The following is a 144,179-nucleotide window of genomic DNA, read 5'->3' on the forward strand; positions in this document are numbered from 1 at the left end:
TGTCTCTACGTGACTGTCTTCGCCTGGATTTTGAGCTCCTTAAAGTCGGAAATGATGCCTCTATCCTTCTGGTACCTTTGTATTTAGCATATCCCCTAGCACGGGGTACCTGCTCGACTACTTGTTCAACTGAACTGAGCAGATGAGGTGGGAAGGTAAAGATGCTCAAGAGAGAAGGAGACCCGTGCAGGGAGGTTCCTGAGAGGAGGTGGTAGAGGATCGAATAAGGATGATGCCTCATGGGCCAACTTTGGATAGAAGCGATACCTTTAACTGTGTGCCTCAGAGGTTGGAGGTAAAGACAGAAGCAGATGGAGGCTGTAAGCAGTGAAAAGAGTTCCAGGTTGAGGGTGATTTTCTCTGTTCAACAAGTGGTGGAACAGAGGGGGTGTTAGCCAAAATTTGCTGAAGGTAGTAATAGTAAGTGACTAAATGCAGAGGATATATTTGCTCAGAAAGTAAATGCACGTCTTAAATGCAAAGACCCTGGAAACATTTTGTTCTGGAATGTACCGTCTCTTGAGGACTCACTCATATACTTGAAAATCTTTTTCGAGGCAAAGCTTTTGATACCCATGGAGGATTCTCCTTGCACGTGTGTGCAAATGCTTGTGCCTGGAGATTGTTGCTTTTCTGCCTGGCTGCAGACTCACCGCCCGAGCTGCGGTGGGTTGCTGTGACATTGCTGTTTGCCGAGTCCAGTGAAACATGACTGACGGTGAGGCTACTGGCGCTGTGGGAAGAATAACTGTAAATTATCTTGAGAAAGGCCGATTTTGTGTTAGTCTCTTGCTTACAGAGAATAACATAGCACTTGGGGAAGAATGTGCAGCATAGGATCCCATAGTTAGATATTAAAATCACAATAATCTCCACAGCTGGCAAGTATTTGCCAAATGTGGTAGCATAGACCGGGATGAACGTGATCCAAGCTATGAAGTAGATGAGCATTCCAAATGTTATGAATTTGGCTTCATTGTAATTCTCAGGCAATTTCCTGCCTTTGAAGGCAAATATGAAGCAAATGAAAGCCAGGATGGCAGTATAGCCCAGCATGGTGCCAAATGCAAGGACTGATCCCTCCTCACATTCCAGGATAATGACTCTGGGCAAGGAGACATTCTCTTCCACAACAGGTGCTGCAAAGATTAGCCAGAGTGTGCAAATGGCAACCTGGATGCCCGTGCAAATGAAGATGATGGGGATGGGCTTGTAGAGGCACCTCAGGAAGTTCTGCAACTTGGGATCAAAGCTGAAGGCTAGCAGAATTTTCAGGGACTTTGTCAAAATGCAGGAGATACAGAGAGTAAAGCTCACGCCAAACAGCGTCTGCCTGGTTTTACATGTGAAGTTCTGTGGTTCTCCAATGAAAAAACCTGTGCTGGTAAAGTTCAGGAAATGACAGAAAAGGATTATGTAGCAGACTATCAATCCCCCAGACGATTTCACAACTGGTGTGTTCAGGTTTCTTGTAAATATTATGCCAATGGCCAGAACGAACAAAATTCCCAATAGAGAGAGGGCCAGGAGCAGGATAGCCAAGGAGTCATTCCAGTTGAGATACTCCACTTCCTTTTCAAAGCACCCTGTGCTCCTTATTGGGGCCCAGTGAGTTTCGTTGTTACATAAAAGGCAGTAATCCGCATCTAAAAGACAGAGGAGATTCAGTTACATTGCAAACACTTAAACCAGGTGATTGTGCACAGTGCTACAAATGAGACTCCTTGCTAATAGGTCCGACTGGAAAATGGATATAGATCATTGGCACATCAGTACTTATTAAAATAACGCTTGCGCAGAACTCGAAGAAGAAGGTAATGGTGAGAGAAGAGGAAGAAGGGAAGAGAAAAAAAGAGAAAGAGAAAAAGCCATCTGGGCTGTGAGTCTTTAGGAAATTAACATACTCAAGATAGATACTAGCGTCTTAGGAACTTGCTATTTCAGGGACTCTATCAGTTAGGGCTTTGGGACCAGACATATCTCAAGCCCTTCCTTGATCACTTAATGATTCCTCTAATTTTGAACAAGCTAATTGAAATTTCCAAGCCTATTTCCAACTTTCTTTCTTAAAAAAGACTCTGCCTCACTGGGGTTCTGCATTCGGTGAGATAATAAATCTAAAATGTGTTGCATGGAGCATTGCACACAGTAGGCACTCAGTATGGGGGGAGCTGCTGTTGTAAATAAGGCTGCTGTTCTTTTAAAAGTGGAGACAATATGAATGGATTACCCAAAAAGCTCTCTAAAAGCGAGGTAACAAGATTGTAATCAATGACAGTTGCTCAAGAATTGAAGTTTATTTTTTTTCCCCCAGGAGGTTAGTAAAATTGAGCCTCTCAGGCAGTGATAAGCTTGAAGATGATTTATGCTGATTCTTACTGCAGGGTGGTGTGAACAGTTGATGTCAGAGTAGAGTCTCTGAGAATGTGGTTGTGTTTGTTCCCCATTCCCTCCCCCTAAAGATGGGGTCCCAGCTACTTCCAAAAAGCCTCTCTCTGGGCATCCGTCTGATGGCACGCCACAGTGCCTGTGTTTTCTTCATGAAGCTCAAATTCAGACTGTTTTCCTGTCTATAATCTTTATCACATTTCCCACCTCCGCCTCTTTCCAAACCCTGTTTCCTTACAAACATCCATTCTTCTTTGTCCTCCCTTTAGCCACTGGTAGTGCCTGCCATTTCATTCACTCAGGGAACATTTATGGGCCCTGTCTACATACAAGAGCTGTGTGCCGGAGACATGGAGAAGAATAAGGGATGATGTCCTTTCAGGTCACCCTACATCCTTGCTTTTCCTCCAGAGTTGTGCTTAGTCTTCTACACTGGTTTTTGGAAGCAACTTGTCCTGGTTATCAAAAATGCAACCCATGTTTCATCTTGAAAGACTCTTGTACCTCTTTATGATAAATAAATGCCACATACTCTCTTGATGTTTTTATTTATCCCACTTGGCAGACAGTTGCTAGATACCATGCTGCCTGGAAGATCTCCCCCTGCCCCCTGATTACTTAATTACACAACATGACCCATTTCAGGTGGAGATACGTGGCATTTTTGTGAAACAATGATAGAACATGAATGTTGGGATCTTTACACTGGGACACTTCTCTCCATGGAGCCAAGAAGGAAAAATAATCAGCATTTGGGGACTGTTCTGGCTCTGGGTTCTCAGCTTGTACAGATGAGTAGGAATGTTTCAATAAACCAGGGAATATGATGCTTTTAAAGTAGGCTTAACTCCAGGAAGAGCTGAGAGCTTCTCTTAGGGCTCTGAAGACTGCTGACCTCACGCCTGCTCTTTCTTTGTGTATTCTGCTCTGATCTCATAAAATTGTTAAAAACAAGTTTGGCAAACAATCAGTTAGTGGTGTCTCATCTCTGTCAATAGTTCATCTCCTTGTCTCACAAAAGCTTCTTCTTCTTCTTTTTTTTTTTTTAGGGCATCATTGGCCTCTTGGTAGGAATAGCAAGATCTCCAGGGTGTGCACACCTCTGGGCACCTCTGGATTTTCATCATACTCAGGTTAGTTAATTCAGCATTTATCTATTTATAGTTATCATGCCCCAGTTAAAAAGTCAAGCATGTCTGTGGAGGGGATACATGGACAAAAACTGACAGAGAACTTGCACTGTTTTAAGAGGAGCTGGAGAGGAAGCCCAGGTGAAGGGATGCCATCTTCCCTTGGAAGTGAAGTTACTTTTGCACTTTTTAGTTAGCATTGGTTGTGCATCTGCTGATATAATAGAGAAAATTCCAAGGTAAAATGAAATTTCACTGGAATTTAATTTAGCAGAAGCATAAGACAGTTTTTATTTTTCGAATGAAAAAATAAACCAAAATAAGATTCATGTAAAAAACAAAATCAGCCTAAGAGAAATGGTTCAGGTATATTACTGTTCGTGTTTGTAGTGAATGTAATTACCTGTCTGATTACTATAGTGGTTTTCAGGACAGTTCACACATTCATAGCAGCAGATATGTTGACTTTTTGTGGTTTTCTTCATTTGCCCGGGACTGCATTCCGTAGAGCATTTAGATCTAATTTGCTGAAAAGTGAAAAGAAATACCAAGTAGATTTTTAAAAAAGATGTATCCTAACTAACTTTGACTTAACTTCAAGATTTATTTACTAAATAGTATTTTGGTCTTTTTTTTCCCTTAGTGTAAGAGGAATGTCAACAAGTTTAAAAAACAGAAAATATTTCAGATTGTGAAACTGTTTAGGAATAACACAAGTCTTGTCACATTAATAACTTTTGTAAGTTATAAAGGAAATGAGGTCTTTTGAAAAGTCCCCAGCAGAGGCAGAAATACATAATACGGAACTAAAGAAGGAAATGTTGCTTTGGCAATTTCTATTCCTGTGCTGTATAAATAGTTCAGCTATATAAGAAAATAGTAAAACATTCAACTTTTATATTTTAGAAGGTTATTAATCATACTGTCCAAGGAGCATGTCCAGTCTAATCTTAAAAAGCGAAACAATGGAAAAAATTGAATTTAAAGCCACTAAAGTATTTGTTTAAAACAACCTTAGATATGTAAGTAAGATGTAAGTCATCCTGAGAATTTAGGTTGCAATTCCATGTATCACAGTGTGAATCACACATAGCGTTCTACTTTTATGGAGCCCTCTGTTTACAGTATAGCTAATCATTCTTTGCATTTCAGCTGTGTTATTTTTTCCATTCATAATCCTTTTCTCATGGCATGTCTTGTGAGACAAAAGCTATTGTCTCCTGTTACCCTTGGGAAGCCAAAGCAGAATGGATAAATGAGGCTTTCTCTAGGATCTCTTAACAGCTATTCCTGAGCCTGGAACATAGTCAAAATAATACACTAACTAATCTTTTTCTCTGGGAGAAGAAAATGATCTGACTGAGATGCGGAGCCCTGTAATTCACAAGCACTGGCTTTCTTCTCACCACAGCTATTGCTGATCTGAGTTTTCAGCAGGCAAGAATAGCTGCCTTGTGGATTCCCCAGGGAAAACTTTAAAGCTGAAGTACCCACACTGCTGAAGGATACTCAGAAGACACAAAATGAATTAACTATGAGTTAAAGCTGGACATCTTTAAGGGGATAGAGGTGAAAACTTTCTTTCTAGCAGCACAGTTTCTTCTCTTTCCCCACATAAGAGACAGCAAAGAAATCAAGTCTACTGTTGGTAATTAGGGGATATTGAGATTTAAGATTATTTGATATTTTGGACTGTGAGTTTTAATGACATACAGAAATGCTGGACCCCAAGTAGCCTGCATATTAAGTGAATCTTAAAATCTGACCTAATTGATCTCAGATATTGCTGCTTTCTACTACTACTTCCTTGAAATACTAATGGTTCAGAAAGGAAGCCTTGTTCCTTTCCGTGGTGGTCAGCACCTTCCGTTTAGTCCCTAAAAGCCCCACTCAGTTCTCTGTCATCCTATCATCTCCCCGTCGTGAGTGTCTCCCCTGTGAAGTCTGAAGATGTCTTAGTAATGATTAGAAATAGTTTTTCTTGCAGAAATTATAATAGAGAATCCTCTCTGTATTGAATAAGAAAATGAGTCAAGGCATGTTTTAAAAGATCCAGCGTGAATTAACAGTGTTTAGCAGAGTGTTGGGTTCATAAGGTAGCTGTGAGGATGGTGGTGATGATAACGAAGATGATGATAAAAGTTTTAAGAACACAGAAGGCTACATTTCTGTGTTTTAAGGAAAAAATATCTTGTTTTACTAAAATTTATGACTGGGAAAATTAGAACAAGATAGTGGCTTAAAGCATTACTATATTTATTCTTTCATGCAACACATATGTTTTGAGTGCCTATTCTGAGCTGGGCACTGTCGCAATTAGTGGAGCCATAGTAAGAAATGAAATACAAGATTCCATGCTCTCATAGGCCTCCAGTTCTAGTTGACAAGACTAACAATAGACAAAGTAAAAATCAGCTAAATGTACAGAATGCTACATAGTGATACATGCTAAGGAGAAAAATAACAACAGGAGAATATATAAGAAGTAGTATGTTGACATTGCAATTTTAAATAAAGTGACCAGGGAAGGCCTCCCTGAGATGGTGACATTTTAGGAAAGACAGAAAGGAAGTGAGAAAGTGCACCATGTGGACATCAGAAAAGATTATTACAGGCAAAGGAAATAGCAGGTAAAAGGCCTTGAGCTCAGAGAAGGGAAGACATGTATGAAACATGGAGAAAGGCTTTGGGCTTATAGGAAAGGCTGAGAGTTAGGGGAAAGTAGCAGGAGATGAGGTTGGGAAGGTGCTGGTGGCAGATAATGTAAGGTTTTAAAGACGTGGGTTTTTACCCTGAGAGAAATAGGATGTGTAGGGAGGATTATAAGCAGAGTATAATATTTTACTCTAGCTTTGGTTTTAAGAACAGACAAAGGGGTAAGAATGGAAACAGAGAACAGTTAGAAACCTACTATCTTAATCTGGTTGAGCACTGAGTGTAGTTTGGTGCGGTAGCAACAAAGTGGAAGACGAAAAGTGTCAGCTCCTGGACCCATTTTGAAAGTAAAACTTAGATTGGGTATGAAGGGAAGTGACAAGGATCCCAGCAGGTTTTTCCATGAGCAGCTGGGAGAAGGGAGTTGCCATCCATTGAGATGAGGGTAGGCTCTGGAGCAGAGTCTTGAAGATAATCAGTTAAAATGACTATTTGACACCCAGGTAGAGGTGTCAGTTAGGCAGTTATATATTTTCTTGAATTGAAATTCAGAGGATAAAAATCTGAAAGTCATCTGCCTTCTGCCATTAAATAATGACATTATTTAAATGCCTAGATGAGATCACTAAGGAAAAGTACAGACAAAAAAAGAGAACAGTTCTCAATATCACTAATTATTAGAGAAATGCAAATCAAAGCTACAGTGAGGTATTACCTCACATCAGCCAGAATGGCTATTGTTTAAAAGTCTACGAATAATAAATGCTAGAGAGGGTGTGGCAAAAAAGGAACCCCCCTGCACTGTTGGTGAGAATGTAAATTAGTGCAGCCACTATGGAGGACAGTATGGAGGTTTCTTAAAAAAACAAAAATACAGTTACCATATGATCCAGCAATCCCACTCCTGTGCATCTATCCAGAGACAGCTATAATTTGAAAAAACACACACACCCTAATTCATAGCAGCACGATTTACAAGAGCCAAGACATGGAAATAACCTAAATGTCCACGGACAGATGAATGAATAAAGAAGACGTGAGATATATATAATGGAATATTACCCAAACATAAAAAGAATGAAATCATACCATTTGCAGCAACATGGATGAACCTGGAGGTGATCATATTAAGTGAAGTAAGACAGAGAAAGGCAAATATCATATAGTACCATTCAATTTGGAATCTAAAAATGATACAAATTTTATTTAAAACAAGAATAGACTCGTGGACTTAGAAAACAAACTATGGTTACCAAAGGGGAAGGGGGAGGGATAAATTAGGAGTTGGGGATTAACAGATACATACTACTATGTATAAAACAGATAAACAACAAGGACCTACTATATACAGCACAGGGAACTATATTCAATTTCTTATAATAAGCTATAGTGGAAAAGAATATGAAAATATTTATGTATTTGTAAAAATAAAAAAGAATTTGTAACTCTGAAAAAAAAGAGAAGCAGTTGTCAGCTCTGGGCCCACCAATATTTTTAAGTAGTGGGAGTGATAAAGAAACAGCAAAGGAGACTGAGAACTCGTGGCTAGAGACAGAAAGAAAACCAAAGCAGCGTGCTGTTGTGGAAGCAAATAAAGAAAGCATTTCACAGAGGGTAGAATAATTAGCCAATAAGTGAAGTAAAATTACGTTTGTATTTATTAACATTGGTGAACTAGAGAGAAAGAATTTTGATGGATTGAAAAGAGTTCCAAAAATATTATGGGAAGAAAGAAATTGAGGCCAGTGATTATAGTCAACTTTTTCAAAGAGTTTTACAATAAAGAGAAACAGAGGAAGGGGCAGTATATGGAGGAGGAAGTGGGGGAATCAATGGGGTTCTTTTTTTTTTTAAGATGAGAGTAATAATAACATATTTGTATCTCCATTTAGATAATGCGGAACACTTCAGGGTGCAGAAGAGAGTGGAGAGTTGCCAGAGCAATACTCTTGAGTAAGTAGAAGGGATTGGGACTCAGAGGTCAATTGGAGGAGCAGACCTTGGTGAGGAACATAGACAGTTTATCCACAGTGTCAGATGGAAAGCAGGGGTGTGGGTACAGGTGTGGTGGAACACTGGAGTTCCCTTTGGATTGTTTCAGTTTTGTTAGTGAAAGAGGAAGCAGGGTCAACTGAAAGTGAAGTTGGGGAAGATGTGTTGGCGTCAAAGGAGAGAAAAGAAGATTAAAAAAAAAATCTAGGAAAGTGGACAAATTAATGGACTAGGGTAAGAGTCTGATTGCCCAGCAACATTAAGGGCTGGCTGGAAGTTAGAGGTCATGAATTTATAGTGAGAACAGTCAATAAGGTAGGTGAGGGGCTTTTTTCGTTTTCTTTTTTTGTTTGTTTGTTTTTACCAAGTTTGGCTACATGGGGGCTACATTGATTAGGCAGAGAGTATCAAGTTAAGCAGGATTATACTTTGGTCCAATGAATATGATGGAGCGAGAGAGATGGACAAGGGACTTGAGAGTGTGTACCAGGGAGTGATATATAAGTTGACCGTGGAACTTAAGGAGGGATGTTGGGGACAGAGAACAAGCAGTAGGATCACTGGAGGTCCTGGTGGGGTCAAGGACTTTTGCAGTTGTAGTACCAATTGATTTGAATGCTACAAAGCAGCTACCAACAAAGTTACCTTAAGATTCCTGAGCTCATTTTTTGATTGGTGGTCTGTGATAATGAAGAGCTCATTCTTCAGGTCATATTGTGCAATCTTGGTAATTGTCATGTGACCGTTGATCTCCTTCCAGAGCACAACATCATATCCAGTATTCAAATCTCCATAGGCATCAAAATGAAATGAATCCCCTCCATCAGTGAATGTCACATTTTTCAGTACATCAAGTAACTATTAAAAAAAAAACAGAAACAAGCACTAATAGAAATATTGTAAGTGTATCCATTATCCCAATTATAACACTGCCTTACAAGGAATATCAGTTAAAAATTAAGAACAATCTGAATCAATGAGTGTGGTAAACTAGTTGTGTTGGTTCTTAACTACCAGGCAACAATTTGAGAATTCTAGCCTCATTTCTGCCAAAGTCTTGCTCTGTGAATTTGAGAAAGCAGGTTAATGTTTATGGAGGCAGCTTCTCAGCATATATAATTGAAATCCAGGCATCTTTTTTTTTTTTTCAAGTTGTGAATTTCAGAATGGGTTTTCTGGGGCAGATACCTGGGCTCTCATTCTAGGTCCATATTTCATTAGTGGTATGATCTTATTCATTTTTTTGGAGGTAATAGTCAGTTTACAATGATGTGTCAACTTCTGGTGTACAGCATAATGTTTCAGTCATAAATATACTATATATATTTGTTTTCATGTTCTTTTTCATTATAGGTTAGTACAAGATATTGAATATAGTTTCCTGTTGCTATACAGAAAAAACTTGTTGTTTACCTATTTTATGTATAGTAGTTAATATTGGCAAATCTCAAACTCCCAATTTATCCCTTCCCACCACAGGTTACCATAAATTTGTTTCCTTGGTCTCGTGGTATGATCTTGACAGTTACAATTTCTTTCTAGGTCTCAGCTGAGGTAAGTCCCTACCTTATAGGATTATTGTAAGGTTTAAATGTAATTATACATGTAAACAGTTTAGCCCAGTATCTGGCACAGGTTCAGGGTAAATAAAATTCAGATTAGTATCTTTTAATACCTGTTATTAGCTAACAGGGATGTTGTGCAAATAAACGAAAATATTTTGAGTCTATCAACTAATAATGTCACCTGACACTCATATATTACTTGCTAATACTCAAATCTGTGATATCCTTTTACTCCATAGCATCTTTTCCTAGATGAGGACAACACAGCTAGGACAGGAAATGTTTTACTGATAAATGAGGCAGCCACGTTGAGCTTGTGCTGCAGAGAAAAAATACTGGACTAGGAGGGAGGAAAACATTGCAATTCTGGGCCCACCATTAACTTGATATGTAATCATGGCTAAGTTAATACCCTCTTCTGAACACTTTGGGCCCATGCATCTAAGTGTAAGATACTTATGTGTCTTTTGTTGGGTGCAAAATTTTGTGGAGCAAGGCAGGAATTGTTCTATCTGAATAGAATTATTCTTGTTCTATTCCTTCTCAGTCTTTTTATGAATGTTTCTTTCCTCCCGTGTTTTTTTTTTTTTTTTGGCAAATGGAGTAGAAGAAAATCAAATTGTATTTTAAGTAAATATATTAGCTACAATAGTCACGTCAATGATCAAATATCACTTTAGCAAAATCTCTAAGCATGTGTATTGATTTTATTATATATCCCCACAGATTTCCTAGTTCTTTTAATTAATGTAAATTAATTAGTATTACTTTAAAGAAGAAGGATATCAGATCTAGCATGGTGAAATTAACCAACAAAACCTTATTCCAGCAATTGCCTAGAAGAAAAAACATGAAGAACAAAAATAGACTATCTGAGGCCCTGCCTTCAATGTTCCCACCTCTACCTGTGTGTTGATTTTTCTTCTGTTCCTTCCTTAAGCAGTATACGCACGTAAGCCCTGGTAACTCAGCTCTCTAGGGAGCATATCCTCTTTTGTTTGAATTATAATTTCCACCAGTTTTTTCCTGAATTTAATTAGATTTAACAGGGTAAATTTCTGACACCTATCCAGTCTGTAAGTAATGATAACATTGTATGATGTAAAAAAAAAAAACAAAAAACTAGCACAGCTCTATGTTTGTTCTTAAAAGGAAGGGGGTGGAGGCAAACAAAACATTGCACTCATTCCTTGTTGAATATTCTATCAAACATTTGCTCTGGATTAAGGTAAATTTTAAACATTAATGCTGTAGTTCTTAAGCCATTAAAGGCCTTTTTTCCATCAATTTATTTATTTATTTTTCATGGAGACTCTGAAAATCACTATATATTGACCCTACCAAATTTAGAGAGTAGGATTCGTGTTGCCATGATGATATAATTCACCTCTGTATGGTCATGGTCTTTTCTTGAGAACTCCAGGCCAGGAGGCCGCTCTAGTTAAGCTGTTGTGGTTGATGCTGTTTTCTGTTTCCCCAGCTGCCCGGTTGCTCCCCGTAAGTGAGCTGGGCTTGTGAAAAGAGAAATCTAAGTGAGTCAGTTAGAGAACAGCAGAGAAAGCAGGCTCGCACCTCTGTCTGGTACCCAACCCATGTCTTTTTCTTTTGTGAAGCTTTCCACGATGTGGCAGAAAGCATACTGGACTAAGGCTGGGGCAGTGTCACTGCTAACTATACAGGTGACAACAGGCCAGACCCTTCTGCTGAGGTCCCCTCCGTCTCTAAACTGCTGCGAGTCTCAGTCACCAGTAACACTTCCTCTTGCCACTTCTGTAGGATGAAATGTAATGAACACGACCTGTGGACCTACCATAATATTTGAAGATTAGAGATGTTAGTACCTAGTACGGTAGCCCTTAAAACTGTTAGTTATTATTTTCCTCATCACTCCAAGGTACTCCCTTCTTGGCCCTTGTCTCTTCTGATTTCCGGACTAATATCTGATCACTACACTGAATGTCTCGTAAGTCACTCAAATTCAGCATCTCCATAATGTAATGCCTAATATTTCTTACCCATCAGACCTTCACTCTTCTGTTTTCACCTCAACAAATGGTATAAGTTGCCCAGATTTAGAATCATTTGCCACATCTTTGCTTCTTTCTGTCATCCTTTACATTCAGTCTACCTCCAAATGCTCTTCATCTTTCCTCTTCCATGTCTGCGTATATGCCTCTCCATCCTCATTGCCACACTCTTACTACCTGTACTTACACCTGTAGTATAAGGCATCCTTATTGTATGCCTGAATTACCAAATTAGTGTTTCTCTGCTTAGTCTTGTGTTCCTCTAAGCAAAGCACATTGCAGTGGGGATGTTGTTTCTACAATGGAAAGCAGGTCATGTCACTCTTCTGTCTAAAAATAGCTTTAATTGGCTCCCCTTTGCTCTCTCAAGTCCAAACCTTTAAACATCGCTTGTGGACTTTCTATTGAAAGGATGGTCTCTGTACCAGCACTGCCTGCATCACCTGAGAGATTGTTAGAAATGCAGACTTTCGGGTTCCCCACACTGGAACTACTGAGTTAGCATCAGCATGATAAGATTCCCAGGTAATTTAACTGTCTGTCAACGTTTGAGATGCTCTGACTGACAAGGCCTTAGTGATGGATGCTTCATTAACCCTCCACTCTTATTTGCCTACAATTTCCACAAAAGACTACAGTTCTATGGCACTGTGCTCTGATCCCTGAAGGTGCCATACTTTCTTTCTTTTCTGTGACTTTGCTGGAGTATTTCTGTCCTGCCTAACTCCTACCCATCTATCATATTTACCAGAAATGTCATGATCTTTGGAGAATGTTCTCTGAATTTCTAATATTGGATTATTTGCCTCAATTACATGCTTCTCTACTGTCTTGTATTTATAGAAAACATTGTAATGCATTGTTCTGCACTGTAATCAGCTCCTTAATTATTTAATTGTATACCCCACCAGACACATGACTCCTTTAGGGAGAGAATTATCTTGTTCTCCATAATATTTTCAGCACTCAACACAATGGCTAGAACATTGAGACATCCAACAAATATTTGCTAAATAATTGTGTGAAGAGTAGTTTGACTACTATACATTCTCTCATCCCACATTTATCACTCACTAACTTGTATATCATCCGAAGTAAAGGAAAACTTAAAAGAAAACCAAAATCACTATTCACAGCAAGGAGGTGTATCCTCACACACATCTGAGGAACAGAAAACAATTTGTTAAAGTAAAACAAGTATGACTGTGCTGTCCCTGAACACTGCTCACAAGTACCACCAAATGTGGAGCCAAAGCAAGGATTATCCTCAAATATTGGGGAAAATGAACTCCTTTAAAGGTATTTGAATCTAAAATCATTCAGAAAGTATTATTTAAATAACAGTGAATTTTGCCAGGGGACAACATAAGTTTTAGGAATATGTCTTTGACTAGTAACCCTAAATGTTGCTGATCTTTTCAATTTAATGTCTATGGAGAGTTCTTCATAAAAAGACAATTGTTTGCATTACTTGTCCTGTTGGATCTGGCACAGACATGGCTCACTCACTTGTGATCAAAGGAGCAAGGCTCTCCTTGATGCCTCCTTTCCAGTCTGTTTCTGTTTGTTTCTAGATAGCCATGCTCCCAGGGGAATAAAGAATGACCCCAGGCTTCTAGTGTTTAAATAAAACACTTTAGGAGACTCTGCTTCGATTATACTTTCTCAGGATTTTTCCTCAGAATGTTTGAGACTTATTCCTGATTTAAAATAGTTTCCCAGGTCACTAGTGGATAAATAGCTATTGCTATTTGTATTTCTCTTTCCTTGTGAGTCTCTTTATAGCTCCTCCCCTGTACTCCATCTGCCTCTGATTGTCTGTTTTGTCTTCATTACTCTTTCTTAATCTCTCATTCTTAAAATTTCATGTAGTGTTTTTATTGTGTTGGTCCACTTAACTTATGGTTTTTTTGTTTGTTTGCTTGTTTTTGTCTTTGTTTTGTTTTGTTTGCCCAATCTTTCATGGAAGTTTTACGTTACAAAGGATATGCTTTCAAACACACAGGCACCTTAAAAATCACTAGATATATAAATATGTGTGTGTGTATATATATATATATATGTGTAATTTAAAGAGAGTTTTAATTAAAAATAAAAATGCTAATCTCTAATCTTACCTCTTCATTAAGTTTTTTGCCTTGCATTTACAAGGTGAAAACTAGTTTTAATGTAAGCAACTTAAAATACCCTGTGACTATCATATGAACCACCCAAATGTAAGCTGATCACCTCAGACCTTGGAGCTAATGTTCATGGGTATTTAAAGTAAAAATGACAAAAGCAGAAACAGCCTGTCCTAGACACTCACTGATGTGATTAGAGGAATTGGTTCTTATTCCCTTTTACCTTTTTTCCCCTAACAAATTTAAAATAAATATATTTTTGGAACATGATTCTGCAAACTTAAGACAGACAAATTTGGCTTTGAATACACATTATTGAGAATTTTGTTTCTAATGAGTGAAACTTATCATATAAAGCAGCAGTTTGCTTTTGAATGCATTGTTTATGGACATTTAAAAAATACAAAGGAAAATTTTTACTAAATAGGGTTATATTAAGCTCAAATTTGAGCTTCTACAAATGACCAAAGAGAAGAAAGAAAAAAACTGTTTTACCCAATTAGTGGTTCATTTAAACCTGAGCCATCATAGGAATTGTTATGACCTAGCAACATTCATTTGAAGAACACTGGAGTCCTAGAGCAATGGCCATAAGTAAGAGTCATAACTAGAGGTTTTGGTACTATAACCACCAGAGATGCCAGGAAAGGCAAAGGGTATGGAGTCAGAAGACCCAGACTAGTCATATTTCTGGTACTTTTAGCTTTAGTTTCCTTATCCATAATAGTTAGCAATAATAAAAGGGATCATTAATCATGCCTGGTCTTGTGTTTGTTAAGAACATTAAAAGAGGTAATTCATATGAAACTTTGAAAAACTGCAAGATCAGATTCAAATCCATAAACTAAAGGAAAATAGCACCATCAACAGAATTTTCTTGGAAAATCGAAGAACACAGCTTTGGTGGGTCAGAGTAGGAGGTGAAGGTAAAGTTGAAAACTATTAACCTTAAGAACAAAGACCTAATGATAGAAAAATGCAGGCTGTTCAAACACTGAAAGTATCTACTTATAAAAGGAACACAATCAAGAGCAGTTTATATAAATATCTGCAAATTAAAGCAAGGAAGGAACTGATGGTGGGGGAATTTTCTTGGATGTGTGAGCTAGTACCTCCCATGGTAGAAAGGCGCCGGGGTTCTGACAGTCTCGAGCTTGGCACAGATCCCGAATGGCATAACCAAGGGCAAACACTGCAAGCTGAATACTGTGAATAACTCCCGGCTCGGTGTAATCCCACAGGAAGTCACTTCTCAGGGAGAAGTTCCTTTCTATATCCTTGTTAGCCTTGTGGGCCCAAGTCCCCCAAGAATAGTTGGAAATGCATTGACTCAAATCACTGTCCTTTGCATGTGCACAGGCAGACAAGAGCGTGGCGTATTCATTCAGGGGTTTGTTATTGTCACTGGGAGACATATGCAGATTTTGAAGAAAGGAATGGAAAGAGGACATGTTGCCTCTTCTAAAGGTAAACCCCACAACTTTGCCAATCCTTTTAACATTAGGAATGGTAGTAATTTTGGTGGCTGTGGACCAGTTATCGCTAGCAATCCAGATCTTATTTATATTCCTTTCAATGGCTTTACTGAAGAGATTGAAAACATGGAACTGACTGAGAAATACCACAATAACATTAACCTGAGTTTCTGCTGTGATTTTCTCAAGTGTCTGATTGATCCTGACTTCAATGGTATTATCTGAGAGGAAGGCTGGGAGAACTTCCTTGAAGGCTATGCACACGTTACTTGTCACAGTCTGAACTGCAAAAGTGTTGAGAGCCAATCGTCCATAGTCATCATCTGTGGTTATGATGCCAATCCAGTTCCATCCAGATTTCTGAATCAGGTGGGCCATTGCTTTAGTTTGATAGAAGTCACTGGGCACAGTCCGTAAAAATGAAGGAAAGCGAATTTTGTCACTTAGGGTTTCTGCCGTTGATTCATAACTCACCTGGAAATTGACAGAATCTTTTAGTTACGGTGTTGATGAATCTTTTAGTTACGGTGTTGATGAGCTCAGGTGACTAGCCATAGGTGTTCCTCTCTTTGATTTCGTAAACTTTTCTAAATTCTCTGGTCCTTTCCATCCTTCCTCTTTGATGAATTACTTTGTAAATAGCTTAAATCATGGTATTTAGTATCTGTTGACTGTTTAGAGTCATTGCTTTTCAATCATTTTGTAATGTATATATTATAAGCCCTTTGAGGGTTCAAGCTCTGTCTTATATTTCCTTCTACATTTCTGTATCCATTTATATCTATTTTATATTTCGGTGGATATTATTTAAATAGTTAGAGATAAATATGAGAAAAATGCAGCCAGTCAAATAAACAAAATGAATTTGGGGACACCTAGTTTGTTCAAAATTTGTCTAAATAATAACTTTGGTGAGTTTTATTCTAGGTGAAATAAATCATCCAAGTAATCATCTGTTCAGGCATCAGCAAATGTTTTTCTGTAAAGCACCAGATACAAAACATTTTAAGTTTTGTCGATCACATATGGTCTCTTCATGTATTATTTTTTGTATTTTTTTTGTTACAACCTCTTAAAAAATGTAGAAGTCATTGTTGGCCTGACAGATCAAGAGCTTGAGAGCCATGTTTGATCCACAGGCTGGAGTTTTCAGACTCCTAATCTACTCAAATGAGCAGCAGCATTTTGGGAGACTAATGTGTGCAAAGTTTTGCCTAATTTACAGCTTTGGTGGTTTTATTCCAGGGAGAATTACTACCTTTCATAGGTACAGTTGCACTGTGTCACTAGCTTAGTGAATTCTTTTTTTTTTTTCACTGTTTACTGTAGCTACGTGGTACGTGGGAAAGACAGTAGGCTTTGGAGTCAAACAAACTGTTAGAATCCTGACTCCAGTAAACTTGGCAAAGTTAGTTAACATTTCTTTACCTATGAAATGACAAGATTCTTGTGAAGACTGAAAGAGAAAATTCTAATGGATGCTAGCACATGGTGGGCATTCACCAGTTCCCTTCCCAGTACGTGACATGACATTGCCATGCTCACGTCCATTGTGAGACCTGGGCTTCTGTAAAATTGGCTTTACCCGTGGAGAGTCCTGTCTCCTTTTGTGTTACCGGTCATGGAAATTATGTGTTTACATTAAACAACCACTGTTACTAGCAGTCCACTTTTCTTATTACCTAACTAGCCTTATACATGGTCCAGAAATTTGGAGCCAAAGTCTTATCTCTGAGGTATTGGGGAGAATAATTATTTCTGTTTTGTTTTGGGCTTGAACTTTCATTATCAACTTCACTAGGCTGTAGTATAACAGAACGCTCAGCCTTTCATGGGTAGATGCACTTATTTAGTCTTGTTCCAGAAAGATACATACTTCGAATTCTTAGGCACATTTATTATATTATATATATTTCTATCTGTTCACCTCTATCAGGTGATCATTTCTTGCTAATCTGACTATAAACCTTTTTCCCTTCTAACTTTTGGCTTCTAATCTTCCTTGAGCTTAGAAAATAGTCATCTAGTGAGTTACAGGGTGATATGATATGAAGGTAAATTGGCTCAAAATCAAAGCCAAGGGAACTTGCTTGACTCTGGGTAATGTGCAGGAACTTAGTGCAGGGTGCTCTAATACCTGCTTTGGTCTTTTAGAGACCATTTTGCTTACTTTCTGGTTGTTGGTTTGCATTATAGAAAGCCAAGTAGTTCCAGGGTCTCCAGGTAGTTCCCATCGTACTCAGAACAAAATGCAAACCATACCACAGCTTACAAGATACTACATGACCTGGTCCTTGCCCATCTCTGCAAATGCATCTCTTACTATGCTCCTTTCTGCTCAAACTGATCTAGCCATGCTGACCTTCTGATATTCTTTGGACATTTCAACTTTGCACTTGCTATTTTCTCAGCCTAGATGCCCTCCTCTCCTTGCTCATCTTCCCTTGGCTGTCTCTTCTCATTCAAGTTTCAGGCTAAACACCAGCTCCTTGAGAAGTCTTCCTTGACCTCCATATCCCCTTATCCCTCACTTCCTCTTCAGTTGTCTTCACAGAGCCTGGCCGCTATTTCGGAAGCAAGGCAGTTGGGGTGCTCAGAGGTTTCTGTCTTACCTAAATCACTGAAAACTGAAAACTGTCAGAAACTAGACCTGACAGATTGAGGGGTGACTACTCCCTTAGTGCTTTGACCACTATACTGTCCAGAATAGGGAGCATCCTTTCTTTGACTGAAGAGAAAGAGAGGTTAAAGTAAAAGCATCTCCCTAACTAGTTTCCCAGGTTACCCTGATCCTTTGATAATAAAGAATATAATCAAAACCAATGTATGGAGGTAGAGCGAAACCTACCTGTGGCATGAGCTGTAAATTCAACATCCTGGAGACAGCCATGGTTATTTCTGAGTATCCAGCACCTATGACAGCCTTAACCCTTGGCATGTAGCTGGAATAGTCGCACTGAAACTCCACAACTTCTCGGGAGCAGTTGAATTTAGAGAGGAACCTCAAAGCGGCTGCCATGGCCACTGTGACGTCTGTACAAGTGTCGTAGATTTCATACCCTAGTTTGACTCCAGTTAATAGTGTTGAATTATTGATCATCTCAATGCTGTGAATCATGGCGAGAGTTTGGAGAAAATTTGATATTTCAAAGCTGTTAAGAAACAAGGTTTTTTGAAATCAAAACATAACTCTTCTACAGATATGATGATATCCCATTTTATTCTCATTCCTGCCTTATAATAGACAATTCCTGAATCAGTGAAGCTTACGTCTTGAAGGGTCTAAACTTTATTTATTTAAAAATAGTTTTTGATGGAAACCTTTCTAAAGAGTATATAGGAACCCACAGTTTCTCAAATGGCATCTATGGGACAGGATTTAAGCTTTTCCTGATTAATTTGGGGATCATTTTGAATACTCAGTTTAGTATTCTACAGTATGATGATGAATCTGATTTTTGTTCCTTTTTGTAGCTAGATATCAGCAGTTTATTGCTGTACAAGTATCTGCTTTTTTAGACTCATTAGCTCATTTTTCACTTTTCTGATGCTAATCAGTCATAGTTGGAAACCAGATTAATAAGACTGTTAAGAATTACATAAATAAACAAGCTCTGGATAAAAATCCAATAGCTTTCTCCTAGATAACCTGCACTATTTCAGTTCTGAGGCTAGATATTTCCATCTTTAGCAGGTTTCTCCAGTTGACCTCTGGACTTGTGATTATTCCAGAGCACTGAGTTGTTTGATTACTGATTTACTCTCAAGCTTATTTTGCTCACCCCTGGATACAAAAGGTTATAAACAGTGCCTAGCACATAGTAAGAATTCAATAAATATTTTTTAAATAAATAAAGAGTGATATTGTTGGTCAGGGTTTTGATATTTTCAAATATCTTTTAAATTCACTGAGTTATGGTAAATTATCTACTGTTTGAATAATGCTGTTGGTCATTGCAGACTATCTAAATGTGAAATTTGACAAATCAACATTAAGATTTTAATTTAAAGAAAGAGACAAAGGACAGAGAAAGGTTAAAGTGGTGAATTGTCTGACAACTAGAATGTATGATGTTTTCAGAGTCACCTACATGTCAGCTCCAGGAGAGTTTGAACCTCTTTAGTGTTTGCCTTAGTGTCCCCTGAGCCTACAATATGGCCTAGGTAATGTAGGCATTTAATAAAGGGTTGTTCAACGTTGAATAAATGCTATTGTCATCAAGGGGTGATGATAAGGTGAAAGGATGTTCAGTGATTTTTTCTTCCAGAATAAATGTGCTTATTAGATCAATTTTTATTTTTAGCATTTTCCATCGTTATTTGTTGGCCTATGATTGTGGGCCTTAAATCTTCAGTCATTCTTTGGATGCTGATTTAGTGCTTTATTTTGGGGTGTTTCCTGGTATTCCTGATAATCAGTGAGTAAGATGACACCTACTCAAAGTGCCCACCTTCGGGGGAGGATGCCAGGAAGAAACCTTAGAGTGACATGAGAGCACATATTATCTGAAACCATTCATGGAGGGCATGCTAAATACTTTTTGATTTAAAAAGAGAAAAAGGGAGGAGAAAAGAGGATATTACATTTATATACAAAAACGTCAAGATAGAAATCAGGATTTGAGAGTTAGAAGGAAGCATGGGGAAATGATATTTTCAGAGTCACCCACATTGCCATAGAAACAGAAGCTCATGCTGCCTGTCCTGTATCAACATTTTGTTTTAATTGAGGTATGGTCAGTTTACAGTGTTGTATCAATTTCTGGTGTATAGCACAATTCTTCGGTCATACGTGAATATACATATGTTCATTTTCATATTCTCTTTGCCTGTCCTGTAGGGTTAGCCAGGCCCTTATTTTACGGAAAAGAAAATCAGAAACTGTAACTCAAGAAGTTCAAATGATTTGCCTAAATCTACAAAATTACTTTGGCCCCAGACTGAAATTAAAATTCAAATAGCCTGCTCTCCTTAAAGTAAGCCATCTGTAACATCCTCCATCCAGCTTTACTTTTCTGCAATAGACCATGCCAAGTGTCTTTCCCATAGTGAAGCTTTCACAAGGTAAAGTGTTCATGAAGGAAGAAGAAATACTCTGAGTTGAAGTAGGGTCTTAATTTATTATGAAAGAATTACATTATTTCAAGAGTGAGATAAATACAGCATTGACAAAAATGTTAGTGTCGAGAAGAATGTTAAATGAAGTCTTTTTAAAAAATTTCCATAAAGATTCATGTTTAAAACAGCCCACATTTGTGGGAAATATAAATATAAATATAAATTTGTGGTAGATAAAAATATGTATGCTTGCAGTGGACAGGCTACCATGTCTTCTCTTTGGTTTTCTCACATGACTTCAGGAATTATTCTCTTTAGGCAAAATCCATATAAATGTATTAATGGGAAGCATTTATTGCTTCTGTACTTGGAGGTTAATTATACACATAGTGCCAATATGCCTCTTTTTTAAAGAAGGATCTCATAAGACTATAGGCAACCTAAAAATAAATGAATTTAAATTTTATTAAGATAATTTAGATATTAACGTAATTAAACATTTACATACTCTACTCTCATGGTATAGTCTTGAAATCTGAATGTGCTCTTTGAGGCTTTACTCACCCGACACACTTCTGGATTTCTGGTCTTCTGGGGTGGTCTCCTGAGGACAGCATTTTTTCATGAATGGCAAACAAACCTCCAATCATGATATGTCCTGGAGAAGTGGCAGCCACGAAGTCGTCCGGGGTCTGGCAAGGCTGGCAAGTAGCAAAAATAATCACAAAACAGGTAATCAGTATGATCAACAATGCCATGTTTCTATCTGATTTGCTCACTTCTTTGGAGCTCTTAGGAATCCTTGAGCTCACCAAGTGCCAGCAACATGATTCCTATTTCACTTGTAAACACCACGTAAGGTATAGGACAGTGTCAAGGGCCAGAAACACTCAGTATTCAAATACTTGATGACAGTCAAAACAGTTCTTCACCAATAAGAACATTTTAGACTCTAACACTCTGTTGTTGATGTGTGATAGCAGTGATGCCGGGCAAAAGCTGATAGAAACACAGGTCCTCAAAATGATAGCACTGTTTTACTCCACTGGCATGTCAAGGGTTTTGAGTCATGTTGGCATTTCTTTTGAAACAAGATACAGAATCTTCAAGAGGGAGCAGTTTGACAGTTTTCGACTATAGAAATGGCCAATTCTACATTTTCAAAGGTATCACATTCAAGGCACAAAAGTTTTGGGGGAGGGTGTAGCTCAAATGGTAGAGCGCATGCTTAGCATGCATAAGGTCCTGGGTTCAATCCCCAGTACCTCCTCTAAAAATAAATAAATAAACCTAATTACCCCCCACCCCCCAAAAAAACTTAAAAAAAAAAGCAGAACTTAAAAAAAAAGGAAAAATATCAAAGCACAAAAGCTTTGAAGTGATTTATAAACTGTTTAGAAAAATAGCCTGCCACTTTTATTTTCCCAGAAAAGCTCTACTTTAAAAAATGACATTCAGTTAGATTTAGGTCTCTATCGCTTCCACTTTACATGTGTTAGAAATAAGTCGTTTCTGTGGTGATGAGCAAAACCAAAAACAAGGTGAAACTTGTCTGATGGAGTATTCTGCTCTGAAAAGAGAAGTCTGGCATAGTCATAGACATTCGCACGGTTTGTGGATTCTATTCCTATAAATTTGGACCTCTTCAGGCTGTATGTTCTTAAATGCTTAAAAGCCTGAACCAACATGTTTTTATGGGTATATTTTAGAATTTAATAGAGGATAGATAAACCTAAGTAACATCAAGAAAAAGTTAAAGTTTTCTAACTTTACTTTTCAAAATCAGTCTTTTTCAAGCATTGGATTAAGGAGGAATATATCATGGGCAACTATTCCAAATCCAATACATCTGGTTTATTTGATGGGTTGCAGACACCTTTGAAGGAATTTCAGAAAATAAAAGAGTACAATGACAATTATGGTATTTTTCATCATTCAAATTAACCTTAGGTTTTATTGACATATGAGTTTATGCCAACTGAAGAATGGAGAAGTCATGGCTTCTTACACAGTGTTGGATGTTTCTTTAAGTCTTACCATTTTTAACCAGTGGCAGGATTGCTTCTTAGGACCCAAACCGGTTAACTTCAGTTGTTAGGAAAGTTTAATATATGTGAGTTTAAAGGCTCTTCAAATGTTTAGCAATTGCATTTTACCCATCTTAATCTTTATTATTCATTTGTGTATGTATGTATGTGCGATTCAATGAACTTATGTTTTCATGAATTTAGTTATTTTGCTCAGATAGCCTCGAAAGTCTGCTGTGATTACAAGTTCAAAGATAATTTTGGAGATATACTAAAAAATAAGAAATTCAGATAATTTTCCAGCAGAAGTATATAATAGGTATTAAGCAGCTCAGAGTGTTTCTGAAGATATGACCATCATGTGACCATATTGCTCAGACCTGGCATATATTTGAAAAATCAATGACAAAAGGTATACCAGTGATACTTCTGATACCAGGATGCAATACTAACAACATTTAGTATCCGACAAAACTTAGAGATAAACCACACCTTCTTATTTTAACAAATACAATCTAAGACGCTGAAAAATCTACTTCTATAGAGGATCCTTCTGAAGATAAGAAAACAAAAGGTTTTGTCTCCCTCAATTGTAAATCCGTTACTGAGTTAAGTGTGAAGGAAGATACAGAGTATATTAATTTCTTCAGAATTCCACTGGGCACGTCTTTACTGTTATAGTTTCTATTATTATCAAGATTTAATTTTGGACTAGGAGCAAAATGTTTAGCTATCATTTTGAATATTACAGTTACTTCATATTTTCTGTAGCTTAAAAGCACTTAAAAATAACAACAGTAACTGTTACTATTCGTAAAGAATTTTTTTAACCTTAAACAGCTGTTTCTGAAAGATAACTCGATGAAATTTTGAGAGATGAACTACTGATGGCACTAGCCTGTTTCTCTTTTTGACCTCAAGTTCTGTATTTCTCTGTGACTATCTTTATAGAAAGAAATATCTTGCTAATATTATGTAAGGAGAACAGTACAGAAGTTATAGCACTACCCAAGTAATTCTCGTCAACATACCATTGCCTTGTTTGGACAAGTACAGTAAGGATGTAAAATCAATAAGTAAGGGTGCTTTGCTGTGTCATTATTAGTTTCTAGCACAGCTGACGGGATGACTCACTGCAGCCCCAGTAAGCGCATCGGAGCTAGAGTGTTCACTAGATATGGCCAGCATCTTGCATAGCCTGTTACTGTTAGCATTCACTTGCAAAAATCAAATTATTGACTCATATGATGCTTAAGCAGCATGGAGCGCTAAAGGGATATCATTGTTCAGCACAAAAAAATCACAAAGTTCAGCAAACTTCAGCTAGAGGTAAAATTAAATGGCAAAACCCTATATCTTCAGTGGACCCAACTGGCTGCATAGCTAAGTGATTTGTTTCATTTATTTGGATTTCAAGTATATCAATCAGATTAGAGTTGGTCCTTAAGAAGATGATAAAATAACAGTCCAGTTTTTGTCCTCTCGCAATCTTTCCCCTATCGGGTCCCCTGTTTCCCTGTATTTACTCACCTTGTCTCAGTATTCCATCACTGTGCTGCTTCACATTAAATTGTTATTTCTCACCGCAACACTTCTGCTCCATTGTATGCCATCTGCTGTATGCCTGTCTGTAATTGAATTTTAATCATTTAGGTTACCATTTAGGTTCACCTTCCATAGTCTCACATGGAATGGTAATATAACATTTCATCATCTTCTCCCTTAGCTCTGAAATTACTGTCCCAGTTTTATAAGTACTTTTTTTTTTAACCCAGCTCATCACTAATTATAAAATAGGTAAGGAAATCAAAATCCCAAAGGATATACCTCAGTATCCAATTATTGTCTTGGCCATCTTTTTATGTATTTATTGACTCTTTCAAATTTCCAATTAATTCTATTTTCAGTGGAGTTATAAAAAAGCTACAAAGTTTTAGTTTTTTTTTGTATGAGTTTCACATGCTTGAAAGTCATTTTCAATATCAAGCTAAATTGTAAATTCAGTGGAAAAGCAAGTCTACTGAATCACTACCTCTGTACTATTGATACAATTAGTTGATTGGGTTAACTTCTCACTTTTCAATCAGTTTTTTGATGTGTATAGACATGGTCCCAGACAACTGCTTAGTTTTCTTTTCTCTAAGGTAAATAAGTAATACATAATTTATGAAATAAATTTTCTTAAGGAACTTTCTTACTGTGCTCCTGTATTCCCACATCTCTAGTAAACCTTCTGCATACAGCAGATGCTTATGTTGGTGATAGACCTAGACTTTCTTACCCGGGTTTCTGTTTTGGGCTCAAAGTTGAAAAACTATAAAGATCATTCTTTTTACCCTACAGATGTTGATAGAGTATTTTCAACCTGCTGTACTTGACTTTGGCTTGAATGTCACTTCCTTAGAGAACTTACTAACTTTCTTCACAGCATTTATTAATATCTCTTGCTGTTAGTCATGTGTTTACTATGTGTTTACCATCTCCTCCATTATATTTTAAAGCTTTATGAGGTTTAGACAAGCAATTCTCCAAGGAAGAAATACAAATGATCAATAGGCACATGAAAAAATGCTCAATATCACTAATTATCAGAGAAATGCAAATCAAAACTACAATGAGGTATCACCTCACACCAGTCAGAATGGCCATCATTCAAAAGTCCACAAATGACAAATACTGGAGAGGCTGTGGAGAAAAGGGAACCCTCCTACACTGCTGGTGGAGATGCAGTTTGGTGCAGCCACTATGGAAAATGGTATGGAGATTCCTGAAAAGACTAGGAAAAGACTTACCATATGACCCAGGAATCCCGCTCCTGAGCATATATCCAGAAGGGACCCTACTTCAAAACGACACCTGCACCCCAATATTCATAGCAGCACTATTTACAATAGCCAAGACATGGAAACAGCCTAAATGTCCATCAACAGATGACTGGATAAAGAAGATGTGGTATATTTATACAATGGAATACTATTTGGTCATAAAAACTGACAACATAATGTCATTTGCAGCAACATGGATGTTCCTGGAGAATGTCATTCTAAGTGAAGTAAGCCAGAAAGAGAAAGAAAAATACCATATGAGATCACTCATATGTGGAATCTAAAACAAAAACAAAAACAAAAACAAAAACAAAACCATAAATACAAAACAGAAACAGACTCATAGACATAGAATACAAACTTGTGGTTGCCAAGGGGCCAGGGGGTGGGAAGAGACAGACTGGGATTTCAAAATGTAGAATAGATAAACAAGATTATACTGTATAGCACAGGGAAATATATACAAGATCTTGTGGTAGCTCACAGTGGGAAAAAAAATGTGACAATGAATATATGTATGTTCATGTATAACTGAAAAGTTGTGCTCTACACTGGAATTTGACACAACATTGTAAAATGACTATTACTCAAAAAAATGTAAAAAAAAAAGCTCTATGAGGTTTAGAGATTATGTACGTAGGGTTATTTGAATATATACAGTATCTTATACAGTGTCTAGCACATAGTAGACACTCAATAATTAGTTGATGAACAAATGAACGGGTATATCGGAACAGCACAGAAATGGGTGGTTCCAGCTTAGACTGTCCTTCTTGGTTGGATGGATGTAGGATAAGAACCTGCAGCCCCTGGAGGAACTCAGAAATCTGAATACTGGTGAAGCCCACTCACAAGCTAAAAGCAGAAACTCCAAGTTTCTGCTTTGGTTTTCTCTGGTTTGTGGTCTCAGAATAAAGATTTGTTTGGGGAATCAGTGACACCTGCTTTATTCATTCTCCGCCCTCCACTCCTGATGGGATGGTTGGGTAAGCACAGGACTGACTGTAGGCCCAACAGACCGTTCACTACCGACTTGTTATTTGTTTTCAACATACTCTGTCAGGTTCACAGTTCATGTTGTGAGTGTCACATGTTTGTGTTTTAAGGATAAATAACTTTTCGTACGTGCTACACATGCAGCTGTAAGTTTTAGCTCTGTAGCAGGAACAGGCCAAAGTAAAGGACAAGTAATTAGAGAAAAAACTCAGAAACTCCATCCTTTGAACAGGTTATCAGTGAAAAAACTGCAGGACTGCTCAGGAATAGTAGTATTCCTCTATGTAGTTTTCACATCAGTATAGGCAGAAATAAAGAGGTTGGTGATTTTGAGTGGGAAGAAAACATTGTCTCAGAGACAACAGCAGATCTTCTCCCTTAAGATTCCAGATGATCAACAGATTTTAATCCCTTAAACCAAAGCAGACAAATTTGGTTAAATCAAGCTGGTGAACTGTTGCAAATCTGGTGGCTTCAGTTGGCAGTCACTGAAAGTTTTTTTCAAAATTTACTTTCAGAAAGAGATAATAGGGCTATTGAAAACAAACAGGTAGAAACCACTCTATTAGTATTAAAAAAGACAGTGTAACAGATAACTAATATAGAAAGATAACAATTGTATGTATGACTATTGTACAGAATCCTCATTAATTAGATTCAATTAACCAGTATTATTTAGCTTTTGGAATCCATCAACTTGTCCTCAAATGCTATAGAAATAAATGTTTATAATTCTTTAAATCAATAAAGTAGACATGGGAGTTGGGAAACAAGAAATAAGGTTGAATCATAAATATAGGTGTGCTGATAGACTGTTATCAAATTTCCTGAAGTACTATCAAAGGTTAACTGATTATGTAGCAATTTAGTGCTTTTGGGGCAGTGGAGAAAGAGCTTGGATCATTTTTACTTGCAATTCTATTCTGAGGCATGCTTTATCTAAATTAGCTGCAGGCAATTACTTGGCAATTGATCAAAGTTATTTTTCATTTACCTGTAGATTCTTTCCTTTCTTGGTAAAGAAGTATATTAAACTATGTCTATAGTACATTCATATTCAGTACATAGTGTCTGCTATGTCTCTGCCACTGTTCTAGGTGCTGAAAAAATAGAAGTGAACAAAGCAGAAAAAGCTTATGTTCCAATGGAGGAGGCAAATAATTATACAAAACGTATGTTTTAGAATATATTAGAAGGGATTAGGAAGGTTATGAAGAATAAAAAAGCAGTAAAGGGACATAGGAAGTTCCAGAGTCGAGTTTTGGTCAGGCAAATTGGTCAGCCATGGGCTTGCTGAGAAAATGACATTTGAGCAAAGATTTATAGAGGGTGAAAGAGAGAAGCCTGTGGGTATGGAGGAAAGAATGATCCAGAAGAGGTGAGGACAGAGGCTTGAAGAGGGAGCACCCAGAGCAGCAAGGAGGCCGGTGCCTTTGGAGTAAAGGGAGCAGGAGGAGGGTAGTAAGAGGTGAATTACAGAAATGACAAGGGAGTGTCAGTGAGGACCTTGCAAATCACTGTAAGGACTTTGGTTTTAAATGAGAAGTTATTGCAAGGTTTTGAGTAGTAGAACAATATATACTGATTTACATTTTTTCTTAATTTTATTTTTTACTGAAATGTAGTCGATTTATAATGTCGCAGGTGTACAGCAAAACAATTCAGTTATACACATATATATACACATATTTTTTCAGATTCTTTCCCATTATATATTATTACAAGAAATTGAATATAATTCCCCTTGCTATACCGTAGGTCCTTGTTGTTTATCTATTTTATACATAGTAATGTGTATCTGTTAATCTCAAATTAAAGATAACGAGAGAATATTAAAAGCATCAAGGGAAAAACAACAAATAACATACAAGGGAACTCCCATGAGACTGATTTACATTTTTAAAGAATCAGTTTGTCTCTGAGTTGAGAATAGATTGGAAGCCAGTTGGTAGCTGTTGCAATAATTTAGGCAAGATGATGCTGCCTCCGATGAGTCTGGTAGAAGCAGAGGCAGTGAGAAGGAGTCAGATTCAGATATATTTAAAAGGTAGAGCCAACAGAATTTGCTGACATCATTACTTAGAAAAATTGTCAGCTTTAAAATTTATATTTTTTCTTTTCTCAGTTTTCATTGCAGCTGCAGCTGCACTAAGGATGCTGACATAGCTGGCTATAGCAACCATAATCTGAAGTAGAAAAATGTTCATGAAAACTACATAATATTTCTCAGTGTTTTTGTACTACTGTTATATTTATCCTAAGATGTTGAAATAAAATGAGATAAAAGATAAAATACAAGCTGTTTGTCTTTTCTCTTACTAAATATGTAGTAAATATTATTTTTAATGAGGTGTGGCTGAAACATTTGTTTTGAACTTCATGGTTCTGTCTTTGTGTTTACCTAACAGTAACAGAATATGTCCATCTTAGAAAATGCAAAAAATCAAAGAGTTTCTTCCATTTGACTTCAAAGACAGTAAAGGGAAAACAGGAAAAGAATAATAGTTGACCTTTTCCAACTTTTGAACTGTTATTATCTCTTAGTGTATTTTCACACTTTACTTTCATGGTTAGTTTAAAACCACTATAACTTGCTTTAGTAAATAAGAGATGATAAAAGCATTTTCTTGTACTTATGAGGTAAACAGAAAACTTAACTCCACTTAAGAAAAAATCTCCTAGGAAATGCAGGAAAAGCAAAAACACGAATGAGTTACAATTTCAGTGAATGATAGAATGCTAGCAGAAGAGAGATGTCTGATGACTTCCTAGTTTGGGTGTTAGGAAAATCTGAGAGAGAATTGTATGTGAGCTACTAGAGGAAGAGAAAAAGAATAAAATTTCTAGGTCAGTGTTTCCCAGACTTCCTTAAGACATTAATAGATATCCTTTGATACAAGGATTTTTTATTTAAATAAAATGGGAAACATTGAGTAAATTAAGTAGGCAGATTTCCCCTTGCCCCCAACCCAGCCCAGATTTCTGAATTCTCAGCCTTTATTCACCCTGGAGAGATGCAGCCGTATGGAGATACCATTTACAAAATGCATGTGCTAAGTGCTTTGACCATTTCAGAATGGGGTTTGTCCCTTTTTCTCACTGATTTGAAGGTATTCTTTATAAATTCTGCTAGACAGATGAATTAGAATTATTTTCTAATGCTCTCTGTGTGTCTTGTCTTCTCAACACTCTCTACTGTTACTCCCTAAAGTATAAGAGGAAAATAATGTCCCCTTTAGGTTAGAATGTCAAGTCCAAGGAAGAACTTTCGTAGTAAGTCAGCAAAATGTTCTTTTGTTGCTAAACTGGCAGCTTCTATAGATGCCAACAGAACCCCACGATGAGACTGAAGCTGCATTTTCAGTTGAATGCTGTCGTTTTGCACTGAGGGAGATAATATTTGCTAGTTTCATGTCATCTTTAGACTCTTCGGCAAGAATTGACTCCTAGGATAAAACATAGGCAGGCCGTCAATTAAATTCCTTAAGTTGAGGTGTGACCAGACCAACAGTGCACATGTTTAAGTTAGTTTCTCTTTTAAAGTCTTATTAGGCAAATAGGAGCAAAACAGAGTCAACCAAGGCAGAGTTGAAATTCTGTCTCCACCACCTAATAGTTGAATGAGCCTAGCTAAGTAACGTAATTTCTCAGTTCCCTTATCTGTAAAACGGGTAATGATACTGACCTCCTAGGGCAGCTGTGAGGATTAAATAATACCAAGTATGAAAAGTACCTAATTTAGCACCTGGCACCGGAAGTTGCTAAACAGCTATCACTAGTGAAAGGAGAAGTTGAGTCAGGCTCTGCCCTAGTATTTTCAGCAAGTGGGTAAGATGCAGACCCATATTCATCATTTGTATTTCGTTATCCACTCTCAAAGCACTGAGTCCAAAATCGAGATGAGACATTGATTTAGGGTCAACTAAGCAGCCCAGAGGCAAGAGACTGGCCCTATGCAGTGAGAGGGTCTTTCTCCAGGAGTTCCAGAGTTCACATTCTAGGCTGAATCCAATCTTTTTTATGGTTATTTTGAACACTTTAAAAAGTTCTTTATAAGTTTTAAATACTTCTTCTATTAAAAAAGATTTTGTAACAAAATAAGGAAGATATTTATTCACAGGCCTGCTTCTACATTTTTTTTTTAAAGTCAGAAACAGCTTGTGACAACCTATAAAAATATTGTTCAACATCCCCACCTACTGGTAACTTTAATACTGTTACTCAACTTGTGAAAGAACTGAAAATTCTTAGTTTTAAAGATTTTAAGTACTACTGATAACGATGATGATTAACATGTACTGAGCACTTCCAAGGTCTTAGTGACCTTCTAAAGAGTTTTGATATGGTGAATCACAGAATATTTATTATGAACTGTCTTCTGGATTGAGTCACCAGAACCTAGGGAAGAAATAACAATTTTCAGCATTATCACTGGGCAAGACAACAAATCATTGATTCAGTCCAAAGCAGGATCTTGGGTCCACATCTTATGTCTTACAAGATTACAACCGCTTCCTAAACGGCATCTCTGCCTCCAGTTTCCCCAAGCCTATCCATTCTGCACTGACATTAATTTTCTTTGGTTTTTTTTCTTTTTTTTAAATTGAAGTACTGTCAGTTACAATGTGTCCATTTCTGGCATACAGCACAATGTCCCAGTCAAATTTTCTCATGACGATTAAAAGCAAAGAAAGGAAATAAATTTCTGAATAGGCTATTAAAGAAAGATTTCAAAAATTTTTTATCAGAGACAACTGTCTTAAAGCCAAGACTCTCATTTGATATGGCTGAACCTGTGGGATAAAAAGATGCAAAGAGGAATCCTGGAAGTGAACAAAACAAAGTGACTTTTAAAGCAGATTTGAACAAATACCCGACGATACCAAAGCAGATTTTCCCACCCTGGTTAGAGTAAGATCTCATGGGCTGGGGGAAGTGGGAGATTCAGAGACGATGTGATCTAGATAGTGAGATCCTGGAACTTAGCCTGAGCCTGGTGCCACAAGGGAATGACAGATTTAGGGACTTAGAGGGAGAGGGGGAGTGTATTTTATAAGTGCGAGGACTATAAGTAATCGGTGGTCAGAGAATGGAGGGTTTGCCATATGTTCTTTGACACTCCTGTCCTTGAGAGATGAGAGAGATCTATGGCCCTTCTTGAATTTTGGCCGGTTCTATAACTTCTTTGATCCGTACAATGTCATAGAAGTGACACTATGCCAATTTCCAAGTCCAAGTCTTAAGAAATGGGCCATTTTCACTTCCTGACTCTTGGAACAGTCTGGAAGCCCTGACGCTCCATATGAGAATCCAACTGCCCGAAGTCCTCCATGCTGGACAGGCCACGTGGAGGTACTCTCAGCCCAAACTTCCAAAACACTAGAGAACTGAGTGGAGCCATCTTGCGCACTACAGAGCAGCCCTTCCACCAGAAAAATGCCACTCAGGAGACCTTAATTGATGCCCCATGGAACAGAAGTATTGCCCAGCTGAGCCTTGCCTGAATTTTTGACTCCTGAAATCAAGAGATATAATAGGATGGTGGCCGCTTTAAAACACTCCATTTTGGGGGTAAATTGTTAGCCAGCAATAGATAATCAGAACATCCTCCTGCAGCCCAGTCTCAACACAGCAGCCAGAGGGAACACTGACATGAAAGTCAGATCATGTCCCTCCTCTACTCAAAACTCCGCAAAGTTCTGCCAACCTTTTGTAAACTTTGTAGCGCTGTAAAACCCGAAGTTCTTATAGTGACCTTCAAGGCCTTATATGATGCGGTCCCTATTACTTCTCTAACTTCATTCCCTGCTACTGTCCCCCTTGCCACACTGGCCTTCTGCGCTCCAGGAGGAAACTCAGCATGTTCCAGCGATGGCTCCAAGCAGTTTCCTCTGCCTGGAACACTCTTCTTCCACAGAGCCACAGAGCTACTTGGCTAACTCCCTCACCTCCCTTGAGAATTTGCTCAAATGTCACCTTCTCAGTAGGCCTTTCAGTGAGTCCTATCCTGGTGACATTATTGAATACTATTAATTATCCCCACCCCTGGCAGCCCCATACTCCCAGCACTCTTACTTATCCTGTACTATCTTGACATTTCCCCATACTTATGCCCTTTTACCCTATTACATAATTTATTTATTCATAAGTTTATTAAATTGTTTATCTTCTTAGATAGAATATGAGCTCTTCAAGGGTGAGATCTTTTTCTGTTTTGTTTACTGATGAATCTCAAGAACCTGGCAGATTCTAAGTACTCAGTAACTTTGTGTTACTTCTTTTGGTTCTCTCAGTTTTTTGCTTTATAAATTTTGAAGCTTTGTTTTTGAATCATACGTATCAAGGTCATAAAGAACTGGGTCCTTTATCAATATGGAATGTCTCTCTTTATCTCTGATAATATCCTTTGTCCTGAATTCTACTTTGTCTTATGTTAATAGATACACTGTATTTTGCATAGAACTTTAATGTGTTGCTTACAATTCAGAAAATCACATCACCAATGGCAGTACCTCTCATGTATTTTAGTTACCAAAAAATCTCACACCAGTATTATCCTGCAGGTACAACTGTTCTGTTCACAATGATTCTATGTTTAGATGCAAACACGAGATTCTTTAATAATGCATTTTAGTGTATCTATTGAATATCTATTTTGAAGTGTATGTTACTTTTTATTAATTAACTTTCTTTAGTTACTCTTTATATTAGAGCCAGTACATTATATTGATTAAATACATGTGTTAGTTACCTATGAATTTCTTTTGGCATAGTGAAGAGAATATTAAAAAATATTTCTTATAAAAACGGGATGTGAAGATGTGGATTGATAGGGCTGAGAACCACTGATCCAAGTATGTATGACACAGACCGGTGCTGGTTAGGGGTCTAACAAGCTTGGCATTGTACTGGTGAGACTATGAGCTTTCAGTCAAACAGGGCTGGGTTCAACCCTGGTTCCTCATTGACTAACCATGAGACCTTGGGCAAGTCGTTTAAAATTTTTGAGCCTGTTTTTTCATCTGTAAAAAAAAGTCATATTTGTACCTATCTTGTTGAATCAGTGAGGATAAAATGATATAACATATTAAGTACTTAACATAGTGCTCAGCACATAGTAAGTGGTATACAATGTGTTATTATTAAAACCCAATACATTTATTAATTCCTATAATGAATATTGAGCACCAATTATGAGCAAAGTGTTACATACTAATAATGATAGAGACACTGATAAATGCTTTACATTTATTCTTTCATTCCTGAGGAACTTGTATCTCCATTCGAGCTGGTAGGATTCCCTGTGCTATCATTCTACCAGGTGTTTTTTCCAAGTATGCCAAATTCTACTCCTTTCAGTTGATCTTGGTTATTTCTTCTGGCTCTTGAATTTGCATTCAGTATATCTAACACTTAGTTTTTTTCCCCCCACTTCCTTTTCTCTCATTCTCCACATTCTTATTAGCATTTCTTTTTTATCTGCTAAACCTCAGGACTGCACACAAGAGAATGTGAGTTTCACCTCTCTTTGGATGTCATCAATCTGTGTATAGAGGAGACCCTCTTGTTGGGTAGGGCTAGGCAGCCTGCTTCCTCGGCAAGATATGATGTGTCCTCTCACTGTAGGAGTTAAAGTGCATCCCTGACTGTGAGGGAACTTCACTTCCTACTCAAGAGTGGTTTTTCATAAGGCTGTCCATACAGAGAATACTTCATGCCTGCTGCTCACCGAATGAAGCAGTGAAAACACCATATCCTTCCATTCCCTGGTGCAGTGAATCTTAAAACATCAGAAAGTCACAAATTTGAAAAAATAACTTTGCAATCTTAACCTTTAAGCTAAACCCAGAATTTCATGTATCCTATCTCCACAAATTTTCATGAGTACCAATTTTTCTAGCTTAAAAATTTGGATTTATTCACATCAAAGTGGATAATGAAATAATTGAAAGTCTAACATATGCCTATTGTTGGCACCTCGAAATTACTTTTTCTCTCTCTAGGCTTGTAATTATCAATATACTGGAACGGGATCAGAACAGAAATCATCTTTACCATGACCCTGACTGTACACAAGTCCATCTTTTTATCTTAATCACTTCCTGTCTCAACCATTGCAATTTCCTTTTTTTTATGATCTTCTTTGATCCTCTTATTTCTAACACTAAGTGAATGCTAAAGGCAGCTGGCAATTCATAGATTATTTAATGGAAACTTGTTGGAGGAGAATTTTCCATTAGTTTAATTTTCCTTACATGGTCCATCAGCAAATCATATAATGACCTTGACAATTTGCCTACAATCTCTGGAGGGACCAATTGACTTTTATGTCTCCCATTTCTTCCTTCAAAATTAACTCATGGTTGGAAACAGATCATCAACCACGTTTTTGATACGACTTAAGTTATAAATTAGTAGTTATAATAGCTATGCTGTAAGGATGAAGTGGCTATTTGTTCAGTTCATAAAATTGAAGCTTAGTTCACATTTACTCCAAGTTTGTGAATAGGCTTAATATACACTTTGGTTTTACATGGGATTTTTGTTGCCTTACTCGTCAATGATTTAAGTTTCTAGAGACGTGAGCAAACAGAAATTACAAATAAATCTACCTAAAAAGTGTTCTCATGTAATTATTTGTTTTTCATGTTAGTGTTAACTGTTGCAATAGTTTACTTTTGGTACTCTGTGCCATTTAGTTTTCTTAAGTTGGTAAATTATTCTCAGTTATATATTTCCTAATTTATTTTGATGCATCCAATTGATGTTGAAAGATATATTGCTAAAATTCAACATAATTGATTTATGTATATATGGAAACTATCACTTCTAGTACTACAGAATTAAAGAAAATGATCAATAGGCTTTTTATTTGAAATATTAGTCACTTGATGTTTTTAGCTGTTTTTTTTTTGTTTTATGAAGTTAATATCAAAACCACTTTTTTTACTTCTCTCTTATTGACTGCCCGACTCTTATTTAGTTTTTTAACCTGAAATGCATGGTTTTTTTAAAGATGCCAACATGATTAGGAAACAATTTTCACCTAAGGATAAAAATGGGTTTATCACTTTTCTATATATTTTGCATTTTTATAATTTTATATTTGCTGTTGTATTTTCTTATTTGATGTATAATAATAAAAATTCTCTTGAAATTTCACTTCACATGGTACATATATGGCTAATCAAAGAAGATAATATATGTAACATGTTTACTGGTACAATAATTATTAAGTTATTTCATTCAAATGTAAATAATATCATATAGTAATAAAAAAAAAGATTCTGCATGTAACGTTCTATCCACTTAATTGTATTCACTAATTGACTGTGAAAATGGAGAAATTATCCCATGACTTTCTTTATAAGGAGCTGGAGATTGCAACTTCTCGGTATTAGCCTTACTGTTTTTCAAAGTAGAAAAGATGCAAGCAGTGCCCAACTATTGCTAACAGCATGTAGTGATGGACACACCAACAGAGAGGGTGATAGATGTTCCATGGAGCAATTTCCCAACAGAGTGTCCACAAGGGGATAGCACTGATTCCCCCTCAGTCCCCTTTGGAGTGTTCAGAGAGAAAATTGACCTGTTTACCCCAGTGTGTTTAGATAAAACAGTATTGTTTTCTACATGTGCCATGGTTTGAAAAATCAAGAAAGCACTGCTGAGACTACTAAGAGATTGCAATCACCTTCTCATTCCTCAACCTCCCCTCCATACTCGCGTCCCTTCCTCCTTCCTCTGACTCCGTCCTCCACATTGTTTTTCGGAACAAGCCAATGCTCGATTATAATTCGGCTGATGGCAGCCTTTATTATGTTTCTAAGATTTTAGACTGTGGCTTAGGTTTAGACATAAACCTCATGTCTTCAAAAAGCCAATTTTCCTTGTCTTAATGTGAGAAATGTATGACACCATACTGGTAAAATCCATTTTATGCAGTGATTCCCTGGTTCTGATTTAGGTATCTGTCTATTTCATGTGTACTTCAGGTAATTCAGGTGCAGATGGTCCAACTTCAGAAACCACCATTTTAAACCTTACATTGGATCTAACCACCTACCTCTTCTCTTGACCTAATGTTTACTTACTTATTACGTTATTCTGTCGTTATTTATCCTTTACTGGCACCCAAAAGCAGTATGTTATGGAAAGAGTAACATTTACTCAGCTCCTCCAATTGATAAATAGTTCAGTAAAGACGATATATTGAGCTCAAAAGCTTTCAGACCATGTGAGGGATGAGGAATAAATACATTGTACACACAGTCTTAGATACACAAACTGGAGTCAGTAGGCATAGTATCCATTCCATTCGGTGACAAGTTATAAAATCAGTGATTTAAGCAAAACTAATCTTGTTTAGTTTGAGGGAATTACATGAGTTCTGAAAAGAGTTATTGATTTCAGTATTACATTTAAAAAGCAATGTATTTTATCAAAATTACTAGTGTTTATTAGCAAATTATGATATACAGTGAAATGATTACAATTAGTATATTCACATGTCAATTTCATAAAATACAAAAAATTGAAAGGCTGAGGAAAAATGAAAGCTACAATCTTCAGTGTTCATGAAATAGGAATTCTAAGTAAGGGAGTCATTTAGAGTGTATTTCGCAACTAGGTGATGATATACAGAAGTATACCTAGAAGAAAAACAGGTTTGGAGTCAGCTATTGATTAAAAAAATTAAGGATAAAATTATGATAAATCATGTGTGCTGCCTTGAATTTCAGATCATCTAATTTCTTCTATATTGTCCATGATAAGAGATCAAACAAGACTAAAAATTCATAATTACAATGTACATATTTTAATTTTAATTATTTGCTTTGTTGTGATGGGAATTTTAGGACTAAAAAGCATTCTCATCTTGCCCATTTCTCCCAAATGAGCGTTGGTATGACATGAAACAGTTTACTGTCTTTTTTTTTTTTCTATTGAAATATTGTTGATTTACAGTGTTGTGTTAGTTTCAGGTTTATAGCAAAGTGGTTCCTTTTTTAAAAGACTAGTATTTCCACATTTTCTTAGTATCTTTCCAAATCCTTGCCTCTTTTTTTTCCCCTCTGACAGATGGTTCCCCTTCCTGGATCATTCATTTCACTTGGTTTCTAACTTTAGATTTCCTTTCCCTTGTTATTTAGCAGGTACCAAAAAGACAACAAACAAGTGTGTGCACTCATCTCTCCTCTTAATTGAAAAGCTTAAAATAAATTGATGAATTATGTATCATAAAAAACAGTCTATTTTGTAAATAAGATCATTTGTGTCATTTTTTATATTCGACATATAAGTGATATCATATTTGTCTTTTACTTACTTTACTTAGTACAGTAATCTCTAGGTCCATCCATGCTGCTGTAAATGGCATTATTTCATTCTTTTTATGGCTGAATAATATTCCATTATATGTATACATATATGTATAAATGTATATATCACATCTTCTTTATCCAGTCATCTGTTATGGACACTTAGCTTGCTTCCATGTCTTGGGTATTGTAAATAGCGCTGCTATGAACACCAGGGCACAAGTATCTTTTCAAATTAGAGTTTTCATGTTTTCCAGGTATATCCCAGGAGTGAAATTGCTGGAGTGGACTTACCATATCGTAACTCTAGTTTTGGTTTTTTAAGTAACCTTCATGCTGTTCTCCATAGTGGCTGCACCAATCTACATTTCTACCAACAGTATAGAAGGAGTCCCTTTTCTCCATACCCTCTCCAGTATTTATTATTTGTAGACTTTTTGATTATGGCCATTCTTGTGAGGTGATACCTCATTGTAGTTTTGATTTGCATTTCTCTAATAATTAGCAATGTTAATAAGCATCTTTTCATATGCCTATTGGCATCTGGAGGTCTTCTTTGGAGAAATGTCTATTTAGGTCTTCTGCCCTTTTTTTTTTTTTAAATATATTGAGCTGTATGAGCTGTTTGTATATTTTGAAAAGTAAGTCCTTGTCAATCTATTGGTCGCATTACGGAAAAATATTTTGTCCCATTCTGTAGGTTGTCTTTGCGTTTTGTTATGGTTCTTTTGCGGTGCAAAAGCTTATGAATTTGATTAGGTCCTATTTGTTTATTTTTGCTTTTATTTCTTTTGCCTTGGGAGACTGTACCGTCCTGTCTTTATCTTGTATACTCACGCTATATTTTGAAATTAAATTGTTTTTATAAAATGGCATACCTTAGCACATAATTTATTTATCTGTAATAATAGGCACTTCAGCCCCAAGGCCAATAGGAAAATATGTGGTAAATATAATACTATATAACTAAAAAGTCTGAAGCTGAACAGAGTTTGTGTAGGCCTCAAATATGCTTTATTTATTTGAAGGATTTAAGGTTCACACTTGGAACTTAATCTGTTTATACCTATAAAGTGTGTCTCTATGAACACTTCACTTCAGAGAAGCAACTGCACAGTTCCTTGGGTTTGGGGGTAGAAGGACAGATTTGCCTATGAAAATTACATTCTACCTGTAGCAGAAACTTTAGAGAGCCGTTTTAGAGTATACTGGACACCCCATGTTGTTTTCCCCCCAAAATGAGATGTATGTGTAGATCTGTGTCTGTGTTTACTCATTTGTGTGAACTTCTTTAAAAAATCAGATTAAAAAAGAAAGTACACAGTCTACACAGTCTTATAAGGTAACAGTTATTTTTCATTTGCTTTTTTTGTGTAAATTATTGCATTTGATCTTTATTTGAACCATTTGAAGTAAGTTTTATTATTTAAAATCTCCCCCACTTTTGAGTTTTCCTCATCCAAAAAAAACCCCACAAATTAAAAACCCCATGAAAAAGAAAAAAAAAAATTCCTCCACACATACTTATCAAATTACTTTTCCTATAAGCTACTGCTACTTTTGTGTCTTAAAGTTCAACCAACTTTTTGTGATATGCAAGGCTATAATCAGTCTGTCACTTAATCAGTGAGATTCTGATGTGTGACAAATCATCTCCAACTGTACTGGCTAAAAGCCACAATTATTTAATAGTGCACAGCTTTATGGATTGGCAATTCAAGTTGAGCTCAGCTGGGCTGAGCTTCACCAAGACTCTTATGAAGCTGCACTCAGCTGGCAAGTCAGCTGGAGGATGGTTATTTTAGAAGGACTTCATTTAAATCCTGCGCATGTCTGGCAGTTGGTTCTTGCTATTGATTAATTCTGGCTGTCAGTTGGAGGGATGGGTCTGAAATGTCTCCAGTAAGCTAGCCTGGGCTTGGCCACATGGTGGTGTCTCAGGGTTTCCAATATCAGCAAGAGAAGCGAGAAGTGTTTTATTTACAAACATATAGGTCAACTTCTACTAAAGAAAGAAATTTACCTTGCTTTTTAAATTTTATTTTGAAACAATTTTAATGTAGAGAGAAGTAAAGAGAGTAATGTAACAAGGACCTGTGTACTCTCTATCCTGGCAATTCTACTTTTTCTAAACATAGCAAATAAAAGTAAACCTATTAGCATCAGTCACGCAGTAGGATTTATAGTATGGAGAGTTACAAGGCAAGAAGAGTATCTCTTCACAGCCCTAAGGAAAATCTAATGAAATGTCTAGTCACTTGAATGCATTTCAGCAACACTCTCTCAATGGAGACACTTTCTGGTTCAGGACTGAGTTATTAGCTCTGGACCCCAATTCAAGTTTAAGTCTCTGTCTATCTTGGGAATAATGGTGGTAAGAGGTAGCTGTTACTCAGGAAACTGGTTAATTGTGTTTGGCAATGACTATAGTGAGTTCTTGTGCAGGGTCAAGCAAGGAGCTGAACAAATACTTTACATAGAAAGTATTTCTTATTTTCCTTGATAATTCTTAAAGATTGCAACCTGGGAAATAACTTTTCCATGAAAGAACTGTCCATTTGTCACCAGGCAATGCTGATTCTGCCTTAAGCAACATTAGTACCTGCCATTTACCCACTTACAAATGCGCACTCCCTTTTCTGGCCCTGATCACTGACCAGATGGAATCCAGCTATAGCTTTCTAAAAAATCCCTTTCCTGACTTTCTCTCAAATTAATTCACCTCTTACATTGATTTGTAGTATTGAAAGAAAGAAAAATATATGGCACAATTAAGACAGAAGGATGAAGAAGAAAGAATACAGACATAATTAGTTGAAATTTACAGGACAATAGCAAAACTAATAGCTTATATTTTAAGAAGAGCCTAAGAAGTTTATCCAAACTTTGTAAATTTTCTTCATAGAAAAGTCTTGGACTAAGTAATCATTCTTATCAGGTGTGACATCCTTACAACATGAACTTGACTATTTAAACATTTTTTTTCTTTTTTGAGATAAAATTCAACACTTTCACCATTTTAAAGTGTACAATCCAGTGCTTTTAGCATATTCACAATGTTGTGCAACCATCACCACTAATTCTAGAACATTTTCATTACCCTAAAAAGAAACCCTGTATCCAGTACATAGTCATTTCCCATTACCTCTTACCTCCAGTCCCTTGCAATCACTAATCTACTCTCTGTCTTTAAGGATTTGCTTATTCTGAACATTTCTTATAAATGGAGTCATACAATAGGTGGCCTTTATATTTGACTTCATTCACTTACTGTTATGTTTTCAAGTTTCACCCATATTGTAACATATATCAATTCTTCATTATTTTTTATAGCTGAGTAATATTCCTTTTATGAATAGACATTTTATTTATCTACTCAACAGTTGATGGACATTGGGTTGTATCTCCTTTTACTATTATGCATAATTCTTCTATAAACATTTGTATACATGTTTGGGGGGAACATGTATTTTCAGTTCTCTTGGGTGAATACCTAGGAATGGAATTACTGGATCATATGGTAACTGTATGTTTAATTTTTTGAGGAACTGCCAAACTGTTTTCCACAGTTGCTCCATTTTACATGCTCGCTAGTTATGTATGAAGCTTCTAGTTTCTCCATATTTTCTTTTCTTTTTCTTTTTTTAAATTATAGCCATCCTAGTGAGACTGAAGTGCTAGCTCATTGTGGTTGTAATTTGTATTTCACTATGAAAATGATATTGAACATCTTTTCATGTACTTATTGGGTATCTGTTTATCTTCTTTGGAGATATGGCTATTCAAATTTTGGCCATTTATAAATTGGCCTACTATCTTTCGATTGATGAATTATAAGAATTCTTTATATATTTTGGGCACTAGACCTTTATCAGACAGATGATTTTTAAGTGTTCTGCAATTGAGTGTATTTTCTTTCACTTTCTTGATAGAGTTCTTTGATTCACACATTTTTGTTTGCTTGTTGCTTTTGCTTTTGGTGTCACATTTAAGAAATATTTCCTTAATCCCGGGTCATAAAGATCTACATCTAGGTTTCCTTCTGAGAGCTGGACAATTTTAGCTTTTATATTTAGGTCTTTGATCCACTTTGAATTAATTTTTACATATAGCGTGAAGGAGAGTTTCAAATTCATGTGGAAAGGGTTTCTTTTACATGTGAGTATCCAATTGTTTCAGCAACATTTGTTGAAAAGGCTATTCTATTTTCACTGAGTGGTCTTGGCACCTTTATCAAAATTAGGATTTGTTTCATGTATTTGCAGGGTTAGGTTCATAACTGATCTTAATTTTATTTGAAAGCAGCAACAACATGAAATTTATTACCTGAAGGCAAAATAAGTACTTTATTTATTTAAAAGTAATCCTGATGAACAGAAAAAAATTAGATGAGACATGAACTTTCACAGAAAAAAATTTTTATACTATATCATCACTCCAGATCATACTAAGCCCAGAAATTGTCTAGGCAAGGAGCAAGAGGTTTCTCAGAATCATTCTGCAACAAAAGAGAGAAAATTTCTTTCCTTGACGACCATAAGGGATCTAAAGTTTCAGAATAAAAATATTAGATACCTTTCATTGAGTGCTTACTATTCCAGGCACTGCATTAGTTTCTTTTTTATAGTGTTATTTAATTCTTACAGCAACCCTATAATCTGGTGTCTTATGTCAGCAGAACATGAGTCAAGCGATCATCTACAAGTGTGATTTTTAAGAAACTGTTCCTAGGAGAAACAGATAAAGAAGTTAGGGTAGCAGGACAGAGAAGGGGAAGAAGCCAAACAAGGATGGGATTCTAGGAACTGTCCAGCAGAGGATGCTTCAGCCTGATCCCTCAGAGGAGCTCTGGATTATAAACTGCAACTAAGATTTATCCACCATGAGATCAGTGAGTGACATTTATATTCTCCTTAATCATCAGTCATTGGCTAAGGACTGACCACCAGGGGATATATAAACTCTGAGGTACTTGGGCTCTCTCTGCCCATGAGCAATGATGGTCTGGTAGCCAGGGGCAGTTCCTCCAAAGAAGAGTCTCTTTCGGGTGGTGGTGGTGGTGGTGGTGGTGGAGCTGGTTCCTGGAAACAAAAGGAAGTTGAAGCTGGAGAAAGGGTGCTTAGAAAATGTGAGGGGACCCAAGAGGATCTGGGCAAGCACCCACAAAGTCTGCTACTGTTAGGTACTATTTTTTTCCAGTTTAGAGAGAAAGAAAGGTTAAGTGCCCAGAGTCACAAAGAGAATGAGAGCAAATGTACCTGACTCCAATTCCTCTTCCTTTCTTTCCTCTTTAATGTGGTGCCTCCAGTCATGGAGATACTGTCATTTGGGAACTTTCAAGAATCTCCTTTTTCATATATCATTGTGCTACTTTCTTCAAACAGAATACATTTTTTTCATATGTTCTTTATTTGGGATCTGTCAAATTGCATGCAGAATTTTGTATATCTGTATGTTGGTGTATTCATGTGCTTTTGTTTTCTTCTGGGGAGAGAATCTATGGGTTACATAAATTCCTTAATGGGAATATCAAAAACAAAATGTTAAGAATCACAATTTTAAAAGATCATTCTCCATACTTACCTATTTTCCTGCCTAAGTTTTATGACTTCTTATTACTATTATGACTCCACAACATTGTTCTCATGACCTCAGATTAATTATTAATAATTACAAATGGCAACTTAGGATGGTAACAGCTTTTTCCCCCGGCTCAGAGCACCGCTTTTACTTCATCTCACAAGTTTGAGAGAGATTAGCATTAACTCTTTTTTAAACGTTTGGTATAATTCAACATTGACACCATCTCATCTTGAGCTTTTATATGTTGGAAGTGTTTTTATTACTGATTCAATTTCTTTACTTATTACAGGTCTTTCAGATTCTCAGAAGTACAAATAACTTAACATTAATATTGTTAGAGTTTACTCAAAATGAAGGCAAAAAGTTCACGTAGGGTGTTAAATGGTTTGTGTTTTCGCTGATCAATTCAACTGGGTTATTGCCAGATATTCACTTAGTGTCTGTATGACTTACACACACACACACACACACACACACACACACACACACGCACACACACAACCTGGCTATCAAGTGGCATTTAAAATAATTTTTTTAAATCCCAGTGATTTTCCTGTATGTTTTTCTTCTGAATTTATGATACAAGTGGGCAGAGTCTTTGTGTACAGACAGTGAACCACTACGACTTTACAGAATGAGTCTGAGGGTGTCTTTGTAAAGAAGAACATTCTAAACTTCAATGTTGTAGAGCTAAGCGCCATGGACTGAGAGAGCGCTGAGGCTTCGGGGGGTGGGGGACTGAGTGGAGGAGATTGATAGGCAGGGTTGTAGGGAGCAGTGGTGGTAGGACAGCCTCAGAGCTTTGGGTGTGTGGATGGGTGGATGGTCCCAGTCTGGACCCAGCTGCTGGAGGTACCAGGTAAGGAGAAAACCTTTGACAGAGAGGTGGTGCCTTTCCCAGTAAGTGGTGCTGAAAATGGGGAAGGGGCAAATACATTCACAATCTTGGCTACTTAGGCCAGGTAATGCTCTTAAAACATATTACTCCTCCCCCTACTTCACCCTTCAGCCATACACCACCTTGGGTCCCATTTTTTAATGTTATATTTCAATGTAACATAGTTTAATATTAAGCCAAAATTCAGGGGTGATTTCACTTTCTAATGCTCCAAGCGAAGATGACAGGTTGTAGTTTGTAGTTGTGTAGGCACTGTGAGCCAAAGCGGGATTCTTGCTCTTTCTGGAGAACACTAAGAGTATAGTAAGCACAGGGCGTATCTGTCAAAAGAACAGAAGATGGGAGGAAGGAAAGACTATGTGTCAGGCAGGCAAAACAGACCCCAAGTCTACTGACTTCTCCTTCTTAAAGAGCGAACAAGATATTTTAAACCGCGCGACTCTCTTGCCATTTTGAATTGGAAATAAAATGTGGAGATTTCATTTTTCATTTCAGCAAACGTCCACGGCACGACCGCTAAGCGTAAGAGATGAGTCCTCAGGGATGCGTTTAAATTACAGAATATGTAGGGAGCGAATGCACATTTTCCTTCAAGCTCAGGGCCAGTCCCTGGAGGGCGGAGAGGCCTGGCATTCTGTGCCCGCAAGCAGGGCAGTCTGGACACTTGTGGGACTCGATGGTGTCTGTCCCCAAGTTATCGAGAAGAGCCCTCACCAACCCCTAGGATTACTCCAGGAATAAATCAAACCAGCCCTTGGGCAGAGAGTGAGCGGTGCTCTGGGTTCCTCCTCTCCTGGCCCGGGCGTGCAGAGTCAAGGCTGTCCGCGGATGCATCGTTGTCTCCCGGGAGTAGGGATGGGGACAGCTGCTTTCCCCCTGGAGATGACAGAGGCGCTTTCTCGGTTCTCTCTGGGGGCTTTGGGTGTGAATAGGGTCCTCCGTCCCAGCGCACGATGAGAGAAGGGGAGGAAAAAGGGGGAGGAGATGTGGGAAATGGGAGGCCGGTGCACCGGCTCGATGGGCGCAGGCGAGGAAGTGAGTTCCGAGTTGAGCATCTGGCCGGGTGGCAAACAGGTGGAGAAAAGCAGTCCTGCCTCTGCCCACCCGGCTCCCAGGGCCGTCTGAGCTGTACCTGTGCCCGGCCTTCCTTCCCCGCGACGCCCGGGGATCCCGAGCCCGCGGCCTCCGCCCCCGCCCCAGCGGCCCCGGGGCCCGGGCCCCGCCCCGCCCAGCCCCGCCCCGGGATCGGGGCTCGGCAGGGAGCCGGTCCAGCGGCGGGTGCCCAGGGCTCGGCGGCCAGGAGGATGGCCAAGGTCCCGGAGCTGGAAGACGCCTTCCTACAGGCGCAGGCTTCTCCACAAGTTTCCCCCGAAGTCCAGGAGGAGTGCTGTGTGCAGCTCCTGGGCACGGGTTTGCTCGTTTACCCCGAAGAAAGGGTGTACCTGGCGGCTGAAGCGCAGCCCGGGGGCGCGCTGGGCAGCGGGGAGAAAGGGGACGACCCGGAGCTGCCGGTGGGAGTTAAATCAGGTGAGTGCTCTGCCCCCTCCCGAGACATGATTGGGACGCGGATATATTCTATAAAGGGCATCCAGTAATAAAAATACACACAACCCAAACGTACATATATGTGTAATGTCCTGTCCCGATCTTTGTATTTCCCCTAGGAAAGTGTCAACTAGAAATTCTAAGGAGTTTTACATAGCTCTCCTCCCAACCCGCTATAGGCCACCCCATTTGATGCCAGGGTACATTTAGAAGCTACTGAATTGATTTTATATTCTGATTATCGTCTTTTTAACTTATAATCAGAAATGCATTTAAGCAACGGTAACTTTTCCTCTGAAGAAGAGGATGCGGACAATCACGACAGCAAAATCAAAGCAACCGATCCACACCTCTCTCAGAAGAAAACCATCACACAGATTATGAAGGATAAAAAGAAACAGACTCAGCTCACTCTGCAGTGGTAAGACTGGCCCACAGGGGTACCCTTAAGCACCTGTTGAATTTTTAAGTCAGTATTTTCAGATTCTATGCTTTTCTCAATTTGCTTCTCCTTCATACTTTTTGGGGGAAAATTTAGCAGAGCAATTAGAAATTTATTCAAAAATTGTTTTCACAGACTGTTTGGTACAGAGACATATTCTAGTACTGATGAAAAATGATCTGCAATACACTTTGTTCATTATTGACTAAAACTATAATTTCTTCAAATGTAAGCAATAAGGAATGTTTTTATGGACTTATTTGCTTAATCTGCAATCAGTTCAGTCCTTACATATTTATTATTTGGTAGTGTTATGTTTATAAAACTTGGTTCTTAAAAACAAAAGGAGGAAGGATCTTAACAGTACCTTTATCCATAGAAGGCATATTAAAAATTGTGTATTGGCCATGTGTTTGAGCTAGATGAAATGTGTTTGAACTTGAAGACAGAAAAGTCAGTTAGGATGTTGCTATTATTTTAAATAAATGTTCAACTAATTTTATAGTACCAGTCATATATGATGTATTATAGTGATATTTCACTAACTGGATTTTATGGAAAATCTTTTAAAACCAAGAGTTTATCGGTAATCTCTCTACATATACAGAACATTTTGTAATATTGTTCTAAAAGGAAGAGGAATCTAAAGTAAAAACATAATATTAAACTTACTTACATTGTGTGAAGAAATAGAAATTTAAATTTCCTTCCAAATTCCAAATAACATGCAAATAAGGTAAAAGATCTATTTACTGATTAGTTACATAATCTGTTTATATGTAAATTATGATATAAACTTTAGAAGAATATAGTAGAAAAAATAGTGTCTTTAAAAAAACTAGTACATTTTATTTTAACATTGAGTTACAATTTGCATATACTACATTTTTGTGTTTATGTCCTTAACTCTTTCAAATACTTGAAATATAAACTAAATATTCTAAAGTCATGGCTTAACTGTTGAAGTTGATATCACATTTACTGGTTAAGAACACACTAGAGCAGTAAGTGATTGAGCCAATTATCTGAAATATTTAGGATACAACTATATTCATTAGGATAATTGGAGCAAAAGGTTTTGATTTCAGAGATATTGTGGTTTTTTGAATGATCACATTTATTATTCAGTTTTGAATGGAAACAAACTTGGGTTTTCATTTTATAAATGCTTAGAATTAAAGGAAAAAAATCATACATAAAATTATGCTTATGTCTAGGATTATTCAGTTGTTTGAAGACAAAGACAGTGCCTACATCAAAATAGCCAGGTGAAAAGTAGGCATTATTACATGTGTCATTAAAATATAATTTTAAATAGTTGAATATTTCTTAATAATTTTCATATTCTTGAAACTATAAAGTGTTGTTCTTTTTGTTTGAATTTTCCACACTCTCTCCTAAAAAAGTATTATAATTTTTTTAAAAAACCTAAGTGAGTTATTTATATTAATGATAATTTTCCCTTAACGTTGTAGATTATGGTGGGGATGTTAAAAGATAGAATTGAAAATGAAAATGAAAATTTAAAATCTGCTTGAGTAATTTCAGTTTTCAACTAGGTGTTTGCATTTATGTATGCAAGTTTTACCTGGCTTTGGTTCTTTTTGTCCCTCTATCATAGAAAAATGGATCCTTTACCTGCTTAGGAGATGTGTCCTGAAGCTTTTATCTCATGCACTTTTGGACCTGTTAAATCAGAAGTCTTGAGGAGTTCCACTCAATTTTAATCTGAATTCATATTCTATATTGTGTTGTTCTTACATAGTAATGATTATGATTTTACTATACATAAAAAGGTATAAGTAAATTTTAACCAAAATCATACTGAAATGTTAGAAAAATTAGGAGTAAAATCTACAAGTTCTGATTTCTTGATTGCTGTTCAGATGTTTATAACACTTAAGTATATGTTATTACATCTCCATAAATTGTGTTTAATTGCAATTGAAGACATCCAAATTAAATAGAATTACCTCTAAATCTTCAAAGTTTATATAATTATGTATGAAATATAGAGCTGACTTTATATATATTTGAAGACATCTATATTTCAAGTGTACAGGATCTTTTAGGCAATTATTACAGAACTGATTACAGCAGAAAGGTGTAAGGATAGAAATAGATCACTACCATTTCAGACTCCAGTGAAGTGAATTTATGTATTTTGCAAATAAATGCATTACCATGCTTCCGTAACTATTCGTGGTTCAGAACTAGTTTGAGTGAAACTAGGAGATTGTAGGCATTTGCCAAACTGAAGCCTGGCAGCCCTTTAGAATTGAGAATGTTATTTTTAAAACCCGTCACCTTCAATTTCACTGTTCATATTTGTATATCACAGAACAAACCGTGATGAACAATGAGGATTTACACAGAAGTAAGACCTATTCTTTGGGATATGGACCAGGCAGGAGTGGTTTTAGCTTAGCCACAGTATTTTAATTGTGCTAGCAGGTGTTCATTGGAGTTCTTGCTCTTCTAATTTTAATCCTTGTGGTCTGATTTTTAATAATATCCAGAATAAAATAAGTCTACTCTTGTCTGCTCATGATCTCATTCATATAGTCTGTATTCAAAAGGAGCACTAAATCAATGAGAGGGGAGAAAGGGAGGAAATAAAGGAAAAGTTTGACCTAAATTTTTGCCCTTTTTCTTAGGCTTGAAGAGAACTACATTGTATGTGAAGGAGTTTGCTTACCCCGGTGCATCCTTTATGCACACTATTTAGATTTCTGCAGGAAAGAGAAATTGGAACCAGCCTGTGCAGCCACCTTTGGAAAGGTAAATGGCACATATTGGCTATACCACCTTACAACTGAAGTCACAGTATGGAAACAGATTCACCTGAGCAAGTTTTCTTACAGATTATTAAGAAATCTAGTTTGTAAGTGAAACATCTTAAGGGTTGTATTTGGAACTATTATGTGTTTTACCTTGATTTTCCCTACTATTTGTTTTACCTTGAACTACTATATGTATTGAATATTAGAACCCTAACTAATCAGAAACTTCTTTTGAGCAGTAATATTTCCCTTCTACGAGGGACACATTAAAGAGTATGTTATAGTCTGTACTGAGAAGCAAAATTACGTGGAGGTGACAAGTATCTTGTTGATGTAATTGGTGATTGTGTTTATTCTGTTTCATCAATTGCTCTCCTAATTCTCCATTTCACTTTGTGTATATTTATACCCTAAACTCCAAGATGTTGTGATGAGACTGGTTGAATTTCTCTCATTTAAAAAACTTCTTACCCACCCTGTATGGTTAGGATGGGAATCTATGTATTGACACTTACTGTACTTATACATGTTGATTTCATTTGGAGAATCAGGAAACAATATCAATCTCTTGGGAAAACCTTGTCCTTTGAGAATCTTGTCCTACTCTATTGTCTAAGAACCTCGGATATCCCAGAAAAACTGTAGGAAGCTTAGATTTAAAATATTGCCTCTCTTACGAACTGAAATCCAAATTCTAACCTGTAGAGGGACTCATTGTCTAGAAAATAATGATTACTATGGTCTGGCGTCTCAGTTTTTTTTTTTTTTTTTAATAAAATTATTTATTTATTTATTTTGGGAACCTATTTATTTATAGGACACAGTGTGGTAAATGCATGGTAACCCAGTGTTTTAGGTTCTAGCCTAGACTCTAATTTGTTGTGACATCTGAAAAGCACTTAACCTCCTCAAAACTCAGTTTGCTTGTTCTATAAAATGAGGAGATTGCATAAGACAACTTCTAATATCCATTTTGGCTTTAATATTTTATTAGTCTACCTTATGGCAGTAATACTTAAATTGACTCTGCGGAGTCATGAAACACCTTGAGACTCTTACTAAAAACTACAGAACCAGTTCCCAAGAAATAAACACATACATAACGTTTGCCATGGAGCCTTTAGGAGATCGTATATGGATCTCCCAAAATGCAGGTTAAAACTCCTGTTCTAAGTAGAAGAGATTTTTGTTCTTTAATCAGATGTTAATTTTTAGCCAACTTAGAGAAAGAAACATAGAAAAGAAAAAATTTCAAACACTGCTGTGGCTATCTGGTAAGGCAGAGAAACTTGCAGGATTGGAGATAGATATTTAATTGTGGATCAGTATCACATAGAATTATTATAAAGAAGCCCAAATATTCCTACAAGGTACGTCAATAAAGTAACAATTGCATTGGTAGTAGCATCAGGCAAGAGCAGGTATCTGTATGATCTGATTTGGAAATTGAGAAAAGGGCAGTAGAATAATTTCATCAAAAAAGTACCTCTCTCCCTTTGTTGATGTATCATTGCTTATCAATATGTGTATGATATTACTTTTTCCAGACTAAATATTTACTCAAAGTTCAACATTTGCTTTCTAGAATTAATTGGTTATGAGAGGTTTGCAATAGAGTCATACACTTTCTAAAAACTAAAGTAATTGACTTTCTTTTTAGACAATTCGTCAAAAATTCCCCCTCTTGACGACCCGGCGTCTTGGAACAAGAGGCCATTCAAAGTAAGACGTGCTGATGAGCACATACCAGATCTTACATATGATACTCTGCACATGAGGACTGACACAATGTAAAATAAGTATTGTCTTTATCAGTGATCTGAACTAGGTATTCTTTTTTTCGGGAGTGGGGAGGTAATTAGGTTTATTTATTTTAAAATTCTTTTTAATGGCTGTACTGGGAATTGAACTCAGAACCTTGTACATGCTAAGCTCACACTCTACCACTGAGCTATACCCTCCCCTCTGGTAGTCTCTTCTTGATAAAGGAGACTTTTTACCAACAGTGAGAACTAAAAAGAAAAATAAGTGGATTTTAGAATAATGTTTAAAAAGCAAAATTTACACAGAAGAATCACAATATATTATTTTTTTCTGATAAGGTAATTTAAATGACTCATTTGCATAATCTTAAAGCCACTGCTGAAGGTACCACTGACTGAAAGGGAAATGCATGTGGCTCCACAAGTGATCAGACAGAATCCACAACACCTCCAAAGAGCAAGGCCAAAACCGGGGGTTGAAGCGTGTTCCAGAGTCTTCCTCTGGTTTTCTTTCCCAGATAATAATCCCTGAATATTCCCTTCTTTTCCCTTCAAGACAAATGATATGCACAAATGACTCAACAGAAATATAAAATAAGCAGTCAACATATTCTCTCTTTGTTTTTTACTTTATGAAGTATACTCAGTTTACAATGTTCTGTCAACTTCTGATGTGGCGAGATTTGCAGATACTAATATATATATAATAGATAAATAAGTTCATACTGTAAAGCACAGGGAACTGTATTCAATATCTTGTAGCAACTTACGGTGAAAAAGAATATGAAAATGAAATACAGGTATGTTCATGTATGACTGAAGCAGTATGCTGTACACCAGAAATGGACACATTCTCCCTCTTGATAGCTTCAGCTTTTCTTTTCTCCTGTGGCAGTCTCTGTAGAACCCCCAGTTACAGGTTCCTGTTCATCCAATATTTCTACTGTCTGCTGTATTTTTAGTTTTTCCTTTCCTTCTGCCTACAAACATATCCAGATCTCTTCTATGTTGACAAAAATAAAATCATCTCAAACCTGCTGTACTCTTCATGATTGCTGTTATTTTTCTTCTCTTTGCTGTTTCTTGAGAGTAGCTGTCTGCTCACTTCCCTTCCCACTGATCACATGCCTCTGTCCTAGTCCATTTCTTTACCTGGGCAAAAACTCAATGGTTCATTTTTATTGTTGCTCATCTTCCTTGGCACCTGTCGAGCATTTGAACCTGCTGATAATGCCCTCTTAAAATAAATGAGTACATAAAACTTTCCCACTGCTTCTCTGTCACAGCACTACCAAGTCCTCTTCCCTCTTCTCCCACTAATTTTCTAGTTTGTCTAGTGTCACATTCTGCCCTAACACCTAGTTCAGCCTTGTCGAAAGAAACATAATGGGGCCATATATTTAATTCAAAAATTGTTAATAGCCACATTAAAAAAGTAAAATGAAACAGGGGAAATTATTTTAATATTTAAGCTAACAAATCCAAAACATTATCTTTTAACTATATAATAAAAATTGAAAGTATTAATGAGATATTTTACATTCTTTCTTTCCTACCAAGTATTTGAGATCTGGTGTGTATTTTATACCTACAGCATATCACTATTCAGACTAGTCACATTTCAAGTGCTCGGTACCCACATGTGACTTGTGACTCTTCTGGTGGCTGGTCAGCCTTAGACACTTGCCAAAACATAGGTCCTACTCTGTGAATTCTCTTGAATCTGTCTCTCTCCATTTTCTCACTTTCAAAACCTGGCCTTGACTCTGGCTTTCCAGTCTACTCGATTCAGTTCTTCGAAATTGACCTTCTAAAGATCAGATTCAGTCATATGAGTATCATCCTCAGACACTTTCACCTACTCAAGACAGACTTTTCTCACCTTAACATTCAAGGTCCGTTATGATTTAGTCCCACCATTGTCTTCCCTTATCTCTACTTCTCACTTTTCAGCATGTAGCCTATGCCCTCACCAATTTATTGCCTGGTGCACTTTGCTTACCTCTCAGCCATCATTCTTTTATTATGCTGTCTTCCTCCATGGAAAATGTCCTTTCCCCTGTAGGTATGTTGAAATCCTGTCCATTTAAAAGAATGTCTCATGAACTTCTTCTTCTAGTGAATCTTTTCTGAGCCTCCTAATTTATTGTAGGCTTTTTCTTTGTGCCCTCATAGCAGTTTTTGGTACCTGTCTTCATGCAAAATTATCTCCTCCCCTCAAAAGATCATATTTTGAGTATAAAGACTTTGTCACACCTATTTTAATATTTCTTCCGTGGTCTGTTACATAATAGATTATCAGTTAAAGTCTACCTAATTAATTCCTGTTCATGTTAACAGTATTGTGGCCTGAGAAATGAAATGCCAGGTTGAAAAAGGCAAAATTGGCTTGTTCCTTCTAACCAAGTCAGCTTTTTTCAAAGCAGAATCAATTTGACTGGCTAATTTCTACTGGATTTGATTCCTACTGAATTGAGTGGGTAGAGAAAAGATTAGATAGTGTTTGAAGTAGATAGATAGTAGAAAAAGAGGCAAAGCAATGCAGAGAAATCCTCTTCACAGGATCTACAAGGGGACAGGCAGGCAGGCTGCAGAGAAAGTCAATTAATCCTAGAAGGAGCCTTTAGGATTAGGGATGAATCATTAACTTGTCCATTGTGACACAGTGAGGCTCCAGTGAGTGGGTTTCTGTAACAATATGTGGTGACTTCAGGCAATTTGTCTGATATCTAAGAGCAGATGTGCCCAAGAGCACAGCATTAACAGTTCGAATTTTTTCCTACCTTCCTGATACGGCATTTGCTTTGTATAACTTGCATATTAGATTTTTGGTATTTTGCTATCATGGGGAAAAAGAAATTTTCCATATGTAAACAAAGTACAGCAAGATGCAGAGTTTGTGTATTTCACAATTGGTAATGTACTGATGTAATTATTCTTAGCAAGATGGTTTTCTTGTCTTTATTTACTTCCAAGAAATTTCCTTAGATTTTTTTATCTAGGAAGATAGTATATCAAAAGGCAGCCTTGCCTAGTGGTTAAGAGCATGAAGTTTAAAGTTGGACAAATTTGAGCTTTAATCTCATGCTCCCATATGTAGCTAGATGAATTGTTCAGCTTTTCATCAATAAGTTGGGTATGCCATTATCTATCAGTTTTGGTGTGGGAATTAAATGAAATAAAATATCGGAATGAATGGAGACATGAATGTGCTTTCAACCTCCCTGTCTGTAATAATACGAAATTAATCACTTAGTGAATCCAAAAATCAGCAGTGCAATTAAAAGTTATTATTTATTGAGCACTACACACACATATGTGCACACACACGCACAACACACACACCCTCTCTTATCCTTACAATGACAATGCAAGCTTGGAATTACTGTGTTTTACAAATGAGGAAACTACAGTTTAAAGATCATTGACTTTGCCAAGGCCATACTATAAAATAACAGTGTTGGGATTTAAATCAGGTTTAGCTGGCTCTAAAGATTGTGCTTTGTCAAACTAGTAAATACTTCTTTCTGATATCCATCATATCAAGAAAAAATTGTGTAATTGAACTTTTGATTTTTTGAGGTATAAATTTTATTTTTTTCCTATCTGAGATTTTTAAACATTTATTAATATATTAGATTCTTCTTTAAAGAGCTAACATTTTCTCAAGCATCAATCATAAGGCATTTTAAGTTATTTTATATTTACTTAGAGATAATATTTATGTTTTTATAAAAGCAAATTTATAGCACAAACACAAATTTTTTTCTGCTTTTGATTTTTGCCTGCAATGCTCTCTGTGTTGGTATATGATCTTCACAATCATCATTTCTATTGAGTATTTAATGTTGCAAAAATTTTAATTTTATGAAAAATATTTTTATGTCTATAGAAATATGAACAACTGATGAAACACAAAAATATAATTGAAGAAGTAAGCATACTTTGGAGAAACAGGAATTTATAATTTCTCCCAATTTTACTAGTAAATTTGCAAAACTTTTTATTGTTGTAGTTTTTATTATATTGCCCCAATCACTAAATTTCCATTGAATTATTCCAAAAATATAAATAAATTTGGTATTAATTTACCTATAAATAAATAATAAGCTCATCTCTCCATCCCTTCCTTCACTCTTACCATCCCCTCGCTGCCAGGAAAACCAACAACCCCAATGGCAAATTCTACACATTCTCGATACCAACCAGGATAAAAACTGACTTTGCTTTGTGTTTTCTTTTCTCCTCTTTGATTTACCACAAATGCCAATAATATACCCTGATTTTTCTCCTGTGCAAAAATTTTTAATTTAGATTTTGAATAATAAAAATGAAACAAAATCTCTAGATACAAAAAAGCATCTAATGAAAAGTAATTCTTGCCTAATTTGTGTTGTGAATGAATTATAGCAAGGATAATCAATCCATTCATTTTTATATGGATGTACAAAGCATGGTGCTAAAGAATTTTTGAGGTGCAAAGAATAGTAAGATAGGGTACACGTCAAAAAACTTTCACTATTAATATTCATTTATTGAAATGGCATTTTTCTGAGTATCCTGGTGCTGACTAAACCCTAAAGAGACAACGATTAGCAAAAGAGCCTGTGGCCCACCCTTGCTCACAATGGCTCAGCGGGGTAACGGAGAACACGGTTGAGCCTATCGAGTAGATTTCATGAGATGTCACACATACGGTGAACTGTTTGACTTGAAGTTACATTTTAATTTCTTGTAGACTTTGATCAGTCAAATCTTGGTTTTCAGACATGACGGACAAAAGCTATTATCTTATTTATTAGTGGTGATTTAGTGGGTTAATAAAACTGATATGGCAGCTGCTCTTATCATAGTAAGTTATTGCAAGTCCCTGAACAGCTTAATCCCATCATTTCCTTATCAGTTATCATTTGTGTAATGTAAACTACCATCAGGGCTACTAGCTCAGTGGGAACATATGTTTCAGGAATTCTGTATAATGACGAAATGGAAAAGAGGACGTATAGGTACAGGTATAAATTGATCAGCAAATGAAGAAAAGTATTAGAAACAAGCTAACTATTTCAGTACTAAAAAAAGGGGAGCAATAATTTCATTTGTCCTATTAAAATACAACATGGTCACTTTAAAATGTGGACATAAAATTAATTAATCATTCTTCTTTATTCCTAAAATGTAAATCATGTCTGTCACTTGATATAAGGCTGAGGACAGTTGATGCTAATAAAGGAACACAATTTTGTTAGAGAATCACAAGGACTACTTGTGTTATGCAAATATTTTCTTAGAGAAATTAGCTAATCATACCTAGTATTTTAAAGCACTTATCGTATAACTTTTTAAATAAAAATAGCTCAAAAATCATATAGAGAGAAAGAACTATGAAATATTTGGGAATCTTTATTCAGAGTAATCTGCAGGATAGTCATTGGGTATTGGTATATAAATTATAAAAACTTGTTATCCCACAGTGAGGCAGACTCACTTTTTATTCAACATTAACCATTATATATTCTTGTTATGCTAGAATATTTCTAGTAAATGTTTCCTAGCAAGATTTATCTTAGGGTAATATAATAACAACAAAATGATGATGTAAAATGTTGCAAGTGAGATGAAAAACCCATGTATGCTTCTCATGAAATTACTCTCTGCGGTTTTATGAGGTTTATCTTCAGCTGTTAGGAAGACAGAGAGCTGGTCATTTATTATCTCTTCTCAAAGACACTAAATCATCACTCAGATGATAACATGGTCCTAGTCAGGAAAGGAAGGAAGATTAAAGGGGAAAGATTATCTTATTGGTTCCAGAAGAAACTGGATATGAAATGTGCTAAAGCACTTCAGTGGTCATTGCAAAGTGTTGGGATTTATATTTCTAGCAACAGTCTTTCTGCCTAAATATACTGACTACATGGCCTTTATATACATTGATTAGGTATAAGACTTATGGTCAACCCCAATATTTTAACAGTAGTTTGGAAATGCACAGTCCTGGGAGATGATTATTGAAAACTATTAGCTTTAAGAGAATTTGTGTTTTACCAGTTTCCAGATTTCTACCAGAACACATTGACCCATCCAATAAATGAGGTTTTTTCTTTACAGTAGTTTCTAAGGGGGAATACAATGAAGGGAAAGATACAATTCCCTTCCTCCCAATCTTACAGGTCAGTGGGGGAGGTAAGTCATGTATACACACACCAATAGTACGAGGTATAAAGCCGCATGGGATAAATGACCAAGAGAGGAGTTCGAAGGACAGAGAAATGAATTTTGCCTAAGGGACCAGGCAAAGCTTCATGCATTGAAGCTGTGCCTTGAGGTATGGATAAGAAGAGAGGCCAAGCAGGAAGAAGGGCATTCCCAGTGGCGAGCTCGACAAAGTAAAGGCATCAAGGACGGGAAGCACAAGTTATTTACGGAGAGCAAGAAACTCTGATGCAGTTCTTGTGGTAGGGTTAAAGGAATTGGGAGATTCCTTTCTATCATGTGAGGCAAGTTTTAATTTGGACCAAAATTTAATATGTTACTGTATTCGTGTCCTTCATTAACAAATTCCTGTCTATAAAGTATTCTTTATGACACAGTTATTTTCAACTTTTTCATGTTATTTATTCAACAAATGTTTATTAATGTCCTATTATAGGGAGTTTATACTCTAGAGAGAGTCTTTGTTTATACAGGAATCTCAAATATGAAACATTCGAATCAGTGGTGTAGTTCTTAATGATTCATGTTAGTCATCAATGCTTAATGATTCGTGCTGAAGTAGAAGAGGGCATGTCTGCCAAGCGCAAGCATATTCAAACTATTTTTCATTTAAGAATTTAGAATTATAAACAAAATTGAGATATAAAATTAAATATTTTGCATCTTGAGTATGGAGGTAATATGGTCTATCGAAATAGAGTGCTCTGTAGAATCTTGGGCTTGAATTTTGTCTTCAAACTCATAACCTTTCACACATTTTTTTTTTCAAACAAATCATATAACCTTTTTGAACTTCTGCTTTGAATTGAAGACATTTCTATACTTGCAGACTGCTGTGACAGTTTGACATGAATTATATATAAAGTTCTTTACATGTAATAGTTGCTCAATAAACGATAATTATTTATATTATTGCCACCTGCTTCAACTTTAGCACATGTTAATTTGGTATTGCAGTTCTTCCTTTGTATGCTTTTCTTCCCCACAAGACTGTCAACTCCTCCAGGGCAGAGACCCTCATCTACCCCTTTTGGAATCCTCCGCATTTAGCATACAGTAAGCACTGAATGCCTGTTTGAAGGGAAGAGAGAGAGTTCACTCTTTCACTGGTTCCCTATTGGCCAACATACTTATGAGATTGTATTGATAGAACATGCTCAGCTACTTCAAGATGACTTAAGTATGAGGCATTGCTAATGAGGAAAGGACATGCTGTTTCTCATTTGTAGAGTGGAGCATAGCTGACCAGGTTACCTTCCTCAGGTGTCAGTGTGTGTCTGGTTGATGGTGTCATTTACAGTTGACCTATGAGTAAAATACATTACTTATAAGATTTTTTTTTGAGGTATAAAATCTGGATTCTAAATGTAGGTGAAAGTTTTAACTACTTCTATTTTTAAAGATATTCTGCCCTAATGATTAGAAGGGAGGAAACAAAATATTACAGTTGTTTTATTAAAAAATGAATAAATGAATTGTGTAATAAAATCTTTTCCTTTAAAGTTCTAAGTAAGAAAAAAATTACAAATCCATGTTAGTCAGTATTTATTGGGTCCTAAAGGATGTTGCAGTTTTTACAAAAAGTGATCATCAGGTGGTTTTTTCTTTTTTAATGGAAGTAAAATTTCCTGGGGGACTGGTCAGTGTGGTCATGGTTTCATGACTGGCAGGGTGTCTGGCTCAGGAAGCCATGGACTAGGGTGGAAATAAGAAGCAATGATCATCCATGTCTGTTTTTTCATCACTGTACTGACAACTCACACAGTGGTCAGGACACAGTATGACCACTAATATTTGTTGAACTCATGGTTACCCTTTGACTTCTCCTCTGACTTTTGTCTGCCACCTGGGAAGGTCATGTAGTTCTTCTCAGTTTGCATGGCAAACCACTTTACCATGGTGTAATATTAATTACATGTTGAAAAAAGGATTATACATGATCAACAAGAAGATCAGAATTGTAATAAAAGAAGATTTATCAACTTCTAAAGCAATGCTTAACATGTATTGCTTCGGCAAGTGGCTAAAATGAAGTGATTTGAACTATACATCTATAGGACATAGAGCAAGCTTTGCAAAAGTACAGGAAAGTGCAGTATATTTCCATTATAATAGATCTCCTTGTTCTCAAGCAACTCTTGCTTTATTTCTTCCAATACAAAGATTTCCTTTGGTATCTTAGTTCTAAAATCTAATAAAAGGAAAATAGTTATACTTATTTCAGACTTTTATGTTCACTAATTCGAACATGCTTGGCTGAATATCATCTAAATCTGCTCATTTGTTATGGTTTTTAGGTATTTCCCTCATCAGTTTCTATTAATATAGCTGCTTTTGGTCTTTGTGGCTTAAATAAGTTTTCTTCTTTTAGTTTCTAGTTAGAAACACATCAGTTCCATATTTTGGAGTTTGCTTTAATTTCCTATTTCCTTCTTTTCTCCTTTTGTTCCAGTATACCTTCGAGGTGCTTTCTCCTTGTCTACCAGAGGGCTATTTTCTATACTGTAAAACCGGAGCTGTTACGAGCTTCTTCTGTTCTATTGTCCTTCAACCAAAACTGAGGACTTGAGAACTTGTTCCCAGTCTGCCGCCCTCATAAAATATCTTTATTTACCTTGATCACCCTCCATTACTCTTTCTCAAATATAACAGCTTTTTCTGAAAATACTTCTTATTACAATATACATAATTTTTTAATATATATTTAAAAACTTTTTCCTCTCCATCTCAAATGGCCCCAGGTCCTTAGAGTCAACTTCTCTACAGCAGTAATGCCCTTAGAACCTAAAGGGAGAGAAGCCATCTCTGGGCCTCACATTTCAGAGGGCTCCATTCCTGCCCTCCTCCAGCTGGTCTCCTCCCCAGGAGACAATGAGTCCATAGCCTGAGTGAATGTGTCCTTCTAGCCCACATTTCAGGTCCCTGAGGCCCATTCCCTATCCAGAGAGCTCAGGCCTGCCTCCTGAGCCTATGTGGGGCTCCTCCCATCCATCCTCAGGCTACATAGACCTGAGGCCAGGACCCAGCTGTTTGGGGTATGTGTGTGGGTGGATCTTGGATGCGGAGGCTGGAGTAGTCACAACAGGCCTCTCATGGTGAACAAAGGAGCAGAGGCTGTAAAAGCAGGAGTTTGTGGGTTGCTCTTCCCCCACCATGTTTCCATGTGGAACTCCATGAGTCTAGGATTTCTAAGTTCAAACCTACCTACCAGTTCATTATGGAAGTAAGTCGTCCAAATAGGAGGACAGGCACATTTTATTTCGCAGTTTGTTAGTTTGATCTGTTGTAAATAATCAGATATAAGATATGTGGACCTCCATTTGGACTGTCATCCTGAGCCTTGAAAACATTTAGGAGTAAGTTGCTCTGGCAAGTCCCTTCTATATTACTGAGGTCAGCAAAGAGGCCTTGAAACTGTGATCTTTCATTGTCCTGTTCACTTTGAACTCAGGCGGTGATGCTAAGAAATGAAGTTTTAAATATGATTACACTGGAGTCCACTGGAAACCCCTCATTCTTTCATTTCATTACTTCCCTGATCTTAGGTGAATGCAAATTGAAATGGTAGGTAACCAAATAGGTATAGTACTGCATGGGGGTTCAGAGAGGGGGAGACGGGGAGAGCAAAAATTAGCAGGCTTTGGCCAGCCTCACTAAATACCCACTATTTAATTTTTGTATCATATTTGTAGCATTTGTACTTGGGCATATAGAATATCGGGAGTCTGCAGCCTAAGAGAATGAGGTACAATTGGACACTTCGTGGGATGCTGTATTTGCCTGTGGCTCAGGATCCAGGGATACATTTATAACAAGTTATTCATAATGCTGTTACATTGCATGTTTCATATTTCCATGGATTCATGACATAGATTTTTCCCCCATTACTGCACAAAAATTTGAAGTTAAAATGACAGTGAATTGGGCTTCTCATTCCTCACGAGGAAAATAACTTTTAAAGGATCGCATGCATTATACATATTCTTGTGCACGACAGCAGTGTCTTCCTCACACAGTGTCATAGTGTTTTCTCCATTCAGTAAATGTCCTACCAGGGAAACCCATCATTTTCTCATTCAGTTGACTGAATTCAAATCAAACCTAGAAATTTGCAAATAGATAACACTGGATATGCTTAGAGCCAATGCCTACATTTACAAATTTAAGTGCCTAAATTTTACAAATTGTTTTGGGTTTTGAAAGCTAATTTTGTAGAGGTTTGAGGGGGATTGGCAGTAGGCGATTCTCCTGTCTTTCTCAAGCCTAGAGCCAGAAATACGACTGGAAGGAGGATTAGTTACCGTTAAAGAGGGATTAAACACATTAAGATGTTACTTTGAAAAAAATCAGGAAAAAAAATACTGATCAAGGGGATTGCAGTTCTTACTTATGGTTTACTTCAATTATACTTTAGTCTCTTTTTCCCCTTGAAAAAATTCGTAAATTAACACATAGCTGGTTCCTGTTCTTGCTCTAGGTATCACTATTATGGAATTGGCATCAAAGAGAGCAGTGCATATTACCACTCTGTGTATTCTGGAAAAGGCCTGACAAGGTAGAGTTCCACTGTCTTCAGGATAAGTTCTCTGTATGTCTTTGAATTTGTATGATATCTATTGAATAAAATAGATTAATTATTAATTTTGTTTATTGAAATGTTTTCTTTTAACTATCAGACCTGAATTTCAACTTTGTGTGGACATTTACAGTGACTGGGCAGTTTATATGGTTTGCAATCATTGATGAGAAATTAATAGTGAACCTAGTGTCCCAGAGAGATGTAAAGGAGAAATCAGGGAAGCCATATTGCTTTTAAATTAGTGTTTACCTATAAGACTGAGTCTGTTTTAAAGTTAGATACAATAAAATAAAGGCAGAAAAATGTAATTATTTTTTCTAAGAGATAACCTGTTTTAAAGATCTATGTGCTTGGCGAGTACTTACAAAGATGAAAACTTTATTATAATCATCTCTAATCACATACACTTTGATATACCAGCTTACCTTGGTAAGATAAAGCTACTGACCTGAGCTACTGAGTCTCTGTGAAAGAAAAAAGAATACACAAATGAGTATAAATACATCATTCTGATCTGCTGTCACTCTCAGGAGGAGGTTATTGACAAGTAAGGTGACATCTAAGGAAATTAGTGATAATAGCAATTATTATTTTTTAAAATACTGGAGCTCCAAATAACTAAGTCTGCATCTGAGATTGCCTTCTGGTGTATTTACCAGAACTGCTCTTAGCTCTCAAAAGAGTGAATTATTTTTTAAAAGTAAAGGTATCTCTTGGAAAAAAATTAATTTTAGGCACCTGAGTCATACTAAAATGAACTCAGGTATTACAAAGGACATACCAGCAGCTTACTAGCCACTACTCACTGCGAAGTGAAAACACTGGCCAGAACACACACAGATATTTAATATCAAGTGTTCTCTGATTGTCTCAAATCTTACCTGACCTGCCTAAATGTCCTTTATTTTACTTTCCCTTAATAGACTTTCTTTTTAGTAAGTTGAGAAAGATGCTTGGGTCGCTTTGAAGATCAAACAAATTTCTCCATGTTTATTTCACTAATCATGGTATACAGTTACTACTTTTGTAGGGCCTCTGCATTTCTTTGATAGCTATACCTGTGTATATAATTTATATATATATATATATTTTTTTTTAACTAATGAAAAATGTACTGATTTTTAAGGTTTTCTGGAAGCAAGCTGAAGAATGAGGTAAGAATTATTTTCATTTCTATTTTATATCTGTTATAGCATGTATTAAAAGCTGAACAATAGGAGTTAATCATACTTACTGGCGAATATAGAAATAAATGTTACTTATTAGGAGTCCCTTGAATGACTGAGGACATCAGACAGAGCCAAGTTAGGTTTAGGGCAATGAATCATCCTTCACATGGACCTACTGAACAACCTCCAGTTAACCTAGGAGGGGCAATTTTCAGTTATTCTTACTTAATATCAGATACTTAAAATATTATTTAAAAAGAACAATATTGATGCAAAAAATTTTGTTAAATATAAACAAAAAGCCTAAAGCTGAGGCTATGGAAAGAATTGGTCTTTGCTACTTAGCCATAAAAAATAATAAAATAAGGCCATTTGCAGCAACATGGATGGACCTGGAAATTACCATACTAAGTGAAGTAAGCCAGAAAGTGAAAGAAAAATACCATATGAGATCACTTATATGTGGCATCTAAAAAAAATAAACAAGACAAATGAACTTATTTACAAAACAGAAACAGACTCACAGACATAGAAAACAAATTTGTGGTTACCAGGGAGGGAAGAGGAGAGTGAAGGGATAAACTGGGAGTTTGGAATTTGCAGATACTAACTACTATATATAAAATAGATAAACAACTACAGGGTCCCACTGTGTAACAACAGAGGGAACTATATTCAATACCTTGTAATAGCTTATAATGAAAAAAAAAATGAAAAGATATATGTGTATATATATATACACACACACACACAATGGAATCACTATGCTGTACACCAGATATTAACATAACATTGTAAATGGACTCCAATTTAAAAGAAAGAATTGGTATTTCAAATATACCTATTTAGACAAAATCTTTAGAAGTTCTCAAGAAGCCCAAATGCTATACCATGATTATTTTTACCGTGTGTGTGTGTGTGTGTGTGTGAGAGAGAGAGAGTTTGCTGACCTCTTCTGCACTGGGGGTGGGGTGGGGGTGGCGGAGGTGGAAGCGAGGGAGAAAGGGCACACCACATATGCAACACGCTTTCTCCCTAGACTTCCCTCCCCCTCCTCACCCCAACCTAAGAACAGATCAGCAAACCGACTTTATCTAAATGAGTTAAACTACCATTAGGGACTGCATGGCTAATTAGGCACATGATAAGACCTTCATTATCCTCAAGTTAACTAATCATTAAAAAGAGGTGCCACAGAACTAAGGGCACAGGACAATGTGTTGTGTGGTGAATCTGGACCAGAGGTAAATTGTAACTCCATTAGTTTGGTGAAATGATGCAAGCATATTATCTTAAAAACTAATATAAAGCCCCCAACCCTCTGAAATGACCAATTGCTTTCCACCAGTGCTTTTAATACAGTTAATGGCTAATTACATAATAAAAATCCTCCAGATTGCTCTTTTTATCAATGAAATAATAGCTCTTTATTGGATAAACAGTTGTGAAAGTGCAAAAATATTGACTTAGAAATGCACTTCAGTTGACTGAAGTTTGTGTCAATAGGGAATTTAACTAATTTCTCTCAGGTGTTCTTTTTACCACTTTGATGAGGCTGGTGTTACCAGCGATCCATTAGCTGATACAGTGTGTGTATGGCAAGCCTTGCTTTATCAAATGGAAGAAAAATCTTTCTCAAGTCTAACGCTTCCTGTTTAGAAGAGCACGATAAAAACTGAGGTGTAGGTTTTGTCAATAAGGTAAAAATAAAATATTTTGGTTAGGCTATGCAACCTACTTTTCTAAAGCTACCTGAAGCAATGAGTGTCATTATTGTGATGATTCTATAAATGAACACAATTAAGGGCTTTCTAAAGGCTCAGAAATACTCTAAATATTTTTAAATGATAATAAAATACTTGTTTAATGAAGTTGAAATTACAAAAAATTATTTTGTACATAGAATGACCAAAGCTTATAGTTTGCTCAGGATATGAGACTTTCAGTGCAAACCTTCCTATACTTCAGGTCATTTGAATATTAATAACAGTGAGATAGGGAAAATAAGTGATAATATTGCTAATTTACAGTTAAGGAAACTGGAAGCCAAGAGATGTGTTTGTTTTCTTAAAACTTCAGAATGAAGTTCTATTTTTTTGACCTATGGTTGAGAGGTTAATCAATAGATATATGATGTTACAGGTACCAGGGGGCAAAATAGTGAATGGATAGATTTGATCCTTTACCTTGTAGCCGGAAAACATATACTGAACAAGTAATCATAAGTAATCGTAAAGGGTGTCATGAGGGTTAACCTAGTTTAAGTGGTTAAGGACACTCCCCACGGGAGGTGACATTTAAAGAAAGAGCTAAGAATAAGTGGGAGTTTGGAGGAGGAGTGGTGTAGGGGAAGGGAGAGGAAGAGTGATCCAGACAGATGGAACAGCATAGGTTAGGATTTCTCAGCCTTGGTATTGTTGATAGTTTAGGCCAGATAATTCTGTGTAGCCGGCTTTGTTCTGTGCATTGCTGGATGTCCCTGGTTTCTATACACCAGAATCCAATAGCACCCCCCTCCCCTCGTTGTGAAAACCGAAACTGTCTCTGACATTGCCAAAACCCAAACGTTGGCATACAGAGAGGCAAACAAGAGGCACATCCTGTTGCAGATACATGGATAGTCTTGGTAAGAAAATATCCGTGTTAGAATAGTAGCCCTAGAGGTGGGAAGAAGGACTGATTTTAGCAGGAAACACTGGGAGAGAAGCAGGCTGCCGACAAAAAATTAATCAATCAGTCTAAGAAAGCAATGGAAAATTTTATTTAAGCCAAATTTCAAGATTATAACCCAGGAAGAGCATCTCAGAAAGCTCTGAGAACTTTCGCCTGTTAGAAGTTAAGGCACAGTTATGTAAGGCACAGAGACAGAGGGCTGTACATTAAAGGATGTATGATTGACAGTTTACACAATCCAGATCTGAGTGTCACCATGGCCCCCTCCAAGATCAAGAAGGAATATTATTTTTTAAGGAGTTGTCTTGTTGATGCCAGAAGAATGTTGTTCTTCATGGTTGAGCAGGTATTCCTGCTGATGGGGAGGTTTGGTCGATACGTAACACAGACACACAATGCACAGTGGGGAGAGAGGAGGCCAAAGAGAAAATGTTTTATGTTTTTCTTGTCATGCCATAAAATGTGAATTTTATTTCACAATTTAGAAGAATAGAAAGATAATGGGTTCAATATGGGACTTGCCATATTTGATGCGCTTGTAAAACATCCAGTGTGGACTTGAAACGAACAGTTGGATATATATGACTGGACAAGAGGACTTAGATATTCAGTGTGGTGGTGATTAAAGTCATGGTAGTGGATAAAAATGCCTAGGTGAAAAATAAATGAGAGGAGAAGAAGATATGAGAAAAGATTTGTAAAAAGCGGGAAAAAAGAAGGTCAGCAAGAAACTGAGAAGAGTCCAGAGAGATGAGAGAAAGATGAATATAGTGACACAGAAGCCAAGAGAAGAAAATGCTTCCAACAGAAGAGAATGGTTGCTACTATCAAATGGTGCTAAAAGGTCATCAAGATAAGGACTGGAAAAGATCTATGAAATTACTTAAGTGGAGATAATTAATGGCTGCAGGAAGAGCATTTGCAGTGGGAAGCTGGGGTTTGATTGGTTTATAAAATGAGTGGGCAGTGGCATTAGATGGAGAAAACTTATTCAGGCAGAGGGTGATTGTTGGAGGAGAACTTGAAATTTAGTTCTGAGGGATGATTAGACTATGGTCCTAATGTCGGTAAAACAGACTCAGTGAAAGAGTAGAGACTGAGGTTGTGAAAGGGGGGGAAGTTGAGAGTACAGTGTCCCAGAAGAGGTGGCAGGGGAGACCTTCAGAGTGGAGGAAGTGGCCCTCGAGAGAAGGGACACTAACTTCATTAAAACTGGAAAGAGGAATGGTATTTGTCAGGATGCAAGTAGGTTTGTAGCTTTTGTGGCAGGAAATTGAGATAGTTTGGTGGTTTGGGATTTCTCTCTGAGGGATTAGTCAGCAGTCTGTTAGGTCATTTTTTTGGCAGGAGTTTGAGGAACTTTAAAAAAGTCCTGGCTGTTCTCAATGCCCTAAAGCCTCGAGGCACCCATTGTATGTAGGGAGTGAACTCTTCTGTGCATTCAGAATGGACTGGCTGAGTGCCGTCCTTGGGGGAACTGAGAAAATGGTCAATCAAATCCTTTCTACAGGTCTTAATTTTCTCAGAGATTCCCTGCTGGGGGAGGTGGGAACAATCTCTGTTGAAGACAAGAAAGGAAGGACATTATAACATTTAAATTGCAGGAACCAGCAGAAACACAAAATATTTGGGCACAACCATAAAAGGGGAATCATAATAACAGAATATTTCATGCTTGAAAAAATACAAGTATAAAAGGAAATTTTAAATGGAAGGACATACCACATGCCTGGATGGGAATGCTTGATACTATGAATGTGTTAATTCTTCCTAAATTAATTTAGACATTTAGTGCTCTGTTAAAAATTTGAGTGGGTAATTATTTTTGGAAATGATTAAAATGGCTAGAAACTTTACCTAAAAGAATATATAGGAAGTTATAGTTGAGAGAATTATAAACAAGTCGAAGGGGACTTGTCTGGCAGATATCAAAATATTATGAGACTGACTCAAATGTAGGTAGATCAAATCTACAGCAGAGATTACGTACCTGAAAAAAGACTCTAGCATATATAATAATTTAGTGTGTGGTCAAGGAAACATTACAACCACTGAAGGAAGAAAGTATGTTTCAATGAATTGTCTTAAGTCCTTTCTGGAGGAAGATGGAGTACCAAATAAGTAAATAAAATTCTTCAGGACATAATGTTAGAAAAAATGGACTATTTCAGAAAAAAATTTTCTGTATCTCATGCCTTTTCTGAATTTCATATAAATTATTAAATACAAAAATAATAATTAGAAGGAAACATGTACCTACCTCATTTCTGAATGGGGAGTGAGTTTCTAAGCATGAAAGCAATTTAAGAAATTTTAAAAGAAGAAAGTGAAAACAGAAATTGAGAACTTCTTTAAATCAAAGCATCATATACAAAATTTATAGAAGGAAACATGTACCTACCTCATTTCTGAATGGGGAGTGAGTTTCTAAGCATGAAAGCAATTTAAGAAATTTTAAAAGAAGAAAGTGAAAACAGAAATTGAGAACTTCTTTAAATCAAAGCATCATATACAAAATTTGAAGTCAAAAGAAAGACAAGGGGAAAAAATTATCCCATTTTGTATACATATACAAATATGATAGTGGAGATCATCATTCTAAGTGAAGTAAGCCAGAAAGAGAAAGAAAAATACCATTTGATATCACTCATATGTGGAATCTGGAAAAAAAAAAAAGGAAAAGAAAAAAGAGGACACCAATGAACTCATCTACGAAACAGAAATGGACTCACATAGTAAACAATTTTATGGTTACTGGAAAAAAGGGGTTTGAGAGTTTGAGATTTGCAAAGGTTAACCACTACATATAAAAATAGATAAAAAGCAAATTTCTTCTGTATAGCACAGGGAACTGTATTCAATATCTTGTAGTAACCTTTAATGAAAAAGAATATGAAAACAAATACGTGTATATATATGCATAACTAGAACATTATGCTGTACACCGGAAACATTGTAATTGACTATACTTCAATAAATTAAAATTTAAAAAAGAATTTGGAGCAAAGAAACTCTCATAAATGGTAGTGGAGGAAATATCTAGTAAAGCTGAAAGTTCCCGCACAGAAGCTGCTTCAATATTTCAGATATCTAATGTCTTAATCAGGATTTTAAGTACAATGAGTACTTATTACTTTTTTTTATCTATATCCTTTTTAAAGTTTTAAATAGTTCATAATATTAAAGCAAACAAAATCAACAACAACAAAAGCAAAACCAAAAGACAGGAAGAGGAAAGCAAGACTAATCATCAGTCAGTGGTATGACTTTTGCTTGTTTTAAATTTTTTATTCATAAATGTAGTGGCTCAAATTCAAAAATGTGTTAGAGAACATCTCAGAATCCTTTGATTTCCAAGAATAAAACAAACAAAATCTATTTATAATGCTCGGTCCTTGTCAAAGAAAGCCTTTCTTCTCCTGTGAATCTTCCAGCGTGGGTCCCATTATGTTTTCGGTAGCTCAAGCTATAAAGTTGCCATTATGTCCTAGGGAATAAGTCCCTTGATTTCATCCATTTCAACCAGGAAGTTTCCCAGATAGCCTGAGTTTCCTTCTCCTTAACATCAACCATTCACGGCCAGTTTAACAACTTTGCACCAAGATAAATAACAAATCCTCCCTCCTTGGTATATGCTTTTCAAATATTTGTAGACTGTTATCATGCTCTCTTTTAGTCATCACTTAGCCAAACTTTGCAGCTTAAATCCTTTAATCTTTCCTCATAAATCAGACCCTCTTGCCTTCTAATCATATTGTTTCTTTTTCTGTAGGTTCCTTGTTTTCTTTTCGAAATAAGGTTCTTAATAGTTCACCCAAAAGTACTGAAGTCATCAGTTGAGAGGGGGAAAAAAAAGCCCAAACCTCCATACCTGGCCTAAAACCTGGCACCTCTTTTAGTGCAATTAAAATAGCAAATTTATTAATAGAATGAAAATGATCATATTTTAATTTGTACCAGTTTATCAGTCTCTCCTTTCTTTTTGTGTTATAAATGGACAGAATATTGTAATTTGATTTACACCAGCTTTGTGCACATCTGTTAACGTACCCAAACAAATCTAACCTTTAAAATTGTTCCCTGGGCACCCTTGCCCCCTGCTGATGCTCACACATGTTGCTGCTGGCTCCTATTGCACTAAACTATTATTTATCAACACAAGAGTTTTAAATAAGTATTATAATAAGAGGCATATATTCTGTTCCTTAATATGTGTTTTCTTACCACGCTAACATTTTTTAATTGGGAAATGTATTATTTGTAATCTATGCATGCACACACACAGAGTTTTAAAAACAAGCATAAGATAAAAACTCAGGTTTTAATCGCGTAGCTTAAAAAAATCCTCTTCGTGCTCCCGCTCCAATTCTCCTCCCTATCAAAAATTACTGCTTTCCAAAATTTGCTGTTCATCACTCCTTTGTTTTTCCTTGAAGTTTATCGCTTATGAATGTATGGTATAAATATTAAATAATGTGGTGATGATTACATATTATGAATGTACTTTGTACTACTGATATGTATATTTGAAAATGATTAAAATAGTAAATGATATGCATTGTTTATTCCTGCCCAGTTTGTTATTACCAACATATTGTTTATTATTTGCCCCATGTAGAAATGGATTCATTTTTTTCCTATGACTTTCTGGTTTCATTCAACATTAGGTTTTGAGATTCATTAATGTTAATATATGAAGTTCTCGTACCTTTATTTGTACTGCTAATATTCCATTTATGAAAATATCACAATGCATTCACTCATTCCATTTTTGGTGGAATTTTTTTCCTTTTTGTTTGAAAACAATATTGCTATGAGTGTGCTCCAGGTGCATGTGGATAGGAATGGAATTCTGGGTCCTGGGGTGTTTGACTTTACTAGTTAAGATCAAGTTGTTTTCCAAAATGATTATGTCAATTTATGTCTCTCCAGCTATATGTGAGCATTCCTTTTGCTCACATTCTAAGGAACACTTGGCATTGAGTGACATTTCAGTTTTTGCCAGTCCAATGGGGATAAAATAGTATCTGTGGCTTTCACTTGAAAATTGTTTTTGATAACTGCATGGCAAAATATGAGCTTGAATATCTTCTTTGGTCAGTTATATTCTAGGAAACATTTGTTCAGATCACATAAAATTTCTATTTAAAAATTTGGTTCAAAGACTTCTTTATATATTCTGGATACTGATATCCTGTAATATGTTGTAAATAACTTCTCCCTGTTGGTGACATGGCTCAGCATTCTATAGTGTCTTTCAATGAAGATAATTTTAAATTTTATGATTAGCATTTTTTTTAATATCTTGTTTTTTAAAAAATTTGTATGTAATCCAGATCACAGAAGTATTTTCCTATTTATTCTTCTAAAAGTATAAGGTTACTCTTAACACTTACGTTCTTGTTTCATCATAATTTTTTTTTATTGTTTCATTGTGGTAAAATATAATTAACATAAAATTTTACTCAAGCATTTTTAAGTACACATATAGTTCACTGGTATTAAGTACATTCTTATTGTTGTACAGCTGTCATCACCATTTATCTCCAGAATCCTTTTAATCCTGCAAAACCGAAACTGTATACTCATTAAAAATAACTCCCCATTTCCCCTCCTCCCCAGTCCCTGGAAACTACTATTCCACTTTCTGTCTCTGTGATTATGACTACTCTAGGTAAATCATTTACGTGGAATCATACACTATCTTTTTGTCACTGGCTTATTTCACTTAGCATAATGTCCTCAAGGTTCATCCCTGTTGTAGCATTTGTCAGAACTTCCTTCTTTTTAAAGGCTGAATAATATTCTGTTGTATGTATATACAACATTTTGCTTATCTATTCATTTGTCAGTGGAAACTTGGATTGCTTCCATAGTTTAGCTGTTATAAATAGCGCTGCTACAAACATGGGTGTACAAATATTTCTACTGATTTACTGAGGCTCTGGTTCTGTCATAAATATGCATTCTGTCTTTCTGTGCAGGTTTCTTATAGGTATGTTAGCACTGTTATTTGTTTGTCACTTTTTCTAATTTTCTGAAAACTGTCAGAGCTGTGCTTTCCCCAAAGGATTCAAAAGAGCAATAAATATCTGAATTTAGGGCGGGGAAGTTTGAGCTGAGGAAAATCCAGAGTACTAGTTTGGGAATCTCAACGGTTAGACTCCAATCACAATTTTACTACTAATTAATTGTGAGGCTCAGTAAATTAACTTTATTTAATCCATAAATGATTTAGTAATCCATAAATGGATTTGGCAATTTCTGATCTTCTCATATTATAATAATTTCAGTGGTCTGAAAGTAGATCTTTCAAAACGTATGTCATTAACAAATATAAACTTGTGAACTAAAATCAAATTTCTAAAAGCTGTGAAAACTGAGAGATATTTAAAACTAAAATCCAAAGTAATAAGAAAAATATTCCGACTATAAAACTATTTATGCTTTGGCAGTAATAATTCTGCTGAAATGTCTAGTTTATTCAGTTACTTGATCTGAACAGTTTGCCAAATCTCCTAATTCGTCATGGTTTGCAGAATGAAGAAGGGTGAAATTTTACAGGTTTCTATTTTGTTCGAATTGTATTTTGGAGCCAAATAGTTGATAATGGTTTCTTTCTTTTCATTTTTTTCTAAATTATAGGGTGGCTTCACACGTAAATACTCGCTTAGCTCAAAAACTGGAACACTTCTTCCAGAATTCCCCAGTGCTCAACACCTTGTGTACCAAGGATGCATTTCTAAAGACAAGGTATCAATTAAAGATACTTCTCTATTGATTTTCTGCTATGTCGGTTCCATATCTCAGCTTGCTGGGAATCTCATGGTACTTGCAGGAAGCAGTCAGAAATCTGCATAATCAAACACAATTGACTGATTTATAGGAGGGACAAACGTTTACTAACATCGATTAAACACTTTCCAATTAATTATTTACCATCTCCATGATAGTATATAATCAGAAGGTAGTAAAATAAACCTCGAAAGACTAAAGATTATTTTTTTATTTAAAACTCAGTGTCATGAAAGAAAATACTATATTATGTCACTCACATGAAATTTCTTTAATTATAAGCACTATATTTTCAGTTAGTTCCATATAATTTCAGTAAATAGTCATCAAGCACTTCTCTAGGACAGAATTTGTTCCTAGCACTGAGGGCAAGATGCCTAGATGAATGCAAGGACCCTGCTCAAAGATTCCAAAGGTTCCTTTCAATTCTAAACCTCTGTGGTCTGTTGCAAAAATTTTTGAAAGTTAAGGAAGAAACAGTTTCATGAAATTCAGTTTATAAATAATCCTTGATCTGACTTTTTAATATTTATGTAGTAAAAGTCTGAGACTAAATCTTCCTCTTTTTCTGAACTTCTAGAGTTATTTTCTGGGTATCTAGGGGCTGACTAATACTGGGATCCATTATTAAATCAGGGCATAAAGATTTCTGCATTCTTCTTTTAATTGAAGGTCATTTTAAATTAGCATTTGGGGAAAATATCTTTCCTGGTGTATTTAAGTCAGTTCATACTTTTGAGGTATAAAGATAGAGGAATATGATGAATAATGTCCAGCTGTATTACTTTAGTAATGGGCTTCCATAGAAACTGGAAATAAAAATAACACACTGATTAAAAAGTTCCATTGATAGGTAAGCGGAGATGCACAGTCATTTCCAGGGTTCGTTCTGATGACAGACATGCTCTCCTAGGTAAGAACAGGCTAAATATTGAAGATAATTCTCAGATGCTGATTCCAAGCGAGTCTCCTGAAGTGTGTCCACTTCTTACCATTCTCCTTTCCCATCACTTTTCTCAAGATAATTGTATCATTTTTGTAAGCCTTGTAATGTGTTATATTATGCCGTCAGACATGAGACCCCTCTAGTAAATGTTAACGTGCAGCAATTTGTGGGGAACCCTGTGGGAATCTGCGGGCCCCGAGGGAACACAGTTCTTTAGGGGAGATTGGCTCGCCTTTGTGGAGAGGACTGCTTACAGGCAAAGGCATCATGAAGATGTTTACTGTGTAAATATACCAGGTGAGGGGTGTGGATGGAGAGAGTAACAAAGACAAAAAAAGGTGAGGAACATGTGCCAATAGTTAGTTTCAGCTTCTCTGCTAGCCTCCAAGGAATTCCTTACCTGTCAACTTGAAAAATGGGTCTAGAGATCATTTCTCACTCAGGATTCAAGATGCTTAAATAACCCCTGGTCTCTAAGTTCATTCCCAGTGGTCCCCGCCGTGAGCACCAGGGACTAATACCCTTTGTCCCTTGAGGGCAGCTGGGTCCCCCCTTTTACCTTCTGAGCCAGTAACCAAGTTCCCCTGGTAATTTGTCAGTTTCTAGAAAGAGGCGTGGAGCTGAAGCTAAGCACCTTAAGCACCTGCTTTCTTGGGGCAAAAGGGAGGGAGACTGTAAGAAGTTGACCCCACTGTGGGGTGTTGGCTTGAAGCTGAGAGGCCTGCTTTCTGCCCAATCACAGTGTCACTCAGGACAGTTTCTACCCGCTCCCCCACCACATGCTCACTGACTTCACTACAGCTAAGCCTTCTGCCCTCTGTAATGTAATGTCTATTCTCAGAAAACTGAGCACAAGTATGTTTATAAAGATGTAAAGTATGATACAGTGATAATTTGTTGTCCCAAGATAATGTAAATATCAAAGTACCAACAGTACAATTTAAAATTTTTGATGGCTTGTATACAGAAGAAAACAATTGACACATATAGGTAAAAGTAGGTTTCAGGGATCAAAGGGTTAATTTTTGACAACAATTATGAATAGTTTCCTATCTTTCATGCTGTCATCCTCATTTTAAAAATATGTCTTGGAGACCTATCTAAAAATATAATATCGTTGCTTCAATTAAAGAGCATGTCTCAATTACATTAATGGTGACATGTCCTGCCAGAAGTGTCCTGTAGTCAGCATACCTCCTTGGAAATAGGTTGGTAATTTGCAGGTCATCATTATACAGCTTTGAGCTAAACCACAAAGATGTGTGCTATCGATGGGCTGCAGGGATAAAGACTGGAGAACAAAGGGTTGGGGTAGGACACCTCCATCACCATCAGCACCCTGGATACTATGAGGATAAAAACAGCTAACAACAGTCAATTTCTTAACTTAGATTATGGATTACTCCAACCACTTCACATGTGTAATTTATTTAGCCCTCATAACAACTTGGTTGGATATTTGCGAGTATTATCATCTCAATTTTATAGATGAGGAAATTAAAACACATAAATGCTGTCACTTGCCCAACATCACATAGCTAGTAAGTGGCCAATGACAGCTGTCATTCAAACCCAGGTACTCTGTAGGCAAAGTTCACACCTCTAACCTCTAAACCTTGTTTCTGTTCACATTGAGCACACAACCCATAACAGGTAGGAATATTTCTAGCTTATAAAGATTATTTGAATTTGAATATTATTTGCTTGCTAGAATATTATCTAGTTCTAATCCATTGCAAACTTTAAAATATATTTAAAACTTTTAAACTATGCAATACAAGTATCAGTGGTAACATGGAAATGGAGAATTTTCATAACAAACATTTAATGTTCATATCTTTTTTGGTAAATAAGTCATTTGATATTATTACTAATTTTAGGTAATATAGTGAGGTCTTATGCTGTGTATCAGGACCTGGGCTATGTGCATTACACATGTTTTATTTAATCTTCTCTAATACCATGTGAGTAATATTATTACTTTACTTAAAAATAGAAAGTCTGGGGTCAGGGACAAAGCAATCGTGCAAAGTGATGCAGTGGAGGTGGTGCTCCGTGTTAGCTGACTCTATACCTGAAACCACCATACTGCAGTGTCCTAGCACCCACTTAACAAAACTGTGTGAAGAGTTCATGTAGTTTACCATTTTGTGTTTATTTCTCCAGTCAAAGGTAATTTTCTTATTAGGCAGAAAATTACAAAGTTGCTTTGGCCTGCACAATCGCCTTTTTTCATTATTATTATTATATTTTACTGTAATTGTCCATTTGCTTGCCTTTCTTCCTTCACAAGGCAGTATGCTCCTCAAGATAAGAACTGTGCCTTTATTTTTGGTTCCTCAGCATTGAGCACAATGCCTGGTACATAACAGGAGCTTTAAAAATGTGTTTGAGCATACGAACAAATGAGTGCATTAACAGATGAAGGCAGTGTTGAAAGGATACTTTTATTAAGCTTTTTCTTCCTTGAAATAGGTTGATACCCTCATAATGATGTACAAAACTCACTGCCAGTGCATCCTGGACAATGCAATAAATGGAAACTTTGAAGAGGTAAGAGCAACAAAGACTGCTTTGCTGACCGTGTTCTGTATACATTCTTGTCCTATTCTTCATGTGCGTTCACGCTAAGGAAATATCTTCATGTACGTACTCTTTGCTCTCGACTAGATCCAGCATTTCTTATTACACTTTTGGCAAGGAATGCCTGATCATCTTCTACCCCTGCTTGAAAACCCTGTTATCATTGACATCTTCTGTGTTTGTGACTCGATTCTTTATAAGGTAAGCTCTTTTAGGATGTCTTAAATGAGAATTATATATTTCTTCAAAGAGTATTCCATCTAAAATTTTGCAATGTGTTTTCTATAAATTTGTTATTTCTGGCTGGAGATATATTATTAACATTTTTCTGCTGAGAAAGCAAGCAATTTAATAGTGAATGTTAAATAATGTATGTATTTTTAATGTAAATTTACATTAGGTAAAAGAAAATCAACTTCTGTTTATAGACAAGAATGATTCTAAATGTGACACACTTAACTAATAAATGAAAACTTAGTTAATTTTTATTAATTGCTTAAGGTGTTTTCAGAGTAAATAGCAGAGTGGCTTTTTCACAGTGTCAATATTTTGGGGAAACTCTTATGGGATGAGTAACTTGAAAATATTGGAAATCTCTAACTTTAATGCACTAACGTCCAATTCTGTTCTTGAACCATGTAAGAGCCCTTCAGTGTCTACAGATGGGTCATGAGAACATCAGAAGCAAAGATGATCTGGTTGGCTATCTAGCCAGACATTCAGTAGGGAGGGGGGTGAAGCTAATTCCCCAACAGTCTGTTCTCCAGTTAGAGCAGCCCCCAGTCCACGCTGAGGCAGAAAACTGTATTGCAATCTGGGTATTTTAAAGTCAGTCTGTCTAGATTTACCTGCTAAATTGTCATAAGGGAAAACAAAAGCTTTCCTTTTAAAACATAATCTGAGTCAGCAAGGAAACCGCAGCTGGAGCCCTGTTAAGCATTTAGATAAAACCCCTCAAAATTAATTGCTGCTAACACATTCCCAGCTTTGCAGAGAAGTGAAGCAAAAGCCAGATAAACTCAGTCTGGAGCCATTTTGCCCACCAAGGACTGTAGGTGGGCTTGAACCAGAGTGAGGGAGCCCATATTTTCATCCTGTGTTCAGTTCTCCCTCATCGCAGAATGAGAGAAAGGAGGAGTAAGTGCAGTGTGTTCTTGACCCATTGAGTTCAAGTTAAAATTGAAGAAGGATGAAGGAGAGTGAGGATTGTCTCATTCTCTTCTGGTCTGAGTAAGAATATCATTATTTAGAGAGAAAGGGTTTAGTTGGCACTAACTGATTGTCTGCAGTGTTTAAGACATGAGAAAGTCACCAGGAAGGGGAAAGAAGATGGCTCTCAGAGTTTTTTTAAGACCTGGGCTCATGCACACACATTTACCAGTATCAAGGTCACACTGTTTGGACTATCATTCAACACCTCCAAAAAATACCTTTAAAGCATAGATTCCACCGCCCCCCTTCCCCAATATGGTCCATTTTCTTTGAGTCCAACACAGAAGTCTGGAGGTTAAGTACCTTTGCATGCACAATGTTTTCCCTCCTCACGGTGGACCCAGGGAGGCACAGTGAGCACTGTCAATAGAGCAGAGTAAAATGAGCTTCTGCAAGACCTTCATGCCACCTCTAGAGCGTGGTCAGCTTAGCCCATAAAACAGTACATGACTCCCAAGGCCAATCCATTAGTAACTAACATACTGGGCACGTGCAATGCTGTGTCTTGTTTTAGAGTCTCATATACAGAGAATACGTGTGCGTTTTGCAGGTAGGCTACACAGGCCATTGTAGATGAGTGTCTGCCCACAGTCTGAAATATCTTCTCCTCTAGAGCTCTTGGTCCTCTTCTCCAGGCTGGCACACTCAGTTTACTGGCCAGCCTCGGTCATCTGGACTGCCCTTATCCCGTCTGGTTCCCCATCTCCTTTATTTATCATACTTTCTCCCTAGCCAGGATCGGTCAGCACTAATTTCTTCTTTCTACTGGTTCTCATCAAGGTCCTACTCACCATCTCACCCACGTTTAAGGTTCAGTCTAGCCCTTTCTTTTCAGAATTCTTTCTGCTCTGATAATTAGCTCTGTGTACCCAGGACATTAGTGTCATCTGCTTAACCTACCACAGCCATGTTTCTAAATGCCCCGCTCCCCTTACCTTTTTACAAACACACACACACATAACTTGGGCATACTTTCATTTAGGAGATAAAAGTATAATTTTCAGAAATGAGTTAACATGTTTTTCTCTGGAAAGCTAGGAATAAAAAGTAATAGACAAAGAATACGTGTGTTTCTCTAGAAATACTAAGTAAAGTTTTATGTTAACTCTCTTTTGCTGTGATTAAGGTTCTTACAGATGTACTCATTCCTGCAACAATGCAAGAAATGCCTGAAAGGTAGGTTCAGACAATAAAACAAAATACAATAGTTGCTTGTATAGGGTTTAACCTTGTACCTTATAGTAAAAGGAAAACATGAAGCAGAAATGCATTCATTTACCAAGATTGTTTTCCTGCTCCTGTCCCTTTGTCTTAACTGTAAGAGATGTGCCTCAGTCTTTACATTCAAACCTCAGTGAACAAAATCAATGGAACAATCCTGAAATCCCTTAATTTGAGAGCTGCCCAAGTGAAAAATAAATATTTAAGAGTGGTTGACCTTCAAGACACTGACAAAGTTCTTCCAATGGAAACTGGCTAGAGGGAGATACATGGGGATACTTGATGGAAAGCAACCATGATAATAAAGACTATAAGGAAAATTATTTTATCTTTATTATCACTTTGATCCTAATTGCAAAATCAGAGAGTAGCATAATGGAATTACCACCTTCTTTCAGCAAAGGAATAAAGTCTCAAATTGAAATGATGCTTCAAGATTTTTCATAAAGTCTTTTCTGATGTGAGAACAACATAAAGGCTTGAAAAACCACAATTCTAATGAAGTAATGAAATTTATTTTAGTAGTGGCAGACATGTAGCCATGTAACTAATAGTAATAGTAGCTGACTTTTATTAAACACAGTGTGGGGTTTGAGACTTTGCAGAAATTATTTCACTTAATTCCTACAACCAGCCTGAAAAATACTATCTATGTATTTATCTCTTAAGTATGCAAGTAGTTCATATTCATGGTAGAAAATGAAAAACATGCATAAGCACATTTTAAAAATCACTCATAATCTTCCCACATTCTTAATGTCTTAGGTTATTATCTCGCAGACTTCCTTCTAGGAATATCTGTAAATATACACATTTTTAAAAATAAGATCATAGTATATATACTATTGCAGCAGACAGTGAAAACCTTTCCATATCAACAAATACAGATCAACATTCTCTTTTTAAATAATTGCATAGATTTCCGACATCTGAAAAATACTTACTTATTTAACCAATTCCTTATCATTTGCTAAGTGGAATTTTTTAATTGAAGTATAGTCAGTTTACAATGTTGTATCCCCTTCTGGTGTACAGTATAATTTTTCAGTCATATATATATATATGTGTGTGTGTGTGTGTGTGTGTGTGTATACACACACACATATATATTTGTTTTCATATTCTTTTTCATTATAGGTTACTACAAGATATTGAATATAGTTTCCTGTGCTATACAGAAGAAACTTGTTGTTTATCTATTTTATACAGATATCTATATAGTGTCTGCAAATCTCAAACTCCAATTTATCCCTTCCTACCCTTTTCCCTTCCAGTAACCATAAGTTTGTTTTCTATGTCTGAATTTTTAAAAACACATTTTGTTAGAGTATTCCAAAGAAACTATTATGACCCCAAATTCACAAAAAGGAACCTGGGGGTAGAAAGAAGTTAATCCCGGAGTCAGCTGATTAGTAAGAAGCAGAGCCTAGACTGTAACTGAAGTCTGTTTAAATCCAAACTCTGGCTATTCTTTTTCCTGTACCATGTCACTGTTCCTTACATATGCACTATCCCAAAGATACTTAGATCTATAATATGTAGATTGTTGACTGATTTAAAAACTTTTGTATGTTTTGATAATATATACCCAACCTACATTTGCAACTTTCTAAATAAAGTATACATATAAAATACTAAATATCATTAGTATGATAATTAGTCTCACAGTTACATTTGGAATATAAGAATATGTAACTAGAAACTAATATTAAATACCTAAAATGACATTATAATCCCCAAGAAATCAAGATATGCAAACTCAAGTGCACACTTACCTTTTCCCAGAAATATTTTATAGAAAATGACTGAAACAGGAGTTAATATTATTAATAATAAAGTATTTCTTCTTGATCACTCTCTGCATGCCAAGTTTTAACCTGAGTACTTTCCATGAATATTTCTTGTAACCCTCAGAATAATCTTGTAACATGGGTACTATTCTTATTCCCACTTAAAGACAAGGAAACTGGAGCTTCAGAAGACTGTTTTGACCAAGATGATAAATGGCAAACCTAGGCTGAGTCCATCTGACTTCAAAGTCATGTTCTTGGAATCATTAATAGCATCCCTCCATTAAACTGCATTTATTTAATGCATTTTGAACTACTTAGCATTTAATACATAGTTTTTTGTTCTTTGGGGTTTTTTGTAGCTTATTAGCAGACATAAGAAATTTTGCTAAAAATTGGGAACAGTGGGTAGTTTCATCCTTGGAAAATTTGCCAGAAGCTCTGACTGACAAGAAAATACCTATTGTGCGAAGATTTGTATCTTCTCTGAAACGACAAACATCGTTCTTGCACCTTGCTCAGGTACGTTGGGAAGCCGGAGGTGTTTGAGTTACCAAATCAAAAACAAATCACCTGCTAGCAAAGACTGAGGAACTTTCAGTGATTGGAGACTAAGTAGACAACAATTAAAATATGCAGTATGAGATCCTAGAGTGAATGTGAGAACAGAAAAAGGACATTACTGGGAAAACTGATGAAATTTGAATTATGTCTGTAGTTTAGTTACTAGTAGTACCAACATTAATTTCCTGATTTTAGTAATACAAAATGGTTATGTAAGATGATGACATTAGGAGAAGCTGGACAGAGAACATGGAAATACTTCTTTACACTCTTTTTGCAACTTTTTTGGTAAATTTTACATTATTTCAAAATAGTAAAAAAAAAAAAAAGAAAAAATCTTTTGAATGCAGTATAAAATGTAGAATCCCTAGTTACCATGTGAATCCAATTAATAAGTGAATCCAATTAATAACATTAGTAGGTTGTGGGGAAATGAGCCTATGTGATATTGGATGTTGTGAAACCCACAACACATTTTAAACTACCTGTTAATTTGATTATCTTAAATTGGGAGAAAAAAGTACTTCTTAAATTAGGACTACATGTTTGTATATTGTTAAAATATATTTCCCCTCCTCTCAAATGATCATTCTTTTTATGAAGGTTTCTAGGCCCCTAAGTTTTGAAAGACTAGCTTGGGATAGTTCCAGGTAAATGTAACACTGTAAAATTCTTATGTTATGACCATTGATAAAAAAATTTATTTTCCTATCCCCAAAATAGTTTTTAAACCTATAACAGAGAAGATCATGAGTCTCAACTACTGCTTTTAGTTTTAAAATAAGAAAAGAGTTATTTAAGATTCCTTAAGGAACTCTTTCTCTAGAAGCTAGAACTTTTCTTTCAGTGGGCGGTCAATGATACAGCTTAGTGGTTTTCTTTTTCACCTTATGTAGATTGCTCGACCAGCTCTTTTTGACCAGCATATCGTGAATTCCATGGTATCTGACATTGAAAAGGTTGACTTGAATAGTATTGGATCTCAGGCCCTTCTCACCATTTCAGGCAGCACAGACACTGAATCTGATATCTACACTGAATGTAAGTCTTCTCTCTTTGTTTAGAGCTGGGTTTCCCAACCTCAGCGCTATCGCTGACCTGGGCTGGAGAACCCTTGGATGGGGCAGTGGGGACTGTCCTGTAGACTGGAGGATGTTTAGTAGCATCCCTGACCTCTGCCTCCTACGTGCCAGTAGCAGCCTCCCATAACAGCCAAAAATGTCTCCAGGCATTACTAAATGTCCCTTTGGACTACAAAGTCAAGTCTGTTTGAGAAACCCTGGTTTATGGAAATATTTTTAAAAACTTTACTCTTTTAAAGCAGTTATGCTAACTGATTCTGGAAAAACCTGGAAAATACAGAAAATACTAAGAGGAAAATAAAAGCCATCCATAACCTCATTGCCTAGAAATAATCCAAATAGAAATAACCTGAAAATAGGCAAAATGGTTTTGAGTTTTGTGAGTTTTCCTCCAGGTTTACATTGCATGTGTACACGTTTCCATGTGTTTTACACTTTTGGCATCGTATGGTATATAATGCATATCAAAATGATATCTCAATGGAATACAGTTTTCAAAGCAGAAATTCCCTGCTCAGGTTTGGACAGTCTGTCGGAGTTTACCAAGTCAGTACGTGTGAGTGGACAACCCACTATTTCTCCCACACTTTCTCTCTGAAAAGACAAAAAAAGAGAAAAAGAAAAAGAAAAACTGCAACCTCCCATAGGCTATAGCACACTGCTCTCCAGGGATGATCCAACCTCAGCCCTGTTTTCTGTTTCCTGACATAAAATTATCTTACCCTTGGGGATTCAGCAAACCTCAAACTCTTTAATTAAATGATGGTCTTAAACTGCCCCTTTAACTTTTACATGGTAAAAGATTATTCATGTAAGTGGCTTAATTCTGCAGGGCAGAACTTAATTTTTGCTGAAGATAAAGGATATTTCAGAAAGCAGAGTATCAACAAATCTGGCTTAGTTCATTCATTAGCTTTCAACTAATCCATAGCATTTAATAAAAGCACTGCATTCAAAATCTGTAATCATCTATACTGACAACTTATTCTTCCCTAGTATGTAATACATAAACCTGTATTTCAGTATATACCAAGATGTATACACTTATGATAGAAATTCTGAAGAGTAAAGGACTAAAGATTTTTTGCTACTGTTTTCAGGCTATGAATTTGCTTTCCTTAACACATTTACTTAATCTACCTGTCTTTCCCTTCTATGCTATAACATTATTAATGATTCCTAGTTTTAGATTTCTCTTGGGTTCAAAGTAGAGTGCAGTATTCTGATTTCGCTTTTTTCTTTTTACACGGCAGATGACTCTATCACAGTGTTCCAAGAACTGAAAGATCTCCTTAAGAAGAATGCCACTGTGGAGGCTTTTATTGAATGGCTGGATACTGTGGTAGAGCAGAGAGTTATTAAGGTATTTTTCAATGACATATTCAGAAAATAAAATTTTTTGTTAATAGTAAATGCTAAATACTAAAGTGGTTGTAATTTCTAGAATGGTGGGGTAGTGATGAGATGCTATGTGTAAAGTGCCTTGCAAAGCTTTTGAAACCCTACAAATAAGGCAAGCCAAATATCAAGTTTAGAAGTGTGGCAGATTAGAGAGCATTGGGCATGAATTCAATTCTATTTATCGTTTTTGATGGACTACAAGACACTATGCTTTCCCTATCAGTCAATAAAGTTACAGCTGAGTAACATCAGTTTTGGAAGATAAACTTAGAAACTGCAAGGATCTGGTCCTTTTCTTAGAAAGCATGCTTTCATAAATGCTAACAGAAAATATGATTTTAAGTATTTGCCTTTTTTTAAATTCCAGGAGCTCAGGATTTTGTGTTTTCTATGTGGTTTCTTCAACTCTTTCAGTTAACCTTCAAGTCATCCATCATGAAACAAGACAATAAGAACAAATATATCCATCACCAGTTGGTGTTAGCCACTCTGTATCAAGGAGAGTAGTTATAGTGTAGAGACTTTTTTTTTCCTCCTGGAAGGAAAACAGATTATCATTCAGGACCAGAGAAGTCAGAGTTAATCATTCACAGAAATATATAACCTTTCCTCCACACTTCACCTACTGCTGTTTTTAAAGTTCTGTCAAAGGAAAATTAAGAGAGAAAATATTTTGTAAATTGTTTCATTTTGTTTTCCAATTCTATTGAGTAACAAAACCATACAGAATAAAGAACTATTAACCTTAAAGGTGACAGCAAATACAGATTAAAATGAAAATCCCTGGACAAATAATTTTATTTGATGAAATAAATGGCATGCCATGACATCTGTCCATTTGTCAGTTTATCTACCTCTTGATCTTGTGTAGGAACCATGAAATAATGAGATGACAGATTTTAGAGTTTCGTTTTGTTCCTTTACTTTTAGACCAGCAAACAAAATGGAAGATCATTAAAGAAGAGGGCTCAAGACTTTCTGCTGAAGTGGAGCTTTTTTGGTGCTCGAGTAATGCACAATCTCACCCTAAACAACGCATCCAGTTTTGGTATCTTATATGCTTTATAAAATTCTTCTCAAGTGAATTACATCATTCATTCCCCAGTCACATTTTCTATCAGTTTTTAAATATTGTGGCACTGTCACTTCTCAAATCTGACCATTGAGCCAGTAGAGAATGGTAGTTATTGGCCTGGATTTTAGAGTCAGACCACATGGCGAGTTCAGTCCTAATACTGCTTTTCTTTGGCTTGGGTTTTACCCAAAGTAGTCTGCTCATTGTAGAAAAGGGAAAATATTTCTTTCATTCGGTTATATAGGCACCTGGGTGAGGTGATATCTATAAAAATATATTGCCTAGCACCTGGTGAACACGTAAGAAATAGCAGCTAAAACCATTTCATTCCATCACCGCTTGAATAAATTTTCTTTCTTAAACAAGCAAATAAACAATACTTAATACATTATTTTCCAAAGACACTAGTCACTGCAGTAAGGCAAATGTTTGCATCTTTTCCAGGAACCCGCATAGCTGTACTCCAGGAATCAAAGAGCAGTTTAGAAGACACGCTGTAATATGTGTTTTCTGAGCCATCTTTCCTGATCTATATGACTTATGAAAAAATTGAATCAAGTTAGCTTTTTCAAAAATGGAATGCCTTCTTTTTCCTAAAATTCTTGAGATTCTTACTTAGTTCTAGCTCCTGGACAATACTTCCATGTTTAGTAGTTGCATTTGGAGAAATCTCCACATTATAAAATAGATTAGTTAACTAAATTATTTTTATTTACTTTTCAGTAGAATTAGATATAACCAATGAACTTGTATTGAGGATGAACAAAATGTATTGAGTTATTATTTAAAATGTGGCTTGGCTTATATTTAAAGTTTCTTAAAATATACAACATTTAAAACTGATTTTATTATGAAAAAAGACTTGTTGGGAAATCTGTTGAATTGTTAAAAGATGTTTTCTAGGGCATCTCCTGCATGAAAATTATTCTTTTCCTTTCCTTTTTTTAAGTGAAAGAGCATTTTATTTCAGGTTAGAAAGACATCTTCTTACTCGATACTTTTTCCAGACCATGTTGGCCATTGTCTAATTATTCAGTACAAAGTAAACAGAAATAGAGCAGAGTGGAGCTCATTCTCTTCAGGTTAAAGCTTATCACACTCCAGTGTGTGCCCTCTTAAAGCATAAAGCATGTCTCACTTTCATCCGTATTTTCCTTTGATGTAATTAGTGGCCAAAGAGTGGGCAGGACAGTACACACGGTGCAATGGGCAGGCGGTACACAGAGAGATTAGAGACCCAAGTTAAGCATGTTGGTCTTAGCAGGTCATTTAAAGTCCAACAAGTGTTTGTTTATTTCAGTTGCTCCTTGTAAAGTGTTGCGAGATGGTCACAAAGATAACTTGACTTCTCTCTCTTTCTCTTTCCTTCTCTTTCTCTCCCTTATTTCATCTCCACCACACCCTCTCCTGATTCCCCATCCATAAACAAGGTTCTTTCCATTTGATCCGAATGCTTCTTGATGAATACATTCTGCTAGCCATGGAGACCCAGTTTAATAATGACAAAGAACAGGAGTTACAGAACTTGTTGGACAAGTATATGAAGAATTCAGGTAAGTTAAAAATGTATATTTTGTTTTGCACATTTCTTTGTTGAAACTTAAGATCAAGAATTGGTAAGCACACAGGTTAAATGGATTTATAACCATCTCAGTTTTCCCCTAATGTAGTGACTACTAACATAGGATAGTAACACTAACAGAGCCCTATATTTCATCCATTGATGCATAGAGCAGTCAAAGTACTTTACTGAAAACTCTGAAAATCGATATTTTTAACTTCCGAGAACTTAGATGAAATTGAAACAGTGACTATAGTACAAAAAATAACTATAATTCAAGACAACACATGTGGTATATACCACCTTATAAATGGTGTAGATATAAGTTCTATAGGAATTTGGAGAGGGAAGGAAACACATGTATATGGGACGTGATAACTTGCTTTTTAAAGGCTATTCACTCCAGAGTGGATTATTTAGTGCCCCCCACAACACACCTGCTCTCACAAATACTCAGTTAACAAAAACCAGCAGCACTGCCAAGACCAAAGATCTGCCAGCCTTGTTTCCCGTGGAAAACACTTCTCAGGAGTTTCCAGATTTATGACCCAAACCTAGAATATGTATTTTTTTCAACTTGGGCTTATCTACTAGGACTATGGGAATGATGTTAGCTTTCCTATTAAAAAAAAAAATCTTCCCAGATGCAAGTAAAGCTGCCTTCACTGCCTCTCCGAGTTCATGCTTTCTGGCCAACCGTAATAAAGGGAGCGCTGTTCCCAGCGACACTGTGAAGAATGAAAGCCACGTGGAAACAACCTACCTCCCTCTGCCATCCAGTCAACCTGGAGGCTTAACCTCTGCTCTGCACCCATTCCCTGCTGGGAGTACAGACAACGTGCCGCTCACAGGTAGGCTGGGAAGCAACCAAGAAGCCCACTTAGGCTTTAGGATGTCTCACAGGAACCTTGGCTTTCTTAAACTAGTACCCTCCAGGTATTCCAAGAATAAAAAGGCTCGTCACTGACTTATAATGAAGATTTATAATATTTTTTGTGATTTTCAGCATTTGTCAATGCTGTCAATTCATCAATGCCATGTTTAAGATAGGTATCATATTGACATACTCTCTTAGTTATAGCAGAAGTACAAATAATTGGTTATTTGATTTCATGGAAGAAAAAAATAGATCAGGTGCCCATAGAATCCTTAAGATGCTTTGAAAGTCGAAAAATATAAGCTGCTTATTTATTTTTGGATTTTGAGGAGACTTTATTTCTCCTCCATAAAAAATAGATTCAAGCAGGGAAGGTGTATAGCTCAGTGGTGGAGTGCAGTCTTAGCATGCACAAGGTCCTAGGTTCAATCCCCAGTACTTCCATTAAAAAATTGATAAGTAAATAAACTTAATTACCTACCCCTCATAAAAAAGAATATATATTTTTTTAAAAGTGAATTCAGCTGTTTTTAACCATTACAATAATTTTCTCTTTGGTCTGGGGTCCTCTGTCAATCTGAATGTTTATGGCTTAAGCTAGCTACTAGATTATACTTTAAGTCTGCTTGTTGCCTTATATCTTTTTTGAAATCCTTCTACATACCTTACTTCATGGGACACACAGAATTTTAAACCTGAAAGGGCCTTTTAGTTCAGGGGCCTAGTTCCACCAATGGGAAATTGGCGGTCCAGGGAACTGGTGGCATCCATAACTCATTGCCCAACAACGGGGTTTGCAGGAAGTTTTGAATTGGCTGCTCTGAAGCCATTGTTATTTTGATATGACTGCCTTCTTCTTTCACCCCAAAATTCAAACCATTTAACATTCAGCTTGCTTTGTAATTATGGAGAAATGTGAACGGCACACCTCCTGCCCCCTTGCCCTTCCCAAGCTGGGCTCTAATGATCTTCATACCCACGGAAGGATGAAGCCAGCCCAGACTTTCCTCCACAGTCACTAACTCCAAAAGCTGCCACAGTTGTGAAATGCACACATGTTGTGTTTTTAAATCTAGGATTTTGAAGTTCCCCAGTCCTGTTATTTTTGGAGAGTAGAAATGAACTAATATATAAAAAGATATATTAACAAGTCTTTTGAATAATTTTAAAATATGTGAGCCCATCTGTTTGAATTTGCCACTTGTGAACACTCTGGTAACTTTTTTCCAGGTCAAATGGAGCTTTCGCAGAGTTCTGGTCATCTGATGACACCACCCATTTCTCCAGCCATGGCCAGCCGAGGAAGTGTCATTAACCAGGGGCCAATGGCAGGGAGACCCCCAAGTGTGGGTCCAGTGCTGTCAGCCCCGTCACACTGCTCAGCATTCCCAGAGCCCATTTATCCGACTCTCCCTCAGGCCAGCCATGACTTTTATGGGACCAACTCCAACTATCAGACTGTGTTTAGGGCCCAGGCTCATCCCCCATCAGGACTCTATCCTCATCGCCCTGAGCACAGTCGATGCATGGCTTGGAGTGAACAGCAGCTTCCTAGAGACTTCTTCAGTGGCAGCTGTGCTGTGTCTCCATATAATTCTCGGCCACCTTCCAGCTATGGACCATCCCCACATGGCCAAGATTCACACAGCATGCAGTTTTTAAATACCGGAAGCTTCAATTTCCTGAGCAATGCAGGAGCTGCCACCTGCCAAGGAGCAACATTGCCTCCTAATTCACCTAATGGTATTGATGTTTTTAAAGAATTTGTTCTGGCTTTTGAGATGGCAGGAAGGCCAAATCAGACATTGAGCTCCACTTCGGCTGAAAAGCGTGTCATCCCTGTAGAGCTTTCTAAAGACTGTGGAATCTTAGACATTTGGAGCTCATTTCTGCCACATGCAAACATATCCCTACTTCTTGTGGCTTTATTAAAGTTGCCTTTCTAAATGCCACATGTGATGAAAAAATATTATGTCAAACCGTATGTTTGAAACCAACCTTGGTACCCTAAAAGAAGAATGTTCTGTTCTTTAAAAAGGTTGTTGGTGAATAATGTTTCTTCTGGAGGACTAGCTGCAGATCTTAAAGATTAGGACCCAAACCATGCCTCCTATTAGGCTGATAAAACACTTGAAGTTACTGAGCTAGAAATTTCAGAGGACTAATCCATCCACCAAAGTAGGCATGATGCCCCTCTCCTCATGTAGACCAGAAACATGAGTCTGTAAATAAAACTAGTATTTCACAAGCAGTGTTACCTTTTTGCTAGATAGAGGCGAATAGTGCTTTTTTCTTTGTAAGTAGAACTTGTTAATTTAAATAAGGGAATTACGAGAGAAGTTTAGAGAAGTTTAGTCATTATCTCAAAATTAATAATATGATGACTCCTGTGTATTTTTAAAACAAAAACAACATAGTGAACCATAAGCCCAAAGCCAACTGTAGAGTAAATGTAGATGGAGATGTAATGTTTACAGCATGATATCTTTAGGGCTCTATCCTATTACTGCGTCCTTTTTTCTTCTTCCTGGAGTATTATTTGTAAGTTAACTCTACACTCTCAACATTTTCTGTTATAGGGTACTACGGAAGCAATATAAACTACCCAGAGTCTCATAGACTTGGATCAATGGTGAATCAGCACGTCTCTGTCATCAGCAGTGTCCGCTCACTGCCTCCATACAGTGACATCCATGATCCCCTTAACATTTTAGATGACAGTGGTAGGAAGCAGACCAGCTCTTTTTTTGCAGACACATCACCTTCAGCTGCCTGTCGAACTCCTGTAGTAGGTAAATTATATTAGTAGCTCTTGAAAATGTTTTAAAATGCTGTTAACCAGGGGAGAGGGCATAGTTCAAATGATAGAGTGCATGCTTAGCGTGTATGAGGTCCTGGGTTCACCCTAGTGCCTCCTCTAAAAATAAATAAATAAATAAATAAATAAATAAATAAATAAATAAATAAAATAAAATAAAATAAATAAATAATAAATCTAATTACCTCCCCCTAAAAAAAGTAAAGTAAATTAAACTAAATTTTTTAAACAGTTGTTAAACCTCAGGTTTGCAGTATTAACTGGGCATTTATGTTCCCACCATTGGTTTATCACCTTGGATGTGAAGTTACGTTTGTGAATCTTACCATTTCTCAGTAGACATGTCACCATGCAATCTACTGTTAGATCTGTTACTCTTTCCGAAAAGAATAGCTGGCATCTATTATGTGTGCAAAAATGAATATACCCTGTCAAATGCAATTTAAAAAACTGTAAGTCTTATGAGGGCAAGAATGATGTCTCTCACTCTGCCTTCTTCACTGTTAGAAGCAGGGCAGTGCTGAGAGTTTTCTTTGGACCCCATAATCTCCACCAGTACCCTCAAACCACTCCAAGTTTTAAAAGATGGTGAATTGTGATGAAGGTTACTGTCATTTTCTCAAATACATGTAAAATGTAATTAGACACCCCTGTAGAAAATGTTGCTTTTTTATTGTTCTATAACATACATTTTAAGTAAAAATGAGCAAGACAATGTTTGCTATGAAGTCCCCTAGCATCTTATTCCAACCAGCTAGTTGTCCTTAAGAAAATACTGCAACTTGTAACAGATGCATCACCAGCACCCAGTAGAGTGTCTGCCTCATAGTAGGGACTCAATAAATCAGTGAGTTGAAAAAAAAGGGCAAAAACTTAATTCATATGTTTAGTTTCTGAAATTGCTAATAAGGTATCTCAGGGCAAGTCTATATCCATGTAAGTATCGAGGCAGAGTTTTAATGTTTATGTGAGATGATTGAAATCTTCCAATGGAATTGATTCCAGATTAGTGAAAGTAGAGGGCATTGACACCCAAACAGCATAAGGGAAATGAGATAATTTCCATCTCTCCTCACTCAGTGTGCTTTTCGAATAATTCAATAGGAAGCACTTCTTCCCTTCCTATGACCACCACGGATGCTCCCTGAGCACTCGTCTCATGCTGTCTGCAGAGGGTCATTGCTTCTAGGTTACACTAATGAAGCAGAAAATTCCACTTTAGGAAGTGTCCTCACTGTGAGAATAAAATGTACCGCGTTGCTGTTGTTACTATTAGTTCTGTTTACTCGGAGAGATAGTGGAAGCTTTGATGGAACATAGCTTGGGTGCAGGATGGATTCTAAGCTTTAGTTGTCAGAGCTGGCTTACACGTAAACTACAAAAAGGGCTTCAAGGTGAAAAGAGTGACTAGAGTAAGTGGGTAAGTTGCACAAGGGGAGTTAGGACCAATAACTATTTCCTTAGTTATAAAGCCTGATTTTTAGTGACAGAGAAGATGGTTGTTAGGACAATAAGAAAAACAGCACTTAGAGGGCAGCAACCAAAATGCAGGAAATGTAGTGTTAGTAAGCCAGTTAGTCAAAACTTTTGAGAACCTACTACTAGGTGCCAAACCTCATGTTAGGTGTGAGGTGATGGTGGTGACCGGGACAGAGTTCCTGCCTACAAGAAGTTTACATTCCGGTAGGGAGAGAGAAGGCAGTGAGTATATAAACCAGTGCATTAAAAAGATAATTTCAGGTACTCTGAAGTAGATTAAAGAGGATGAAATGACAGATAGTCATGGAGGAGCTGCGTTAGGTGGTGTTGTTGGGAAAGGAATCTGGAGTCGAAAGCTGAATGAGAAGAAGGAGGCAATGATGTGAAGATCTAATGGGAGAACTCTAGGCAGAAGAAAGGGCAAGTTGTATAGTCTCTGAAATGGGAGCGCTTTCGGAAAATTTAAAGGGCAGAAAGGCCAGTGTGTTTTGAGCATGGTAAATGAAGAGAGGGGAGTAAAATAAATCAGAAGGCAGAGACCAGTTCATATGGGGTGTTATGAACCAGGGCAGGGAGCTTGGATTTTGTTCTAAGAGTAATGAGGAGCCACTGTAGCATTTGAGAAGAATGACAATTTGATATACATTTCTGCAAGATTATCCTGGCTGCTTTCTCCAGGGTGAGAGGTGGGGCAAACAAAGGTGAGGGTCAAGAGACTAGTTCGGAGGCTGTTGATCCAGGTAAGAGAAGACGGTGGTTTGAAATACAGTTGTGGAGGCACAGATGGAAAGAGGAGGTAGACTGGGGATGTATTTTGGTGATAAAGTTGTCTGAATTTATGTTTGAAATTGAGTTTCCTTTGTGAAATGAGAAGAAGAAGGAAACAATTTCTTGGAGAATAGCAAGGAGGGAAATGGAAGAAAAGATGAGGATTGCTCTGAGAAACCATACACACTCAGATTTAGTACAGATATGGGAGCAATGGTAGATAGGAAGGCTTAACGTCGAGAGGCACTTACAGAGAAAAGAAAATGTAGTCAATTTTCAATTGCTGATTATATTTTCCCTTACAGCATCCAGCTTGCAAGCCCCAGTTCCTTCCTCCTCATCCCAGTGTATGTATGGAACTTCCAATCAGTATCCAACTCAAGAAACTCTGGACTCCCACGGAGCAAATGGTAGAGAAATGGTGTCCTCTCTACCGCCCATCAACACTGTGTTCATGGGAACAGCAGCTGGAGGCACTTAAACCAACAATGTCGGGTTGGGGTTGAAACTTTAAAAATCTCTACTGCTCAAATCCTATCCACTGAGACTCCCATCAGAGAAAGAAAATGGAATATTCAGTGGCAGGACATTGTTTTTCAGGTCACTGGTACAAAACTAAGGACAACTCCCTAGTGAATGGAAGTACTTGCAGAGTTTGCCTTGCACACAAATTATTTAGAATGTGGTCTCATTATTAGTCACAGATTCATGCATTACCAAATGGGACCAGTGGAGCTTTGAAGATGCAGACATTTCAACTCTAAGGATTTAATATTTCACTTCTTAATTTATTGAAAATCTGTTTCATTTTTGGTTTCTAAAAAAGAAATGTTTATTTAATGCCTTTAAAACGCCTTTAATTTATTAGGATCTCAGAATCATCGTTTACTATCCCTTATTTGACAAAAAGTCAAATGTGTATGGTCTACCTCCTATGGAAATGTTTACAAGGTCAAGACTTAATTCAATTCAGCCTAGACCAAAGTTGCTTGACTTTCAATTTCTGTGCATTAGTATGATGATTTCTGTTACATAGCAGTGTTCCAATTCTATGTAACTGAATGGAGATTATTCTTCTTTATTTAAAAAAGATAAGAAGAAGTAAAGTATGGAAATATTTTTAATGGCTTGGCTGCTTTCAGGGCTGGTACTGTTTCTGAAAAATGCTGGGGATTTGCAGGCAAAGCTAATTTAGATATCAAGTTAAAGAGTAAAGTTGGTTGGTTAAAACACCATAATTCCAGAACATTTGCATATCAGATCCATGCATATAAATATAAAAAAATTGTGATTTGCAGACTGAACCTCTACAGATGTGGAAGCAGTCTTTAATAAAGTGCTCTGCTTAGAAACTGAAGTGAATGAATGTTCAAAAATCACCTGATGTGAAGGATTCATTTCATATAAATTAATATCTAGCTCTGTTTCTTTTTCTTTTTTGTATATCTAAACTGAAAAGTCTGTTTTAAGACTCATAGCCTATAACGGGAAACTTCCATTAACTTTACAGGCTTCTCCTAAAGTCTAATGACAGGCCTTGTATCATTTGTATTAAGGATTGGGCTGTTCTCTAAGCCCCAGGTACACTGTAAAAGGATCTGTAAGCCCCAAACACCCATGATACAGCATGATGTAATTTGGTAAAGACCAGCTGTGGAACTGTTCCCAGCAAGCAATAAACAATCATCTGTGGACTTGTTGGAGTGTTGCTACCATTTGCTCAGTGGTGTGCTCAATAGTATTAGTTTGTGAGCTAATTAATTAGCAGAAATATTTTGCAACAATAACAAATCATAAACAGCAACCTAAATGTCCTATTCTTTACTGTGGTAATATCGTAAGAGTACAGAGGAAAGTGAAATTAATAAGGGCTTGGATTGAAGGAGAAAACAAACCAGCTTTAACAAGCGTTCAGACATAAGTCTTAAAAACTGAGAACCAAATTTCCATTGTGTAGTCATTAAATATATATTCAGCATCTGGTTTATGTCAGATGTAATGGAAAATACCAAGATGAAAAAATACAAAGATAAAAAAGCACTGCCAATACCTTTGATAAATTTTCGTGTAATGATGAAGGCGCGATGGGATGTGACCTGTGATGTGGTAGGAAGCAGCAGTCACCCGAAGATTTCTGAGTAAAAAGCACCTTGGGGAAATGATGTGTCGGGAACATCTAGCAGAGGCTGGAGAGAGGAGGTGAACTTGTTTGGGGAGCAGGTAGCCTACGACTGGGCCTTTTGTGGGGCTCTCATCCAGAGCCTTCTCTCCAGATGCTCAGCTGATAAGTACAGAGACTATGGGGAGGAAGAGTGAATGAGGACGGGGAGAGAGAAAGAAGCACAAGCATCATGTCAAAGAAACGTGAGCATTATTTCAAAGACTACATTGACGAACTGGTGGCTGGCCAGATAGAAGGAATTAAACCAGGAATATGTCAACAGTGGCTCTAACGTTGTCCTTAACACTATTTGCAAAGCATTTCAGTGTAAGTAGTTGACCCTGTATTGATACTACACCCGACCCCGCTCCTGGACTTTTTGCGGTGAGGGAAAATGATCGGGACAGGGAAAAGCTCAGAAGACAAGTGAGGAGTGCCTGGGTCTCATGAACATCTGGCTGATAACAAGGTGCTACATTTTGACATCAAGAAGACTAACTTGCTCTTTCGTCCAGGTGGTGGGACTTGAGGTGATCTCTGTTAGAGGTATAACAGCGTTTCTCAATGAAGTCACCATTAGCTTTCAGGCAGGACAGTTCTTTGTTTTAAAGGAATATTCTACTTATTGCACAAGATTTAGTATTCTTGGCCTCAAACCCTAGATACCATTGCACTCCCCTGACACAGCCTTGTGGCAACCAGAACGTCTCCCATATTTCCAAATGCCACTGGAGAGGCAGTGCCATTCCAGCATGAATTAAAGGTCACAGCATCTTAATTTTACCAATAGGAGCTTGAGATACGTAATATCTTTCTACCCTTCACCTACACTCATCGTTTAAGAATTGTTTCCTTCATGGATCTAAAGCTTAGCTACTTGAGGCATTTTCTATTATTGTTTAGGTTAATCTTAACACAGTTAAGAGGCTCTTGCCTAGCTTTCATATGTTTTTAAGAGTAAATAAATTATATTTCAAGTAACTTTTAGAAGTTGTGAAGTATCAAAGAAGTGACCTGTTCAAGCTAATGCTTATGTGAATTGCAAAATTAAAGTTAAAATTTTTAAATGCTAGATTTATAACTCAATTCTTGGGATACTATCTTTCAAATCTTATGGTGGTTACCGAAGATAAAAGGCAATGAAAAATGAATGTTCCAATAAATTCAGTGGATTCTTAATACAATTCAGAAGACAAGAACTTGTTTTGTAACAACTTGAAGAAAAATTAAGACCTAACTATGTCATTAACATAGAGTCCGATCAGAAGGGGTCTGGTCTATTTTCCTCTCTCCAGTAGCATCACACTAAGAAACATTAGAACTATCCTCAGTTACATGTTCCCAAGTACACTTTCAGGTCAAAAAGGATCTTTTTAAAAATAATTTAAGCTAAATTCCAATTTCAGTTGTGATGTAAAGTCTTTTTCTTTGTTACTTCTTTGATAGAGAAGAGTTCATGAGACTCTCAAGGTCACCCAGGCAAGAGTTGATTTTGGAAATGGGAAGGGGATTATTTTTCATGGCCGTGGTGCCTAAAGAGGGCAGGCGCACTGGTATTTAGTATCAGGACGAGAGGTAGTAATATACTGCAATGTGTGGGACAGATTTGAAGAACTGTCCCACTTCAAAAGCCAATAATACTCTATGGAGAAACAGAGGTAAACCAGTAGGCTATGAGGGGATTGCCCCGAAACTTTGCCCAATAACGGTGGTCTACATTTAACTGCTCCTCAGACCTGCTGAAGAACCTCAGAGCTGTGGCTGTGCCATCCTGCCCAGTGAAGAACAATGCCCAATGCTCCTCCTCCCACTCAAATTGCCCTTGAAGCCCTTAACGGACATGGTCTCTGTTTAGCCATTCAGAGGATAACTCCTCTGACTTTGCACCACCACGTCCACAGCAGCATGTGTTTCCTCTTCAGGAAAACCTGATAAGCAATGAATTAGAGGCTCACAAATTATGTTTTTGAACCACTGATTTATGCTCATACAAAGGCAGTCCACAAACATAGGACAAAGCGTACTGCCAGTTCTTGAAAGTCAGCCCAGGTAGTGCATTCTCCCTCCCCTCCCCTGATCCCCAAGAAAATAGAGAGGAAAGAAAGAAAGAAAGATAAATGAGAGATAAATGAATTCTGAAACTAAATGACAAATCTTGATTAACACACTGCTCCACGAAGCTCATATTTGCCTCAGTGTGTTTAAACCGAGATAAATGAATTCTGAAACACAGACTCAAAGTTCCAACTTTTCAGAAAAGCAGGAGGCAAATGAGACTGTGTTCAAACTTCGTGGAAAGAGATATTATAGGTACTCAGATTTCTTTATAAACCCGAATATAAAGGGAGTGAAATTAATGGTCATACAAGTCTCACAGTATCAGCTATGAGCTTTTATAAAACTGGAGTGGTAAGCTGTTCACACTGTATTTTGAAGGCAGATTTACAATCCTGGGTGAGTTATAGAAATTTAAACAAAAACCTTCCAGAAAAGTAAACAATAATGATTATGGCATACAGGACATTTTGTGCTTTGGGAAAGATAAGAAATGATGAATTTATATAAAAGGTCATTATACTATCTCATTCAATTATTGAATTCTAAATTAAATCCTTGAGTTTGTAAATGGCAGGGAACACAACCTGTCTGTTCCAAAAGCACACTGATTAAATGAAAAGAAAATAAATTTCAGTTAGTCCTTTATTACAAGCATTAGCAATGGCTGAGAAAGATTGGTAGTTTTAAGTGGACTCCAATAAACAATCTATTTGCTAATTTTGAGATATTTGATTATAAAATAAGTTCTTATCTCTATTCTGATTGGTAAAATGGTCTTTGATTGGTTTTCTAATATTAAAATCGTATAAATAGCGTCTAATTTTTGTTGATTTTTGGCTACGTAATACTATGGTAGAAACATTTCCCACTTTAAAAATATATTTCCAGAATGATCAAAATAATATTTAGTTTGTTTTTTGGTAGCATCTAATCCAATTGGAGATGGTTCTGATTTTTCCCCAGATTTCTCTTCTAATGTCTATAATTTCAATCATATTTAGGCACATGTTTATGAAGATAAAACTGACCACTTACTAGTTTGACCCTTTTGCTTATCTATCAAGGGTTCTAGTAAAAGCCTCTCTATCCGTTCAATAGCATAAGAAGCTTGGTGTGTGTGTGTGGTGTGTGTGTTTGTGAATAAAAAATATATAAAAAATACTTACAGATTTCTGTTCCTATTAAAAACTTAATCTCATTATTTACAAATATTCCACTTAACTTCAAGACTTAAACTTTACTCACTGCTTGAGTATTCTTAGTGAGACGTCTTGGTGGTGTTCTTAGGCTCGGTTAGATTTTGTTAAGGACTTAGTGGGTTGCAGGTTCTGAGAGAGACTCCATTTTATCCCACACTTGCACAAATATGTCTGCTCACACTGGTGACAACAAGAACAGACAAGGTCCCTCCTTCATGGAACTTACACGATTGATTCCAACTAATTAGAAATTAGTTGGAAGTGTGAAAAGGAGTGAAGGATGCTCAGAGAAATTGAAACAAGAATTGAGCTTAGGGACATGCATACAGGGCAGGGATAAGGTGGGGACACCTGGTCAGAGAAACTTCTTGAAAGAGACTGAAGAAAAAGTGGGAAGTAGGTGATGTTGGGGAAGGACGTTGTGGCGGGGGAGGGAGGAGGAATTGAGCCAGTAAAGAACCTATGACTGGAAGCCAAAGATGAAACGTGTGGTGGAGCACGGAGAGCAACCAGAATGAATCTAGAGAGACATCCCAAGGCTTTCAAACGTTAATGACGATTGTGGTAATATATCCACGAAACATGAGAAACTTCTGTAATTGTAAAGATCTATAAAGTACGAAGAGAGGCTGGTAATGATGTCAAGCTGAGATGTTTATAAACTCTGAAATGCTAAAATATTTTCATGAGGAAAACAGCATTGCTTTCCTAGAATCCACTATTGAAAGTAGCCTTTAAGCCCCTTTTATGTGTTCCATGACAACACACAATTAAGTAATCCCATGGTTTTGTTTTTGGTTATGGGGCTATAATTGACATATAACATTGTATTCATTTTAGGCATTGGTTTTCTTCCTGAGGGTCTTAATTAGGGTCTCTTTTTAGAAATAATTTCATCCGATAAAAAATTTTTAATAGAATTCACTATTCTTTTCTCACAAATTCAATCCCAGACTGCCTCCCTTGAAATATCAGAGACATACTTAAATATCAGGGAAAAGAAAACTAGGTTAATGCTTTTAAGTGGCATTTTTCTGTATTGCTGATGCGATTCATTTTAACACTAAAGCTGAAGGGAACTAAAGGTGAAGAGAAGGTCAAAACCAAGATTTCTCGGTGTGATGTGGTATCTTTACCTCTTTTCTTAAAAACAGATGTTGTAGAGTCTCCGAGTAAGAATTGAGTGACGAACACATTACAAAAGTGAAAAATTAACTACTCTATATGATACCTGCTCTAAAGTAAAGATAAACCATTGTTTTTATTAGTTAAAAACAAGGGTGGTGTTCTTACCAATCAATAGAATGAGGGTCAGAGATTTACAGCCCTCAAGCATCTTTAAACACGCCGAGACAAATATGAGTTTCATGGAGCAGTTTGTTAATCAAGATTTGTCATTTAGCTTTGTGTACTTTAGCTTATTAATGCTTTATACGTGACCTGTACGGAAAATACAACTGTTTCCATATTTTATGGTACAAAATGGCAAGATTCTTGCCTTTGAATTTTGGGGTAATTTTTCATACTATTTGCCATCTCTCTCCCAATCCATGTACTGTTTTTCATCCATTACACCTTGTCTGGATCCCTCTACAATTTATAATACTCATTTCAACTCTCCAATTCCCAAAGAAACGTCACCTAGAAAATGTACCTGAAGATGGTCGCTGATGTGTTTTCACAGGAAGCTGAGTATTCAGTTGCCTGGAGGGTTAGAAGCACTTGGACATCAAACTGTCAGTGAAGGCCCTTTGAGGGTACATTGATCCTTCAAGGAAAGATAACCCATTGGCATATCAGCACCTCTCTCACATCCTGATACTCCCCAGGGAGTATAAGAGCTAAGTGGTCCAGAACTGATGAGTGAATCTGGAAACCAAAAAAGATAGCTTGTCTCTGACACATACTTGCATGTTAAGTGACTTGTCCTAGTGAAACTCCTGTATAGCTTTTCATGGGCACCTCAAATTTGAGATGAGACCATCGAAGATTTATATGGGGTGCAGCAGGGACTAAGAAGGGTCAGGATGATGTGGGCAGACTTGAGTTACCCTAAGGAAGGCACTGAAGAACCACAGACTTGCTTCTCTGTAAGGGCCTTGACATGAACATTGAAGTGGCTGTTCAAGTTTCTGTTAAAATATAAAGTCAGGAGTAACATAAAGTAAGATTTCAAAGTAGCAGCAAAATATGTAGCAATTTAAAACGCTTACTACAGAGTCAGACAAATCTGTGTTTGAAACCACATTAGCTGTGTGGCAAGTTAAATAACTTCTCTGAGATTTGTTCTTCCCACCTGTAAAATGGGCTTAGTAATAGTATCTACCACAACAGGTTTTTGTGGGGATTAACTGAGTGAATGTTTATGAAATCTTCAGCATGATGGTTTCTGACACACTGCACAGACTCAATAAATGGTAACTGTTATCAATTATCATTGTTATTCAAATCCCATGGGATCAGCAGTATTACTAGAAGCAATGTAAACTGCCCTGTGTGTCTCTGTGTAATGCAGACTGCTCTATTGCTAGAATTGTCTAGCGAATAACCTAAGCTGGTGTAGTTCAATAAGAATATATTATATAAAAGTAAAAGAAAAAAGCAGGATGAAGTAAGTCATTAACTACTCCAATATGATTTGATAGATGTGACACCCACACAATACAGTATGGTCTGATTGTTAGATATGAAAACATGATTGCAAGCAATATTTTAAAATAATTTGTGTTTATACATATTTTGCTTGTTTCATACAATGGTGAAGAGTCTTCCTCTATTAATCAATAATTCAGATAATTCTGAGAGGAAATCACCAATGTTTATTTCAATCTGATTGTTTTCAGACCTATAATATGTAGCCATAAAAACATGAGATTTTTCTTTGAAAATTTCTGTTAGGAGGAAAATATTTTTCATTGATTAATTTTATTCCCCATTAAAAATCAATTCAATTCGTATTTTAAAATGTAAATGGTTAAATTTGTAATCAGCAATCATTAACGTGTTGGGCATTTCTAATGCCTTTATAACTGCAAAGTTAGGGACAATGTGCTTTCTGTTCTCTGTATTATGATTGTAAGGAAAACCTTTATGTCAGCCAAAAGGACTTTCCCAAGCTACTAATTTGAATATCCAGTTGTTTATTATTGAACATCTCCTCCAAGATGTTCTGCAGGTGCCTGAAGTTCAGCACGTTCGGGCCGGGAGCCGTTTGCTTTGTTCTCAGGTTGTGTTCTCACCATGTTTTCCCTCCCAGTATTACAGAGCTGTGGAAGCCAGAAACCTGGAAGTCATCTGTATCTCTCCCTCACTGCCCCCTCTCCCAGTCACTCCATCCTTTCTAGTTATCTTTCTGAGCGCTCATCCTCTCCTCCTCCTGTTTGGGTGCAATGCCCCAGTGCAAACTCTCATCTCTTATCAGGATTATGGCATTAGTCCCAGCTCCATTGGTTTCTCCAGCACTTCTGGAGAGAGCATCCTTAAGCTGCACTGCTGCTCAAAACTGTTCTCTGGCTCCTCTTTGACCTCAGAAAAAGGTTCAAATTTGTTAGCATGGGTCTAAGGCTTTTTCCCTTTTCCTGCTTGGACCTAATATTAATCAATATAGTGTATCTGCTCTTCAGAACTTTGTCTGCATTTGGAAGCTTCATAAGATTTTTAGATGTTAAAGTTATCACTGTGTAGGTACTGGGATTTCCTTTATGTTTTATAGTCAAAGTAGAAAGTGTAAAAATACGAATGATAGATGATCAACAGAGATGAAATGCTTATAAAAATCAATAGATTTAATGGCTCTAAAATATTTCAGGACATTAGCATTTGACACAAACAACACTGAAGGAAACCTTATTTAATGGAAAATTTTGGCTCCAGTGACCAAGTCTTTCTCATGTGTGACAAAGTGATGTTGAAAAACTGAGGAAATCGACCTTGATAGATCTCAATGACGGCTAGGCAGATAGAGGCTTAACCCAGTCTAATGCTGGGATTTAAAAAGTCAATACACAGGAATTTAATACGTGCAGTAAACTCTCTTCCTCTTCCTTCTGTCTCTCCTGTGTTTGACTGATTCTTATTCAACCTTCCAGTATAAATGTTACGTCCTCTAAGAAGTAACTCCTGAAACCCCAAAGTCCAGGTCAGTGAACCTCCTCTATGCTCCCTTTACGTCCTATACTTCCCCAACATGACACTTACCATGTTATTTTTCTGTCCCCAAACTAGACTGTAAACTCTGGGATGGCTGAAGCAATTGTGAGGCTTGTTGGTGTACTCCCACAGTAAATACATGTTCAATTAAAACTGAATGTAATAAACACCCTTACGTTCAGAATGGGTCCATGGCTCAAGATGCTGTGTACCAAATAACACAACAGGGCCAGAGCCAAGCTGTATCAACAATCGCTGTCACCCAACAGGGGCCCAGAACTGCAGGAAGTATGAAAATTCATGTAAATTTAAAACCAGAAAACAAAACTGTTAATTTGTTATGTATTCATATATGGTAAAAGTAAAAACATGTGGCTGAGAGTTGTACGTGTTATTTTCAGTATAATGATTACCTTTGGGGAGGGGAGCAAAGGAATAAGACTGGATAAAGTTCAATTATACCTTGAACACTTTGTTTCTTTAAAAATTAAGTGAAACAAATATGGCAAAATGTTATACATTTGTTAAGGGTTGATGATATATTCATTGACATCTATTATATTATTCTGTGTACTTTCTAGTATATTTAACTATTTCATAATTTAGAGAAGAATAAACCATAAGAAGGCAGAGTCCGATCAGATTTAAAAATTAAAACTTTACCCATACGTGTTAGTTCAGCAGTACATCAGTAAGTAGAATAAAATACATGCTATTGAGAATTAAAGGGTTACATCTCATTAGCAAATGTTCACGTAGGCAGTAATAAATGGTTTTGTTAGATAAGATGGAGAAGAATGTTTCTCCTTTACAGAAAGTGAAGTATTTTTCCTAATTACAAAAGCAAAAGAAGCTCAGAAATGCAAAATAAGGTGGGAGGGGAATCAACATTTAATCCTGCTTCCTTTTCTAATTCCAAAATGGAATCACTTCTGTGCAGGCTACCGTGTCAGCAAACTGAAACTTAGATCATTTTAGTGTCCCTGTAAATCTTCTGCTTGACCAGAAATGCAGTATAACTAATCAGCCAACCGCTAAACGCTAAGCCATCTCTGAGCTCTGTACTGACTTCTTCTTTTTTTATTCTTTATCCTATAAAAGCTTCCTGTCTTCTCAGTTTGCAGTTCTCAGAATGGAGACGATCCACTTCATGAGGTGTTAAAATAAGTTTGTTTGTATCACCTAAATTGTCTTTAATTATTTGTTAACATCTTACATTGTCATTCATGCTGAATGTTAGAAGAAACTGCTTTATGATTCTTTTAAGATAGACAATCACGAAACAGCATTGGTGTCCTGAATGCCAAAAACTGCTCTGAAACATGGATATCCAGCACACATATCCATGAGGATATGACATTACTCTGGGCAAGAGACGATGGACACAGCGCACAAAGGGGAACACAAGCAAGTAGGATGGAACTGAGGCTAGAAGCCATAAGGTACCCGTGCTTTGTGAAATTCCAGGCACTGTGGGGCCATGATATGATTCCCTAACCATGTCAATGTCACCATTCATTCTTTCAAGTTCAGTTAATATTGATGAGGTTATAAACACATGGCTTCCTCTGTTGAAATTATTTATCCATGCAAACACACCTCTCAATAGCCTAGCAACTCATCTGCCTTCTGCTTTCAAAGATAGTTGCATCACACATTCCCTTAGATAAAAGGAATGATTCAGGCATATCTTCTGCACAGCCCTGTGAAGAAATAAAACCCAGTTTTCCACCCAAGGTCCGTGCAAACAATGTCCAACAATCAAGGACTTTTCTAAGTTATATTAAGGAGACCAGCTTTTGCTTGGACTGGGTTTTTTGGAAGCAAGTCTGTGTGTTTGTGAATCTGCCACAGTACAAGTAACTCATGGGAGGAAGCCCTGTGTGTCACAAGAGCTGTGCCTGGAATTCCTTGGGTGACTACAATCTGTATAATCAGTGAGAAAGATACTGCAATATTCCAGGCTTAAAAAAAACAGCTGAGCTTTAATGCTTGTGATTAATTCAGTAGTTTACAAATAAAGAAAATATAAAACTTGATTAATTGGATGTGGAGGATGAGGATAAGGGTAAGAGTGATGGGAGAGAAAAGGGCTGATCTGGGGGACTGGGTGTAAGGTGATGCAAAGGAGGAAGTGTAGTGTCTGTGTGAGGCAGATAAAGTCGAAGTGTGAGAAGAAACAATCATTTTATGCACATTAATTTTGAAGTGCTTTGGAGGTATGCTTGGATTGACCTATTTCTGGTCTAAAATGCAGGGTAACTATAAAGGCTGGAAATACGCCCTTGATGGTCTTAAGATACGGTGTTAGTTAAAGTTGTAAGTGTCAAAATCACTGCCAAGGGAGAATTTATAGACTAGGCAGAGCAGTGGGCCAAAAAAAGATCCCTAAGAAAATCATGTTAAGGCAGAGACACACAAAAGGTATCCACAAAGCAGATGGATGGTCAAAGCTGGGAGCAAAAAAGGGGGAAATTTTCAATTTGCTGTCAAGGAAGTAGAGAGTCTCAAGAATATATAATGATCAATAGTGACAAACAGAGCAGAAATGCTCCATAAGAAAACATTTAAAAAATATCTTGAATTTGGCAATATGAAGACTGGTGGGCTTTGCAAGGAAAGTTTGAGTGGAGGGTTCTGAACAGAAGCCACCTTGTCCAGGTTTAGATTGGATTATAATCGGGAAATGAGAAAAGGAAGACAATGAGACAATAACCTGCCCTGCGGGGTTAAAAAGAGGCTCTTTACCTTTTTTTTTTGTTTTTTGTTTTTTGACTTGGAAAAATGTAAGCATACTTACAGGACGACAGAGAAACAATTACAGAGAGGGAGACACAGAAGGCAAGGCAAGAAGAGATGGCGCTAACAGGTGGTGCGACATACTGGAAGAGGCATCCTTATCCAGGCTTTGCTGCATCAGTGAGGTGCACTAATTGTTACTGTTGTTTTTTTTCTCACAACCCTACCATGACATTCCCTATTTACATGCTATTATCTATCCACTTACTTTGGCAGGATCTGCAACATGACCCATCCATTTGTAAGCCTTATTCTCCCAAGTTCTCAGGCAAAATCCTGGCAGGAGGAAAATGAAATGAACTGGTGATTGGTGAGTGAAAGCAGAAGCCAGCCAGAGAGAGTTCTCTATCTGGTTGTGTACTTCTTTCTTAATTGCTACATCAGCAATAAAATTACCTTGTGATAAGGTTTCCCTCATCCGAAAGACAATCTCAATATTAAAGCAACAAAGCCACAAAATCTGCATGATAAAGTGGAAATTTCTGTGACCTCTAAGTTAATGGGAACATCTCATGGACTTCCCTGACTGCCTGAATTGAATTAAGGTAGGTTTTAAACCACTGCATTACATACACCTATACAGAGAACACAGGAAGATGTATCGTTTTCCTGGTCCTTAGGTGAAGTTCTGATAGAGCAATAACAAGCCATAGACACATGTAAGTTCACCTAAAGGCACATATTAAATGCTCAGCTTTTTAATCACCAAGTAAAATGCATAGTAGGCATTTTTACCCCATTCCTGACCGCCAGCCCATTTCTCAGACTCACTCCTCCACCTCTGAGTGTGACCGGGAAGACAGACAGTTAGAAATGTGGGGGACCTGTCTGACTATGCTTAGAGGTGGTAGTTCTTACAAGCTGAAAACATACTATTTTGTCTTTTTATGAATATAAAATTTTTCTTTTTCACCCTTTTCTATCCCCTAATTCATTCCTAGTAATCTCACTTTTTATCTATCGATAACCATCTCCTGTTTGTTTTTACCATCTTTTTCTTCTGAAGTTCCGAGTTGACAAGACAATTTTTTATCCTCTGCCTTCACCCCACAACCAATTGCTGCTACCTTCCAATAGCAGTTCTAGAAGCTTCTATTGAAGTAATTGGTCGTGTCAACCAACATTTATACTTAAGCTCCAGGCACGATTATCCTGAGAGGTGGTAACATAGGGTTTCCAGGGCCAACAACCATTGCTAAGTGTACCTCATTTTGTTTTCTGGTGCTTGTCTTTGTGGAGAAGACTACTAATAATTAAAATCTCAGTGCTAAGCTCCAGAAACAGCATAAAGAATCAAATGGGGCAAGAAAGGAGCTTGCAGCATCAGAATGGCCTAGAATCTCCATGGTGCTTAATAAGTTTTCCATCAGAAACTCAGGAAATCTGAGGTATCAACATCATATGAATAACTTGTAGCTGAAAAATAGTCAGAATTCATAGAAACTCCAAGATACTGTAGATGTTCCTCAAGTGCCGGGAGAAACATGTTAGAGTGACAAACACCCAGGGAGCCATGGAATAAATTTCTCTCCTTTATCATCTTCACAAATGAATACTATTTGTTCTGGAAGCTATAACTAGAAAACACATACTGCAGAGAACAAAGGCCTGCCCTGGTGTTGGATGTAATCCTGAGAATTGTGCCCTCTGCTTAAAATCTCAAAAAGATATGCTAAAACCAAAATAATGATGCCAGAGGAGAAAACTAAAATTAAAATAAGCAAAGCAAACAACAAAAGCAGCCAACCTCTTGCTCTTTTGAGTCACAGAAGTGAGCAAAGGACACTCTTGCATTCACAGCGCAGCAGTCCCTGCACACACATATTCAAATCACCTTTAAATATTCAGTTCCTGTTGCATTCATCCCCTTTATTTCTATAGATTTTTCCTTGTTAATGGTGGCACAGATGGACTCACACTTGGAGAGTACGTAAAAAGTTTCTATTTCGCAGGTGAACTAGGAAAGCTGACCTACCTTCCTTTGGCCTTGGTTGATCATTACCCTTGATCAAATAAAAAGCCACATGTTCCAGCTGCCCTTATGCCCTGGTTACCACAGTGAGAAAAAGAAAGGAGAGAAACAGAAAGAAGACTTCAGACAAGATAGAAATTCTCATGTAAATTTCCTTATCATCTGAATACAAGCATGTTCCTTGCTTTCAGCTTCTTTAAGGGACATTTAAATGGAATGAAAGTGGCTCGCAATAAATCATTGACTCTTGCTGTAATGGAAATAATCATCATCTGCAACAAATTTGAATTTTAAAATAAGAAATGTAATGGAATATGTACCTAGAAAAAAAGTCAAGCTGCTGGGTTAGAAGTGAAGAAGAAAAGAGTGAGGGCTGAGAAGAAGGACTGTGTAAAGAGAGCCAGAGAGTACTCATTCCTCATGACTTCATATTGACTCTCCGTAGGATGTGGTCCTGCAGGGATCAGTACAACCACCTTTGCAGCTGGCCCAGCTGTAGGAAGAACGGGAGAATTCATGCCTTCCTCCAGATTCTTTAAGCCTTTGGAAATGCTATCATTTAAGGAGCAGTAGATATTCACTAAACAATATCTTCTTGTTTTCCATTTGAGCTTAACATATTTGGTAGATATTTGGAGTTACTTTACATATTTTTGTAGGCAGACACTCTACAAAATAAGGGGGGGGATTTCCCTCCAAAATGAGTTTAAAACCTAGGCATCTTCTGAAATGCATGGAAACATCATGATGTGGTAGAGACAGGGAAGTAGATTACAAATTAGTATAAATAATCCCACATTTCTCTCGAAAACATATATTTTGGTGGGGTATGAAAATAAGTAAGAACATGGTAGGGAGGGGACTTAGGCCTCAAATTGTTAATAATGATTTTCTAGGAAATCTACAGAGTGGGGAAATTACAGGGGACTTTCTGTTTAATGATTTCTTTGATAATTAAATTCTGTTGATTACTATTGTAATTAGAAAAACATAAAACATTTTGTATTATAACGTCAACATGATCAAGATTTGGAAGTTGGTCATTAAGTGTAGTTACAGTGGTGATCCCCAAAAGTGTTGAATTGTTTGCTAGTGACCAGGGGCTAATGTGTATTATCTGGAGATTTCTGCCACAGAGCAGGCCCTGTTTGAACTCGATGGACCAGATATGTGGACAGAAAAATCCTGAATACTTGCCTTACTTTTAAGGAATCTCTTTGCATTATCCCATTTTATTTCTCCCAGATCAAGGGGAAATGATAGGCATTCTATTAGCTGAAGATATGCACACGGTAAAATTGAGATATTGTTGCAATTGCCAAAGGCTAGATGAAAATTAAACTCAAGCAGATGATTTATGCCTTTCCAAAAAAACCAGAATCAGAATGATAGCTATTTAATTTGAACAAGGAAAAGTTTTTGGAGAATGTGTTTCCTGGAGGTAGCTCTCAAGTTTGAATAATAAGGAGAGTGAGAATGAAGAGACGGGGTGAGAAACCTCAAGCCAGCCCTAGAGTGAAGTGGGTCTGTGCAGGAGACTGCCTGCCTTAAAGATGGGTGCACTGACTCGAAATGAACGCAATACTGTAAATCAACTCTGCTTTAAAAAAAAACTTCTTTCAATTTTTGAAGGAAAGAGAAGCTGAGAAAGGGCTTCAGTTTTACTCATTAACTTTAAAAGGTTAAAGACTAAGGTTTTCCAGTCTAGCATGTAAGAAATGTGACTGGAACGCAACACCATTTTATTTGACATTCGGGTGCTGCTGAGGCAGGGAGGGACTGGAACACTGTGCAAGGCACTGACCTAAATGTGAGGATAAAACTCAAAGTCCACTCTTTTGACATCAACAAAGGCAAAGAAAAAGACTTTTCACTTTATGGCAATTTGAAACCACACATACCTCGTAGCAAAGATTACTAAATTGTTAAAATGGCCTTTTTCGTTGTGCAGTTATTGGCCGAAGTGAAATCAGTATCTCTTTCCTAAGTCACGGCGATAGCAAAGTTCAACATGGGTTTTTAAGATTTGTATCACATGCCTGCAAAGTTAACTCTCAATCATCTGATTTTATTATTTTGCTCACTTTTAACAACTCAAGTGCTCATGTTCTGGGAAGAGGCGTAATTAATTTAGCTGCTTGAGTGCAACATCAAGTCTTTCTAGCTGCTCCTTGAAATGAATCTATATGATTTTATGACATTTGCGATCGTTGCTTAGTTGTTGCTGCTAAATTCGGCCTCTTTCAGGGAGATTTTGTAACTGGGACAAATGGATGCCTTTCATTCCATGGTCGCCTCATTTCTGGGACTCCTTGAAACAAGCCTATCCCAGAGTAAAGAGATGGCTTTCAGTGTATCCACGGCTAGAAGATAGCATTTCTTCGGCGCGGTATTGTCTGTAATCGGCTGTCTCCATGAAGAGCATCTACAACTGCCTTTGTCAAACAGAGTCAGAGAGACTGAGATCAAAGCTGCAGCCCCTGTGACTGGCTGACGGGCCAGATGAGCACAGCCAGAGAACAATCGGGTGGCTGACGCACAGCTGATGGGTTCCCGTGCTTCCTCTCACATCTGGTTTACCTCCTTTTATCTTTGCTGATAAGTGCAAGAAAAGTATCTGAACTGGGCAAAGGCTAATGATAGCGTATTCTTAATACAGTCACATAAAAATCTAAAGGATTAGTTATAACTCCCCAAACAGTATCAGACTGATCTTTAGGCTGTAATTTGTGTTGGCCACACAGTTCTCCTTTCAGAAGGATTTTGAGGTTTTCCATTTTACCACTTCCAACTTCCCATGCTTGGAGAGGAGTTTGTGCATAGCTCAAGGGGGCACCATTGATCTAAGCTATGGTGGGAGGTTAGAGGCTGATTCATAAAAGCACCTACTTCTCAGCCTAGAGGAATTTCCTACCCCAAGGGGATTGTAAACCAGAGTAAGTTTTAAGGAAGATAGAAATTCCCCTATGATATTCAGGGTTGTAGAAAGTATTGCTTTCTGAACTGACTGTGGAATGTGAAATAGGGTATCTTCTATTCTGCAGAATGTTCAAGCAGTTAGAAATCCTTGTGGTTGCCAAAATAATTTCCATTTCTTTGACATTATTTTCCTAGTGTAAGCTTTAGTTCCTTTTCAAGCCTACATATTTCTAACATATTTTCTATAAATTTTCTACCAATTAGAACAGTTACATATCCTAATATGCCCCTAGATTATGAGTTTATGCAATACTTTTCATAGGTAACAGAATTTTTTGAAATTATTGTAAGTACGCTTGTATTATAAATACTTGTCATAAGCTCATCATAACAAATTAAAATAAAATTATATATATATATCTTCTTTCCCTAAACATAAATAGGACGAAATTTTATAACGTTTTCACTGGTCTTTCTATATCATGTTTAATTGGAACCACTGTATAAACAGTCTCTCACATCCATGGTTTCAAGGATCAGTTATATCAATGATACAACTCGACTGACTGCACATTCCCTAAATAATATCTATGTGCCTAGAACAGTGTGCTACAGGTAAATTACTCTTCATCTTCCTTTTCACTGTAAAAAGGGTCATTTACCTATTGGCTGTCTGCCATAAGCATGGTAATAACAGCTCCTATTAATACGATCATACCAACTCCATAAAAGAAAAAAAACAATCCTTAAGTTTGGCAGAGGATGAGTAAATTTGTAAGAAAAACTGGGTGCTCTTAACTGTTTCTGAACCTTCATGACCTTAATGACAACTCTCTTATGTTGAATTCCAACGTTCCATAGGCAGTCATCACATAATTGTGGGGTTCTTGCAACAAAAACTAAATCTGCTGAGCGTCTGCTGTGTGACGGGCACTGTGCTAAGAAGGTTATGTGAGTGCCCTTTGGAAGTCTCCACCTTAGCTCTGTAAGGTTGGAACTACAGTTATCTCCATTTTGCAGATGAGAAAACTGTGCATTGGAAACATTAGCAGGGTTCCCCCAAAGTCACACATGCATAAGCAAAAGAGCTAGTCGCTGTGAAGTTGAAGCTTGCTACCTGAGATCACACAGTTCTGCCTGGGGCTGGCAGTGTGCCCTGTTCCTCCCACCCTTCCTTCTCCTCACCCCAGTGACACGCCCTGTCCCAGCTGATGGTCAGCTGCCATTGGCTCACCCAGGGTTCTTTAGGAGGAATCTCTGAATTGGACCTTTTGCTCAAAGTCTCCAAATTACTTAATAAAAAGGAAGAAGAAAAGAAAAAAAGCTTTCAATTAATATTGAATTTTATGATAGTTGGCAATTATTTCCCTAAATGGACATATATAATAGATGTCAACCAAACAGAATTACAAAATTGCTTTTAAAGTCCACTATTAAACCACATATCTGGTTATTTTGATTGACAAACTACACTGAAACTTAATGGTGAGATGCCTTTAGAATTTGTTTTCAGGTAGCTCAATTAATTGAGATAGAGATGTTATTTTCATTATGCTTCCTACATGCCAGGCACTGTACCAGGTACTTTATCACGGTATCTCATAAAGACCCCACGACAACCCAGTGACTTTAGAGTCACTATTTTGTAGATGAGAGGACCTCAGGTTATGGCTATTAAGTAATTTCAAGTTCACAAGCAACAAATGACAAGGCCGTGACTGGGGCCCAAAGTTCATATCTTCAAACTTCTTTTGCTACATTTCCCAAATGCAAAGGTGCACTTCATGGTAGTTCAATCATCACCCACGCCGTTGGTGTGGGGGTAGGGGTGGGGGTGACCCCACGCCCTCTAATGAGGTTTCAGAGTGCAGATTAGGTCACTCTTCTGCCTCTTCTTCCTGGGAACAGAATGGCAAGGCCTGTATATTCTACATCACTACAAAGCCAATATATTTCATAAGCCACTTATTTAAAAAAATACCTTCCCCTCCCTGAACATCCTGCTTGTGGTCCTTACTCCCTGTAATAAGCACCCCTGGCAGATGCCCACTCTTTCAGTCCTCACAGCATCGCAGCAAGTCATCAAGAAGGGTTTCCAGCCCTAGGAAGTGTAGCCAAATCTCTCTTTACTATCACCCCATTCATCCTTTAATAAATTAATAATAATTTGGCATGTAAAGAGGAAACAATATACCACTGAAAAGGAGCAGCAGGTAAGAAGGTACTTTCATCTGCATTTATTTTGAATTCTATAACAAGCTTTCTTTTCCATCACACAGAGACAACTTCCTCCTTTTTCCCTACTGATATGTGAGTAAATCAAAGACCTAAAATCAGAACTCTGGAAGAAAAAAAAAAGCTCACTGTAGATTTTTTTCTTTACCTTGAAAAAAAAAAAAAGCGTTTACCTTCTCACCACAACAGATGGTTTTAAATGCAGTGATTACAAAATGCTGAAGGTAAAATGGTTTAATTACAAAGTCAATACTGCCTCCAACCTGGGCTGAGTCTTTAGTGTAAAAACAACAGACGGAGCAGTGCAAACGCTGGGGCAATGTTTAACCAGAACTTTGCAGAGCCACCGCAGTAGGGTTTTCCATGGGGCTTCAGTAAACTGCGGAACTCATGATTCTGGCTTCTTCCTCATTGACCGTCCTGAGGACAAAGAGTTACACACATGAGTATCTACTTCACTGTGCAATATATGTACACACACAAACAAGTCTGATGGGGCCTCCTGGAACCCAATATTATGAGATGGGGTTCAGTTTCAGCAAAAATTAGTAATTAGGAAAAGTTAAGGATACACAAAGAAGGAGTTTGTCATAGGAATGAGTTTGCAATTTACTAAAAAAAGGACACCATTCTGATTATATATTAGTAAGTCGTTTTCCAAACATTTGATGGTCAGTTTTGGCTTAAAACTCAAAGGAAAAGCAATGACACAGTAAGAAATTATTCAGCTGCTAGATGTTTGGAGAGTTGTTGGTTTTGTTTTGTTTTGGTTTTTTAATCACACAAAAGGGCAAATTTACGTTGGCTTTCTTTGTAAAATTATCATCTTTTTTTCCCAAAACAGAAATGATTGAAAGATATAAAATATTATTTGTGGGTTAAATCGTAATTCTAATTAGATTTATAATACTGAAAATAAAATCAGTGCCTGGTAAAAGCTTTCCTATGTGCTAATAATACACTCAGACATAACACACAACTCAATTAGTGAAATTCTTTTCATTTTATCCATTAAATGGAATTAGAATCATCCATGAAAACTGATGGAAAAGAAAATCACATCCATTTTTTTTAAGCTGGTGTATTCTTCCCTCATATCCACTAAACATTAATACAGGCAATTACAGGATGGTTAGGGTTACTGAGCCGAGCAGGTGTGGGAGGACCTAAATAGTTAAGTAAAATAAACATTTCTGATGGTCTTATCTCTGAACCTTCTGATCTTAATAAATGTCACCAGGATAACCTAAAACAATTCTACCAGCAACTCTCTGCAGGGAATTAAAATCAGAAGCATTTTGTGATTTCTAATCTGTTTAGGTTGCTCTGGGGGAAAATGCCTCATTCCAGCAGGAAGTGCCCGGGATTACATTCGACAACATTTGGAAAGGTTGGTGTTGAGGTTGAAATGTGAAGAAAAGAAAAAGTAAAGGGAGATAAACACTATGTTCTAAAGATAAAAATGGCTTAAAAGGGGCAATTTTAAAAACATTACATGAAGACAAATTACCTTCTCCATCATAATTCTCATATATTAATTTTACTTTGAGAGAAGTATTAAAATTGAATTACCCATTATCATTTTAGAAAAAAAATGATACAAATTCTATTGACAAACCAAAACCAGACTCACGGACATAGAAAAAAAACTATGGTTACTAAAGGGAAAAGGGTGAAGAGGTATAAATTAGGGGTTGGGGATTAACAGACACACATTACTATAAATAAAATAGATAAACAACAAGGGCCTGCTGTAGAGCACAGGGAACTATATTCAGTTTCTTTTAATAACATATGGTAGAAAAGAATCTGAAAAGAAAAAAATATATATATGTATGTATATGTATAACTGAATCACTTTGCTGTACACCTGAAACTAACATTGTTAATCAACCACACTTCAATAGAAAAAAATTTTTTAATGAATTACCCTAATTTATATTAATAAGATATATGTATTTCCTTACTGAATTTCATTCTCTGCCATAAGTTTTCTTTAAAAAAAGCCCTAAAGCAAAAGGTTTCAACTTCTAAAATTCATTAATAAAATTAAGAAATTCTTTGGTAATCTTCAGGGATAAGTTCTTGAAAACCATACAATTGAAATTCATTCATTCACTCTCATTTCCTCCTTGATAGGCAACCATTTTTATACATTTAATGTATAACTTTAAAACATACTTTGTACTGCAGTATCGTAGAGAAATAGACACGTCCACCTGTCCTAAGTATACAGCGTGGTGACTTTTCACAAATTGAACACAGCTGAACACAAATAGAATTATACTGTTTGCACTTGTATATGTCTGGCTTCTTTAATTCAACATTGTGTTTTTAAGATTCATCCTTCTTTCTTTCTTTCTTTCTTTCTTTCTTTCTTTCTTTCTTTCTTTCTTTCTTTCTTTCTTTCTTTCTTTCTTTTTTTGTAAATTGAAGACTGCTCATTCTTACTGCTGTATAATAGCCCATTTTGTGACTCAGCCACTGTTTATTCCCATAGTATTGTTGATGGGTAGGTTCCGGTGTTGCTTTTACTAAAAGGGTTGCTAAGAACATTCTGGTTCATCTTTTGGTGAACACATGTCCATATTTCCAACAGGCTTATGTCTAGGATTAGAACTGCAATTCACAATATATATAATATGTTCACCTTTCTTCAGTATAGTCAAAGCTGCATTACAAAATGAGCTTTTGTGCCAACCACTTTGCTTCTATGACTCTGTACAATATGAATTATTGTTTTGTATGCACACCTTTGTATTCATATAAATGGTTTTATGTTATACATCTCATTCTGTTTCCTTTTTTTTTTTCCACTCAGGACTATGAGTTTAAGATCCATGCATGCTGCTGTGTGAGCAATGAGCTTGTTGCTTCCAACCATACATTACCACAGGACAGAGAGTGACATTTCTATTAACAACAGGGAAAATGTTTCATCCAAACAGCAAAATTCTGTGGTCCCACTTAAAACCAAGTTTTTCAAAGACTATTTTATTCTCTAGGAAAAGAAGGATACAAAACTGTGTGTATCATTCAAATTTTATTTTTAAATATATATGTATATATAGTTTTGATTTGCATTTCTTTAATAATTAGTGATATTGAGCATCTTCTCATGTGCCTGTTGGCCATCTGGGTGTCTTCTTTGGAGAAATGTCTATTTGGGTCTTCTGTCCATTTTTGATTGGGTTTTTAAAATATATATTAAGCTATATGAGCTGTTTGTATAGTTTGGAAATTAGTCCCTTGTTGGTCATGTCATTTGCAAATATTTTCTCCCATTCTGTAGGTTGTCTTTTCATTTTATTTATGGTTTCCTTTGCTGTGCTAAAGCTTTTAAGTTTAATTAGATCTCATTTGTTTATTTTTGCTTTTATTTCCATTATTCTAGGAGCTGATTTGAAATATATACATTAAATATAAATTATATAAAGTATATCAAATATGAAATATATCTATATATTTATCTTAATATTTTTATTAAAATATAAAACATATTAAATGTATATTAAATATAAAATGTAAAAAATAAATATATATAAAAGATATATATATACACACACATGTCTGAAAGGAAATATACCTGATATAGTGTTTACTATGATATAGGTTTTAGGGTATTTTTAAAAATTTTTTCCTGTATTATCCAAGGATATTACAACCAAGAAAATGTACATTAAAAAAAGAAAATACATAACCTATGGGTGCTATCTTTACATGATTTATATGTTTGAAAACATTCTTACTCTTTATATCTTTATCATTTGTTTTCATGTCATTGTTTCTATAATCGTTTGCAGTTTAAGTCCATTATTGTCATCTCTTCAAATACTACTTTATTTTATAATTTTGTCTATCCTCTCTATTTAGCTTCTTTTATTCTGCAACTTTCTTCATTAGAAAGGCCAACTAGAAGTCAGCACAGCCCTCGCTTCTCGAGGGAGCAGCCCTTCCCCTCCCAAAGCTAACAGTGATCTTTTCCATATGGTAAAGTGTGATATGCAAGAACTACATCCTGTAGTTTTGTTTTAAGAAATCTTTTCTCTTCTTAAGCTTGCTTCTTTAATTATCTCAATCATTACATCTGACCCACACTGAGACTATTTTAAATTATAATTGTTAATGTTACTGAATAGAAACAGGATCTTTTATAAGACAGAGCCCTTCTGCAACTTTAATCCACATTAGAGCCAAGGATTCATGTTATTCAATTTTGCTTCTACTTTAAACTCTCCTTTGTTCTTGGCTATGAACAAAAATGTCAGTGGTTATTCTCTCAAACAGGAACAAAACCCAGTGTTTAGGGTCGGAGACCTTTTTACAGTTTAGAAAGGGCAGAAGTGATCATTTGATTCCAGTGATGGCCTCTCCTTATGTTCACTTACCAATCGACCAAATTATTAAATCTAACCCACATCAAGAAAACGTCAGTTTAAAGTTTGTTGAACGAGACTGTACACACAGGGCTTCATCATGGCTGGCAGAAGCCTAAGGCACTTTTCTCTTTGGGGGTCCCTTTCTCCATACACAAACGTTATAAACTGGAAAGCTTGACAATCCGATAGGAGGGGAAAAAAGATAAGGAGCTGAAGTGGGGAAACTGGGACAACAGGTATGACAAGAATGCTCTGTCCCCATAAGTGGCCGGGAAGAAGGTGCCTCCTGTTAGCTGGTCCACGTTTATTCACCCCTTTCTTTGCCACATCCACTTGGAAATGCTTTGGGCAATGCTTAGAAGGCTACTACGCCATGCTTGCAAACTGCCCTGCCCCCTTACCGCTGTCTCTCACAGATCATTTCTGCCACGTGTGTATCCCCTCAGGCCCCTGTTCTTTGTATCCTGCAGTCGGGAGGCTGGACAGTCATATAAACAAATAAATGTTCATTGGAGAAGGTGCTTTATGGGGTAGGAGTCATCTCTTCATTCCTTTTTCCCCACTATGGTAAAAACAAACAAACAAACAAACAAACAAACAAACAAAACAAAACACATGTCCTGGTGTTGACTTTGACTCTTCAGAACTATCTACCCAACCTTGGTTTTCTGGTTTGATGGACCACCTAGAAATGCAAGCTCCAGACAGAAAGCAGGTCCCCCCTGGCAGATGAGCACCCTTCTCACACACAGTGAGGCGGCTCCCCGAGTCGCCGGCACCCCGCACTCAAACCTCACTGTACAGCACCTCCACATGTTTGATCCGTTGGAAAATATCTTCAAAGCGTGTGCAATCAAAGGGTAAATAAAGAAGAAAACTTGTGTATTTTTCAGCCTTTCCCTGGTTAACAACTTACACTAATGATGGCAACAAAATTATTGGAGCCTGCAATAAGCCATCCAGTGGTCAAACAGGTCACCTTATGACCAGTATTAAGATTTAAATATCCTTGAAAATTAAACACTTTGGGGCTATTAATGTTTCCTTTCCTCTCAAAATTTTTGTGTTGAGAGGAGGTATGGGAGGAAATGTATTAGCAACAGTAGGATGTGGTGAATAACTCTAAGTACATTAAACATCTGTTGACGGACTATTAGCACAGTCTGCAGACACTGCCACCTGGCCCTTCTTCCATTTTGCTCGAACTTTAGTGCCTGAAAATACACTGCAGCGATCGTGTTCCACTTCTATTAAATCTTTTACTACTGCATTAGGTGGAACGTAAGCATCAATCAGTTCCCACTGAGAGAAAAAAGACCTACTTATGGCAAAAATCAAATGCCAATAAGCAAATGCCAAGGGTTAAACCTCACTTAGCATTCAAGCCAGCTGCATTACTGTCTGTGTGAGAGGAAGTCCTTAAAACAGCAAATGTAGGTAAAGGCGGCTAGAATTTGTATAATCATGTTATTCAGGTGAGCAAATTTCAGCTCCTTCCTCTGTCACTTCTATAGGCTATTTCCAACCGCAACAGATTTATCATGGACAGAGAGTCAAAGAGAAACGGAGCTGAATAAAAAGTCTCCATCTTCCTTCAGTGTTAAGCCTAACATGACCTTTTTTGGAAAAAGCATGTGAACAACTGCTTGTTTTAAAGTCTCACTAGATTTACGGAGTCCAAATAAAGGCAGGAAGATTCCTCAGCTGGAAGGACAGCTGGCTTTCCTGCTTTACAGTCGCTCATCCCTGGTTTCCTATAAAACGTGGTCTATAAGCTATAAAAGTGGTCTTCCTCACTCTGTGACTGAACCTGGCTTCCTTGTTTGCTGGCTTCTCGGCTTCTCCTATGTCACCATTTTCTTTGTATGCAAAGAAACTCTACTCAAGAGAATCCCCATGTTTGCAGACGTGCTTCTGCAAACCGAAATTTCATTTTTGAACTCCTCTATGATGTGTGCCTGCTTCCAGCTTGGCCATTTGTGATTTAAGACCTCAGTCTATTGATGTCTGTGGAATGATGGACTCAGTGATGCACCTGAGTTTTCAAAGAGACCACTGTGGGTCCTCCTCACCCATATTAAATTGTCTTGGGCAACTGCCTCAGTAATTCTACAGACCACAAATACGCAATGTCCCTTGAAATTGTCTCAGCTCCAAAAAGAAACGTTCTTTTTCTTCCTAAGCATGTCTTTTGTATTACCCATTAGACACCACAGAATTCTATGGTCGAACATCTGCCCCAATATTATGTCCTAAAGATGTGTCTTGGACCCAGTTTGATGCAGCTGGACTGGTTTACCAGTAGTAATCTTATCAAAAGCATCTACTTTACTGTGAATTGTTGGCATGTGTTGTGGTAACGCAAGTCTTTGACATTCTTTAACAATTCTGTCCCGTCATTGCATTCATTTTCATTCTGTTCTCATTAGGGAATTGGGGCTTTGGTTTCCTTTTCTGTAAAATGAGGGAAATGATGCCTGGGTTATATATATCATGGATGATAGATTTAAAATGAAAAATACACACCTTGAAGCATGATACAGTTATTGACTTTCCCCCTCCTTCCAATTCTCAACATCACTGCCCTAGTTAGAAACATGCCTTGCCTACGTTGTCTCTATGCTGTCAATTTGAAAACAAACCAACCAGCCTCTCCTTTCTTTCTGCCGGCTAACTACTACTGATTCTTCAAGACTCAACTGACATACCTTTTTCTCCCTAGATACTTTTGAGTTCTCCCAGAATTACTTGCTATGTTTTATATTACACTGTGAGCTTCTAATAAGTCTGTCTCCTCATTTAAATTGTAAATTCTTTGAGGGAAGAAGCCCTGTTTTGGTTTCCTTTGCTTCCTCCATAGTACCTAGCATATGTCCTGAAAAACTAAAGTTTCTTGAATTGAACCTGTTGAATGAGGCCAGTCAAGAGACATGGTTAAGAGCATTATCATATTAAATCAAAATACATCTCTTGCCAAATTCTGTGGCCAGTTCTTTTTATCTTCATATTCAGGACCTCATGGCAGCATATGACACAGCTGATCATTTTCCTTTGTGAAGCACATTTTCCTGGAGGTTTTTAGGGCACCACACTCTCCTTTTCCTCCCCCTTTACTGTTTCTCCAGTTTATTTTCTGACTCCCTACTTCTGTTCTCTTCTAAAGGCTAGAACATCCCAGACTTCTGTTCTTGGTCCCTTGCCCTCTTTACTAACAATTTCTAGATGATATCATCTTCCCTGATGCTAATAAACACCACTGATATGCCATCAACCCCATGTTTTTATCTCCAGCTCAGAGACTTATTTATCCATTTGTCTTTGCAACTTCCACTGGGATGACCAACTGACATCTTAGATTTAACATGCAAAATGCAATGCAAAATTCTCAATTCTCTTCCACTCCTTCCCACATCTGCTTAGTCTCCCAACCCCTAGACCCCCTTCAAGTAGATTAGGACAAAAATTTAGGAGTCATCTTTTGTTCCTCTCAACCCATCATATACATCTCACATCTGCAAGGCCCATAACCTCTACCTGCAAAACATATCTCACATCTGCCTCTTCTCTCCTTCCCCATCACTGCAGTGCCGGTCCACGCCTCCATCACCTCTTGCTTGGACAGACTGGACTTTTAGCCTCCAACCTTTCCCCAGAGTCTTTTCTTCACACTGGTGTCAAAGAAAATGGTTTGAAAGCATAAGTCCAATCAAGTAAATTAAATTCCTCCAAAGCCTTCCCATTGGATTAGAATATAATCTAAACTTTTGCCTCCTAGTCTGCAAAGCTCTGAACTCCACCTGAGTCTCCTGGCGCACCTCCCACACTTCCTTTCTTGAACACTCTGATCCTGCAAGGTGCTCTCATGATTAGCTGCCTGGGACACCTGTCCTTCAGCTTATCCCAGGACGCTGGCTCATCAGTCCCGCCTCTGCTCGACGACCCCCCACCCGTGGACAGAACTTCCCCGACCGCTCTGGCTATGCTAGCCTTGCCTCCCACCCCACAACCCTCTATCTTATTGTTTTGTTTTATATTCTTATTAGAAACGATCACTGTCAGGAATTATTCATTTACTCTTTTTCACATTTAGTGTTTGTCTCTTCCAACCCCTATTTGAATCAGGACTGTACTCTTTGTTGTTGTAACTCTAGCATTTAGGATCATGCCAGGCTCATAGTGGACAGTCAAATATTTGCTGAATGAATGAAATATCTACTTTACATATTCATGTAGCAAACAATCACTTAGCACCATTTATGGACAGGCCCTGAATATGTGCTGATGATATAAATGTGATAAAATATGGCTCCTGCTTTCAAGAGCAGTGGAGGAGAAAAACCAAGTACACAGTAAAATAAAACCCCAGGGGCTAAGTCCTTGACAGGGGACACGTGGGAGCCACTGCAGCATCGAGGTGAGGCGTGCAGCACAGACTTGGGGTGGCTGTGAGAGGTTTGGGAAAAGAGTGAATTGGGTTTCTATTGCTGCCACAGAAAAGTACCACAAATTTAGCATCTTAAAACAACACCCATTTATCATCTCACAGTTCTGTAGACCAAAAGTCCCACTGAGCTCCACTGGTTCTCAGCTTAGAGCCTCACAGACCAAAAGTAATGTGTCAGCAGGGCAGTGTTCCTTCCTGGAGTCTCTGGGAATGTGTCGTTAAGCTCATTCAAACTGGCCAAATTTAGCTTCTTGCAATTATAGGACTGAGGTTAGTATTTCCTTTCTGACTGTCACTCAGGGGCTGGTCTTTGTTCCTAGAATGTTCTTCTCAAGCTTTCCATGTAGCCTGCCTCCAGTCATGGTGGTTCAAATCTCTCTCACGCTGCGAGGAGTCTCTGCAAATCCCTCTTCTGCCACATCTCTCTTGTACCTGCAGTCTGCTTATAAGGGCCCTTGTGATTATAGCAGGCCCACTTGGATAACCCAGGATAACTTCCCTATTTTATAGTAAGTTATATCTGTAAAGTCACTTTGGCAAGTAACTCAGCGTAATTTCAGGCTCCAGGGATCGGGATATAGACATCTTTGAGGGATATAGACATCTTTTTAGGATACAGACATCATTATTCTGCCAACCATAGAGTAGATACCTGGTATAAATCTTTAAGATTAATTAGGAGTTTTCTAGGCAAGACAAAGAAAGAGAACCTTCCAAGCAATGGAAAAAACAGAGAATCACAAAATCCTTGCCAGTTATTCCATATCATGAGAACACTGGGATGTCAGTATGTGAGGGACAAGACATAAGGTTAGAGAGGAGGGCAGAGGATAGATATTGAAGGCTTTGTGCACTGCAAGGAGGAGTTTGGACTTTTTCACAAGGTCATCCAGGAGCCACCAAAGGTTTCCGAGTTGAGAGTTCATGATGGGATTTGTGCAGGACAGCAGTCCAGACAAGGCTGGATGTGCCGTCGGAGCAGAGGAACTTTTATGTAAAATGATGTGAACACTTTTGTGACCCAACAAGTGAGGAAGAGGGAGTGGCTGATTGCCCAAAAAAAAAACTGTGAAATGCTACAGATAGCTTGGGAAGACTTCAGTGCTATGAATTCCCACTTCTTGGTAAGGATCATGGAAGGCTCCTCAATCCTAAATTATCTCACTCACATATGCCACCTATTATACCATAATTATATGTGCATATTACCAAAAAACACCTATACATACATATAATTATACACACATAAAATTGTACACATATGTATCAGAATTACATATTATACATAATTAAAATTATGTCGTTTTATAAATACATTTATACTATAATAGAAATTTACCCTGAATGATCTGGATGTTCACTTTCTAATGAAGATTGTCTAATCCAATTGCCACTGGATTTTTGGTGCCTACATCTGAGTGTATGAATATGATTCCCAGGTCTAAGTCTTAAGAAAAGAGAGCAAAAGCAGAGCCAAACGATTCATTCATGCTGGGTGAAGGCCAGATGACTGGCGCGTGCTGTTAGAATGACAGTATCTCAGTGGAACAAAGAACAGAGTGGTGGGGAATTGAGTCTTTGAGTTGCGCTCAGCAGTGAGGTCACACCTAGCACAAAACCTACACCCCGGCACTCGGCATCATATAATGTTTCAAATAGACACTCAGTTTCAGCAAAACAAAGCCATCTGTTATATTAAATTAAATGTTAATGCAAATAGTGTTGGTTTTGTAGTTTTGTTTATTTATAATTTGAAATTTCATTTTGTTCAATAAGGTTTATATTTAGTTTTGTGCATCTACATCTCTAAGTTAGATGATTACGTGTAAAACTGATTTAACTCTAGGGAGGGAGTCCATAAAAATAATTTTTATTCTTAATTCGAGTTTCAGAAACAACTCTATTGTTATTTATTTGACTGCCGCCCTTCACAGGACAGGTGGTTATGTTCAAGTTTTGTAATGGAGAAGGTGGGGAGGAACAGCGTTATTTAGAGAATTGTAGTATCAAAACATTAATGAATTTGAAAGAGAAATTATCTAGTTTTCACAATGGCTTTTTTCTATTCTGAAGAGTTCTATACTACAAGCATGCATATTTCTCTTTATTTTGCTATATGTTAAATGCATTTTTTATATGAATGAAAAACATGATTTTTCTTTATAATGAGAAATCTGTATCTATTTTTTGTATTAAAGCCTCTGTTTAGAATATTAAAACTTTAAGAATTAAAAGGCCCATTAAATTCAGTTTCATCACACACATAGCCACACACACACACACACGTGCCTATTATAAAAAACAACAAAAATCAGGACTAGAAGAATTGAATGGCTCATCACACACAACTTTCAGGACTTATGTTTTCTATATCTGAGACCCAGACTAAGTCAGGCCAGCTTCTGACCTGTGTCTGTAGCACCTTACACTCCTTCATCCAATTCAGAGCAACTGAAATGACCATGATGTGCCTTCCCCACTGGATTCAGCTCTGCAAAGACAAGGATCTCTTATGCCTGATTCCTGCTGTATCCACAGTGTTGAGCTCATGTTTAATAAGGAGGGGAGAAGCAAAGGAAGGGCAGAGGAATGAGATGGATGGATGGATGGACGGATGGATGGAAGGAAGGAGAGAGGGAGGAAGGAAGAGAAGGGGAGAGGTAGTTCAGGTATCTAAGCTCTCAGTCTTCTCTTTTTACTCTACAGTCTCCAGGTAAAACATTGCAACTACATTTTTTAGGGGGGGAGCTTTACACTTGAGATGACAATTCTGCTGTTGTACAGAAAGGCCCACAAGAATAGAAGCCAGCTGACCACAGTACCATAATTAAAGAAAGCCCCACAGAGGTAAGAACCAGGTATATTTTACTAAAACTATATTCTCAGGTTTAGTACAATGTCTGGCATATAGCATGTGCTCAAAAAATATTTATTGGTTAATAGGCATCAGGGGAGAGCGTTGCAGCTAACCCGTAAACAGCCGCAAGTCTTAGCCAAGCAATTCATCTGCCTATTTTTATAAGAAGATCAAAAAAACCTCTTCAGCACATGGATTACAGGAAAACTGTCTTGAATCTAATATTGCAATTTATATTTATAAATATAAATTTATAAGTGGAGAATTTCCACTTATAAGGAAGGACATAAATAGAAGGAATTAATCAGAGCGTGAAGAAAATAAAATTAAATGTTGTAGTGAAACATTAGAGAAATCTGTCTCCTCTAAAATAAAGATTAGACCGTTGGCAAACTCTAGAGGACACAATGATCTCTCCCGATGGAGCCAAGTACACAGAAACCACCCCAGAATGAATGACTTCTCTTAACCAGCTCTATCACAGAAGGTCACATACAGATGCTGCAGACACAAGTGTGATGGGAAAAAAAATCAGTGGAAAAAGCAAGTAATAAATAGGTGAGGCTGGAGAGGCAGTCCAGGAATCTGGTAGGGGTCAGAGGTGGGAGGAGGAACCTCAGTTACTGTAGCGTGGAGTGGCGAATGGGCCCAGGCTTTGGCATTGGTAGGCTTGGATGGGGGCACTCACCAGCTATCCGACTTTGGACAAGTCAGAAAGCTCTACCTACCCTCTCTGAGCTTCAGTTTTTCATATGTGAAACAAGGACAATGCTATTTGCATTGAAGTTAATGTGTATATAGTTGCTGACATGTGATAGGTACTCAATGAGTGTTTTATTTATTTATTTACTTACTTATGTATTTAGTGTATATATATATTTATATTTATTTTTGGAAATATAGTCAGTTTACAATGCTGTGTCAATTTCTGGTGTACAGCATAATGCTTCAGTCATACATGAACATACATATATTTATTTCTCTATTCTTTTCCACCATAGGTTACTACAAGATACTGAATATAGTTCCCTGTGCTATGCAGTATGAACTTATTGTTATCTGTTACATATATATTAGTTAGTATCTGCAAATCTCAAACTGGAAGTGGGTGGGAAGGGATAAAGTGAGTGGTATTTTAAATTATCATCACCATCATTATCATCCTCCTCCCAGTATCAGGGACCTTTGAACATAGGGGAAAAAATGGTGGCACTACTTCACTTCTGCATTTCTAAAAAACTCCGAGGTGATGCCACTGGGGCTGCTCCAGGGATCCACTCTAAAGAACCAAGGCTGGGCGCTCCCCAAGAAGTGCAGTTCAGCAAGTTCTCCAAGCAATTCCTGTGTACATGAAAGTCTAGAGTATTGATTTTCTGGTGCAAGGCGGTGAGTGGGGGTTCTTCCTACAAAAGAAACTATCAGGACTGCTTTGCGTTGCTCTAAATAACAATAAAGTGTTTTTAATGAGACACATTGTCTAGAGTTCTCTTCACCCTGAGTACTGTGGAAAGAATGGTCAATTGAGGCGGTTTCTGGTGCCCCGAGGGGCTCACACATCTTCATTCTCCTGGGGAGGCTAAACTGGTGTGGGTCTCCTTTGCTATTTATAGAGTAAGGATTCAATAGAGCTGGGCTGGTATGTTCTTGGAGCGCTACCACGAGGCCAGAGTAGACCAGCTGTTACCAGGGTCTTTTTGAGCCTTTCTTTCTGTGGTTTGGTTCATTTTCAAAGGCAGCAAATGGAAAAGGCACCAGTGCCTCTACCTGTCCGTCAGAGCTGACGGCCCCTTGGCTTTGAGCAAAAGGCACCCGCTGGAGCCTTGTCTCTGCTGACAGTGTATGTGAGGGAGAAACTGGCCCACCTGTCCGGAAAGGTTATTCCTCCCCAGTCTTTATTATGGGAGCGCGTAAAGGGACAGTTGGTTGGAGACAGCAGAAACCATTTTCCTGTCTGAGCCTCTGTCCTTAACCTAAAGTGGGAAGCACAAAAACATAGAATAGCTCTTACCTCACTACTGGCCAGGCTTTGAGAGAACGGAAATAGAGAAGAAAGGGCTATCAGAGAATTCAATAAGGGTAGAGAATTAAAAGGAAATTCCTAGGGAAGGGTAAGTATAGCTCAGTGGTAGAGTGCTTAGCATGCACAAGGTCCTGTGACCAATCCTCAGGACCTCCATTTAAAAAGTAAATAAAAATTAAAACATTTTTTTAAAAGGAAAGGAAATTTCTAGATCTGAAGAAGAATTAAGATCACAAAAAAGGAAAATCTTGGATTCATGTCTCTGGCTCCAAATTACCACAAGACTCTTTATATGACGGTGGGGTTATTATCTGCTCAGGGATATTCTCCAGTAACTTGGAGCACAAGTGTCTGTAAGACAGAAGTGGCGTAGGAAACAGTCAGACTCTTATTAAAGGAACAGTGTGTCTAAATACAATCTATCTGATGGAAGCAGCCGCACCCTCTTTTGAGTCTGCAAATACATGGACACTGCTCCCTCTGCTGGATCAACCAGAGTAGATGACCCGACTTATTAACTCCAAATCAGTCACTCATTCAATCCGCCCTCTATGAACCAAATAACTGCTCCGAAGTGCAAAATGGTATTTTGATGGGATGAGAGCAAAGCCAACTTTCATTTTCCTGACAGTTTGTAACTGGATTAAAAAACAGCATGATTTATTTTCTACAAGGAAGAAAGATATAAGCAAAGGGTCCCCGGTGGAGACATCTCAATAGCATTGAATTTGAAATATTCCTAGAAAGAATGAATGCATATTCTCCATTTGCTAGAGAAGCAAAGACAAGGCTACAGTGGGTGCCTTCTGCTCAGTGCAACTTCCTCTCCTCTTTTCCACAAACCCTACAGCCAGGATAGTAAATACACCCTTCCTCCTCACTGCAAATGGAGATGCTCTTGGCATTCTTGCTTCAAGAGCGGGTACACAAATGTGTACATACATTTCACTCTTTCTACCTTTCTTTGTTCTCCATTTCTAAACAGTCTGTGAAGAACACCCTTCCCCAGTCCCCTCATCTTAGTGAGGGCATAGCTCTCTGGCGGAGCATATTTTTCATTAGATATTTTTTAAATGTTTTTTTTTTCTAATTTTTTAAATGGAGGTACTTGGGATTGAACCCAGGACCTCACACATGCTAAGCATGCACTCCACCAGGGAGCTCTACCCTTACCCCTAAAAAATTTTAGTATGAATAACTTCAAACCTACAAAAAAGTGAAAAAAAGTTCTCACCACACAGCTTCCACAATTACCAACACAGGGCCAATCCCAAATGTCTATACCCCCATCAGCTTCCCTTTGTAGTATTATTGATTCATTCACCAATGTTTCAGTATTTGTGCTAAAAGATAAGGATGATTCATAACCATAAACATAGTATCATTATTACATCTAAGAATTAATAAATTCTTAATACTGAATATCCAGTAAATGTTTGAATTCCAATTGCTCATAAATATCATTAATTTTTTAATTGTTTGTTTGACTTATGTTCCAAGTAAAGTTTTCACACGGTGTTGTCTTTTAAGATATTTTAATCAATAGATTGCTCCTCCATCTCTCCTTTTTCTTGTAATTTATTTTTGATGAAACCAGGTTATTTGTCCTATAGAATTTCCTCCATTCAGGATTTTGCTGATTGCATTTCTGTAGTGTAGCTTAATTAGTTTGGACTTCTATATATTGATAATTGGACCTAGAACTTTGCCAGATTTAGGCTTAATTTTTTTTTAAGCAAGAGTGTGTCATTAGTGGGTGGTTGTTCTTCCATCCAGAGGCGTTAATGTCTGATTATCACTCCTTTTGTCCTGTTAGCAGCTGTTGACACTCAATGCCTACACCATTAATTCATTGTGATTTTCTAATGCTGTACTTTCTTATTCATTTATTAACTGGAATACTTTACAGAAGTATACTTGTATTTGGTTACCCAGTGATATAATTTGCATAGGAAAGGCAAGATAAATGGCTGATTCTCTTTATTTGCCAGTTATCACAATAATAAGATGGATTCCCTAAAAAGCTTCAAAGGTGACCAATTAGTTTTGTTTCTAGGAATGTCTTCTTAAATAACCTCTAAGGCCAGTTGTGGCATGGTTGGGTTTTGACACAATTCACAGGTTTCCAGGAATTAATTATAGATTGGCTTTTTTCATCATTCTTATTATATCATTTTTTACAGTAATATATAGTCTCAGTCTTTTAGTTGGATGTGCTTTTTCTCTCATCCAGCTTGAGTTTACCTGTTCCTTCTCATGTAGCCTCGAACATTTATTTATAATCAGACTCCCTCAGTCTCACCCATAAGCCTACTCACTCGTGCATTCATTTATTTATTTGTTCATCCATTAAACAATATCTATTGAGGACCAACTATGTGCTAGGCATTGCCCTAAAACAGATGAAAATCCCTTTCTTCTTCAAATTGCATTCCAAAGGGGAAGACAGGAAACATGGACACACAGACACAAAGAGACACAGACACACAGACAGACACATACATACACACACAGACAGGCACACATACACCTTGAGATAAAAAAAACCTCTCATTCCTGTTGTCAGTTTCAATGCCATCCTCGCAGTTTCATTTGCTTTTCTTCCCAAGGCATCTGTCTTAAAGTCTTCTTAGTTATAGTAATGAAGCTGTATTTTGATTGGAAGTTGGCAGGAAGCTGAGGTGCAGAGCAAGCAGGAGGGAGAGCTGGCTTCTTCAATTGTGACTGTCTATGTGTTTCTGCATCCATGTTTCATGTACTGCTGTGCACTCATGCTGACCTGGCCAATGGTTAATCAGGGAAAATCTAGGGCTAGAAACTGTGTCTCTGACAATGGCATTGCAGAACAGATGACAGAGACTAGTGAGCACTGGTGCACTAAATGCTCTGGGGCAGGTGAACAATTTTTTGTTATAGGGAATACTTTATTTCTGTGCCTCATCTAGTATGTCTTAATGTGATGCATTTTCGAATCTCTTGCGGGAGTTTATAAAAAAAATGCCTGATGTCAGGCTCTAGGTGAATAAATCAGAATCTCTAGCAGGTGATGAGAATAGGGATTGTTTTCAGCGCTTCTCAGGTGATTCTAATATGCAATTCTAATATGCAGGATTGAGGACAGAAGCCTAAACTAACAGGCTTTGTACTAGGTAAAGAGGGTAACAAGCAAATAAAGCAAGTTCTCCAGTACTGTCAGTAGGGGGCAGCATGGCCCCAATAATTAAATAATTCAGCCAGTCATCAATGTCTCATACTAGACATAGATTTTGTTCAACATTTTAATTTAAATATTTTGCTTTCATAAAACTGTGATTTTGGTTCCAGAACTGTATAATCTTTAACTATATTTTATAATTCTATAAAATATAAATTAATTTAGAAATTAAACAACAAACCTAAATTCTGAGTATAATCCAGCTGTTTCAACAATTTTTAACTACGTTATTTTAAACCAACATTATTTTAAACTACAGATGAAAAAAATAAAAAGTGTTACCCATATAAATATCATTTAGGTTTTGATAAAAGTTGGGGAAAATATTTCTGGAATTGGTAAGTTCTTTTAAAAATTTTAAATACCATGATTTGTTAGCATGACTGGTTTTTTAGCCTAGAGGCCCAACTACAAAATCTGGCAAGAAGATCTAGAAAGAATTCCTAGGAATGTATTTCACAAAGCTGCATCAGCGTCAGAATAATCAACAAAAGTTTGCTATATTAATTAGATTCAGGAGATGAGAGAATTCTTGAGTCAATAACCCAGTCCTACTTTACAGAAAGATTCTCATTTATCTGAAACTTATAAAAATACATGCTATTTTAAAAAGGCTTTTACCTTGTATTTAATGTGAATGGGTCCCAATTATAATGTGGTACAGAGTGCAGCTCATCTGATGAAGATTAGGTTGAAATCCTCAAAGATTAAATTATTCCCTAAATCTTCTTGGACGGGGAGGTGTTACGGGCATCTACTATGTGAGAAGTAGTGTCGGGTTTACATCGACTTTATGACAAAAAATACATGTTCCTTTCTTCTCATCTTCACTCGTGAATATATAATAATAATAATAATATATAATATACATAATAATTTTAAAAGTAGAATCACTTCTAAGATCTAAAAAGTCCCACAATAGAAGTCTAAAAATCGAAGGCCTCATTTTACAATGGAACCTGTTATCTGCCCCCTTGTTCTGTACTTGACTGCAATTTGGTACCACTTCAGGTGAGTACTGAGTAAATCTAGTTGTGTGAAGAATTAACATAGCCAAATCCCACAAAATGAACACCTTCTCATAGTCATACATGTACAGAGATGATCATTTGCAAATAGAAAACAGCCTCATACATAAATGTACACTCCCCGCACCCCCTTTACTCATTGACATCGGGTTTCCGTAAAACCATGCTTCTATTAAAAGTTCAGTTCCATCCATAGACTATACTGAAAAACTCTCGTTAACATAAAAATAATCATTCAACAGTATAGCCTCAAAATTCACCTAAATTGCAGTGTTTTACTCCAGCAGTCCTGACATATGCAAACAAGACTTAAGACATTTTGCTGCACCCTTGCAGCACTTGAACTAGACAGATCCAAGATTATAAACTAGTCGTGCACACATTATTTGGCGGCAAGTTGTTCAAAGCACAGTAAGAAAAGTAGTAACCATCGAAGACAGCTTCCTTCCTGTGAATAATATCTGTCTTCTTGAGTGCTATAACTTTGTACCTCATCCCCTGCGTGGGAACCCTTTTCCTCCCTAGAGAGGAGAAACCGCCTGTCTGTGTACACAGGACACTCACGTTTCAGCTTGTGTAAATGAACACAAGGTGAAGTCTGGTGCCAACAGACAGAAGACGGGACTTCCACATAAGGACACAAGACGATAAGCCCTTGCCACTCCCAAGCCTGCTGGTCTTCTTTCCTATAGTCATGGGAGCGGTTTGGTCATTTTGCTTTAGTGGACAAGAGTCAAGTGCCACTGGCCTGCAAGCTTAGGATGGAAAACAATTTCGACATTCACCCCTTGGACTCCCGCCCTTAACAAGCACATTTGTTGTTCATACATGGTCTTTTGGCTGCCTTCTCTCCAGCCATCTGTTAAGAGAGGCATTGTGCCTGCTCGGATGGGATGGTGCCACTATTTCCAAGGGACTCTCACAAAATATATGTCTGAACTACCTTGATGTCACAAATTTCAAAATATGTTTACCGATCAGAACCACATTTTAAAACTTGGCAGAGCTGAGTGGTGAAGGAATGAATTCTGTGTCCAGGGAACTTGTGAGATTCCCAAAAGAATTATTCCAGACTTACTTTCAATGGGTGGACAATGAAACTGAATGCTACTTTTTCCATTATTGAATACAGGATATAAATACAGCTGCATACATCACTGTCTTCTTTCATGTGACCAGCTCTGATAAAACAGCAACTCAACACCTGTTATCCCCTCATCCTCAGGGCCACATGTCTCATCGATTCACAGGGATTGTTTATACACTTGGAATATCTGATGGTGGCTCAGTCCATGTAAGCCCCAACTGTCTTCAGTAAGGCTGAGTAGCAGTAATTGATGCACTCTGTAAAATCCTACAGGAGAGAGATTTCCTTGCCAAGGAAGGTTGGGTTAGACCTTTTTTACCCTGAAAGTCTAGTACATTTTCAAGTTCATCATTTCCCCTCAGGTTTAAATATGCCTCTTATCAGATTCTTAAACATCTCAGAGTGGAGTTTGAGCCCATCTCCAAGTCTTGATAGGTCACTGTGTTTTGCAGCCAACTTGCATATCCTTTTGCACTTGGCTGATGGTCATTTCACACACCCACATCTGGATTGGAAAGCAAAGCTGATTAGGGATGCAAGTCTATCAAAAGCCAGCCAAACACCACCTGAGTGAGCTCTAGCTCTAAATCAGACAATAAGTATTGTTGTTGTGTATAAATACCACGAAATTTCATCATTTCTAAGTCTTTTTCTTCTAAAATTCCATAAAAAGTAATGATTTCTTACCTGAAAGTTAACATTAAAAGAATTACCTAAAGCTGTATATATTTTTTAAAAGGAGGACTGAATTTGTAGTATCATGCTCCTACTCAAGACTAAGTGAATATCAGAAATTTGATTTTATGTAGAAAATGGAATTTATTACTTTTCCTCCCAAAGGATGTGGTAAATGATGAAGATGAACTCTCTCACTTGATTCAAAGAGGACTTTGTGCAGATGCTGGGCAGCTTGGAGTGATGTGGTCATACCATGTGGGGAGTGCTCTGCACAGGGTGGCAGGTGTCATGGAAATCTAGAAGAGGGATAATTTGGATGGAAAGGGCAAACCGCAGAAGGAAGTTCTTGTGAGTCGAAGGGTAGTAATGGGATAGGGAACACAGTGAAATGAGTTCGCAGAATCAGTCAGGAGTGTGTAATAGGGGCCTTGTAACTGAGGATATGGAATCTGACCTTAAAGCCCAGTATGACAGGAAAGCCACACTGGTTCTTTGAACTGCACTGTGCCTGGGATGGGTCATCCAGGCCAAGGCTTAGGCTGAATGTCATCTAAAGGATGAGTCACAGCCTGACAGCTGACTTCAAACCTGAAGCGTTCTAGCGAGAGATAGGTAAGTGGCGCCACTGACTCAGTTCTGTGAGGGGAGGCACTGTGTATACCTTACACATCACTGTATTTCCAGAGTTGAACGCAGGAACTGGTGTAGAGTAAGTGCTCGATAAATATGGCTGATTAAATGAGGGAGAAGAGAAGTGAGTTTTGTGTGATGGTCTGAAGAAAAGAGCATTACCATCTGGCAATGGAATGGCTTTCATGTGTGAATGACAGTTATTCCAAAGCTCCCTGAGTGAGGACTAGAGCTGGATTTCCAGCAATCTACCGAAGCTGCAAGGGCCTCTCCCTGGCACAGCCTTCCAAGATCCTGAGAGTGACTCTAGCAATGTTTTTATGCATTTTTGTAAAATTATCAGAAGAAGGATATTTTCACAAAGATAAGACAACTGTCCTTTTCCACACTGACTGAAGGACAAAGAGAAATGTTTCTGGTTATAAGAATAGAAAAAGTTTAGGATATTTGATAGGCATATTTGGGAGTAGATTATAGTAGACAAATTGAGCATCAGACCACGTAAAGTTGTCTCTCATTTGTATACAGGGGATCCAAGACATTGAAGAATTAAAAACATTGAATTATGGAATATAGCGACACCAACAGAAATGAGCACTATCAGAAATAGGCACAAGTCTGAATCTAAAAGACTTCTATTTTCAGTGGAAAGTAGGAGCATATAATTCTAAAAATGAGATTATCAAGATAGAAGATAGAAGTAAATTTCTGGAAGCTAAGAAAAAACAAAAGAATTTTTAAGAAGAGTTGCACATACACAGTGGGCGCTCTGTATCCGCGGGTTCTGCACCGTCAATCGCGGATGGATGGGTGGGTGAACACGAACAGCTGACTGTGCTGTGCGCGCAACGGACTGGAACATCCGCGGATTTTGGTATCAGCGAGGGTCCTGGAACCAGTCTCCCACAGATACTGAGAGGTGACTGTATTGTCTACCAAAAAGACGATTTAGAGCGAAAGCAGTTTTTTGTTTAACATTTTGTTAATATTAGTACTGATAAACTCTATAATAATAGTAATAATTAAAAAAAATAGTATCTATTCAGAGGATTTTTCTGAAGATTAAAAAATATGTTCAAAGTGCTCAGCATAATACGTGGCATAGAGCAAGTGCACAAATTATTTATTTGAACTATATATTATTAGAGTAAGTAAAAATGAAACCAGTTGAACTCTGCGAGAAATAAAGAAAAAAGAGCCACTCTTGACAGAGCAGGCTTAAAGGATGTTTACAACCTCACTGGTGATCATCATCATGCAAAGTAAGTATGTGAACATAAATTTAATATTTTACTGCTCGTTGAAAATGTTTATCCTGAAAGACTGAAAGAAGTGAAAGGTTAATTAAGAGCTGGTTTAACAGTGTTAGCTGTTTGAAACAGCCAGGCTTTCCTTCCACTAATAAGCTATCACTTAATGTCACATGATAAAGCTCAAGGAGATTTCACAAAGCATAGATTCATCTTACTGTTTTTCTCTCCTCCTAGAGAGTATCTTATTTATACCAAGGAGAAATCTTAATAAACAAACTGTAGAAAAGTCAGAAAGACCTCACACATACAGACAACATTTAAAAGCTTCCCATTGTGTGCATTTTCAATATGCTAAAGCTGTGGTTAACAGTCTGCAGAGTTAGTTACCAGTTTTTTCATCCTGATTTTTTTTTTATCAGAATGTCTAAGAAACAAGAGAGTTCCATTGCAATCCCTAATATCTCAAGAATCAGATAACTGGGCAGGGTGACTAATTTTTTATGACTTCATTATATAACTATTTCCTCATCGTCTTTATTTCCAGCCCTCGGTTCCATTTTTATCCTTTATCCTGTAGCTTTAAATTGCCTACTGAAATATTTTACCTAGAGCTGCAGTAAATGAAAAGAGGCCTATAGAGTCAAAGAAAATGCCAATTGAAATTGCAATGAGATGTCCCTGCAACCTAGTAAAATGCCTAACATTGGAAAGATGGACCACAAAGAGCATTGATAAGGATGTGGAAGATCTAGTAACCCCACACATTCCTGGTAGGAATAGGAAAAAAAAAGAAAGAGAGAAAGAAAGAAAGAAAGAGAGAAAGAAAGAGAGAAAGAAAGAAAGAAAGAGAGAAAGAAAGAGAGAAAGAAAGAAAGAAAGAAAGAAAGAAAGAAAGAAAGAAAGAAAGAAAGAAAGAAAGAAAGAAAGAAAGAAAGAAAGAAAGAAAGAAAGAAAATAATACAGTTAGTTTGGAAAAGCTTATCAGTTTCTTTAAACATTGAACAATCATCTAGCATAGAACCCAACAATTCCAATACTAGGTGTTTATCCAGGAGAAGTGAAAACTTATAACAATATGAAGGCTTGTATGACATAAATGTCTATAGCAGCTTTATTGGTCAAAATTTACAAAGTTATTTGCCAAAAATTGGAAACTACTCAAATATCCATCAACAGGTGAATAGGTAATCAAATCTGATATATCCATGCAAAGGCATACTTCTCTGCAATAAAAGGAATGAAGTTTTGAGGCATACAACAGCATGGATAAATCTCAAAATAATTATACTGAGTGAAAGAAGCCAGACAATAAAGAGCAAATATTGTATTACTTTACTTATATAAAATACTATAAAATGCAGATAAATCTATTGTAATAGAAAGCAGATCAGTTGTTGTATGGGTATGAGAAGACAGGAGGACCAGAAAGAAGGAATAACAGGAAGAAAGGAAGAAATTTGAGGATGATGGATATGTTCATTATCTTGGTTATTAAATATGTTTCATGTTTATTATCTTGATTTTTGTGATGGCTTTATGGGCATATATAGTCACCCCTCATTATTCCCAGGGGATTGGCTCTAGGACCCTCCTCAGATATCAAAATCCATGGATGCTCAAGTCCCTTATATAAAATGGCATATTACCTATGCATATTTGTATATAACTTACCTCCTGTATACTTTAAATCATCTCAACTGACTTATAATGCTTACTACAATATAAATGCTATTTAAACAGCTACCAGTGTGTGGCAAATTCAAGTCTGGCTTTTTGAAATTTTTTGGAATTTTTTTTCCAAATATTTTGGATCCATACTGAGTTGAATTCACAGATGCAGAACCCATAGATACAGAGGGCAACTGTACATATAAAATGATCAGATTGTACACTTTAACTAGGTACAATTTAATTAGATGTCAATTATAACTCAATAAATCTGTTTAAAAATAATAAAATAAAATAAAATACATACCATTAAGAATTAAATAGAAATGAATGAGAGTAGCTTTCCATTAAAATCACCCCAGAAAATAACCTGCTAAAAGATATGTCTCTAAATAACATTATAAATTTCAAAATGGAACCTAAAAGCCTTACTAAAACTGTTTTGAAAAAAATCAGTGATCATGTAAGTAAATCACTATGCTATACACCAGAAATTAACACAACATTGTAAACTGACTGTACTTCAATAAAAGTGAATAAATTAAAAAAAATAAAGTCACATGAGACTGAGGCAATATTGTTAGAAGATAGGATGGTCATTGCCAAGGACTGGGAGGCAGAGAATAGGGAGCTAATTTCTTAATGGGTATTGAGTTTCAATTTTGCAAAATGAAAAGAATTCTGGAGATGGATGGCTCACAACAATATAAATGTCCTTAATGCAACTGCAGTCTTGAAAATGGTTTAAATGGCAAATGTTATGTTATGTGTATTTTACTACAATGTAAAAATGGATCAAGCTTAAACATAATAGCTAAAACTATTTTAAAAAAACTTGGGAAAAAACAGGTATAAATGATCTTGGATTTACCTTGGATTAGGCAATAATTTCTTAGATATGACCAAAGCATGAGTGACAAAAGAGAAAAAAATAAATAAACTAAAATTAAATGTAATTGAAAACTTATGCACTTCAAAGGACAACATTGAAAGAGTCTTTATACAGACCACAGAATGGCAGAAAACATTTGCAAATCATTTATCTGACAAGAGACTGTATCCAGAATATATAAAGAACTCTTACAGCTTAACAATAAAAATACAGCTCAATTTAAAAATGTGCTAAAAATTTGAATAGACAATTCTTCAAATGAGATATACAAATGGCAAATATGCACATGAAAAATCATCAACATCGTTAGTCATTAGGGAAATGCACCCTGAAACCACAAGCACCATTTCACACACATCAGGATGGGTATAATCAGCGTGATGAACAATAACAAACGTTGGTGAGGATGTGGAGAAATCAGACCCCTCATACATTGCTGGTGAGATGCAGTGTTTAAGCTTTATTAAGCAGATTTAGAGCACTCTTCAGACTCAAGCAAGTTTTCTGCACTGCGGAGGCAATGCCCATCACAGCAGTCTACCCTGTCATATGTGTTACAAGGTTTTATTTACCGTGGGTGTTGGGACATACACTATTCCCAGTGGGAGCTCCTAGGATTGCTCTACCTTCTCCTTTTAGGTTGTTTCTTCTACAAGTTTCAGATCGTTTTCTTACATGCATGTGATCAGTATTCAGGTGTAGTTGGGGGATGTTCTCTGCAGATCTCACAAATTCTCTCTCTGTGCAACTCTCCCCTCTCCAGTGTTTTGTCCTGCAAACCCTAACCACCTTGGTAGCCCCAAACTCCCAATACATCTCTTCAAATATGGGAAACTACCTGAATCTGCCTGGATCCCCTTTCCTTACAAAGTGGCCTGGAGACTCTCCAGGCATTCAGCAGGGGCATGGAGGGCTCCTCTAAACCGTTTGTCATCTATCAAGAATTGTTGCTCTGTGCCGTTTGGTGTCCAATGTCTGAAAACAATTGTTCCCTATATTTTGCCTGGTTTCCAATTGTTTAAGATGGGAAGGTAAATCCTGTCCCCATGACTCCATCTTGGCCCAAAGTGCAAGTCAGATTATGCATTTTTTATATTCTCAAGTCCATGAAATAAGCCCATTCCAGACCGAGTGTAGGAAATTATCAGACTAAATGGTCCCCCACCTATGTCTGAGAGTTTCTCAGGTGATTCCTCCCATATGCTCCAGAACACATTTCTCAGGTTGTTCACTTGTTCATTCACTTATTCATACAATAGGTGTTCATTGAGCGCTTATAATACTCCAGATCCTGTTATCGGTGCTGGGATCACAATGAAAGGCAAGAAAGAACAAGTTTTATGCTTTTAGCAGTTTACACTTCATCGGAGGGCAGCCACCACTGCACTGGTACATTTCAGAAAGTAACAATGATCATGTAGAAAATGGATTAGAGGCTGTAATAGAAAGTGACTGGGTGGAATGATGCTAATTTATATCAGGGTCACTGAAGAGGTGATACTTGATCTGAGACCTATATGACAAGAAAGTATCACCAATGAAGAGCTCTGGGGAAAGAGAATTCCAAGATGAGCAACTAGCAAATACAGAGGGCTTACAGTGGGAATGAGAAATGTGCATCTGAGGTTTAGAAAGAAGACCAGTGTGGCTGGAATACACCGAGTGATGGAGACCATGATGGGAGCTGAGACAAGAAGGGGTGCACTGAATTTTAGTCTCCATGCAGAGATGAAGTGAGCAGTATCCAGCCACTGCTTGTTCCTACCAATACCTTCCTCCTCAGAGACCTGGCCAGTTCTCTTAAATGTCTACTCCTACCCCAGAAAATGCTAGTTACTATGCCACTTTATCTTAAGACCTCTTGTTATATGAACTATTGTATTTGTCTGTGGTATAGGCTATTTTGAACTAAGCCTTTGCATATGAGAGTCTAGAGTCCAGAGGAGATATGACATATATTTGAGAGACATCAACAAATAAGTGAAATTTGCATCTATGGGACTGGAAGAGAGCATGGGTAGAGATCCAACATCAGGGAATGCTACCATTTACAGGCTAAGTTGAATCAGCAAAGTAAACTAAAAAGGAGCAGTCAGGAACAGCTAATAATAAAAATATTTAACATTTTTATAGTGCTTACTACATGCCAGGCAGTTTTCTAAATGCTTTATAAATATTAACCCATTTAATCATTATAACAACCTAACCAGACAGATACTATTATCATCCCATTTTGCACAGACGAGGAATGTGAATTAATTAAAACTAATTTGTTCGGGGTCATGGAGTCTGTAAGTGTGGTGTGCACTGAGATTCGAACCCAGGCAGTCTGGCACCAAAGTCTAAACAGCCTCTCGTACAATATCTCTAGAACCAGAAGCATATGATTTCATACGAGTTAAGAGAGGAAAGTGTTCGAGAAAAGAGGGAGTAGTCAGCTCTGTTGGATGCTGTTAATAAACCAAGTAAGATGGGGTCAGGGAGGTGTCAGTCGGATTGGACAATACTGGTGATTTTGACATGAGCAATTTCTGTTCCTCAGGTGGGAAAATAAACTCATTTGTAAGGACTGAGGAGTGAAGAGGAGGTGAAAATTCAAGACTCAAAGTCTAGAATTTTATCTGATTGTTTTATGTATATATGTGTATGTAGGAATTAAATAAAAATTCTAGATTTTAATTAATTAACATCCTAAATGGTTAATGTAGACAATTATAGTCAAATTAGTCAGATACTCACTAGAATATTTAAATTATAACTTGAAATAATTGCAGAATTAGTATGTGACTGGTTTTGCTACCCACTAAAGATGATCAATATCTTTTTTTCATTTGCCTCCTTTCCTACATCTTTTTTCCCTCTTCTTTTATATTCTCGTTTTCGCATGCTTTAAGATAAAGAACTGTGCCTCAGGCAGGAACACAGCCATGTCTGTCAGCTTAGGGCTGTGCCTATCACTGAGGCATTGGATTCCACAAGTACATGCCTCTTAACCTGTCTCAGCAGCAGGTTACAGTAATTCTGTGTGTGAATTTCTGGGATAGACATTACAGGCGTTTCTCTCATTGGTGATAAATATCTAGGAACTCTCACTGCAATCTTGGCATAGTAAATCTTCAACCTGAGTATATCCTAGAGTCAAGTTATGATGGATTAGCCAGGTGTTATAAGAAAATTAGATAGAGTTTGGTTTGCATCTGTTACTTTAAGAAGGTATTTTATGATGTCAACATAGTCTTTAGACAATTAGCTGGTCCTATAACATTCTGCTACATCTTTATTTTTAAAGCGGCTTGTGGCTCAAGTTCTTAAGTTGGGCTTTACGCATGATGGATATGAAACTCCACTTTCAGAGATACTAAAGTCATTTTGGGGGATTCAAAAGAATGCTCTGAGTAGGGGATACACAGAAAATAAATAAATTAAGCATATTATCTTTGATTATGATTTAATCTGAATAATATTTTATCTATGGACAAAGGCACAGCCATGATTCAATAGAAGTGGCATTACAATATGTCAGCTGTGTATTAAATCCTGTGTTCACAAAGGTAGAGTGATTACATTTCTACATTAATAAAATGTCATTATTAAAATGCAACATGTTCACTCTTTTTTATCATTGTGCTAGATTTTTATTTTAATAATTGCAGAGGAAAAGAACACTAGACTGCAGATGTAGACCCCAGAAAGAATGTTTGCAGCTGACCAGTGGCATGAACTTTACCTAGTCATTTAACCCTGCTGAGTATCCATTTTCTCATCTGGAAACTAGGAATAATAATACCCACTTTGCATGCAGTAAGTGCTCAGTAAATGTTTCCTAATATTGACTTTAGTGGGCTGGTAACATCATTTTATGTACAAAAATCAGGACATGACCAGAATACTGGTCCCTGTCATTCTAGTGGAATATGACAATGGGAATAATTCTGGTCTAGAAATCTTTAAGGCCACAGAAGTTCTTCATTTAGACATAGCAATCTGGGCCAAAATAAAAGAGGACAAATCAGATGACTTATGAGAGCTATTCCTTTTCCCAACTTACACAAAAAGAAATATCTACATCTTGCCTAAATAAATATTAATCTGAGTATGATGCATGTTGGGATAAAACTGTAGGACCTGCCTGATCACTGAGTTCCTTAGTATCGCTAACATCAGTCAAGATGGCACTGGGCTTTGGCTTTGATTTTTGGCACTAATGGTGATCTTTTTTAAAAAACCCATAAATTCATTTGAATGAATGTCCATGGCACAGATCAAGTGTTGACTGATGGAGCCAAGTCATGCTCTTTCCCTCTGCTTTTCCTTGGCTCTCTCTCCCATGTTCCTGCTACTCTTCCTACAAAGGACAGTGGCTTGCTTGGCTTCCAACCCTCAAAGTGCAACAGGCTTATTAAACTCTAGATGAGGTTTGTTTCTAACAAAACCAATACTTGAAAATGAAGCATTCCATCTGTCAATCTCTTTGGTGACAGAAAATGACGGTTCTGATGAATATTTTCATTACGCTGATAGATGTTTAAAGTTCTGAATATATTAAATACTGTGGTTTAAAATAAAGCATATAAACTTAAGAATTAGAAAGGCAGGTTGTGTTATTTATCAACAGCTTAACCTCTCTGATCCTCAAGTTCTTTATGTATGAAATGGGTATAATCATGCCCAAGCCAGAATGTTTTTATGAGGATTAAAATGAGGCAGCATATGTAAAGTGTTTAGCTTTTTTTTTTTTTTAAAGGAAATCAAAATAGTATGAGAAAGGAGAAGAGAATCGGAGAGGGGTCCTAGTTAGGGGACTAGAGTAACACACAGGTAAGAAATGATAAACATAACAGTAGCAGTGGTGAGAGAATTTTTTTAAAGCCCACGATGTTTCTGGGCTCTGCTTCAGCTGAAGGCGGGATAGGAATGTCAGAAAAATGTAGGGCAATAAACAGGAGGACTGTGGGAAGAGCAGAATGGAAGAGGACCGGGAAAGTTTTCTTTCTGAACCTGTTAAGTTTACGATGCCTAGCAGACATCTAAGCGGAGTTCAGGGAGAAGATGAAGGCTGGAAACACAATCATGGGAGTCATCAGTATACAGATGATATTTAAAGCCATGAGACTGGCTGGAATCACCAAAGAGGTATGCATGGAGAGGAAAGAGCAGAGGACCAAGAGCTGAGCATTAGACGCAGCCTTGGGAGCAACAATATTCGGAGGTCAGACTGATGAGGACGCACCAGAAAAGGAGACAAACTAAGAGTAACACCTTTTCTGAATCCACTTATATTTTCAATGTCTTTGAATGTCATCCTGCTATTGCAGAGCAAATGGGGATTTCCATAATATATAGCCCATTCTTAGAGCTGCTATATAGTATAGTATTGTAAATTAAAAGTGTAAAGAATAAATGTGTGCGTGTGTTTTCATAGCATCCCAATTTCTGCTTCCTTTTGTGAAAAGGTTTAATTTACACTGATGTTCAAAGGTACAAAGAGTAAATTCTTAACGAGTTTTCATGCCTCAGTGTCTGTCCTTTTATTTACAGCCAAAGGTACAAGAAGGCAAAAAAGTTCACCTCAGAGTTTGTCCTCCACAGTCACTTAAAAACACAAAGGTTCTAACTTTTGTTTTGAAAGGCAGGGTCTGTTGCAAGAATTTCCATTTTTGTAAGGAGAGTCATTCAAAAAAAAAAATCATGTGATCTACAAGGAAGACTTTATAGAAGATAATATTCCAAAGCAGGGAGTTCTGCCTTCTCTCATTTGATTCCCTTATTGGCAACTATTCACAACACAAATGCTTTTGTCCTTTTCTGCCTCTCTCCGCCACAATAGACCAAGTAATTAACCAAGTGAAGAGGCTGTCAATTAAACACTGATACTAATCTAGGCATGAACGCTTCTTTAGGGAACGTTGGTTTTGAACATATTTTCAGCATTATCAGCATTGATTTTATTCAATCCAATTCTCCTGCAGTCGAGTGCTCCAGATGTATACCTGCCATCCGGGCAACGCCGCAGCACGGCTGACCCACACCGCGGAAGCAGCGTTCACAAAGAACGTGTGTAGAAGGAGCTCGCTATTGTGCCTCCAAGGCCTATTTTTCCAGGAATAGGTGTTCCATCATTAATTAATGTCCCCCATCTTTAATGATACGATGGCCAAGGACAATTAAGGAAATGATTACAAGTGTCCTTGGCAACTGGAATGCCCCAATGATTTTAGCTTATTTCCCTAAGTGTGCCTTAAAGGTCATTTCTTTGAAGTGTGAAGACTTAAGCATGCCTGGCATTGGTGCCATTATGTACAAATGTTTTACAAAAAGGAAGCATCTTTCTAGCTTGATGTCTTCAGCATGAATAAGAGGATATTTTAAAATAGTTAAATTTTTCAGCCATTGCTTCAGCAACTAGCTAATATCTGATAGTAAGTGGTCTTTGGGAATTGCTAGGGCTTATTATTACCTGTCTTGTTAACTTGTTTGACTAATTCATATACTGTACACTGTGATGTCTCCTTTAAACAAATCCATTTTGACTATCATGGACAATCTATGATTTTCTCTTTTCTCCCTCATTCACTTCAGTCCGTTGATGCATCCATTCAAAGACAAAGTTTTGCCCAACCCTGTAAGCCCCCCGCGGGGTCTCCAAGAAAAGCCCCCTCTTCCAAACTGTTGTCTAAAACTGAAGAGTCTGCAATTTTACCCTATTTTTAAGGTAATAAGTTAGCCTGCACCAGCTTTAGGGATGCTGGCAGAAGACATGTGTCCTCGGTCAGCGCTTAAGGACCGTGTTCTTCACAGAACAGGAGGCAGGAGAGCATCTTGTCTGCCCTTGTTCTCCTTGCTTCCCAAGACCCCCAGAGGTGACACAGGGGCTCAGGTGGATGCTGCACATCCAGCGAATTTGAATCACTGCTGAAGAACCCCAAGTTCACAGAACCCTCATCTTTTATAGCAGAGAGTAAGCAAACCCATGTGACTTTTGCTCCAGAGGGAGAAATTATTTGTAACATACTAGACACAAAGCAAACCTGCCCTCTGCTCTGGAGGGAGAAACTATCCTTCTCCATCTGCTACACAAACACCCGTGTGAGGGTAAAGGTTATCAGTACCTCTAGTTGGAAGACATGCAGGAACACGAAGAAGATTTGGCGAGTTCCCTTCCAGTTCTCATTTACAGAGGTCAATCATTAATTGTGAGGAAAATTAATTGTGAGGCAGAGAAGATTAACCCTAATCACCCTTGGAAGGAAGACTTCAAACTAGATATGTTCCATTCCCCACCCACTTTTGAACCCTTCCCCAAGCATGCCATTTCCTTCCTGATAATAAGACACTTCCAACGGCTTTCCTTTGGTGCTAGCCACAGACCTGGGGCAAGTCTAGCCCTCAGTCCCATAAGTTATGGCAGCGCCTATCAATAGCTTATTTGCATCTTCCTTGTTTTCCCTAGCCCTCCTGATTTTCCATTTACTTTTTGTAACATTGTGCATATTCTGTATTGCAAACTGCCTTAAATTATTTTAAGAAAGAGGTTGCTAGATATATTTAAATGAATACCAAATAATAGAGAGGTTGCATAAACCAAAATAGTATGACTACTCAAAAGGTTTCAAAAACAGATCAATCACCAACAAGCTCTCCAGACATTAGAAAAGCACTTTTTTGTATTCATTCATTCCATAGTTATTACCCAAACTATTCTAAAATATTGGAAAAGGTAAGAATAAAGAACATCATGACAATGAATAAGACAGTCCATATAATTTTAAAATTCATGTTGTTTATTGGGAATAATAGTAACATGTTTGTTGTATTAAAAATATGACAAATACAAAGAAGAAAAAGTGAATTATCCACAGCATACCATCATCTGATACAAACAATACAACTTTTAAATTTTATTCCATGTCAACCTTTATATATATCTATGTTACATAATCAAAATTATATATGTATAGATTATTTATTGATTTTTTAAAATTTAACATTTTATCATGAGCATATTGAAACTATGCCATTAATTTTTTTAAATGCAAGTTTTTAATGGCCTTGTGTATTTTTGCATCACATGACCAGAATATAATTTATGAAATAATTTTCCTATGGTTTGCTGTTTGATTTCATAATTTCCTCAGTAAAAATTCTGCAGCATGTAAAGTTGCACTCAAATATTTGTCCTTGTTTATAATTATGTCCTTGGAGTAGATTCTTAGAAATAAAATAGGTAGGTCAAATAACTAGGTTTAAGGTTCTCAGTACACTCACTGGCTAGCTGCTTTTCAGAAAAATCAAATCAATTTATATCGCCAACCACAAAAGAGACAGCCTGTTTCACCACAACCTGGCCACTGAGAATAATTTTATATCCTGATTTAATAAATTTAAAATAGAGTCTCAATGTTTTAACCACATTTCTTTCCTTATGAGCGAGATGAGGTTGAAATGTATGTATTGGTCATACAAATATCTTCCTGTGGTGAAATATTTAATTGTTGATTTAGTTCTCTTTTTTTTTCCTGTGGAGAATCATGGTTTTTCTTATCACATATAATCAGCATTATTAGTAAGGACATTTTGCCTGCTTTATTTGTGATTAATACATTTTACAAGTTTTCCATTTTCTTCTGAAATTTGTTTTTGACATTCAGAAATATGAAACATGTATTTAGTCAACTATGTCTTTTATTATTTCTTGCATTGCTTTTATGAGTTAAATTCCTTATCAATTTTGAGTACAGTTAAATATTTTCTGACATATTCTCCTAGTTTTGTGAGTGATTGAAATGCCATGTTTTATATTTAAGTCTTTAATCCATCCTAGGGCTAGACTCCCAAGTGTTAAAACAGCAAAGAATTATTCAGCTAAACTCCAGGAACAGCAGAGTTGAATCCAACACCAGGAGGAGCGTGGGAAGCTAAGCTTGAACTCTAATTCTTCTCTCCCCTGTACTGACTTCTAGATATGAGCCCCAGTTCCCTAGTCAGAATCTCACCTGACTGACTTTGAAGCGTGATGTGATCTAGAGCCCCAAACCTGCACTTGGTGCAAAGGCAGCAGCACGTGGATTGTGGTTTGGCCCAATGTTCTCCAGCTCACGTATCTAAACACACTCTTTCACAAGTGTGCAGCCCCAC

At 37.1% G+C, this 144,179-nt stretch overlaps 2 protein-coding genes across 2 annotated transcripts; one reads left to right on the top strand and one right to left on the bottom strand.

Moving 5' to 3' along the window:
- Positions 1-531: 531 nt before the first annotated feature.
- On the bottom strand, positions 532-21,241 carry GPRC6A (G protein-coupled receptor class C group 6 member A). Its single transcript, XM_006205689.3, has 6 exons — positions 20,978-21,241; positions 18,204-18,507; positions 14,993-15,829; positions 8,811-9,023; positions 3,922-4,045; positions 532-1,646 (listed from the first exon to the last, which is right to left on the bottom strand). Exons 1-6 carry the CDS (start codon positions 21,169-21,171, stop codon positions 532-534), a joined length of 2,787 nt encoding a protein of 928 aa, XP_006205751.2. The 5' UTR covers positions 21,172-21,241.
- A 24,075-nt stretch (positions 21,242-45,316) lies between these two features.
- On the top strand, positions 45,317-92,519 carry RFX6 (regulatory factor X6). The gene is made up of 19 exons (XM_006205720.3): positions 45,317-45,590; positions 45,873-46,029; positions 48,708-48,831; positions 50,494-50,555; positions 61,287-61,364; positions 62,515-62,542; positions 71,876-71,983; positions 75,447-75,524; positions 75,642-75,755; positions 77,893-77,942; positions 80,140-80,299; positions 81,238-81,382; positions 82,677-82,786; positions 83,755-83,872; positions 85,330-85,452; positions 86,105-86,311; positions 87,568-88,080; positions 88,917-89,129; positions 91,708-92,519. The coding sequence occupies exons 1-19, from the start codon at positions 45,368-45,370 to the stop codon at positions 91,881-91,883; spliced, it is 2,787 nt and encodes a 928-aa protein (XP_006205782.2). The 5' UTR covers positions 45,317-45,367; the 3' UTR covers positions 91,884-92,519.
- The last annotated feature ends 51,660 nt before the right edge of the window (positions 92,520-144,179 follow it).

Source organism: Vicugna pacos, chromosome 8 (genome assembly GCF_048564905.1).
Source record: "Vicugna pacos chromosome 8, VicPac4, whole genome shotgun sequence".
NCBI lineage: Eukaryota > Metazoa > Chordata > Mammalia > Artiodactyla > Camelidae > Vicugna > Vicugna pacos.

Bases quoted from the DNA above. Each gene is read 5' to 3' on its own strand.
- GPRC6A (XM_006205689.3), bottom strand. From the start codon at position 21,171: ATGGCATTGTTGATCATACTGATTACCTGTTTTGTGATTATTTTTGCT. The intron at 4,046-8,810 runs GTAACTTTGTTG...TTCACTTTTCAG, and splicing joins ATGAGCTCAGGAATCTTAAG to CAAATTAGATCTAAATGCTC. The intron at 1,647-3,921 runs GTAATTACATTC...TCTGTCTTTTAG, and splicing joins CCACTATAGTAATCAGACAG to ATGCGGATTACTGCCTTTTA.
- RFX6 (XM_006205720.3), top strand. From the start codon at position 45,368: ATGGCCAAGGTCCCGGAGCTGGAAGACGCCTTCCTACAGGCGCAGGCT. The intron at 50,556-61,286 runs GTAAGACGTGCT...TTCTTGCTCTAG, and splicing joins GGAACAAGAGGCCATTCAAA to GTATCACTATTATGGAATTG. The intron at 62,543-71,875 runs GTAAGAATTATT...TCTAAATTATAG, and splicing joins GAAGCAAGCTGAAGAATGAG to GGTGGCTTCACACGTAAATA.